The 141981-nt window shown below is 38.2% G+C and overlaps 17 protein-coding genes and 3 pseudogenes across 20 annotated transcripts; 11 read left to right on the forward strand and 9 right to left on the reverse strand.

Moving 5' to 3' along the window:
- The first annotated feature begins 16251 nt into the window (after positions 1-16251).
- On the forward strand, positions 16252-17566 carry LOC126792326 (ornithine decarboxylase-like; annotated as a pseudogene).
- LOC126792979 (uncharacterized) lies at positions 17391-17504 on the reverse strand (annotated as a pseudogene).
- A 6132-nt stretch (positions 17567-23698) lies between the features above and the next one.
- Positions 23699-25241, reverse strand: LOC126792327 (stemmadenine O-acetyltransferase-like). The gene is made up of 2 exons (XM_050518778.1): positions 25212-25241; positions 23699-25147 (listed from the first exon to the last, which is right to left on the reverse strand). The coding sequence occupies exons 1-2, from the start codon at positions 25239-25241 to the stop codon at positions 23699-23701; spliced, it is 1479 nt and encodes a 492-aa protein (XP_050374735.1).
- A 13987-nt stretch (positions 25242-39228) lies between these two features.
- Positions 39229-50494, forward strand: LOC126791535 (DEAD-box ATP-dependent RNA helicase 50). Its single transcript, XM_050517995.1, is given in 12 exon segments — positions 39229-39575; positions 39952-40079; positions 40082-40243; positions 47215-47447; positions 47712-47959; positions 48432-48509; positions 48733-48953; positions 48955-49068; positions 49579-49641; positions 49643-49711; positions 49882-50057; positions 50156-50494. Coding segments are annotated over 12 exon segments (1998 nt in total). The 5' UTR covers positions 39229-39307; the 3' UTR covers positions 50394-50494.
- A 660-nt stretch (positions 50495-51154) lies between these two features.
- LOC126791641 (50S ribosomal protein L18, chloroplastic-like) lies at positions 51155-52816 on the forward strand. Its single transcript, XM_050518116.1, has 3 exons — positions 51155-51352; positions 51927-52088; positions 52524-52816. Exons 1-3 carry the CDS (start codon positions 51185-51187, stop codon positions 52671-52673), a joined length of 480 nt encoding a protein of 159 aa, XP_050374073.1. The 5' UTR covers positions 51155-51184; the 3' UTR covers positions 52674-52816.
- A 737-nt stretch (positions 52817-53553) lies between these two features.
- On the forward strand, positions 53554-56778 carry LOC126792328 (cation/H(+) antiporter 19). Its single transcript, XM_050518780.1, has 3 exons — positions 53554-53748; positions 53944-54945; positions 55540-56778. Exons 1-3 carry the CDS (start codon positions 53554-53556, stop codon positions 56776-56778), a joined length of 2436 nt encoding a protein of 811 aa, XP_050374737.1.
- A 780-nt stretch (positions 56779-57558) lies between these two features.
- Positions 57559-60075, forward strand: LOC126790512 (uncharacterized). Of its 2 annotated transcripts, XM_050516771.1 has the most exons (5): positions 57562-57740; positions 57913-58024; positions 59270-59341; positions 59438-59655; positions 59756-60075. In XM_050516771.1, exons 1-5 carry the CDS (start codon positions 57631-57633, stop codon positions 59856-59858), a joined length of 615 nt encoding a protein of 204 aa, XP_050372728.1. In that variant the 5' UTR covers positions 57562-57630; the 3' UTR covers positions 59859-60075. The 2 variants fall into 2 exon arrangements, with proteins under 2 accessions (XP_050372729.1, XP_050372728.1); XM_050516772.1 differs by lacking the exon at positions 59270-59341 and having other exon boundaries at positions 57559-57740.
- Positions 60076-60248: 173 nt separating this feature from the next.
- LOC126790510 (probable glycosyltransferase At5g03795) lies at positions 60249-61911 on the reverse strand. Its single transcript, XM_050516769.1, has 2 exons — positions 61080-61911; positions 60249-60993 (listed from the first exon to the last, which is right to left on the reverse strand). The coding sequence occupies exons 1-2, from the start codon at positions 61847-61849 to the stop codon at positions 60507-60509; spliced, it is 1257 nt and encodes a 418-aa protein (XP_050372726.1). The 5' UTR covers positions 61850-61911; the 3' UTR covers positions 60249-60506.
- An 81-nt stretch (positions 61912-61992) lies between these two features.
- LOC126790511 (uncharacterized) lies at positions 61993-65915 on the forward strand. Its single transcript, XM_050516770.1, has 10 exons — positions 61993-62308; positions 62421-62490; positions 62593-62717; positions 63026-63134; positions 63216-63279; positions 63378-63433; positions 63597-63704; positions 64256-64405; positions 65126-65296; positions 65443-65915. The coding sequence occupies exons 1-10, from the start codon at positions 62082-62084 to the stop codon at positions 65677-65679; spliced, it is 1317 nt and encodes a 438-aa protein (XP_050372727.1). The 5' UTR covers positions 61993-62081; the 3' UTR covers positions 65680-65915.
- Positions 65916-66130: 215 nt separating this feature from the next.
- Positions 66131-69012, reverse strand: LOC126790632 (DNA repair RAD52-like protein 2, chloroplastic). Its single transcript, XM_050516953.1, has 4 exons — positions 68400-69012; positions 68271-68308; positions 67529-67620; positions 66131-66483 (listed from the first exon to the last, which is right to left on the reverse strand). The coding sequence occupies exons 1-4, from the start codon at positions 68738-68740 to the stop codon at positions 66346-66348; spliced, it is 609 nt and encodes a 202-aa protein (XP_050372910.1). The 5' UTR covers positions 68741-69012; the 3' UTR covers positions 66131-66345.
- Positions 69013-77586: 8574 nt separating this feature from the next.
- Positions 77587-79834, reverse strand: LOC126791123 (hsp70 nucleotide exchange factor FES1). The gene is made up of 6 exons (XM_050517528.1): positions 79362-79834; positions 79100-79227; positions 78845-79003; positions 78568-78762; positions 78199-78405; positions 77587-78107 (listed from the first exon to the last, which is right to left on the reverse strand). Exons 1-6 carry the CDS (start codon positions 79828-79830, stop codon positions 78087-78089), a joined length of 1179 nt encoding a protein of 392 aa, XP_050373485.1. The 5' UTR covers positions 79831-79834; the 3' UTR covers positions 77587-78086.
- Positions 79835-85218: 5384 nt separating this feature from the next.
- Positions 85219-89469, forward strand: LOC126791098 (U2 small nuclear ribonucleoprotein A'). Its single transcript, XM_050517501.1, has 8 exons — positions 85219-85425; positions 85523-85563; positions 85688-85817; positions 85901-86106; positions 86403-86567; positions 86665-86715; positions 86808-86981; positions 89221-89469. Exons 1-8 carry the CDS (start codon positions 85344-85346, stop codon positions 89224-89226), a joined length of 855 nt encoding a protein of 284 aa, XP_050373458.1. The 5' UTR covers positions 85219-85343; the 3' UTR covers positions 89227-89469.
- A 2702-nt stretch (positions 89470-92171) lies between these two features.
- Positions 92172-94282, reverse strand: LOC126790931 (eukaryotic peptide chain release factor subunit 1-3). Of its 3 annotated transcripts, none has more exons than XM_050517310.1 (2): positions 92752-94282; positions 92172-92615 (listed from the first exon to the last, which is right to left on the reverse strand). In XM_050517310.1, exon 1 carries the CDS (start codon positions 94195-94197, stop codon positions 92884-92886), a length of 1314 nt encoding a protein of 437 aa, XP_050373267.1. In that variant the 5' UTR covers positions 94198-94282; the 3' UTR covers positions 92172-92615; positions 92752-92883. The 3 variants fall into 3 exon arrangements, with proteins under 3 accessions (XP_050373267.1, XP_050373266.1, XP_050373265.1); XM_050517309.1 differs by having other exon boundaries at positions 92172-92648; XM_050517308.1 differs by having other exon boundaries at positions 92172-92672.
- A 2481-nt stretch (positions 94283-96763) lies between these two features.
- On the forward strand, positions 96764-99262 carry LOC126791141 (histone-lysine N-methyltransferase ASHR2). Its single transcript, XM_050517546.1, has 2 exons — positions 96764-97998; positions 99029-99262. Exon 1 carries the CDS (start codon positions 96780-96782, stop codon positions 97974-97976), a length of 1197 nt encoding a protein of 398 aa, XP_050373503.1. The 5' UTR covers positions 96764-96779; the 3' UTR covers positions 97977-97998; positions 99029-99262.
- A 13812-nt stretch (positions 99263-113074) lies between these two features.
- On the forward strand, positions 113075-113583 carry LOC126792329 (uncharacterized). The gene is made up of 2 exons (XM_050518781.1): positions 113075-113108; positions 113207-113583. Exons 1-2 carry the CDS (start codon positions 113075-113077, stop codon positions 113581-113583), a joined length of 411 nt encoding a protein of 136 aa, XP_050374738.1.
- A 3629-nt stretch (positions 113584-117212) lies between these two features.
- Positions 117213-121919, forward strand: LOC126790935 (uncharacterized). The gene is made up of 11 exons (XM_050517313.1): positions 117213-117403; positions 117488-117761; positions 119820-119957; positions 120059-120217; positions 120309-120415; positions 120522-120636; positions 120719-120835; positions 120917-121154; positions 121247-121338; positions 121444-121587; positions 121665-121919. Exons 2-7 carry the CDS (start codon positions 117492-117494, stop codon positions 120824-120826), a joined length of 897 nt encoding a protein of 298 aa, XP_050373270.1. The 5' UTR covers positions 117213-117403; positions 117488-117491; the 3' UTR covers positions 120827-120835; positions 120917-121154; positions 121247-121338; positions 121444-121587; positions 121665-121919.
- Positions 121016-121691, forward strand: LOC126792330 (uncharacterized). The gene is made up of 4 exons (XM_050518782.1): positions 121016-121154; positions 121247-121338; positions 121444-121587; positions 121665-121691. Exons 1-4 carry the CDS (start codon positions 121016-121018, stop codon positions 121689-121691), a joined length of 402 nt encoding a protein of 133 aa, XP_050374739.1.
- Positions 121920-122217: 298 nt separating the features above from the next.
- Positions 122218-123745, reverse strand: LOC126791669 (UPF0481 protein At3g47200-like). Its single transcript, XM_050518142.1, has 2 exons — positions 123188-123745; positions 122218-123084 (listed from the first exon to the last, which is right to left on the reverse strand). The coding sequence occupies exons 1-2, from the start codon at positions 123743-123745 to the stop codon at positions 122245-122247; spliced, it is 1398 nt and encodes a 465-aa protein (XP_050374099.1). The 3' UTR covers positions 122218-122244.
- Positions 123746-125244: 1499 nt separating this feature from the next.
- On the reverse strand, positions 125245-130549 carry LOC126792541 (60S ribosomal protein L21-1-like; annotated as a pseudogene).
- A 2175-nt stretch (positions 130550-132724) lies between these two features.
- LOC126792540 (xyloglucan endotransglucosylase protein 34) lies at positions 132725-134311 on the reverse strand. The gene is made up of 4 exons (XM_050518946.1): positions 134082-134311; positions 133890-133990; positions 133608-133801; positions 132725-133320 (listed from the first exon to the last, which is right to left on the reverse strand). Exons 1-4 carry the CDS (start codon positions 134269-134271, stop codon positions 132921-132923), a joined length of 885 nt encoding a protein of 294 aa, XP_050374903.1. The 5' UTR covers positions 134272-134311; the 3' UTR covers positions 132725-132920.
- Positions 134312-141981: the final 7670 nt, after the last annotated feature.

A 141981-nucleotide genomic window follows, 5' to 3' on the forward strand; every position in this document is an offset into this window, starting at 1 on the left:
TTTTCAGTCGAATTTCCTCATCTGCACCGTCTAATATCTAGATAATATTGTATACATCATCTCTGCAAAATTTCAGCCTATTTGGTGATCGTTAAGGTCTTACAAATCGAAAAACAAGTGAACGGATTGAAGTTTGTCAAACATGAACTGTTCATGTTTTTAACAGAAAAACGCAATTTTGAGGGCCATAACGATCACTAAATTGGCTGAAATTTTGCAGAGATGATCTAAAAAATATTATCTAGATACTAGATGGTAAAGATGAAGAAATTTAATCGAAAAAATGATGTAAAAATGGAAATCCGCACCAAAATAGTGGTGCGGACCTCTACAGCCAAAAAGAGTTGATTAAACATGCACGCTTACACATAATTACACGCATGTTTTTCTTTTTTCTTACGAAAAGAGCAATAACACAACTATATTAACTTTGTCAAAATGGACATAACAAATAAAATAGACTATTTGTTTTCTTTTTTTCTTGTTTTTTCTATTGGAATTTTGACTTCAATGTCATCGAAATTTGTTTTCTTAGTTGATATTTTTAACTTAGTTAAATTATACTGTTGATGTACGTACAAAAGAGAATACTACATTATATGATCTCATTTTATATCTATAAAACCTAGTTACATGTAGTAGTAATTGCAAGTTTTTTTATAGAGATTGTCAAAATAAATTTGAAATAAAATCTGAACAAAATAAGTTTAGAATTAAAAGAAAATTTCAGCAATATAAAAAGAGAATGCAGAGTGAACAAAGTAAGTTTATAATTGAAAAATTATGTTCGGTGAATAAAAAATTATTAAAAATTTGAAAATTTAGATATTTTAGATATTATAATTAGGTGAACAAAATAATTTGAAAATATAAAAAAAATATGTGAGATAATAAAAGAATGTGAGATGAATAAAGTGAGGTGGTAATATATCAAAAGAGAAATATTAAGTTAAAGTGAGGTATTTAATTCTATATGATATGTTCCCCGCATATGGTCGGTTGATTTGGATTTATGCTTATAGCCAAAGTTATGGGGTATGTCGTATGCCCATGTGATTTTGATTGAATAATTTTACTCTGTTTGAGGAGGAACGAAACGAGAATAATAATGACGTAATGGAACATAACGTAACAATTTATTGATTGATAATGGGGCCTATATATAGGCATTACATAACCTGAAACCCGTAGGATTCGGAGTCCTAATCTATTATAGAGATGAGAATCTATTTCTAACAAGAAACCTAATAAGGCTAAGACACACACGAGGGTAGAATAGTAATTCTCCTGGAACACTCCCCCTTGTGTCGCATGCCTAGGTTGCATGGTGTACACATCGTTGCCTCGGTAAAAACCTTGTTAAGCAAAATAAAAACCGCTTGGGTAAAAATAAAAGCTTGATCGAAGGGAAAAAGAGCACAATGCACCGTCTACATTTGATAGCATCATATGAGGTAGACTCCCCCTGAAGTCTACGAAACAACTCCCCTTGATTAGTGCCATAATCATGGAGTACCAAGTATAACGTATACAACGTTCATTACATGATTCTCAAACGTAGTCTTGGGCTAATGATTAATCATTAATCTAGCCACACATCCTTAGATTAAGCATGCTATACTTAGTCAAACTTAGATTTTAGGAAACAAGATTGCATAACAACTCAAAACAAGAGTTTGCAATGTAGAATTACCTTCACTCACTTAAACGGCCATAACGTCTTCCTCAAAATAGGTATCATCGAACCGTAAATTTTCTGGAAAGTAGACACTCGTGGCTTTCCAGTGACATAAAGTTCACAACCTAATTCGATTGGAGCAGTTCACCGTGTACTATCGAAGTTGAATGACTTGCAAATTCCCGGAAAGAACTGTCCTACTTTGCTAAAATGGCCATAACTCACTCAATATGAAAGCTATGAACAAATTGTTGGTGTCCCTGGAAAGTAGACACATAGACTTTTCCAATGGTACCAAATCACCATATTTCATTGAGCGAGCTGTCTTGTAGGTCTTGTTGAAGTTAACCTACGAAACTGAACAGATTCGATTTGTGACATTCAATATGTCTTCCGCAAATGAATGGGGGAATGGACCAAAGAATGACTGATTTTGGTCTGAGACGGAACTGTACGCATCATTTACGCTACCAGTGTCGACTGCTACACCAAGGCGTACGTTGATGTTGCTGGAGCTACTGGCGGCGTTGGTGTGGATAAGATTTGTATTGGTTCACTAAGTGTAGAACTAAACTCATGTCAAAGGAGCAATACAAGTCCAATGACGATGCCTAGGCGCATAGTTAATCACGTCATAATGAAAGCAATAGTGTCCCAACAACACTTACATATATGAATGTATAGCTCATTGAACTCTTCATCATCTTTACTTAGACAGAATCGAGAATCAAGAATTGGCTTTCATATGAACACTTATGGGTATGAGTTCTTGTAATCGATTGTACCATGTTCTCTAAAACGTCGCAATTTGATTACATAAGCTCTCCATGGTCTGGAGGCATTTAAAGTCCCTCAGGCACTCTCATATTTGCGTCAAGATCCCTTTACATATATTATATGAACACTATCATATGTTGCAAATCAGTTTTCATGGACACTACTACTGATCAAGTAGGGGAAATCAATTATGTCCATAACAAGAGAATATAACTCATCATAGTCAGTACTAGAATAATGAGATAATCTATGCGCCATAAGTCTTGCAAATATCACATGACTTCATCATTCTCATTACACTTACGAACAATGACTAATATAACAAGTCTAGTTCAGCTTGTATTGATTCTTTCCACTTCCGTCAATTTGCTCATCATTAATACTTTACAACAGAATAAGAGCATAAATGAATACATCATCAATCATGGGAGATCAATCCATTAAACACATGCACGCGCTTTATACGATCAATTTGAGAGATTTCTATTCTTCTCTAACATCAACAAAAGGAGTCTGGAGCGTCCCACAGAAACTTAGTTGATAAACATGTTTAGAGAATATCTGTTGATGATGGGTGAAATACTTGTGCCTATGCACCTCGCTTCTTTCTGGTTTCGGTTCTAGAGATTAATGGTCTCCCCTCATCTAGGTAGGAACCAAGGCCAAAGTTATGACCCTCACTAGTCCATCTTTGCGTTTGCCACCCTTGTTTTGTGGTGTAATACCACGGGCGCCGACAACACCACAGCATACGATGGTGTCATCGCGGGCTTCCTTCCCACTGTTAGGGATGGTGCCAACGGTGCTAGGACCAGGTCATATGAAATTCTCCCATATTCTGAGAGTTTCAACCTTACCGGCACATCACAGCATTTATGTGCGATCTCGTCACTTTCGCAATATCGGTAAAGTCATTGAGCATCGAATCTTTGACTTTTTGGAGGTCAATAATGCATTGCATTTTTCCTCTCTTTGAGTAGTGCGAGATCTTAATGAGACTTAGTGCCACACCACGTCAATTCCTAGCGTTAAAACCGGAATTGGAGCATTCCATATCTCCCCCTAACGACGGGAAGTATGTCTAATCAAAGTGACCGTCTGCTAAAATCACAGGAAAGAGATTCACGGTGGTAGATTGGAAATAGCGGACAAGTGTTGGTGATTTATAAATCATAACCAACCAAAATACTTAATCGTTTAATATAGACCCATTGAGATTACTACAATAGAGACACATAAACAATGTAACCAAATAGGCGTTAGTGAAAAGAACATTAGGATCGTATCCAGTAACCATCTGGTACGCACTAAACGCTTAGTGAGTTGTGGGTTTGAAACGAATAAGTGTCGCTGCATGTAACATCATTACATATCCCCATGCAAACGTCGTCGGGTTAGTACCTATAACCAAGTCTGAGCTCTGCTAGATCATGCAGTGAATGAACATGAGGAATAATATGTTCAACGATGATCCCAGTTGATATGCAAAATGAAATCATCAAAGTTGTGGAGGTGAACTCTCCAACGGTATCCAATCAATTAGATTTGAGAGGATGGGAAGGGTGCTGAGCCCTTAGGATGATGATCATAGCAAAAAACTGAGCAAATGCAGCGTTCAATGTGGAAAGCAAAGCGACGCGTGACCAATGCGTTGATATTCTTAACCTATACTTTAAAATACCGAAAAATGTCCGCATTCGGTTAGATAGGGTCCACTAATGTCACCTTAAATACTTTGTAAGAATGAAATGTTCTCGGTTAGAGCCTTAGTAAATAAGGACTTCCTTGAAATATATCAAGAGAATAAGCTTTGAAAAATGAGCGATGGACATAAGAGATTGCCATGGAGGTATTAGAAAACACGGGAGGTATCACAAGCTTCTGTGAAGGAGGGGATGCCGCCACCGACGACCTGAATGACATGGAGCCGCCAAGAGGGGCAGGCTCGGCCTCACAGTGTATGGCACGGATAGGCACGGCCTCACCGTGTGGAGCATGGGTGAGGTGATCCTCCAATCGCTTCGTGAACATGAAAAATAGATGATCATGTGAATTTCAAAAAACTCGAATCATCATATCTCGTTCAAAATGACCAAAAAATGATCATGTCAAAACTGAGAAGACAGCAAAACCGAACCCATGATTCAAAGAATCTTGAGTTACATAAAACTACTGCTGCAGACAAGAAAACTATGTCCGCATGCTAACAAAGCTACTATCTAAGCTTGAAAAAGCTACTGTCAATGGAATCTGACAGATTTATTCTCTCCATTCTTAACACAAATATCAAGATGAAAATGAATCATTGACATATATGGCCTTTTAAAACTTAGCAAGGCACGAAGATATAGAACACAATCTCCGCACGAGGTCCCTAAAAACAACTACATGCGTCGTAGGACAGTGTGGGTGGTTACGCAAGTATCAAGACACTCGATTTCACGGCGTGACTTTTTCAAAATGAAGATTAAGAGAGTCAACGACGCGGTGAACTTCTCTAGACAATACCCGTAGGATATTCTAAGAGGGAGAATTGAAACAAATGACAATCCCATCAAATGTATCACATGACAATAGAACTACATTCTTCAACTTAAAAGTTGGAAAAACATGGTATTGGAGTAGTTCAATACCAAACAATTAGGGTGGTAAAAACTATCCAATCGGTGCGGGTGGTCACTAATAATGATAAAATTGTTAGAGCTATGAAACGACCTGAAGAAAAACCGGAAAACCATGTCAAAAAAACTCAAAACCGGGTGAAATTTGGACTGGAAAAATGTGGCAGTAAATATTGCTGGAAATATGCCGGAAACATTGACGAGAAACGACGAAAATCTCGCCGGAAAACCGACCGGCGGAGGTCCGATTTGGCCAGCAAGGAGGCCGGCCCTGCATGTCTGACAGGGGACGCCGGCTGGAATCGGATGGTGGTGCCGGAAACGCCGGAAAGTGGCCGGAAGGTGGCCAAAACGTCGGAAAATGTTCCGGAAACGCCGGAACAGTAACCGAAAAAAACGACGTTAATTTTGACGTTCTGAGGTCCATTTTCCAAATTGCAAGGTCCAAATTCACAATATAGTGCTATTGGGGTCCCATGTAACCCAAAAGCGGCCAATTTAAAAACCACAAGAGTTGCAAACCTTGACCATTCATTCTAGGTTTAAGGCAAATAAAATTCTCACCAGTTCATCTAACGAGTACGAGAAATTTTACTGGAGATGCCAATATTTAATACAACACAAACAAACTTCCAATTCCAATAGACGACTTAAGCTAAAGTCGAGCAAGAAACATGGCAATGCCAACGTCATACTTGAAAAATAGTAAACAGAAAACATAGTCAAAATAGATTTACTAATCAAAAGTCCGTAGAAACAAAATCTTGCATATCGGATCAAGAGGAGCCTTAGCCTGAGGCTCAAAATATTTGCTTACTTGAGAATGAAAGAATGTTACGTTTCCATCTCCAAAATTATCTCAAGAAATAGATACAGGTGCCAAAAATAACATGCGTTTCTTGGATGTGGAGTATGCATCAAGGTTAACTCTGATAATACAACATCATAGACGATTATTGAATTACTTTAAGTGTGTCCTATAGAATTCGTTATTTTGGGGATCTTTTGTCAGCAAATAGTGATGCATCAGAGTAATGAATCAACTCAAATAAATGAGTACGTAGACCTTGGGATTATCGTTTATAGACATGAGTTTAAGAAAACTCAAACATTCAAATAACAGTCGCGATGACGACACATCCATAAGAAACGAGTGTTGTATAGGTTTCGAATAATCGAAACTATTCAAGTATGTAACAAGAATTAGAAAGGTTGTGATGTATATGATCACAAAATAATCGATGCATATCGGCGATTCTCATGATCGCACCCAAAACAGCGGTGCACTCAGGCGACTACACGAAATCGATTTATTCCCTTTAAATAATAACGTAACTCTCCTAGGACCGTCACACAAAAAACGTCGACCAAGAGGGCAATTATATCCCTCTTTGGTCTCATCGGCATTATAAGACATGAAAAAGGCTAATAGTGCCCGATAATTTATATATATAAGTTCAAAAATACCAAATTTAAGAAAAACATACTTGTTGGTCTGCCAAATAGACCGCATATAATGAAATTATTCTGCAAATCGATCGTCATGCAGGAAGTTGCTTGATAAATTTTTTTTCAATCTTCATCCGATGACATAAAAATCTTGGGAGGATACGATCGAAATCGTATGTAGATGACAAAAATATCGTCCATCTCGGCATGAATGTCCTCACCATAGTACGAGGAACAATGATTTTCCTATATGAGCACGTGCATTATTGTTAGAAATAAAAACATGCTAAAGAAAATTTAAATAATTAAACAGGAAAAAGGAAAAGGAACAAAAAAAGTTTAAAAGCCAAATAGGCTCAATTGTGCTCAGTGGAGCCATAGGCCTTGAATTATGGGCCGGGTCAGATCTGGAAAACGGATCGGGTCCTGCAGGTTCAGGTCAACGAACCCCCGATACGGGTCGGATCGTGGAGATCCGGGGCGAGTCCAAGAAGAGATGTGGGTTTGCAGATGCAATGGAGGAGACCTCCATGTGTCGCTGGTCGGAAAGACTCGACATCGTCGACGAGTCGGAAAATCCGGTTCGAGGCTCGTGCGAGAAATTTGGCGACGAAGGCGTCTCTTGCACAGGGATTCCGGGCTTGGCATCAGCACCGGGTTCTACAAGTGCAGGAGCGGCCGTCGATTTTTGGAAGCTAGGTCTCATTCTGGTGGTGAGAAGGAGGAGGGCGCTGTCGGGTCGAGCAAAGCTCAAGGCTGCCGAGCTGGATCCGGGTTAAGATGTAGAGGACCAAGACCCGACGACGTCAGGGTACAAAGACATGCTTGAAAGCGGCACTGGCGATCTGGATATGTAGTCTCTCGATGACAGTGGAACTGCAGAGGGGGTGACCAGAAGACGCAAGGCGGCATCATGTAGCCAGGGCGGAGCCGCGGCTGGGCTAGCAGATCGATCAGAGAAGAAGGATGGGTGCCCAAATGAAAAATATGGGTGCCCTTAGCATATTGATTTGGATTTTCTGGTTTCTTCTATGCTTTTCGACGACAATTTTGTCGGTAATTCTCAACTTTACTGGCTATGCTAAAAGAGAAGGCTGCCATACATGTTGGAGGTTAGGGCTAAGGTTAATTTTTCTGGTGGCCTCGTCGCTCAGACACTTTAGAACAAACTGCATGATAATGTGTTTGAAGAGGAACGAAACGAGAATAATAACGACGTAATGGAACCGAATATAACACTTTATTGATTGATAATGGGGCCTATATATAGGCATTACATAACCTGAATCCCGTAGGATTCGGAGTCCTAATCTATTACAGAGATGTGAATCTATCTATAACAGGAAAACTAATAAGGCTAAGATACACACAAGGATATAATAGTATTCACCTAGAACATACTCATTTTAATTTCTTACAAGCATAAGTGCACAACTGTGCCTTATTAGGGCCAACAACCTAGACTAAATTTTGGTATTTTTCTTTAATATTGATGCACCAGAACTAACATGTTGAAATCCACCAACGACAGTCTTGAATCCACAAGATGTGGGTTTCTCTAATCCACGAGAAGTTCTAGAATCCACTAGGATAATTGAGAAAACTCAAAGGTTTATTGATATAAAATTTTTCCAAAATACAAAGAAAGATGATGCTTATATATGCAACAATAACCCAAAGTCATAATTTAACATTAAAACCTAAAAAATACAAATTTAAAAGGAAATAAATAAAACTAAATAAAAAGAGTTCTAAAAGGAAAATATAACTAGCCTAAAATACTAGATCCCGAATCAGAATAGTAAAACATTATTATTTGGCTTAAATTTAACGGGGCTCACTAAAGTGCGTCTTGTAGATCTCGTCATTCCCATTCCATAAAGGTATTATGCGTCTCAAACAGACATTCTGGCCAAAATCTACTCAAATCTGATTCACAAATTAAAATCTACAATTTTGTATGAGCAACCCGAAAAGTCGAAAAGATCATCTTCTTAAATATTGCAGCAGCTAGTTGTCTTAGAACGCGCAAATTAGCTATCTTCATATCATTCTTCTTGATTGTTCACCGCTTCATTCTCTTTATATTTTTCTGATTTAATTTACCACATCTTTGTCCTACATCAGTCTCTTCCACTTCAAAAGAACTCGATCTCGAGTTCCTCTTAATTAAAAGAACAAGAACATGTAGATAACAATCCCCATAATAAATTAGACAACTAAACCGGTAGATAGACACGATCATCAGCAAACTCTGATGACACCACCATGAAGCCAACTCCAAAGACAAGTTTGTCGAACACATCTTGAACATATTCTTCTTGCGTCCCAAAATTACAATGTTGAATAATCTCTTTTGAATAATTAAACTGAGGATGCAAATTTTCTTCAACAATATTAACCATGTCAACAAATGTAATTTCTTCTCTTACCTCTTCATTGATAAATTCTGGTGGAGCGTCTTCCATTAAAAATTCATGGACAAAATCTTGGGAGGTTTCCCCCACTGCAATATATTCTCTTTTTTCCTTCAGAAAATTATTATTCACAGTAGGCAAAGTAAACTCCTCAAACTTTATCTTCTTCTCTTCCACCTTAGAAGGGTACTTCTTAATTGAAAATTCTTTTGGCAGAAAAATTTCTCTAAGAAGACCTTTCATTTTTCCCAAGTTCTAACAGAATCTTTACCTTGCATCTTTTCTGGCTTTTTGTAATCCATCCCACCAATCAGCGGCAATGCCTTTAAGATGGGAAACAACTGTTTTGACCTTCTTATGATCTGGAACCATTCTGATTTCAAAAAATGTTTCAACCTCATCCAGCCAATTTAGAAAACACTCCTCATGCATGTGACAGGAAAACTGGTGAAAACTTGTCATGCTTCTAAAATTTTGACTCAAAGTATCCTTTCGCTCATTTGATCCTCCTTCTCTGTCTTTGCTACAGTTGTTATTCTGATCTTCCAACAACTAGCGAATTTTTTTGATCTGATTAGATAAAACAACCATTGATGTAGAAAAACATGAAATAGTAACATCTCACTCTGCTATGGTAACAATCTGGTTAACATCTGACTCTGCTATGATAACCGGATTGTTACCATATTGTTCATCACCCATAGATAATCAAAGTAGATAAAAGAGACAGGTTAGTCCTGCTCTGATACCACTTGATGCAGTGGAACTAACCTGTTGGAATCCACCAACGACAGTCTTGAATCCACAAGACTAGGGTTTCTCTAATCCATGAGAAGTTCTAGAATCCACCAGGATAATTGAGAAAACTCAAAGGTTTATTGATATAAAAGTTGTCCAAATACAAAGAAAGATGACGCTTATATATGCAACAATAACCCAAAGTCATAATCTAACATTGAAACCTAAAAAATCTAAATTTAAAAAGAAAGAAATAAATATAAATAAAAAAGTTTTAAAAAGAAAATATAACTAGCCTAAAATACTAAATCCCGAATCGGAATAGTAAAACGTCATTATGTGGCTTAAATTTAATGGGGCTCACTAAAGTGAGTTTTGTAAATCTCGTAGTTCCCATTTCAGAAAAGTGTTATGCGTCTCAAAATTTGCTCAAATCTGATTCACAAATTAAAATCTGCAATTTCGTACGAGTAATTCGAAAATTCGAAAAGATCATCTTCTTAAATATTCCAGTAGCTAGTTGCCTTAGAACGCGCAAATTAGCTATTTCAAATCATTCTTCTTGATTGTTCGCCGTTTCATTGTCTTTATATTTTTCTGATTTATTGTACCACATCTTTTTCCTGCATCAATACGTACAAAATAAATAAGCAATTTGTTCTCTCTCATTGCTTCCATCACCTTATATCTTGGAGCTCGAGTCTGTGTAGTTAAGTCGATCTAGTAATTTCGCAAACATACAAAGTGCTTGTACGTTGCCACTATTTATTAATTTCATTGTCGTTAATTAGCAGGATCAACATGGAGTCCTCATCTACATGTTTCTTTGATAAGCTAGTTGAAATAAATTGCTTGTAATTGCTTGATGAATTCATACACAGATTAATCATATATATGGCCTAATTTAACACTAAATACTCCATGATTCACACCGGATTCACGCTGACACTCCCCCTCAAGTTGGTGCATACATATCAACCATGCCCAACTTGCTAAGTGAATCATAAAAGACCCTTTTAGACACTCCTTTTGTGAGCATATCGGCAAGTTGCTCTTCTGTAGAAACAAAAGGAAAACTAATGATCTTCGTGTCTAGCTTCTCTTTTATAAAGTGACGATCAACCTCCACATGTTTTGTACGATCATGTTGCACATGATTATGTGAAATATCAATAGCTATCTTGTTGTCACAGTACAGCTGCATAGCACATTTAGGCTTAATACCCAAATCTTGTAGCAAATTTCTAAGCCATAACAATTCGCACACTCCCAGAGCCATACCTCTGTATTCTGCTTCAGCACTAGATCGTGCTACCACCTTTTGTTTCTTACTCTTCCATGTAACAAGATTACCCCCAACAAAAGTAAAGTACCTTGATGTGGATCTCTGATCTGTAATATTTCCAGCCCAGTCTGCATCTATGAAGCCACAAATTTCAAGGATATGAAGCCACAAATTTCAAGGATATTAGAGAACATTACTCATCTCCTTAGAGCTGACTTCAAAATCCTTACAACAGCATCCATGTGGTCCTCACTGGGATTATGCATGAACTGACTCACTACACTTACTGCATACGCAACATCTGGTCTGGTATGTGATAGGTAAATTAAGCGTCCAACTAGCCTCTGATAACGAGGTTTTTCAGTAGGGTCTTGATCTGGGTACTCTGCTAACCGATGGTTCTGCTCAATAGGGGTATCAATGGGAGTGCAGTCTAACATACATGTCTCTGTTAGTAGATCAATAATAAACAATCCATGAAAGAAGTGTGCAATCATCAATAAATGACACAAAATACCAAATTCTTGACACAGTAGACTCTTTAGAGGGCCCCTAAACATCAGAATTAATTAATTCAAAAGCAATAATACTTTTAGTAGTAGTACTAGGGGAATAAGTAGATCAATGACTCTTGCCTAAAACACATGTCTCACAACATAAAAAAGACTCGTCTACACGAATAAACAAAGTAGGCATGGATTTTTTCATAACACTAAAAGATGGATGCCCTAAATGACGATGCCATAACCAAACTTCACTTAGCTTGTCAGAAGTGGAGAGTAAAGCGGTCTGAGACTGTCCCCCTGGTTTTTCCCCTGCGTATGTTAGATCCAGATGAAACAACCGGCCCCTAAGATAACCCCGACCAATTACCGTTCCGGTGAGAAGATCCTGAAATATCACATACATAGGAAAAAAGGTCACATAGCACTGAGTGTCAGCGTTCAATTGGGCAACATATATCAAATGATAAGATAAAGCAGGTACATAGAGCACATTGTGAAGCTCTATGGTGGGAGTCATACGAACGAACCATGTCCCTAACACGGGGAATGCTTCACCATTAGCATTAGTAACATATGGTACGGGTGGAGAAGACTGTACGGTAAAATAAGATTTGTTATAAGTCATATGATCAGATGCACCAGAATCAATAATCCATGTATCAAAACTAACAAAGTTAGAAATATTGAAAGCCATACCAATTTGACCACGACTAGCGATGAAGGCTGTAGGTGCTCCTCCAGTGGTATGATGATCATGCCCAACCACACCAAAGAGATCTGGTTATGGAACTAATTGAATAGCTGTTTTGCCTGATGTAGGTGTGGATACAATTTCCAACAGGTCACACGAACATAGTTAGTATCATGACAATAAGAGCAAGAAGGGCGGGTCTGATTCCCGAAGCCTGGTGGTGGTCCTTGTCGATGAAGTGGAAATGAAGTTGCTTGCGGAAAGGGTGGTGCCGGAGATCTAGCATGAACAGTAAGACTGGAAACGACAGCCGGTGCCGGAAGAATACTCTCTTGCTGAGACTCATCCTTTCGGATATAGGTGAAAACGGTGAGGAGGCTAGGTGGTTTAGTCATTTGGAGCAATTCGCATTTCGCACTGGTATGCTTTGTATCAAGACCTTTCAGGAAATGGTGAACTCGTTCAAGCTCCTTCTCCTTTTGGTACCAAACAATATCCTCTTGATTTTTGATCATGCAAGGACGTTTCACATCAATCTCAGCCCAAATATTCTTCAGTTTGGTGAAATAGTGTGTCATCGGTTGCCCATCCTGGTGTAATGCCAAATTTGTGCACATTAACTCATGAACTTGTATAAAATCAGAGTCATTAGTATATAAGCTGGCCAGTGTCTCCCATATTGCCTCCGCAGTGGCACAAGCCTCCACTAGATCAATTATCTCGTCATTCATAGCATTCCACAAGACGGATGTCACGACCCCAAAATTTCGAGTATGAAACTCTAATTTTGAAATCATGAAAAAATCTAAAACAATCTCAATAAATCGAAATAATTTTAATGTCACAGTGGATCATATCTGAGTTCAAAATACAACTCAGACAAACCGATTATTACAAACCAAATTTATAATTCAACATTATAACAAATGGAAATGTATAAATCCTCACAAAAATCCACAAATAATTCTCACCACAAGATAAGATAAAAACAACTTCAAGTCTTCAGAGTTGTCCTTCGATTTCCACTAATCGACACCTGCGGAATTATCCCCTATACCATCGAATAGGTGCACCGGGATTGTAAACACAAACCCGGTAAGCTTTGCAGCTCATATGAGTAAGAACAACAAATACAACTCGCATAAAATATATACGAAAGTCCACAAATCAACCATTATAAATGCACTCATGACTCTTTAGACGGCCAATCTGGTTGTCTAATAATGTGAAAATATATATGTTCATGAGGAGTTGAGCAACCTCTCTGTTTACCCAAATGCATTTATAATACGGGTACTCATGAGCGCTAGTACACCTATGTTACCCCTCATATAGTACACCGCCGACATTGGACAACCATATGTTACCCAATATCAAAAATATATGGGTACTCATAAGTCGATAACCCATCTGTTACCTCATATGCAGTACCCCGACAGACAGACTAGAGCTCTAACTGTATCGTAACTTTCGCCCGACCAAAAGCTAGGTTCCGACATTCCAACACGTCTGAAGACTGGTCCGAAGACATAATCACGTCCGAAGACAAAACACGTTTTAACAAAACTCAATGTTAAAAACCACGTACAATAAGCATCACGTTATATTGTACAATCAAATCAAAAGCTCAATATATATATCTTATCATCAAAATGATCTTATTTGCAACAAAATCCTGACAGTATATAATATAGCAAATTATATATATGTACCTATTTACCATTTATACAAATATATATTCCACTATATCATATACATGTCATATTTCATTCTTTAAAATTCTGCATAATCTTGAATCTCCGCAAGAGTAGATTCGTAAATGTGAGATTTTACTCACCTTATAATCTTGACCGTAATTCCACGATGCTGAAAGTAATTCCTTTACTTGAATTATCGATCACCTTGAAAAGATAAGGAAGAAGAATTTAGAATCGTTACGTAAACCTTAAATGCCGAAACAGTAATATTATTTTACTGTTCAACAATTTACTATTCACGTATTTACTATTCATGTATAACTGTACAAATGCATATTAATTACGTATTTCTGTACGAGTACATACTGTCTCAGTAAATAATAATTACCGATTTACCCTTCCGAAATTATTTTTACATTTCCTGAATGTAATTTACATTTACATTTATCATATGTAAAATCAATTTATATTTACTGTACGTAAATCACTTTTACATTTACCGCACGTAAAAATAAATTTTACAAATTTACTGTTTCGAAAACACTGTTCACGTGCCGCCGCACGTGGCGGCGCATGGGGTTCACGTGCCACCTCCGGCGACCGCGCATGGCGCACACGCGCCACTCACTGTGGTAGCGCGTGGGGCCCACGCGTAGCACGCCACCGCCGCCCCATTTCTCCTTCTCTCCTTCTCCTCTACCTTCTCACGGCGTCACGCCGCCCCTAGGCCACTCCATTGCCCTTCACGCGCCGCCTAAGGCGGTGGTATCTCCCCTCCTCCACCGTTCTCCGATCTCCACAATTTCAAACTAAATCAACCAAAAATCCACAACCAAGCATCACAACAACCTAAATAAGCTAACCTCACCTCGATTTGATGGTGGTGAGCTCGCCTTGAGCACGGCGGAGAAATTGCAGAAACTTCGCGACGTTCGTACGGCTTCACGGCGGTGAGGCACGGGACGACAAGCTTGAGGGTTGCTGCAGAGGTACTTGCGATGCCGTAGAGCTGGACGGTGAAAGCCACGACGGCCCAGGGAAGCAGATCGCCGGAGGCGATTTTTCTGAGGTGAGAGAGAGAGAACTCGGGGAGAGAGAAGAGAGGAGGCAGGGTGAGGAGAGAGAGAGGGGTTTCCAAAAATGGAAACCCTAAACTGAAAAATGTTCTTTTTATACTCGTTTCCGAAATCGGAAACTAACTTCCAACGTTAATAACTTTCACGTCCGACGTCCGATTCGAACGCGTGATGCGTCCTCGAACTCATAACGCCGAGCTCTACAACTTTCGTGAAGGACGTTTTCACAACCGAGCGACGGAATAAAAGTCGATTCTCTCGTCGCGGATACGTAACGTTTTTTTAAATCGAAGTTCCGATAACGTTTCCGTTTTCAATTTCCGACGTCGCAAGGCGACACAAACACATTTAATGAGTTTCACAAACTTTTTAAATTTAAAATCAATCCAATAATCATTCAGGAAAAAACGGGTTATTACAACGGACATGACAAGACCATCGTTGTCGTCCCCTTTATTGTAGGCAACAATATCCTCAGAACTAGGTGCCTTAGTGACGACGGTGACATGCCCATCTTGTGCATGCCACGAAGCTGAGCAGCCATAAGTCGTTTCTATTTACGGAAATTGGTTCCGCTGAGTTTGGCACCCCCAAATGAACCACTGTTAGAACTTTTGACATATACTTCGAATGTCAGAACATCAGGAATCTGAGAACCCTCCGCTTCGTGTCTAGATTCCATTGAAAAAGAAACAATGTAAAAAAGCAGGGATTAGGCAGGAACAAAAGCACAAAAAACGGAGAAGAAACTGTCTCCAGTGCACTTGCACTGTCGGTGAATATGCACTAACAGAAAAAAAGCTGCTGAATCTGGACGGGCCGGGTCGGGTCGAGTTGACCCGGTCGGTTTGAGATGACCGGGTCGCGTCGCGTCGAATCTGGGCTGAGCCGGGTCGAAGTTGGGCCGTGCCGGGTCGGAGCAAAAGGAAGCCGGGTTGGCGGTGCGGAGAGAGGCCGACTCGATACGAAAAAGAACGACGGCCGGAGAGGAGCTGCGCCGGAGGAGCGATCGAGCAGTGTCGGAGAGCAGCGCCAGAGGAGACTGCGGGTCGAGCAGGGGTGGTCGGCGACGTCGGGGGGGGGGCGGTAAGGAGGACGGCGACGTCAAGAAGCGTCGGAGGGCAGCGGGGCGAAGCCGGACAAGAGGAGGCAGCGGTGAGCAGCGGGCAGTGACCGGTTGGAAAAAAAGAAGAGAAAAAACCTAGAAAATTGGCTCCGATACCAAGTTGAAATAAATTGCTTGTAATTGCTTGATGAATTCATACACAGATTAATCATATATATGGCCTAATCGAACACTAATTACTCTGTGATTCATGCCGACAAAGCTAATTTCTACAATCAAGAAACAAAAAGTGAGGAAGCATTTTACATGCTAGATTTAGGAGTTTTTGTCGAACTCATGGATACCTGGAAAAGAATCTTCCCATGGTGCAACCATTCTATGCTGTTAAGTGCAATCCACATCCGGATCTCCTCGCCACCTTGGGGGCTCTTGGCTCAAGTTTCGACTGTTCGAGACGGTCTGAGATTGAATCCATGTTGGCTCTGTGAGTTTCTCCGGATCGCATTATCTATGCCAATCCTTGTAAAGCTAGCTCTCACATCAAGTACGCAGCTGAAGTTGGCATAAACATAACCACTTTCGACTCGGTGGAAGAGATTGATAAGATCCAAAAATTGCACCCGAAGTTTCTTTACTAATTCGTATCAAAGCTCCGGATGAGAGTGGGAGCAGGTTGCCAATGAGTTCCAAGTACCGTGCTCTTCCTGAAGAGGTGCCTCAACTTCTCCAACTCGCTCAAACTGCAGGGGTCCAAGTTGATGGGATGTCATTTCACATAGGAAGTAAGTTCCACAATTCTGAATCATAGAAAACAGCCATCAAGGAAGCAAAGGCGGTATTTCAAGAGGCAACCAGGCTTTGCATGCCTCCCATGCATGTGTTGAATATTGGCGGTGGCTTTGTCTCCGATGTGTTGTGCTTTAAAGCTGCGGCGGCAGCGGTGAAAACCGCCGTGGACAAGTATTTTCAGAAGATCAGGAGCGACGAAGCTTAACAGTGATTGCCGAGCCAGGTCGGTTCTTTGTAGAGTCTGCTTTCACACTCGTGACCAACATCATCGGGGAGCGCGTGAGAGGGTAGATTAGACAATATTGGTCAATGAAGAGTTTTATAGCTCCATGATGTTCTTAGCCAACACAAGCCTAGTTGATTCATGCATTTTTTTGAAGTTCATATTCAATGCCGATAGTCATGACAATGAGAAAATGGATGGATGCCAACTGATGGTATGTGGTAATGGTGTTGTTGGTGCTCGCACTTACAGTTCGACTGTGTTTGGTCTGACGTGCAATCCGGTTGATATGCTACTGGAGGGTCATCAGCTACCAGAACTAGAGGTGAACGATTGCCTGGTATTGCGGAATTTTTATTTTTTTTATTTTTATAAGAGGAGTGCAACACGAGGTCTTTGCATGAGGTCACCCATCCTAGTACTACTCTCGCCCAAACAAGCTTAACTTCAGAATTCTGATGGGATCCGATGCATTATGGGTGCTTATACCTCATCGCGTACCAATAAGTTTAATGGTTTTGGTTCAGCCAAGATCACATACCTTACTAAATGATCAAGGATCATGCTGTTATCGTGAGTTAGGAGCTGGAACAGCTGTGTTGAAGAGCTGGTAAAGCATAAGCATGGTAGTGCTAACAGCTAGATTTAATCATTAGGATTAGTGCTATACAACAACACAATATTCTCCAATCTTTCCTATAGATAGATAGCTTAGCTTGTATCAATTCAACACATCAATAACAATCAATATAGCAACTTATTCTACTTGGTATCAGAGCCAATCTTTTCTATTTTCTGATTTTTGGGTTCGTATTCTTACCTTTTAGAACCGGCAGTGTTCTTGCAGCAAGAGCTTGGCGCCTTCCTCTATCCTCGTCGGAATCATCCGACGACGTCGGCACTCCGCGGCGCGTCCAGCTGCTCATCACTGTCTGCCTCCAGCGCCGTTTCGTCCGCTGCCTCCGCCTCCAGCGCCGCTTCGTCCTCTGCCTCCGCCTCCAAGCTCTACCTCACCGGCCCGCATCAAGCTCTCCACCGCACCAATTTCCGGCTCCACCTCACCGGCCCGAGCTCTCCATCCGATCGAATTGGGCAAAGGCATAAGCAACAGGACTTTGGAAAATTTTCGGAGAGGTTTGGGATTGTTTCGGCGATTCAAACCTAAATACCACCCTGGTCATTTTCAACCCGCCCCGGCCCAGAAATTTTTTGACCCGGCCCGACCATAGCCGACCCGAACCGGACATATTTGACCCGGATCCGGCCAGACCCGACCCGGACAGATTTGACTCGGATCCGATTTGATCCGACCCGCCCCGGCCCAAATTGGATAGGTTCATATCTTTGTTCTTTTTTTGGTGTTTCCGCTGTATAATCTCTGATCTTTGATTTCCCTTTTTTCAAATGGTTTTCGGCGATGACGTTGAGAGTTTTCAGAACAATGATGTTTCGAACTTTGAAGTCTCTGTCAAAAGTTCTGACAGTGGTTCATTTGGAGGAACTAAAATCAATGGGACAAATTTCCGTCAATGGGAGAGAATTATGATAGCTCATCTTCGAGGAATGCACAAGATGGGGCATGTAACCGGAGTAACTAAAGCTCCAAGTGCAGATGATATTGTTGCCTGCACTAAGTGGGACGACGATGATGGTCTTGTCATGTCTGTCTTGTGGAAAGCTATGAATGAAAAAATAGTTGATCTGGTGGAGTCATGTGACACTGCGCAGGCGATATGGAGGACACTCGAAGGTTTATATACTAATGACTCTGATTTTATACAGGTTCATGAGTTAATGTGCACAGCTTTGGCGATGCACCAGGATGGACAATCGGTGGCGCAATATTTCACCAAACTAAAAAATATTTGGGCTGAGATTGATGTAAAACGTCCTTGCATGATCAAGAATCCAGAGGATATTGTCTGGTACCAACAAGAAAAGGAGCTTGAGCGTGTTCATCATTTCCTGAAAGGTCTTGATGCAAAACATAACACTGCAAAAGGGGAATTACTTAGAAAGACCGAATCCCCTAGCCTGATTACAGCTTTCACATATATCCGAAAGGATGAGTCTCAACAGGAGAGTCTTCATCAGACACAAGTTGAAGTTTCCAGCCTTATTGTTCATGCTAGATCTCCAACACCGCCCCTTCAGCAGGCAACTTCCGCTCCACTTCATCGGCAAGGACCACCACCCCGCTTCGGGAATCAGCCCCGTCCTCCTTGCTCTTATTGTCATGATACTAACCATGCTCGTGCGACCTGTTGGAAGCTGTATCCACACCTTAGGCCTAAGAAATCCAATTATCGTCCCAAGGCGAAAGCAGCTATTCAATTCATCCAAGAACCAGATATCTATGATATGGTTGGACATGATCATCATACAACCGGAGGAGTAGTGCCTACCGCATCCATCGCTGGTCGTGGTAAAATTGGTATGGCTTTAAATATTTCTAACTTTGTTGGTTTTGATACATGGATTATTGATTCTGGTGCGTCTGATCATATGACTTATGACAAATCTTATTTTTCAATATTATCTCCTCCACCAGTATCATATGTTACTAATGCTAATGGTGAAGCCTTTCCGGTCATCGGGAAAGGATCGGTTCGTCTTACTCCCACAATAGAGCTTCATAATGTGCTATATGTCCCTACTTTATCTCATCATTTGATATTTGTTCCTCAATTGAACACTGACGCTAAGTGTTCTGTGACATTTTTTCCTATGTATGCGATCTTTCAGGATCTTCTCACCGGGGGAGTTAATTGGTCGGGGGTATCTGAGGGGCAGGTTGTTTCATCTGGATCAGACATATGCGGGGGAAAAACCAGGGGCACCATGTCGAACCGCTTTAATCTCCACTTCTGACAAGTTAAGTGAAGTTTGGTTATGGCATCGTCGCTTAGGGCATCCATATTTTAGTGTTATGAAACAATCCATGCCTACTTTGTTTATTAGTGTCGATGCGTCTTCTTTACGTTGTGAGACATGTGTTTTGGGTAAAAGTCATCGTTCTACTTATTCCCCTAGTTATTCTAATAAATGTATTCTTCCTTTTGAATTAATTCATTCTGATGTTTGGGGGCCCTCCAAAGAGTCTACTGTGTCAGGGATGCGGTATTATGTGTCATTTATTGATGATTGTACCCGTCTTTCGTGGATTGTTCTCCTCAAAACTAAAGTTGAAGTTTTTCCGGCTTTTCAAGCCTTCTATACCAATGTTCAAACACAGTATAATGCCACAATTAGAGTTCTTCGTTCTGACAATTGGGGGAATATGTGAATCCTGCCTTTCAGGAGTTCTGTAACACACACAAAATTGTTCATCAAACAACGTGTCCTTACACACCTGAGCATAATGGAGTTTCTGAAAGAAAAAATCGGCATTTACTTGATATGGCTCGGTGTATTCTTTTTAGTGCCCATATGCCTAAGTACCTTTGGGGTGATGCTGTCCTCACTTCCGCCCATGTCATTAATCGTCTTCCCTCTCGTGTCTTTCAGGGGAAAGTTCTATATGAGGTGCTTGCATCTCATGTCTCATTACCCTCTTTTCATAATCTTCCTGCCCGTGTTTTCGGTTGTGTTGCTTTTGTCCATCTTCCAAAACACCACCGGTCTAAATTAGATGCCCGGACAGTTAAATGTGTGTTCGTTGGGTATGGAGAACATCAGAAAGGGTACCGCTGCGATCATCCACCTACCAGGAAGTACTATGTTACTATGGATGTTACTTCTTTGAGGACATGAGCTATTTTGCCTCTTCTGATATGCTCTTCAGGGGGAGAATTCATATTTTGAAGCGCTGTATCCTGGAGAGGGGGAGACAAGTAAGCCAGTAGATATAGTGACAGGTTCTATTGAGATTACCAATATGTCAGCTACACATGCACCACCGGATGATTCCGACAGTGAAGTCACTCTAGAGATTCAGGAACCAGAAGCTGACAGCACAAAAGCCCCTCATGCCTCCCCTACTGTTGTTTATACCCCTGACCAACGTTCCCCTGGTACATAAGATCACTCACCTAAGGTTAGTCATTATATTGGGGCTAATACTAGTGAAGCTAATAATAGACAATATGTCTTGCCAAATAGGTCTAATCGAGGTCAGCCAACAAGAAAATATGAACCTACCCTTCAGGCTAAAGCTAAGTACCATGTGGCAAATTTTATGTCTACCAAAAGATTGTCTAAGTCATATGAATCATTTGTGAATCAAATTTTTACTGTATCAATACCTAACAAAGTACAGGATGCATTGGGAGATACAAAATGGATGAAAGCGATGGAGGAAGAGATGGAAGCATTACAGAAGAACAACACTTGGGAGCTTGTACCTCCACCACATGGCAAGAAGACCGTGGGATGTCGTTGGGTGTTTACAGTGAAGCATAATCCAGATGGATCAGTAAGCCGATATAAAGCACGCCTAGTAGCAAAAGGGTTCACCCAAACATATGGCATAGACCATGATGAGACATTTGCACCAGTTGCAAAGATGAATACTATTCGGGTATTGCTCTCTTTTGCTGCTATCTTAAACTGGCCACTTAGACAGTTTGATGTTAAAAATGCATTCCTTCATGGAGAACTTACAGAGGAAGTATATATGGATCTTCCTCCTGGTTATGTGGCAGCTTCTCCAGAAAACTTTGTATGCAGATTGAGAAAATCTTTGTATGGTCTTAAACAATCTCCTCGTGCTTGGTTTGGAAGATTTTCACAATTCATGAGGAAAATTGGCTACATGCAGAGTAATTCAGAGCACACATTATTTCTCAAACACCAACAAGGGAATGTAACAGCCCTAATCATATATGTTGACGATATGGTAGTTACTGGTAATGATACTATTGAGGTGGACAGATTACAAAAGCAGCTAGCCACAGAGTTTGAGATGAAGGACCTAGTTACACTCAAGTACTTCTTGGGCATTGAGGTAGCCCGGGGAAGTGATGGTATCTATTTGTGTCAAAAGAAGTACATCCTTGATCTACTAACGAAGACAGGTATGTTAGATTGCACTCCAATTGATACTCCTATTGAGCAGAACCATCGGTTAGCAGAGTACCCAGAACAAGTGCCCACTGACAAGACTCGTTATCAAAGGCTAGTCGGACGCCTGATTTATTTGTCACATACCAGGCCAGATGTTGCGTATGCAGTAAGTGTAGTGAGTCAGTTCATGCATAATCCGAGTGTAGATCACATGGATGCTGTTGTGAGGATTTTGAGGTACTTGAAGTCAGCTCCAGGGAGAGGAGTAATGTTTTCTAACCACAACAATATCCTTGAGATTTGTGGCTTCACAGATGCAGACTGGGCTGGAAATATTACAGATCGGAGACCACATCATGATACTTTACCTTTGTTGGAGGTAATCTTGTTACGTAGAGGAGTAAGAAACAAAATGTGGTAGCTCGATCTAGTGCTGAAGCAAAATACAGAGGTATGGCTCAGGGAGTGTGCGAGTTGTTATGGCTTAGGAATTTGCTACAAGATTTGGGTGTTAAACCTAAGTGTGCTATACAGTTGTACTGTGACAACAAGGCAGCTATTGATATTTCACAGAATTTGTGCAGCATGATCGTACAAAACATGTAGAGGTTGATCGCCACTTTATAAAGGAGAAGCTAGATGCTAAGATCATATGTTTTCCGTTTGTTCCTACAGAATAGCAACTTGCGGATATACTCACAAAAGGAGTGTCTAAGAAGGTCTTTTATGACTCACTTAGCAAGTTGGGCATGGTTGATATGTATGCGCCAACTTGAGGGGGAGTGTTATCGTGAGTTAGGAGCTGGAACAGCTGTGTTGAAGAGCTGGTAAAGCATAAGCATGGTAGTGCTAACAGCTAGATTTAATCATTAGGATTAGTGCTATACAACAACACAATATTATTCAATCTTTCCTATAAATAGATAGCTTAGCTTGTATCAATTCAACACATCAATAACAATCAATATAGCAACTTATTCTACTCATGCATGATGTTAGCACATATGTTTTATCACGAAAACTCATGTTCATTTTTCACGTTTCACATGTTGTTTTCTACCTAAATAACTTTGGTACCACTATGTGGCAATACATAAATAATGGTTTGATACTTGTTTTCAGAAATGTAATTTCGATCTACTTATATTTATCGAGAAAGTAATCATGCAGTACGTGCCTTAATTACCTACTCTTACCTTTCTTTAATTGGTTTAACTTCGTGAGATTTTTTCATGAATTCATTATTTCTTATGGTCGATTAATTGGTCGTATTGGACTTCTTAACTTCGATTCCGATTCTAGTTGAATTTTTCTTCTATTTTCATTGTATGGTGTGTTTTACACAAGACGGACCAGTAATTCAAAGACTTTCGCATGCTTTCACAGGGTTGTGTAGCGAGTTGTCCTATGACATGATGCAAGTGATGCAACAAGCAGATCGATCGATATAAATTTTCATTTAGATGGTACCATCTATAAAATATTGATAGAAAGATATTACATAGTTAGCTTGATAAATAAGAAAAACAAATAAAAGCTCAACACGTACATAAGAAAACGTAAACAAAATAACATGCATAAAATATAACATCTAGTCCGTCGACATTGAACTCAGGACCTACTACAATCATTCAAGGGAAAAGTACTTAATTTTTGTGAAAATATACTTTAACTTATGCTTCTATCTCTTTCTAAAAACCTTGAGAGCTAAACCAAATAATTTAACGGAACCTGAACCCCATCTAAGTGGTTTAGTTTGTGCACTAGGCTTCTTGATCATACTCGATTGGTTGCGGGTGTGTATGTTTGCCGTTGTGATTGCCTTAGGAGTTAGGCTTAAGCTGGAACTGACCCAACTCGAGCGCAATCGTTTGAGAAACTCGTTGTCACTTTCGAGTTTGCTCAAGACTTCATCGGTTGAAGAGATGGTTGCCTCTATTCCATCACCATCCTTGGTGTCAAAGAAAACAACAACATTGTCGAATTCGAGTCCCGGTATTCCCATTGATACCCATGATGGTCTTCCCCAACCAAAATCGTTATCATACAAAGGAAAATGACACAAACTAGAGAAGAGAGATGTAATGCTACTACCATCACTAGTCCTATGAACATCATGACCCTGCTGTAGTTTTTTTATATAACTCTTATCTATTTTTCTTACTGCTTCTCGAACCTGCTTGGCAAGGCCATAACATTCTTCCTTAGTATTCAACAAAGAAGGAGTTGAATCAGCAAGACTGATTACATTTCCGTAAGTGCGTGGCGACAAAGGTGGATCAAACTTGCGACGCAAGTTCACAACATGGCTGACGATGTGTGACTTCTTATGATCAGGAATACCATTATCCTTAGTGACCGCCACAAGACGGCTCCAGATGAAAGCCGTCAAGGTCTCGATGCGTGTTGGCCTTTCTCCTTCCACATATTTTTCTCTGAGATGCTCAATGTTAGAGGCATCAAACACAAACCTCTTTGTCATTTTGTTCTTTGCGAGACCAACGCTCGTCTCTGCAAGCAACTTGGGTGGGAACAGTATGGCAGAAATGAATTCTGGACGGTGGATTACGGCTTGGTGATCTCCCAAGGCTCGTCGAGCTGTGGCTGCCCAAGCTTTGGTGAACATGAGCATGGATAACCCATCTGAAACCTTGTGAGAAATGCATTGACCAATAGCAAACCCTCCGCATTCAAAGACGTTGAGCTGGACCCCAAGCGGGATTTTATGTTCGCTATCATCAAGTTCAAACGGAACCAACTTAGGGAGTTCATCGGGGATTGGATTGGCAAGAATGTCAGAGAGTTTACAGTTTTTGACGTGAGCTTCAAGGAAAGGAACGCCCTGGTCGCTGCAGTCTACATGCAGGTTGTCATGGACTCGACCTGCTAAGGGATAAAAGAGGGCTAAGACTTCAGCTAACGACTTCTTAAGGTGCTTGGAAATTTCTGTGATGTTGGGTTGTGCCTTGCCATTGAATTCAAAAAAGAGGATCAGAGAAATATACATTTTGGGAGATGAGATTTGATCAAGAAAGGAAAACTGATAATATTGAAGATGATCAGGGGTTGGAAAAAAAGGTTTGATAATTTTCCTGGAGATTACTTGCACTTCAAGCATGATTCCAGTCGGCTATATATGGATCTCCTGATGAACTCGATCGAGTATTAAAAGTTGTGTTTTTTTGTGTGCTTACCTTTCTGTACGTGATCCAATTTATACACATAGTCAAGATGATTTGTTAGTTTATGGCCGGCATGTGATCGCACATGACCATGTCGCTAAATCGCTAATTGGGCGATCGATGAAGTACTATTGACCTATTGGGTAATAGATTTTTTTCACGTCAATGCATATGGAGGTACGCCGGTGCTACATGCCTACATTACATTAAGCTATCTAATGACAAGAGTCAACATCAAAGGAAAAAAACATGGGAAGAATTGTCGAATGATGACCATAACTAACATCAAAGGAAATAAATATGACAAGGAAAATCAACCATATATCACAACCAAAATCGACTAGTATTGGTTGGAACTTTTAATTCCATAAGATATGCACAAAATCGCACACTAGCATTGGTTGATACTTTTAATTCCTTAAAGATAACTAGCATTCTCACACGCCCTAAGACACACACATAAGGATGTACTTACTCTTTTACTGCTTATAAACTTACATATTTTACTGTAGTTAGAACATGTACAATATTTTTTTTATTTAGTTTTTTAGAAGAGTTTGTAGGAGAAAGTGGGTTTCATTGTTATGCCTGAAGTAGATTTTTCAGAGCATTTTATATCAAACCCTTTGAATTCAATGAGTAACAGAATCATGGAGAGCTCCGTGCAAACCGGAGGGTTCTAAATCGCTAATTGGGAGATCGATGAAGTACTATTGGCCTATTGGGTAATAGATTTTTTTTCTTCATTACGTCAATGAATATGTAGGTGCACTGGTGCTACAGGCCTACAATACATTAAGCTATCTAATGTTGACAAAAGTCAACATCAAAGGAAAAAAAAAACATGGGAAAATTTGCCAAATGACCATAACTAACATAAAAGGAAATAAACATGACAAGCAAAATCAACTATATATCACAACCAAAATCATACACTAGCATTCGTTGACACTTTTAATTCCTTAAGATATGCACATATCGTACACTAGCATTCATTGGCACTTTTAATTCCTTAAGATATGCACACAATCGTACTCTAGCATTGCGATGATTATAATGTACGTGCATTATGTTTTGGTTAGTTTGGTGATCACCCTAGTCCCCTGCGTTCTTGTTGTTTATCTTCTTATGTTAATCCATTCCAACGTTAGGGAGCTTGTTCCTTTCCCCTATGTGCTGAATTTTGTTTAAACTAAGACAAAAGAAAAGGATAGCAAGGTTGAAACAGTTACCGAGTTCGTCCTTCGACAGTAAATGGTTCTGACCAGTAGCATGGACCGTTTAAAATAGAAAAGGATCAAACATGTTTGTACTTATTGCTCGTTATCTTTGATATCCACTAGGTGGCCCTTGCTTCTCTCTTGGCAAACAAAGACTTCGGCTCCAAAGACACTTGTCATCGATGAGATATCCATTGGAATTTGGAAACATCATTTAATTCTTTAAGACGGATTAGCATATCAAAACCTACATCAACCACCCCTGCGTGAAAGACTTCTGCTTTTACATCTCATTTTTAAGATATATATTTATGTTGCTAGCAGCTAAACTAACAACTTAGAACCAAAAACAAAAAAAATTGATGTTTAACAATAATGGATCACAAGTTTATGTTGTGACCATTATAGATGTCCGTGAGGTTGCCTGGCTAGTACTGTTTGATATTGACACCCTAACATTTTCAAGGCCATAGGCAAACTAAAAATTAAGAGTTCTCTGAAACTGTTTAATCTCAAAGCTTCAAACCTTAAATTTATACGTACATCTCTCGAATTTTGCGTGAAAGTCAACATACAGAAGCCTCTCTTGAACTCTTTCTTCTTTATCTTTCTTCACCATTCTCTTTACAAACCAAGCAATAAAAATTAAATCAAATTTATCGAATAAAAAAATCTTGTATTTATACAACGAAACAACATAACAAAAAGATAAAATTTCATTGAACATCCCTTCCTAGCAGATTTAGATGCAATAATGTAGGCAAGCATGCTAAAAGTAAAATGTGAGGTTACACAGAAATATAGACATGGTTTTTTAATGCATTTATGATAGTAATATAATACTTCATGTTTTGTTTATAAATTTTAGTGAAGTAGTTAACGAGTATCACGTGGATAGCGAGGTTAAACATGCAAATAATGGTTGCACTATTTAAAGAAAATATTAATTGAAGGTGGGGTAGCTTAATATACTTATCATACAAAAAAACAATTGTATAAAAAGACAAAATTTTAGATAGCAACCATTCGTAGCTAGCTAATTCAGATGTAACGTTGAAGACAAAGACATTATGAGTTAAATTTGAGGGGTAGCCGAGAATGGCAGGCAGGCAGCCACACATACACATAATTACACATGTGTGTTTATAAAATGTAAGAATGATATTGCTAAGAAATTATGCTTTAATTCATAAATATGTGGAATAGTCATTATCGCGCATGAATAGTAAGGTTAATTATGTAAATAGTAAAATAAATTTGTCACTCACTTTTATCGTGTCCACCTTACATATAAATTACAAGTGTCTTTTATAATAACTATAGTTATAAATTTATTTAAAAAAAAAGTACTTGACATTTTTTTATAAAATGGGCACGGTATGAATAAACACGGTAGGGATGTGCGACAAATTTATTTCATGTAAATATGGATAGCACTATATGTGAAGAACATATTAATTGAAAGGGGGTAGTTACCGAATTTATATTTCATAATGGTATAAAAAGACAATTATTGAACATACCTGCATACAAGCACGTTGTGAGTTAATTGTGAGATGCTACCGGTGGTCCGTGCTACGATGAATGACAGGCAGGCAGGCATGCACGCTTACACATAATTACACGCATGTTTTTCTTTTTTCTTACGAAAAGAGCAATAACTCAACTATATTAACTTTGCCAAAATGGACATAACAAATAGAAATAGAAGTAGCAATTTTGATAAGAGTGTTAGTGTCACCCCACACTCCACACATCCTTTATTTTATTAAAAGACGGTAATTTCTAATGTAAAATTACTGTAATATACAATAAATTATTTAAAATTGTAATTCATTTTAATTTATTTCACAAACACACATCTATTGGTATATATATATATATATATTTTTTTTGAATAATTAAAATTAAAACTAATGAAAATATTAAAACCCTTATACTTTTGTAATATTGTTAATTGAAGAGCGACGTGTTCTTGTTTTTTCTATTGGAATTTTAACTTCAATGTAATCGAATTTATTTTCTTAGTTGATATTTTTAACTTAGTTAAATTATACTATTGATATACGTGCAAAGGAGAAAACTACATTATATGATCTCATTTTATATTTACAAAACCTAGTTATATGTAGTAGTAATTACAAGCTTTTTTTTATAGAGATTGTCAAAATAAATCTGAAATAAAATCTGAACAAAATAAGTTTAGAATTGAAAAACAAATTCAGCAATATAAAAAAGAATGTATGGTGAACAAAACAAGCTTATAATTGAAAAATTATATTCGGTAAATAAAATATTATTGAAAAATAGATAATTTAGATATTATAATTAAGTGAAAAAAGTAATTTGAAAATATAAAAATTATATGTGGGATAAAAAAAGAATGCGAGATAAATAAAGAGAGGTGGTAATATATCAAAAGAAAAATATTAAGTTAAAGTGAGGTATTTAATTCTGATATGATATGTTGCCCGCGTATGGTCGGTTGATTTGGATTTATGCTGACAGCCAAAGTTATGGGGTACGTCGTACGCCCATGTGATTTTGATTGAAAAATCCTACTCATTTTAATTGCTTATCTAGACAAGCACAAGTGCACAACTGTACCTTATCAGGGCCAATAACCTAGATTACGTTTTCGTATTTTTCTTTAATACGTACAAAATAGTGAAGCCATTTGTTCTCTCTCATTGCTTCCATCACCTTATATCTTGGAGCTCTGGTAATTTCGCAAACTTACAAAGTTCTTGCGGGGAAGCATTTTACATGCCGGATTTAGGAGTGTTGGTCGAACTCATGGATACCTGGAAACAGGCGCGGATCTAGTATAGAGCTGGGGATGACTCAAGTCCCCCTAAAATCTTGGAGGGAAAAAAATTTGTAATATTATTGTCACGACCCCGAAATTCAAGTATGAAACTCGAAATCGAATTTATGAAAACTCAAAAACAATTTCAATTAAATCGAAATTATCTTATCGTCACAGCGTATCATTACTGAGTTCATAGTACAACTCAATCGAATGGAATATGACAAAACCAATTTAAACTTCAAGCATTATTTCAAATGAAAATGTAAAATCCTCACAATCCTTACCACAAAATAAATAAATAAACTTCGAAGTCTTCAGAGTAGTCCGTCAATTCTGCTAATCCACACCTGCAGAACTATCCCCTACACCATCGAATAGGTGCACCGAGATTATAAACACAAACCCGGTAAACTTTGCAGCTCGTATGAGTAAAACAACAATATAACTCGTGTATAAATACAAAAGAAAAATACTGAAAACATTTAATTATAAATGTACTCATGAGTCATTGGACGACCCATCTGGTTGTCAAATAATATTTGAAAATATAAGTGCTCATGAGAAATCGTGCAACCCATCTGTTTACTCAAATACATTTATAATACGGGTACTCATGAGCGCAAAGTACACATCTGTTACCCCTTATGCAATACGCCGCCAGACATTGGGCAATCACTTGCTACCCGATATCCAAAAATATGGGTACTCCTAAGCCGACAACCCATATGTTACCTCTCATGCCAGTACACCGGCAGACGGATTAGAACTCTAACTGCATTGTAACTTTCACCCGGTCAAGGCTAGGTTCTGACATGCCAACACGTCCGAAGACTGGTCCGAAGACAGAAAAACACATCCGAAGACAGAAAACGTTTTAACGAAACTCAATGTTAAAACCACGTACAATAACAATCCACTCATGTTATTGTACTACAACAAGCGACTCTTGCTCAAATAAAATAAATATAGTTGCCACAATATAATTCATTTGGAAATAAAAACGTAACATTATATAATATAGCAACTCATATATATATATATATATATATATATATCGTATTTACCATTTTATACACATACACACAACCACTATATTATATACATGTCATAGTTCGATTTTTTTAAGAAAACGTAAATATGAGTCACCACCAAGGGTAGGCTCGTCATAGTGAGATTTACTCACATTCACCATAGTCCATAATCACAAAAACCTTTTCAAAATCATTTATTAAAATAACGTTTTACTTACCCATGAACCGTAGACGATCAAGTTCATGTAATTTAAACCAAAACATATTTTTAAAATAATTTTTATAAACTAGTGATGCAACGACTATGGTGACAACTTAAACTAAATTCATAATTATAATACTACTTCGATCATGATGATCATTGTGAGGTTTAGTCACCTTATTTCCTGTATGCAACTTCCACGACACTGAAAGTAGTTTCCTCACTCGTTTCGTCAGTCACCTAATATCATGATAAAATACTTAGAAAATGATACGTAAAATATCATGTGACGATTTTCAGTACAGCTAAATGATGTTCATAAAACAATGTTCACAGAACACTGTGCATGTTTTACTGTTTTACTAAACACTGTTTAAATTTACTGAATTCTTCTTGTTTTTTATTGTTGCGGCCGTGTTAATGGCAATGTTATGGCGCTGCCGATGAGGTGTTGATCACGTTCAATGTTTTAAAAAAAACTCTCCTCAAGGCTCGCCTGAGGCTTAAAAGCTTAAAACTACTTATAAAACGCATATGTTTGTCTAGGCAGTGAAACATAAAAAACTTACGACTTGCACACATATAGCTACGTTTTTCACGTCTTTTACTACGCCTTAGAAAATAAACTTTTAAGTATTTTTTTATAATATATATATATATATATATATATTGTGTTTAAATTGATGATAACTATCTAATATGTTTGGATTATGAATTTCATTATATCTAAATGTAATATATTGGTAAGTTTTGATGTATATATGTTTTATTTGTATGTATATAATCAGACATATACATATTTAACTACTAAGTTTTATAACATAAGGTTTACGCCTTATGTGTGTCTCAAGTTTCAAGGCTCAAGTCTCTAAAACAAACGTCTTCATGTACGTTTTCGCGTTTTAAAACATTGATTTCGTTGTTGTCAGCATGTGGAGCTGGGGATCTTTGAAGAGGTTTGAGAAGGAAACGCGACAACATCTATTAATATATATATATATATATATATATTGGATAGTTAAAATTGAAATTAATGAAAATATTGAAATCCTTATACTTCTACAATATTGTTAAATTGAAGAGCGTGTTCTTGTTTTTACTGTTGAAATTTGGGGTTCAATGTAATCGAATTTGTTTTCTTAGTTGATATTTTTTAATTAACTAAATTATACTATTTATATCCATACAAAGAAGATAAATACACTACGTGACCCCATTTTATATCTACCCTATATTATGGAGGTACGTCGGTGCTACCGGCTTACAATACATTAAACTATCTATTGACAAGAGTCAAAATCAAAGGAAAAAAACATGGGAAGAATTGCCAAATGACCATAAGTAACATCAAAGGAAATAAACATGGCAAGCAATATCAACCATATATCACAACCAAAATCGTACACTAGCATTGATTGTCACTTTTAATTCCTTAAGCTTAAGATAAGACTAGCATTCTCGCATGCGCCAAGACACACGCATAAGGATGTACTTACTATTTTACACTTATAGACTTACATATTTTACTGTAGTTAGAACGTGCACCATATTTGTTTATTCAGTTTTTTAGGAGAGTTTGTAGGAGAATGTGGGTTTCATTGTTATGGCCCAGAAGTATATTTTTAGAACATTTTAGATCAAACCCTTTGAATTCAATGAGCAACAGGGTATAGTCTGGAATGAGCCCAAGCTCGGAGAGCCTAAGCTCTTTTTTTTGACGTGTCAAATGGTGATAAGATGATATCACTGGGTCCTAGCAATGTCCGTTAAATGGTCCGCCGTTAAAAAAAGAATTCAGCTTAGTCACGTGCACGGTAAGTTTTTATCACCATCTTCTCCAAAATCAATCTGACCTAAGCCTCCACAGTCCAATACCTTCTGTCAACAAACTCCAAATCAAATTAGATCACGTACTGCCTCCAAACTGTCGAAGCAACCAGACTAACCTTGGAGACAACTCCTCCACCTTCTGGAATTCATTTTTACAGGATGGAATTCAACCCCTACGATGCTTAACTCAATTCCACAGGGTAGGCTTCATTTGTTTTCAAATTGTTCGTTTTTCGTATGCGGAGAACCAAAGCGAGTAAAACTGTAAAACCCATAATCCCCTAGCTTCTTCAATTCTCAACAAAACAGAAATGAATCATACATCGAGGTAGAACTCACTAAGTGGATCAAATTTAATTATGGAGTCGACTTCAACTGTCGGAGGTAAACGCAGAACAAGGACAGGAAACACGTCATTTTCTTCTTTGTTATTGTCCCTCTTGGCTGGTCTTCTCAAAAACCTAACACCACAGAGAGAACAAGGAAAGCAAGCCGAACCCTGCGCTACCAATAAACCGCCACGAATTGGCCGAAATCGCAAAACCCAATCGAAACTGCCACCACCTTCTATACTTCGATCCTTTTTGTCCAGAGATCCTCGTCGAAAGATAATACCACAGAGGCGTTCGCGACGCCAAGATGAAGCCATTGATGCTGGCCCAACGTCCATTCAAGACAAGAATTGGAGCTCCACAAGATCGGTTGACATGGCCGCAAAGCAAATCGAGACCGAGAGGATAGTCTGTGGTATACAGTAAATGGATACAAAGTACAAAATACGTTTCAATGTTTGACCCAAGAAACCCACGTGAAACTAATAGTAACAGACTCAATTCATTTTCACCATAGTAAAGACAAATCAGACGCCGTCTATAAAATTTGGTTGGGCTCTCGGAGGTTGGGCAAATAGCAGACTGTTCCGAGCAATAGAATCACAGAGAGCTTTGTGCAATTCGGAGGGTTTTAATGTTTAGAAAAAAAATTGTTTTATGTTTGATGGCGCGTCCTTCAATGTTGTCATCAGACGAGAGTTGTCGCGAGGTCTATGGGGGCCTAGCTTAGGGGTCTAGGGGATGCTGGCAGTGGATCTCTTGAAGACAACGGTTCTAGTGTGGTCATAATTCTTTTGTTTTTTTATTGTGCGGCTGTGTTGACGACGATGTTATGGCGTCTCCGTTAAGGTGATGATCATGGCTTTGTCGGCAGGTGGAGCTGGGATCTTTGCGGAGGTTTGTTAAGGGGACGTAATGACGGCGTCAATGGCTTACCTAGTTTGTGGTGGGTCGGATGTTGAGGTCTCGCAACTGGGCTAGATCTGGATGGGTAGGGCACTGCATCTATGCCGCAGACATGGTTGGTAGTCTCTCTGGTGGTAGCCAATGTCGAAGGTCGGGGCGGTCTTGTGATCAGAAGGCATAAATGTTTTGATTTTCCAGGGCGGATGGTTTCTCTACAGATTCAATGGAGGTGGGCTTGGTTGGGTCAATTAAGTTTTTTAGGTGGACTTGGGTCTTTTGACCTAGGTCGGTTTTTTAATTTTTCAAGTGGTTTTTGTTGTCCCTCCTCCTTACGAGGGTTTAGGATTGTTTGTTAGTAGGGTTTGGTCTTGTCGTTGAGTGCACATGCTTATGGTGCATGTCATTTTTAGGGATTATCTAAAAGTCAGTCTTTTCTTGGTGTCAATGTAATGGGGAGTTTGTCTCTGCAAATATGCCGGATGTTTTGGTATGTGATGCTATTGGAACGGTTTTCTTCTTGAGATTGGTGACGAGTAGGTTATCAACTACTTCTGAAATCAGATTTGATTAGTTCGGTATTGGGCATTCTTAGCTCATGTCTATTGCTTCTTGCGATAAACCTGTGACTAACATTGTTAGTCAGACGGTGTGTGGAGAATCTAGTTCCACCACCGAGTGTTCTTTTATTGTAATATTATTTTTGTGATATATATATATATATATATATATATTTCATTTTCTAAAAAAAAGGTGGGTTTCATTGTTTTGATTTTACTTTCTTATCCTCTATTCAAATATAACTAATTTCATAAATCAAGAGTAGTGTAGGAAATGGGTTTTTGGAGGTTCCGTATGACAAATTTGTTTTATTAATAGATATTTGGACATCTTCTAAAAGAAAAGGAAAAATAGAGATATGGACACTACCCAACATCATTACTATCATTTAGTTTACACTAGAATATGCCCACACCCTATGGTTGTGGAAAAGTGTGCGGTTATTTATGTGAAGAAGTGTGTGCTTTATTTCTAAACGTATATAAGTTTTGACCGTAAAATCTCTGTTTGTTTGTCTATCAGTGTAAGATATGAAAATGATTTTACGAAAGTTCATATTTTGGTAATACTCTAGGTGCTTGTTTTATAATAGTAAAGATGTGGTAATCTTATATAGACTACAAAGATTAGAACATGCAAAACCTAACATTTTGAGAAGTGTATCTTCTTCACATCTTGCAATGTACGTAAGTTAGATTGTAAGGTCTCAATTAGGAGGACTATTTGGGAATACATTCTCTATCGATCTTTCTTCATGCACGTACTTCTTCAACGTTGGTTGTATCTTTAATGGGTTCAAAATAATATTACTCCTATATATATATATTTTAGAATTGTTATGGAAGAATGTAAGAATAAGAAGAAACATCATCTTTATTCATTGATAAGGGAGCCTTGTAATCTTATAATGTTCGAATTTTGCTTCAACATAGTATGTATGGTTCGACATCAAACTAATTCTACATCGTCATTATTTGGGATCTCTCTTTGGATTAGTATTGACATTGAGCTGTCCCCTAATGATAACAATCATCCAAGAAAACAAACGAGTGAGTATCATTGATCAAGTTGTGTCATAATTCGCATTCAACAAGTATTATCAAACCAAGTGGTCTCTTTACAGTTTTGTAAGAACCATGACCTAGTGACACTATGTACCACATTTATGGAGTTACCACGTCACCCACAAAGGGTGACTACATGTCCATTTGTCGAACATCACTCCTTACAGACATAGTTGATACTTGAGCATATTTCGCTCAATGCAACATGTATATCTGATCTCGTCACTTTATTAGAAATATAATGAGGTACAGTGGGACAAACCACGAAAAAATCAAGTCGTTTAATTTGAAAAAACTTGTTCTTCTCTTCCCCTAACGACGAGGAGACTGGCTTATCAAAAGTGACTAAACGAGATCGCTTATTAAGGTCGTTATAAAAACAGACTGAGGTGGAAGTTCATGTCTTATGTAAAGACAAAATTTAACATCAAATAAGACATCATTATGCGCTTGTGGAGGCGCTATTTAACACATAATATGTGGACGATGAACCGTTAACATAATCCGTTAACAATCATGCATATCGTTAGATTGAAACAATAACATGCATACCGTTACAACCGTAATATCAATGATAGTGGTATAGATGGATACCGTAAAACTAGACACGCTACAAGCCGTAGCTTATGGTTAAAAAAACTTTGGTTTATCGTGTGAAGCATGGGACCGATCAATATTTTTATGAGTCCAATATAAATCAGTGTTGAACTATGAACACATCATCAACTAATACATAACCTCTTTTGTACATTTCCTCGAATGGTTCACTGACTTTTCGAACCCCAAATTCCATCAAATGTTAAGAACAAGTAAAAACGGGTGTTAGGAATCTAATGTCATTGGCCTCATTACCGGAACCGGTCGGAAAAGCCCCGAATCGGCCATAATACTCGCCGGAGGTCAGTGACTACTTGTGTCAAGCGGTTCACCATGTTCCAAGTCTCCAAATACCCTCAAAATTTTTCAAAATTTTTAGGAAGCGGGTACGTTTTGGAAACGTCGAAATATATATATATATATATATATATATTATATAAAAAATAAATATAATAATAAATTTTTAGTTTAAGTAACTCAAAATCTCAAATAAATTAAATAACTTGGTGTTCAACATTCGAAATAATACAAATATAATGAGAGATCTAGGTATCAACAAGAGAGAAGGAGGGTCGGCGACTCGGCAGGAGATCAAAAATATGTCGAAATAAGTCATTTGACTCGACGAAAGTAAGTCTAACCCTTCATTTAAAAAATAAAAAACTTATATTTTTTTGAAAACTCGTGTTTCCACCGCGTTTCCAAAACACATTTTTTTGAAAACACGTTTCCGGGCGTTTCCGGAGTGGTTCAGCTTCGGAAACAGGAAACGTGGGTGAAGGCACGTTTCCGTGCTTCCTAGATCATGACATTATAAGTATTGAGTGAAAGGCAAAGACCAACTTCCATTATAGATCACTTTCGTGTTCGATGAATTCTAATAATGAAAAATATGATTCACTGCATGCGTGCAATTACCGCGCAGTGGTATTCTTACGTATTGATGCATCTTATAAACAAGCAAATTAAACCATGATTTTAACTACTTACTCCCTATGTACTGTATGAAGCACATGTGTCGGTATTAGACACAATTCGATACGTAGACACGATATATAAAATTTTATTGGACACAGACACATTTTAGACACATTAATTAAATATTATTTTAAATATTTGTAATACCTTATGAAGTCACTTCACGAATTAGTTTTCCAACACTCTAATTAATCTACAAATTTCCTAAGAGTTTGTATTTTAGGAAATTGCTTTTCTAGAATTAAAATCATGTGCACACATTAAAACTTCCTCTTCTTCTTCAAGTGACACCCACCTTTCTTTTCTTTCTCCTCCCTTCTCTCTTTCTCTTTCTTCTTTTCTTCCCTGGCACAGAGCATATCTCTCCCTACTCCGATCCGCCTCCACGACGTCCCAACAATTCGCACCAACCCAAAAATCTTCCTCTCACTTTCCTTTACCAAACCCAATTCACAAATCACAATTGCATTTCTTTCTAAAACAAATCGGAGAGGAGAACCAAACCTGAATTCAAGTTTCTCCGATCAATTCTCTGCGTGTCTATCTCAGATTCAAGAACTCTCCTCAAGGAGGGACGACGCAAAGAAGATGAATGTGAGATGAATCTCAGAATGACGAAGTGTCGGTTGGCTTAGGTTTCAAGATGAATATGAGAATGTGTCGAACAAAAATAACCATGTGTCCTAATTATTTGCGTGTCCATTTTTGGACACCTGTCTCCAATCCGTATTTAAATTCCAGTACGCATATTGAGGCGTATTTCAGCATATCGTGTCCACGTCCGTGTCGATACGCGAGCAAGGAGGCGTGTCCGTGCTACATAGCTTACTCCTAAGTGCATGCATGTGTAGAGGGAGCCGGATCCCTTAACTACATGTTTCGGTGAACTCATTTTCATAAACAAGCGAAAACGTACCATTCCTAAATTCTGCAATATACATCTTACTTTTTATGGGAAGTATATTCAAAGGTTAATTACTTCTACTTTTCGTCATGATCCGATCCTATTTCAAATACTTTACATATATTACACAAACATGGTTGCATAGCAGGGGTGATCGAATTGATCGAGGTAGCTAGAGAAGAATATGAATTAGTTTCAGGCTCTGGTATTGTACTAGCTTGTGTCAAATTCAAGTATGAACATAAGTCACAAAGATATAAAAACAATGTTTACATGCAATTGAGTTCATTCAAATAATCAAATTTGTTTGTATTTCATAGGATGATGCATTATTGATTCATGACATACACAAGTTCAGAAAGAATATTACTCACCAACTGCATGTATCCTCCGGCCGGCTTCAAACTCTTTCGATTCATAGCCATTGACTCCATGATATTCAGTTAGCAATGAAAACGACTCTATATTTAGAGAGCAATGAATCACCAGTGAATCTGACAGTGATCTGAAAACGCCTGCAAGATTAGTAGAAGTTCCTTTGAGGCAAAGCTTCGGGTAAGAACTAGGGGGTTCCAGAATTCCACAGACAATGTATCTCACCGTCTTGGTCCGAGTTAAGGATGGCATCAAACTGACCAATTGATCTCTCAGGTTGGGATGACGCGTCTATCAGACTAAGTTTTCGGAATTTCATTTCATTTTATAAATAAAACCATACACTGTTAGGGTTAGGGTTACACTAGAGTGGTATAATCCTATCTTTTTTTTTGAGAAAGAAATCTAGAATATTATTAAAATGAAACAAAACACAACCGTGGAGGCGGTGGTGGGAAAACTCCCCCACACGCATTCTACCCAGAAAACAAGCAATTACAGTGGACAATAACCGAAATAGGTTCAACTGTAACATAACGTATTCCAGAATCGTCGATACCTTCTTACTGTCAACTTCGTGACGAGAAACCCAACGAGAACACCGCGACCTCCGCTCCCCCTTCTTAGACCACTGCGCTCACACCGGATTCCCAACCCCCCAAACCCGACCGGAAGCTCAAGACAACGCCATGAATTCGCCGCCAAGAGTAACTCTGCAAACCCGACTTCACTTATCGCTATCCCGAATCGTTGCCCTCTGTCGATCCACCACCAACAACCCCATGATCGGCCACCAAAAGACCCCCATAACTCCCGTCTGACAGCAACATCGAAGGAGGTGGCGTCGGACGGAGCCCAAAATTCTTTTAGAAAACCCCAGAGCGACTCCTGTTTTTGCGGAGCTCCAAACTCTAGAGAGCCAAGTTGACAAAGGTGTATAATTCTATAACCACAATCACACGAGTATCAAGAATTGTTGTTGTACTTGAATTAGAGACTCTAAACTTCTTTTGGGCCGGGTCAGGAATACCCATGACCCGAATTCCGTCGATAGGTCTATAACTGAAAGTTGGAAATTAATAAGAGGGAATAGATGGATAACCGTTGTTTCTTTTTCTTTTTCTTCACTTAAATAAAAAAAATTAACTGACTCTGCTTTTAGTAAATATGAGGTGAACCTCCACCAGTGGATGGAAGAACCTTCGGGGCAAACATCACTTTATGAGTTCTGAAGCTCATCCAATAAGACAAGATTAATAGTTATCCAAACCCAATTGCCCAAATCATAGAAATACTGAAATGCTGGGCAAAGCTCCTGCTCCGGTAGTGAACCACCTATGGCCAAAACGCATTGACCCAGAATGGATGGTGGCACAGCAACACTGCAAGTGTAATCTCCACCCTCTTCAGTTTAAGAAATGGGGAATAAGCTGCAGTCTTGGTCAGAAAGCTGTGGATAACTCTGCTGCAGCTTATGACCTCATGGATGACTTCATTGTCTTGGGAGCTACCAACAGTGACTCTTCTGTAATCCATGACTCTCCCAAAACCAATACCACTCATAGAGGTCCTATTCTATCTCCCTCTCTCTTTTATCTATGTTTCATCTCTATTCTGGGTTTTATCTAATTCTTTGTACTTGTTCAGCTTTACCTCAACTTGTATTTTGGCCACTAAGACTTGGATGTATAAAGGTTGAAACTTTAATGTCATACCAATGAAAGTCTGAAACATTATCTATATACCAATGAAATGGGATTATCCACTTTTGAAATTCCACATGCTAGACCAGTTTATCTACTATCGTACATGAAAGGTGTGAACCTGAGGCACATTGTCCTGATTCTCTAGTATTCGTTAACAGTTAAGCATACCTGTCTATTTTGTTGTAATTTTGACATTTTGAGGGGGTTGACTCATTGAGCATGTAATTCTGTTTACAGATAGTGACCATCAACAGGGGGCACCTCCTAGGAGAGTTGCCAGAGGTGCCGGGAATTTTGGGAGATTGAAAGTCTAGAGTGTTAAAGCTGTAGTGGAGAAAGCTTCTCGTGTGAGGTGAGACATGGATGAACTCATGAAAGTGAGAGTGAGCTAGATGTACAGGAGACATCACCATTTATCAAGACAATTGAAGGTATGAGGAAGAATAAGAAAGCAAATGGCATCAGTCGGGGAAGGAGACTTTCGAATCCTTCCAACTCACATGAATTTAGGGACACGGTCAACCCATCTGTTTACCCAAATACATTTATAATACGGGTACTCATGAGACTCAGGTACTCATCTGTTACCTCTCATGCAGTACGCCGCCAGACATTGGGCAACCCATCTGTCACCCAATATCAAAAAAATATGAGTACTCATAAGCCGGTAACCCATCTGTTACCCCTAATGCAGTACACCAGCAGAAAAACTAGAGCTCTAACTACATCGTAACTTTAGCTCGGCCAAGGCTAGGTTCCGACATGCCAACATGTCTGAAGACTGGTCCGAAGACATAAAACACATCTGAAGACAGAAAACATTTTAACACAACTCAATGTTAAAACCTACGTACAATAACAATCAACCCATGTTATTGTACTACAACATGCGACTCTTTTATACACATTTGGAAATAATTCATTTATAAATAAGAAAATAACAGTATATAATATAGCAACTCATATATATGTATCGTATTTACTATTTTATACACATACACAACCCACTATATTATATACATGTCATAGTTCGATCTTTTTAAGAAAACGTAAATATGAGTCACCACCAAGGGTAGACTCGTCATAGTGAGATTTACTCACATTCACCATAGTCTATAATCACAAAAACCTTATTCAAAATCATTTATTAAAATAGCGTTTCACTTACCCATGAACCGTAGACGATCAAGTTCATGTAATTTAAACCAAAACATATTTTTTAAATAATTTTTTATAAACTAGTGATGCAACGACTATGGTGACAACTTAAACTAAATTCAATAATTATAATACTACTTCGATCATGATGATCGTTGTGAAGTTTACTCACCTTATTTCCTACGTGCAACTTCCATGACACTGAAAGAAATTTCCTCACTCGTTTCGTCGGTCATTTAATAGCATGATAAAATACTTAGAAAACGATACGTAAAATATCAAGTGACTATTTCAGTACAGCTAAATGTGTTCATAAAAACACTGTTCACAGACAATGTTCATGTTTTACTGTTTTTACTAAACACTGTTCACATTTACTATTTTTACAAAACACTGTTCACATTTACTGTATGTGAACATTGTTCTTAGTTACTATTCACAGTTACTGTTCGCATTGTATTTATACACGAGTTATATTGTTGTTTTACTCATACGAGCTGCAAAGCTTACCGGGTTTGTGTTTACAATCCCGGTGCACCTATTCGATGGTGTAGGGGATAGTTCTGCAGGTGTAGATTAGCATAATTAGAGGGATTTCTCTGAAGATTGTCGAAGATTTCTTTCTGCTGTTTGTGGTGAGGATTGAGTGAATTTTCCATTTCCATTGGTTGTGTATTATTCAAGTCGACTGAGTCATGATGTGTACTCAGTTTCGATACACTGTTATGATAAGATGATTTCAATATATTTGAGATTGTTTTAGATTTTTCATGGCTTCGAATTCGAATTTTTATCATTCGAAACTCGGGGTCGTGACAGTTGGTATCAGAGCGTAGGTTGCGTATTTGGCGATTCATCAATATCATCCAGGAGCGATGGCCCGACTGCAGCGGATTCCCATCACATGCTCTTCAGTATTGATATGTCATTGGGTACGCAAGAGTGTTATGAGCCATACCTGAAGGTTTGGTCCTCTAAATAGAAGTATTGTGATAATACTTCGATGATTCATCTTCCCTCTAAATATCTTGGTTAATAGTGGGACACATGAGTGGAGGTACCTTATCTATTTTTGACTACCTTGCTAAAGTATTGTTTGATACGGGAGCATCACACTCTTGTATTGCTAGTTCGGTAGTAGAGGTGTTAGGGTTGATTCCTACATCTCTTAGAAGCTCTTTATGTGTTATTTCACCTTTTGGAGTGTCTCTTAAGCTTGAGACAATCTGCAAGGCTTGTCCTATTGTGATTGGAGTAGAGAATTCCCTGCTTCCTTGATAGTGATTCCGGACCATACCTATGATGTGATCTTAAGAATTGATTGGTTGAGGTCACATCATGCTTTGATCGATTGTTTGGACATGGTAGTATTTTTCCATAGTCCCGGGGAGCCAGTTTTTCGTTATCGTTACCTCAAGTCGGATAATGCCATGAGAGTAGGATTCTTGGCACATGTGGAGTCTGTGGATCAGGAAGTAGCTATCACAGACATTGTTGTGGTATCCGAGTATAGTGAGGTGTTTTAGGTGATACCAAGTTTACCTCCTCGGAGAGTTGTCGATTTCTGTATTGATGTTGTACCTGGTATAGCACCAGTATCGAAGGCGCCTTATAGGATGGGGCAGAACGAGCTTACAGAGTTTAAAGCGCAGATAGATGGGCTATTGGACCAAGGGTTCATTAGACCTGGTGTCTCACCTTGGGGTGCGCTGGTGTTGTTTGTGAAAAAGAAAGATGGTTCCCTACGGTTGTGTGTGGACTATAGGGAATGGAATAAGACGACCATCAAGAATATGTATCATTTTCCTAAGATTGATGACTTGTTCGATCAGATTTGAGGGGCTATGATATCCTCTAAGATTGATATGAGATCCAGTTACCATCGACTCAAGGTGAAGAAGTTACAGGAATGCTAACTAGTTTGTGTCGATAGATTTCCATCGGATAGAGATCTATCAAGAAGTCTTGATGGAAAGCATTGATCCTGCATTGAGGGATTTTGAGTGTTTCATTGCTGAGGACTGGATTTTAGTTATGCAACTAATTCAAATTGAGGCCCAATGAGGTTGAAGTATTGTTTTCAAGGTAAGGGATGTGAAGACCATAGGTTGAATGTGGTTTAACGAAAATTTTCATGACAAGCATTTCTAACATTATTGGTAAGGGAGTGGTAAGGTGTGTGATACATCCGTAATGTGGTGATGCAATTATTGAGTTGAGATTCACATTATGTCGTCGTTGCATTTCAACTTGTTTTGGTTGGGCCATAGACAATTGATGTTATTCATTGTTCTTGGCTGACCAAGAAATCTAAGGTGTTGGGGAAATTTCATTTATGGCGTCATAATTTAATTATTTGCTAGATGAGTATTTAATTGAGAACGCTAATGTGTCGTGAAATTAATCATTTGTCTGGTCTTGAGAATTTGAAACGTAGCTATGCCATTGATCCAAATGAGACGCAGTGGTGGTGAAGTAATTATATTGAAGATAAGGAATGAGATGACCTTAGCTTAGTGGTGTTTCAACGATTTTTCTTGACAAGCACCTTCTAACTGTGGTAAAAGAGTAGTTGATGACCAAATTCTTCTTCCAAGTACAAATGGTGTTTAGTGTTGGAGACTTAGAGGCTCAGTTCTCTCCATGCATCAGGTTGTTTATTGTTGGATAAGGAGATGTTAACTCAAGAGTAAACAAAGACAAAATTTTACGATAAGGGAGTGATCCTTTAATTGCTACTTACAGAGCAGCTATTTTGGCCAAATGCTTTGGCAATTGAGCAGGAGCATTTGGTTTCTCAAAATAATTAAGTGGCCATTTGGGGTTATTGATGAAAGTAAAGAAACAATTGTTTAGAGTGGTGGTGCAGCGATAATTTTGGGTTAATCTAAAAGAGATGGTGGACTCAATATCAGGTTTCTGTTGAAGTGGTTACTGAACTTATTAGTACTACAACTGTGTTGAAACCAATACTTTAGATGATACCACTGGGGTGTTAATGTGGGGGTCATGAGTTATGCCTTTGAGGCATGCATGAACCAGGGGGTAGGGTATGTCTCATTTGTGGTCGTGTTGGAATTTACACTGTAAAATCCATCTAATTTTCATATTCCACTATCAGGAGATAAATATCTTCTTTGTTTGTCCTACAAATTGTGGCATACCACTCATAAAAGCAAGTAGCTGTAATTAGTTTCCGACTGTAAGTTTTGGTGAGGGTGGTAGGATGTGTAATGCGTCTCTCTTGTGGTGGCGGTAGAGATTCTCTACTGCCTTGTGTGTGTTAGTCGATTCTCTGGTGAACTGTTCGAGAGTAATTCTTAGTCCAATGTGGTGTTCTGTTGTGGTCGTTGACTCATAGAGTTATGATTTTTATCGTGTTGCCTTACGAATAAGGTGTTTGTGTGGGCATCAAACATGACAACTTTTGTGACTTTTAATGAGAGAATCATGAAAGGAGGTTGTTTTGTTGATTGGAAAGAAGGGTAGATTCGTGGTTCTAGCGATGCATTGTGGTGAAGTCATGAATGTACTATTGTGGTAAAAGTATGATTGCTTTGAAAACCACAGTTTGTTATGTAAGTAGTAGGCATGTGTTAATCATTAACTTGACTCATGTTAGATGTCGATAGTTTGCGACCATGCTTAGTAGTAGGGGCTAGCTCATGAGGTGAGTATTGCTTGTTAATCCCAAGAGAGTGGTGAATTAGACAAAAGGGTATGTTGACGTCTCTATGCTGAGAACATCATTAGGTTTAGGGAGGATCATCTATCGACGGTCGAGTTCCATTACAAGCATGCTAACTTGGGTGGCTCACATGTGGCTATTAATGTTAGGACATATGACAGTTGGTTTGTTTGGAAGAAGTTGGAGGTATGAGTAATTGAATACTAAAATGGTCCGAGAGACTTGGAAATTTCGGGTTCTAAGATTTGATAGTGACACAGTGTAACCATAGATTATGTAGTGTTGATGTGGGAGACCACTTAACCTCGAAACCTCATTCTTCAATAGCATAGTGAGATCTGTCAGGGAAGAGAAGTCACCTGTAACGTTCGTTGAACTTTTTCGAAAGTTGGTGACATTCAAGACAATGATGTCAAGCTTGTCTCCTAAATGTCCTACTGTGCAATATGTTTCTTTGAACTTACCTTGCCCTTAAGAGAAGACTATTAGAGTGGCGACTTGTGACCATTTAGTTGAAGGGCTCACTTATAGTGGGGTAGCGGGAGTGGGTAGGAAGAGAAGTTGACATCGAGGGTATGTTGGACTCTACGGGAATAAGGTTGGAAATTTAGTATACCAACTTCATCAGCTAGCAGGTTCAGATACTTATTGTATGCCATGTGCCTATGCAAAGGTTGTACATCCTTGCACTCAATGTGTGTTATATAAATAGATGAAGTTATGACCTGTTGGAATTTCCTTGAATAGTAAGATCGTTTATAGATTCGTCTTATTTCTTAAGGATCTTGTTCTGCGGAATATCTTGTTTTGTATTTGATCATGGATGGTTGAGTTGTGGTTCTCCTGGATGGGTGTTATTATGCTCATTGTGAATTTTCAGACACGATGAAGTTATATAACACCATGATAGAAGAGAAGTGAGTTGTGATCGCCTTGTGGAGGTATCATAAAGAGGAAAATTGTTGGGGAAGGTGAATCGAAGTATTAGGAAGAAGTTAAAAATTAGTGGCTGAGTAGTGCGCTTAAATTTTGGGACGAAATCTCTTTAAGGGGGTGGAATGCAATAACCCATTTTTTTTTCTCCCCCTCTCTCCGCACCCGCGCCTTTAGAGGTGAAAATTTCTTTCTGACCCGAATTTTCCGGCCAACTCCGGCGGTTTCAGAAGACCGGGCCAACCCAGATCACTTCGTCTCCTCCTTGTGCGCCTCCCTGTGGTGGTGGATCGTGGAGTAGCACGCCGGTTTCCACGGATCGAAGCCCGGAAGTCAACCCGGAAACTCATCGGTGACCCGATTGTGTTCTTCAATTTTCCGGCGAGGTACGGAGAGTTAAGGCTTCACCACCGGTCTCAATCTCCTTGCCTCAACGTCATCAACAACCCCTGTAAAGGTTTTGAGGTAAATCAAAGGGTAAGAACTCGAACCAAGAAATTTCAATTCTAGGGTTCTTGATTTGGGATTTTTCGGAAATTCCGAAATTGGAGGTTTTACGCTTTGATTTGTGATTATGGACTATGGTGAATGTGAGTAAATCTCACTATGACGAGTCTACTCTTGGTGGTGTCTCATATTTACGTTTTCTTAAAAAGATCGAACTATGACATGTATATAATATAGTGGGTTGCGTATGTGTATAAAATGGTAAATACGATACATATATATAGGTTGCCATATTATATATTGTTACGTTCTTATTTCCAAATGATTTATACTGTGGCAACTATATTTATTTTATTTGAGCAAGAGTCGCTTGTTGTAGTACAATAACATGGGTGGATTGTCATTGTACGTGGTTTTAACATTGAGTTTTGTTAAAACATTTTTTGTCTTCAGACGTGTTTTTCCTGTCTTCGGACGTGTGTTATGTCTTCGGACGTGTTTTTCTATTTTTGGACCAGTCTTCGGACGTGTTGGCATGTCGGATTCTAGTCTTGGCCGGGCGAAAGTTACGATGCAGTTAGAGCTCTAGTTTGTCTGTCGGTGTACTGCATGAGGGGTAACATATGGGTTACATGGGTCTCATGAGTACCCATATTTTTGTGATATTGGTTAACATATGGGTTGTCCAGTATCTGACGGCGTAGTGCATGAAGGGTAACAGATGAGTACCTGAGTCTCATGATTACCCGTATTATAAATGTATTTAGGTAAACAGTTGGGTTGCCCGATTTCTCATGAGCACTTATATTTTCAGATATTATTGGACAACCAGATTGACCGTCCTGTGACTCATGAGTACATTTATAATTAAATGTTTTCAGTATTTTTCTCTTGTATCGTATTTGTGTTATACTATTGGTTTACTCATACGAGCTGCAAAGCTTACCAGGTTTGTGTTTACAATCTCGGTGCACCTATTCGATGGTGTAGAAGATAGTTCTGCAGGTGTGGATTAGCAGAATTAGAAGGTTTTCTCTGAAGATTAAGATTGTCGAAGATTTCTTTCTGCTGTTTGTGGTGAGGATTGAATGAATTTTTCATTTCCATTGGTTGTGTATTATTCAAGTCGACTGAGTCATGATGTGGACTCAGTTTCGATACACTGTTATGATAAGATGATTTCAATATATTTGAGATTGTTTTAGAGTTTTCATGGATTCGAATTCGAATTTTTATCATTCGAAATTCGGGGTCGTGACACATTGTCTAAGAAGGAACCAGCTGACTACGAGGACAATACTAGAGTAACTACAAAAGATTTTTTTGAGCCACGTCCTGTGAGTAGGCATAAATCTTATATGCGTCAGAAGCCTAATACCATTGTAGACAGACGAAGGGCTTCAGTTTCAGGAAAAGGATGGGGTAGTGGAGGGTCTGTACGTGAGTCATCTGAGTATCCAGACCTAGACCGAAGAAGGAGAGTGTCCAATGACGGTGGCTTTTTCATGTGAGTATATGATTGAATATCATCTTAGATATACTGCAGTCACCTTGTTGTAATTTAATAGTCTTTAAACTGGACTGAAGGAATTTCATGTACATAGAATGAGTTGAAGGTTTGACAGGTTCAGTTACTAATAATGATAACACAGTATAGCAATCAGAAAAAGTGCAATATCTAGCTAATATAATGGAATATGAAGTACATGCTTAGATAACAGGTAGTTCCTAAAAAATGAAATAGGTAGTTTCCTATAGATCAACTTGAAAGAAGGGCATACTGAATTATCTATACTTGTGGTGCACATCTTGGATAACTGCAGGCCATGGCGTTTGCTCCAGTTCTTGCTGGAAAAATCTCAATTATTGCTGACCAATGTGGGTCTGGCAAGACATTAGCCTATCTTGCTGCTGTAGTTCAACGTTTACGGGAAGAACTTCAAGGACTGAGCAAGTCCTCATCACAGAGTCCTCGATTAGTCGTATTAGTTCCGACTGCTGAATTGGCTTCTCAGGTCAGTTGATGTTGTTTGCCTTAACAGTTACATTACGATTTATCTTCTCTGATTTTTGTTTTCATTTGTTACCTCCTCATAGATGGATAAATAACTTTCTAGGCATAATAATTTATTGCCAGCTGCTAGATGTTTTACCTTGATCTCTATGCAAAAAATGGCGTACTATTGCTTATGTGTGTCGCAAACCAGCAAGAATTAACAGAGGAAACAAGTACAGAGACCAGAACCAGAAATAAAGTTTAAAATCACTTTTTTTATGAATCCAAGTACCATTTTCCTTTTGCTTGTGTATAATAAACTGGTTTTCGTGATACCATGCATAGTTGTTTTTAATATGATGCTTAGTTGTTTATGGAAAAGCATTGGAGAACCAAGATGCACGAAGGTACTTCCCACGTGGTTTTTGTAAGACAGAAAAGCTGTTCTTCTGGCAAGTCTAATAATCATTACTTAATCTATGTAACTTTCGCAAGTTTTGGTCAATTGCCGATCAATCTCAAAATTTGGAGTTCCCGTCAGGTCTATGGCAGTAACAGGTGGTCAGGTCTATGGTACTTCATTTTGTTGTTTATATTTGTATAATCCTTAGCTAGCTTGGTTTCTGCTTGTTTATGTGGTACTTATCTTTTCTAAACATGAAAATAAAAAGGAGAATGCAAATTCTTGCTTGAACAATTGTACCTCGTTATGATTCTTCCACTTTGACAGATTAGTTCACTTTGTCAGCCAAAATTGATCTACATGCGATTCTATATTAGTGTATAGAAGTTCTAGACGCGTCTGTCACTAATGTTTGTGGGTGAGAGGGGGTGTGTGTTTGTGAATGTATTTGTGCTTCTGAATGTCGATTAACCCACATGGCACATCAGGATATAATATAAACCTCTTGTTGCAGTGCCGTTCTGGATGAGGTAGATATTCTCTTTAATGATGAAGATTTTGAAGCAGCACTGCAAAGTTTGATGCATTCTGCACCTGTTACCACACAATATCTTTTTTGTGACAGCAACTTTACCACTTGGCATTTACAACAAGTTAGTTGAAAATTTTCAATCATATCAAGTGGTCATGGCACCTGGAATGCACCGAATAAGCCATGGCCTTGAAGAGGTTGGTTTACTTAAATTGTTGATTTCAAACTGTGGTCCCGCTAATAAGGAGGTAGATATGTTTATATGAAGGCTCTTCTTTTATGTTTGTGTTCATAACTGTAATGATTATTAATAATGTATATCGGTCAGTAAAATCCACAAATATTAACCAATTTAGTCTAAACCCTAAAATAGACTAACTCACCAAAGTTTATTAGATTATTGGAATTAGTTAATTACCATTCTTGAGCAAATTCCAATAGCAACTTCATTAAAATTTTCTTCACCCTTTTCAAATATGATTTGAGAATTGTAACTTATCCCAAACCCACTGTATATCAATCATACAGTGGTGTAATAGAAGGAGAGAAGTGTGTTGCCTTGTGATTAATCTATGACAGCTGACTGCATTAGGATCTGGGGTTGGACTAGATTTTTTCCTCACTTATCTAAACCGTTTCAGTTTGGATTGAAGAGCTTCATGTTTACTCCAAAATTATGGATTTTTATCATGGGATTAATTGTCCAGGTTCTTGTAGATTGCAGTGGAGATGATCGGAGCGAAAAATCTCCAGAGATGGCATTCACAAATAAAAAAATCTGCTCTTCTGCAGCTTGTGGAGGGAAGTCCAGTTCCCAAAACAAAAGTTTTTTGTAACAAGGTAAGGGACTAAGGAGTATTTTCCTTTGTGGTTACACCAGTTGTCCTTGTGTGCTATTTACAAACATTCTGACTTTTGTTCTTTCTGAAAAAAAGAAGACATTGACTCTAGAAACAACTTATTTCGCTAGTCATTTGAAAATGTATTGTCAAATTCTTTCTATTTCACAGACTGAGACATGCAGAAAAGTTGAGAATGTATTGTCACGCTTTGACAGAAGCAGAACTCGTGTTCAAGTCCTGCCATTTCATTCTGCTTTGGCTCAAGATTCACGGCTTGCAAACATGAAGGAGTTCACCAATACTCGTTCAGAGGAAGTGGCACAGTTTTTGGTCTGCACCGATAGGTGGTAATACTGTTGGAAGATAAATGATCTGATTTATTTCTGTTCCATCAAAACTAGTCTTGAAGAAATCAAGTTGATGTTTACAAAAAATCTGACAGGGCATCACGTGGAATCGAGTTTCCTGGTGAGGATCATGTCATACTCTTCGACTTCCCCCGTGATCCAAGTGAATACGTGCGACGGGTTGGAAGAACTGCGAGGGGTGCTGGAGGAGTGGGCGAGGCATTCATTTTTGTCGTCGGCAAGCAAGTCTCTCTTGCACGAAGAATAATGGACAGGAACCAAAAAGGTCACCCAGTGCATGATGTACCAGCTGCATATGAGCTTTTGTATTAATGTCCCCACTGACCAGATTGTAAACTAGATGAGTATAGAATTGTCAAAGAGCCAACAGATAGTATCTCATTCTTTCTGAACCTCATACAACCTTTTTGTATGCTCTTGGACTCTTAATGAAGGATAGTAAAAGACTGGTCTTGGGAAAAATTACTTCTATGCCAGATATAACAAGATTGGCAAACTCGATTACTAACCACAATGCCAGATATTCTTGCAACTTCCATTTCCACATAACCTACATGACTGGGCTACTGGATCTGGCATGGTCATTTTCGTTATACAGTGAGTTCAGATATTTGGATTGGTTGGTCTAAAGCACATCAGCAACACCAAAACACATAAATCTGCAGTGTTTAGCTTGAAGCTTATCGAATTATGATAAACACGAATGAGAAATTTAGCTGATGTCACAAATTTCACTACAATTCGTATTATATCTTGTAGTATATATGCGATCGATGAATCCCCTTCTTTTTTTTTTTTTACACAAATGACACAAAAATTTCTACCACGTCTGGGAGTATGTGGATGCTATGATGGTATGACCATAGTCAACCGTTAAATCTAGTTTCTGTAAATACAACCCTCACCATAGAACGTTCATCAAAATACCCAATTGTAATACTTTTTTTGGGGGGCTGAGAATTGTAATACTTTTTTGAAAATACCGAAACTTTTGCAAAACGACAGCGTTTCTGGGTGGATAAGGTGGCAAATAACAAAGGGGGCTTTAGTTCAGCAATACACACGGAATTTAAGAGTGAGAGACAGAGAAGGATAGAGAGAAGATGTCAGCGTCTCTTTCGTTTGTTGGGTCTTCACAACAGCTATGGATGCGTCCCAAGTTTGCAGGAGTGTCCTCCCCAAGGCCTCAATCCCAGTCTCTAGTTATTGAAGCCAAGGCCACTACCAAAAGAGAAGACAGGACCGCTCGCCATACTCGTATCAGAAAGAAGGTAACAACTTTATATCACCCTCCTTTCTTATCATATCCCAATTATAATTTGGTTGGTTTTACTTACAATGCATATTGGTTTGCTTAAGTTAGCTAATTGTTTGAACCCAGATGAGTTATTCTCTTTTAGATTACGAATGTTTGGAACTTTACCTTATCTGTTAGTAATGTGTGAAGCCCTCCATTTAGCTTACAAGAATAAAGAAATGGGTGTTCGATTACATGTGTAATGTCAACGTTTCAAGTTCATGAACTGGGTTAGTCTGTCTTGGATTTCTGTTAGAAGGATTTATAGTTTATAGAGAGTAAACATGTATTTACTGTTCAGTGATGCTGACGTGTTGTTCCTTTGAGGTCATGGCATTAGGTGGTCTTGAAATGTAGTGTGAAAAGCTTTGATTGGTTCTGTTTGTATTAAATTATGCTAGTGAATAAGTGGTTCGTCTTGAGGATATTTGTTTTCTTCTGCTTGTTTGCTTTTCGAGGCTTACAATGTCCAGTAATCTGTTTAAGGTATTTGATGTTACTGAGAGTTGCTCGTTCTGATGATGGATGTCTCAATTCTTGGTTTTCAGGTTGAAGGGACTACTGAAAGGCCAAGACTATGTGTCTTCCGCTCCAACAAGCATCTCTATGTCCAAGTGATTGATGATACCAAGATGCATACACTTGCTTCAGCTTCAACAATGCAGAAGCCCATCTCTGAGGACTTTGACTTCACTTCTGGTCCAACCATTGTAAGTTTGTACGGATAACAACTGAATGCGCTGTCAATACTGATGCTAGACGGTGTGGTTCAATTGTATGAGACTTCATTCAGATGTACATATCTTGGTGGCAATGTTCAAAATACATGTTTTCTGTTTGGATTTAAATGCGGTCAAGATACTTTTTGCAGCATTTCTTGTCTATGAAACCTTTTGCCCAATTAAAATTATTGCATAGATCTTTTACCGTATACTTTCATTATTAGAATGTTTAGTTACTTTAGTCCTGCTGTAAAATGTAAATAGACAAAATGAGGATGGTAAAAACAACATTTGGAGATTTGTTTTTTCTTTCAGCCTAGATTTTGTTTGGTTGGCTGTACATTACCTTCGGTTTGAATAAAGCTCTTGTCTTAACTTTAATCAAACTATAAGTTCTGATCACTTCAAGCTTTCTGGCACCAGGAAGTAGCAAAGAAAGTGGGAGAAGTCATTGCAAAGTCATGTTTGGAGAAAGGGATCACAAAGGTAGCCTTTGACCGAGGTGGCTACCCGTATCACGGACGTGTGGAAGCTCTTGCAAATGCAGCTAGGGAGAATGGCCTTCAATTCTGAAAACCTAGGTGGGAAATTGTTACTTTTCAAATTGTTGTACCATCTTGTTTCCTTTCATTTTTGTAAAATCTTGAGATGGAAGAATGTATCATTTGTAAACAGAGTTGTTGCTCATCCTAGTTAATTGAAGTTGAAAATTTGACGCAGGGAGGCTTTAAGTTTAGTCTAATAAAGCATTGAAGATATTATGCTTAGAATAGGGAATGCTACTGGTTGTTTCATCTTACTTTGCCGATTTTACAATTTAAAATTAGCAGCATCATTTGCTAAGAGATCAGAACAGTCTTGAGGGCCTTTTTAGTTTGTTAGGGCTACGGAGGTTTTGGAGCTGATAAGCAAGAACGGTCTTACATACAAATAGATAGAATTGATTTGTTCTTTGTTGTGGCTGCATTTGTAGTCAGATAGGGTTTTGTTAACTAATTGTTACTTGCCCCTTTTACAGCCCTTTCTGCGTGTTTAGGTAAATATATTGTTATAACTTGTAAAGTTGTCATGGTGAGTTAAATTTAGTGGGTGAAAATAAAGAGACTCGCACAAGTCTTAAGTCTTTCAAAGTAAGAATGACCATACATAGGAGAGGAAGAAGGGAGAAGGAATCAGACCGAATCAGAGACCAAACCAGACCCATAACCAAAGCAGAGAAAGCGTTGGACACGTGTAGTCTTACTTTCTAAAATTAAGTATGTTAGTTTTATATAAACTCTCCACCCTTGCTCCACAGCTAGCCTTGTGTACCTCCACAGTCCATACATTAAGAGACCCCAAAATTACAATTAGTTATACGTTAGTTGCTCATGTTACACAGAACAGGAAGAACATATATTTTCTGAGAAAATTTTCTGCTCCATTATTGTTGTGATAACGAAGTCGGTCTAAGATGGCGTCGCCACCGCCTCCAAAGACCACTCCGCCCATGAAGGCCACATCGAATGGATCTTTTCAGGGCGAGAATCCACTCGATTACGCTCTTCCCTTACTCATCCTCCAGATCATCTTGGTCGTGGTGTTCACCCGGTGTCTTGCATTTATTCTTAGACCTCTCCGGCAACCCCGAGTCATAGCCGAAGTTATCGTAAGCGCCCTCTCCTTTTCCATTCCTAAACGCTCAGATTTCACGTTCTCATGAATATCATTCTCACTTGTTGTTTACAATGATCGTCAACTCTAATACGCAATGCTACATTCACCAAATTTGTTCATTACGGCAATTTGTTCTAATTGGTTGAATCAATTTCTATCATTTGGTCAACAAATTTAATGATCACAGGGCGGAATTCTTCTCGGGCCTTCAGCATTGGGGAGGAACGAGGCCTTTCTGCATGCCATTTTCCCGCCAAAAGGCATGACGGTGCTTGAAACAGTGGCCAACATCGGCCTCTGCTTCTTCTTGTTCCTTGTCGGCCTCGAGCTCGACTTGAAGTCCATCCGCCGCACCGGAAAGAAGTCCCTCGGCATCGCCCTCTGCGGCATCACTCTCCCCTTCGTCCTAGGCATTGCCACCTCTGCCATTCTACGCGCAACCGTGTCGAAAGGCGTGAAACAAGGCCCCTTCCTCGTCTTCAACGGCGTCGCCCTCTCCATTACCGCCTTCCCCGTCCTCGCCCGCATCCTCGCTGAGCTCAAGCTCCTCACCACCGACGTTGGCCGCATCGCTATGTCAGCCGCCGCCGTCAACGACGTCGCTGCATGGATCCTCCTCGCCCTCGCCATTGCCCTCACCGGCACCAACACCTCCCCTCTTGTTTCTGTGTGGGTCCTACTCTGCGGCGCTGGCTTCGTAGGGTTCGCCGTCGTCGCCGTCCGTCCCGTACTCGCCATGATGGCGCGGAAGTCGCCCGACGGCGAGCCCGTCAAGGAGCTCTACATCTGCATCACTCTCTCCCTTGTCTTGGCCGCGGCGTTCGTGACGGACACGATAGGGATACACGCGCTGTTCGGCGCGTTCGTGGTCGGGATCATAATGCCGAAGGAGGGTCCGTTCGCCGGAGTGTTGATAGAGAAGCTTGAGGACCTGGTTTCCGGGCTATTCTTGCCGCTTTATTTTGTGTCCAGTGGACTCAAGACCAACGTGGCCACCATTAGCGGAGGCACGTCGTGGGGTTTGCTGGTGCTTGTGATATTCACGGCGTCTTTTGGGAAGATTGTGGGCACAGTGGCCTTGTCATTGCTGTTTAAGGTGCCCTTAAGGGAAGCCTTGGCGCTTGGGTTGCTTATGAATACCAAGGGTTTGGTGGAGCTCATCGTCCTCAACATTGGCAAAGATCGAAAGGTAATTTGTGCTCTTTGAAATTTGCACCTCTATAAATCGAAACTTGCAAAGCAATAAACTCTTGAGATTAAAGAATGAACCATGAATTTCACGAATCATGATGCCACATTTTGATAACTTTGAAATCATGAGCAACAGGTTTGTCAAACACACATTGAGTGTACCTGTATATTTGTTCATCACCTTTATCTCGTATTAGTTATGAAAATTCACTGGATTCAATTTTTTAAGTCATGAATTTCACTTAACTAGAACCAGATACATTCGTCGGAGCTAGTCATGCACACCATGTCTTTCATTGTATGAAGTTGATCAACATTAACACTGTACATTTTAATTACCTTGTCAAACTTGAGCTTTTTTTCTTTCTTCTTTTTCATTTTTTCAGAATGAATCTTCTTCCTTTTCAGTCAGTATGGATAATACTGTACGTAGAATTGTATGGCATATATGACTATTTGAGTATCACTTTGATGTTCATTAGCTCAATAAGAACTCATTCAACTATGTGATGTACCTATTTCACTAATTTCTGATATTTATTTGGTTTAATTTTGTGACATTGTTGATCTTCTTTCTTGTGACTATGGGTAGGTACTGAACGACCAGACCTTTGCCATCTTCGTTATGATGGCGTTGTTCACAACCTTCATTACTACCCCACTAGTGATGGCAGTGTACAAGCCGGCGCGAAAAGGAGCCCCTTACAAATTACGAACTGTCTTCCGCAAAAACCCCGACACTGAGCTTCGAATTTTGGCGTGCTTCCACACCACCCGTAACATCCCCACCATGATCAACCTCATTGAGTCGTCGCGCGGCACCCGCAAGCGCGGACGACTCACCGTCTATGCCATGCACCTCATGGAGCTCTCGGAACGGTCTTCCGCGATCTCCATGGTTCACAAAGCCCGCTACAATGGCCTCCCTTTTTGGAACAAGAAGAGTGATGATAGGGACCAAATGGTCATCGCTTTCGAGGCCTACGAGAAGCTCAGCACAGTCAAGATCCGGCCCGCCACCGCAATCTCTTCCTTAAACAACATGCACGAGGATATATGCGCCTGCGCGCACCAAAAAACCGCGGCAATGATTTTGTTGCCGTTTCACAAGCATCAGAGGCTGGACGGAAGCATGGAGTCTTTGGGACACTCATTTCAAGTGGTGAACGAGCGTGTGCTCCGACATGCACCGTGCTCGGTCGGGATCCTAGTCGACAGAGGACTCGGCGGCACCACGCAAGTCTCGGCCAGCGACGTTTCGTATACCGCGCTGGTGGCGTTCTTCGGAGGACGAGATGACCGGGAGGCACTGGCCTACGGTATGAGACTGGCTGAACATCCCGGAATTGCATTGACTGTTTTCAGATTTGTTGCTCGACAAGGGAAGACATTAAGATTTGGAGCTCAATTAGTTGGAATAACAGCTGAGAACAAGAAAATACTGAAAGAAGAAGACAATAGCCAGGAAAATGAAGAGGACGAGAAGTTCTTGGAGGAGTACAAGAAGTTGATAAGTAGTAATAAGGACACCGAAGAATCGATGTTGTACGAGGAGAAGGTGGTGGACAGCAAAGGCGAGATCGCCTTGGCGTTAAAGACACTGAGCAAGCACAACTTGTTTATAGTGGGGAGAATGCCGCCGACGGTACCATTGGTAGAGTCGAGTGACTGTGCGGAGCTTGGGCCAATCGGAAGCTTCTTAGCCTCGTCAGACTTCTCTTCCACAGCTTCGGTTGTGGTGATTCAACAATATGATGCTACAGCGTCGCAGCCGCTTGTCGTGGAGGAAGCTAACTACGAGTTGCCAGAATCGTCGTCGTCTATGGTTTGAGTGGGAGAGATTATGCACGGTTCATTTACAACAAATCGCTTTTAGAAATTTGGTGAAGATAGGTCAGGAATAAGAGCTTTAGCATTTTCAAAATAAGAGCTAGGAGATAATCCGTAGGAATAGAGGTTTAAGTATACTTCATTTCTCATCAAATTTGTATTAGTATTACGTACGCAAAGTCCCAATAAGAACTATCTAGGCATTAGTTCATTCAACCCAATCTCCCACGTAAACTAGGTATTAGTTCAGGGTTAATCTATTATACATCTCACATCTAACTGTTGATAATGAAGATATTATTTTTCTGACCTCACTCACAAAACAATATCGACTGTTAAATATAGAATGTATAACATATATTAATGTATACTAGAATTTTCCATTAGTTCATCCCGGCCAATCTATACAAGTAAACTATAGTACCACACGATCTACACTAGATTACTCAAGCGAGCCTTCCTAGTTTTACTTGGATTATATTACATCTTAGACACTTGAAAAAGTTGAAATACAATTATCAGAGTCAAAATAATCACAATTTTTCATCTTTATAAGATCAAAGTAATGTTACAAGGCTTTTTTGGGGGTCTAGAAATTAATCTCTGGAATCTTGTCAAAACGCATCTTCCACTGGTTACATAAGCTCTTGAGAAGTCGATGTAACTTTATTTTATTTTATTTTTACAATTTAACCATGTAAAAAAGTTATTTTATTAATAAAAGTAGGGGAGAAAAAAAAAATTAGAAGGTGTAGTAATATTCTGGAAGGGCCTGCGGATCACTAAAATCCCAAACGCGGTGAGATTTTACAAAGCAAACCAGAGAAACCCTAAGAGAGAGAGAGAGAGAAGAATGGCGGTGAATCCTCAGCTCTTACCTAACGGCATGCCCGTTCCTTTCGTCAACGAGATGTTCGTCTTGATCAGAGACGGCGTCGAGTTCGAAGTCGATAAGATTCCCGGGTAATCCCTCTCTCACATTCTTTTTTGGATTCAATTGCCTCTCTGATCATCACCATTCGTTTATGTTTAATCTCTTATGGTTTTAGACGAATAGGAATGAGTCAATTGTTCAATTACTAGTGTTTCTGTGAATTTGGTGTTGAAAATTTGAGACTTGGCCTTTGAATTGCAGAGCGGATGGAGGTAAGCTCAAAGCAAAGGGGACGATTTACTTGTCGAACATCCGCATGGTGTTTGTTTCCAAGCAGCCTGTTGGTGATTTCGTTGCTTTCGATATGCCCCTGGTATGCTTTTACTGCCTTCCCTATGCCCCATTGTGCTTTACAAGTTGTTAAGGTTGTTTTTGCAGCTGATGATTCTACTTGTAACACTATCTGTGATGTTGATTAGGCAATGTCTTTCGAGATGTGACTGTACGAAGTTGGCACTTCTTTTTATGTAGTGAGCTTTTTAGGTTTTGATTTTGGATGCTCGTAGCCACCGACCTGTCTGTATAGGATATGTATCTATATGCTAGACCGGAGCTTCCGAGTTTTTGTTTGACGGCAAAGAAGGCGTAGAGAAGGAGGCTTTCGCATTATTTTCTTCTATTAACATTCTCAGTAAAATTCCTGATATGCTCTTTTGACTTCATTTCAAGTGCCCTCTGTTTGGCAGCCTTACCTCTGAAGCAGCAGTGAATTTGATATCATGTTCCAGTTAATCAATTTACTTTGGCACAAACTTCTGCCGCACAAATTTGTTATAGATAAATCTAGCGCCAGCAATTAAGTACATAACCTATTATCAGGATAACTTTTAACTGTAAATTACCGAAGGAATTACTAACTGTTGATTTTGATGTCACATCACTTAAGCATATAAATAAGAGTTGCTTCTACATTGCGGGCATTTCATGTGAGACCATGTCTAAATATGTTCCTAGATGAATTTTTGTTCGCCAGACTCATCAAGATCTTGGGCTAGCTGGATTTACATCTAAATATATTCTTGACACCAGTACCCATGTTACTAACTGCATTCTGCTTCCTTGTTTATATGTATGTGGCTTAATGGCTATGTGCGTGCACACACACACATGTATGTTTTGTATATCATTTGGAAAAAAAAAAGACAAACGGGGTGAGTTTGTATTTTGATTTTGTTGCATTTGGTGTAGACAAGTCATGGATCCAAGGTTTGAACAAGCACTAATTATTCACTTATGTGCAATATTAATGAATCCGTGGGAATGTCTAGGGCTGTGATTAGCTTATTGGAGAGGTTCCAAATCTTTTAATTAATTTTGTAAATCTTGGTTTGCCAGTGTTCTACTTTTAGAACATATCAGCACAAAGGTTCGTGTGTTGTGTAATTGTCTTGAGATGCATGTTAGGCTAAGTAGTTATGTGGTGTGTTATGAATGGTTTGTTTGTTCGCAGATTGTAAAGATACTCAAATTAAGGCAGTCTAAGCACTTACGTTTCTAATTTATTGTGGTCTCTCGTAAGTATCCATGTCTTGCATCTCACTTATTTTTTCACGTGCAGCTTTATGTCCATGGAGAAAAATTTAATCAACCGATCTTTTTCTGCAACAATATAGCTGGTCAGGTGGAGCCTGTAAGTGTGCCGGACTACCGGTTATCCATTGACTTGTATTAAACCCTTTTTCAATTTTGAGGACCTTACCTTTATTTGTTCAATGACAAATTTCAGGTTGTTCCAGAAAATCAGCCCGCAGCTCTTTATTCGGTCCACTCATTCAAGATCTTGTTTAAAGATGGTGGCTGTGGAACTTTTGTTCCTTTATTTTTCAACTTGATCTCCTCAGTGAGGCGATATAATCAGCAATACCAGCAGGCCAATGCCCCACAGGCTCATGTGGATCCTTTACAAGCAGCGCAAACTCCAGTTGATGAGATGATGAGACATGCGTAAGTGACATATTGAAATACCTGTCTTTGCCATGTGAGCTGGCATTTAAGTGGCTAAAGACGAGAATAGTTGGCTAATATATGTTTGCTAATATTGCAGGTATGTTGATCCTAATGATCCAACGAGGATCTTCCTGCAGCAGCCTACTCCAGAGTCTCAGCTGAGGCGGCGTACATACCAGCCACAATCTGCCAATCACTAGATGTGAATTGAATAGAAAATAAAAGTATGTGTTTTTGGAAATACATACATGTGCATTTGGATTTATATATCAGAGATACTTGATAATGCTAAGAAGGTTTCTACTTGTATATTAAGTATTAACAGAGATATCCTGTTGAATGTCATGTTGATGTTGCCAACTACTGATGGATTTACATTGTGAGCAGATATCTGAAGTTTGAATTTCATTGCCTATTTATCATCTCCTCACAATTATTAGGTTGCATGTGGTACCAAAAGATTCTCGTTCCTCAACTCCAGCTTCTATTTAATAGTGGCAAAGCCTGGAGGGTTGGGAATTGTTTTCTCGGAGGATACAAAGGGACAAGATTTCCATTTGCTTTGTGGAATCTGGAAATGGATTACCAAGTGCAGAAAGTGACATAGTTTAGGATCTTGCGCGATGTAAACTATAATCTTTGGAATCAAAGATGTCAAACATGTTTTCAATTCAATGCTATCATACACACCAGGTATAACAAAACAAGGCTGCAAACCTTACATGGCATACAATACAGGGGCCAGTTTCTGCTTCTGAAATCTGAATTGTAAACTCCATAAAAAACTTCTTTTTCTTACAAAAAAGGCAATTTGCACACACCTAAAACCCAGAATTACAAAGCAGGAACTAGAAAGACGGACGCTGCGACCCTCTTTTGAGCCACAACTGATAAGCAGTCATGTGAAAGGAGTCATATCCCTTGGGAGTCTTGTGCCAAACAAAGTGCCTTCTCACTGCCAACAAGTTCCGGTACATCTTCAGGTAACTCTTCTTGGTTATAGCCAGCAACGTTTTCTTCAACGAAGCAGCCTCATTGTGGTTAATGATCACCGAAAACGTGGTCCAGTTCAACACATTAGCAAAAGGAAGCTCATAGTAATTCGACATTATAACAGGAACACAACCATAATGTATAGCATCACTGACCCTAGCAGTGTTCACCTCATAGCCCTTAACATGTAGACAATACTTGCTCCTCTTAAACCCTTCTTCATAAGGAAACCCCGGATTCTCCGAGTAGATATCCATACGAGAATCATTGCCCCATAAATCCACCAGCTGCTGCCTCACATTCGAGTTCTGAACCCGCCCGGCAAAGAACACAAGCTTGTCCCTGCACAACATACATTGTCACATTATCATAAAGTCATTGACAGAACTAAAACTCTCAAACCCCAATAGCGAAAATCGAACAACTACCTGGCTTTCGGGGGGTTCAGGGTCAGCTGAGGCGGCCGAGGCCAGACTTGAGGCATGGAGACATCTTTATGAGCGATAAAGAACCTCTGAAAGTAGCTAGACGAGCAAGTGAGCTGAATGGCATTGTTGCGCAGGACATCATGTTTCGACATGGCTTCTCTGCAAACAGAGTGACAGCAAGCATAGAAGTGATCCAAACCCATCGAGGCATTCCAGAAAGGAAACTCCTGGCCAATTTCATCAGTGTAATGAGCCACAAAATCGGCAATGGCATCCTCTGAATGGACTCTTGGATCATTTCGGAGAAGGTTGACCGAAAACGGCAGGAAATAGAGGCTGGCTTCATCAGGGTTGTGGGTAATGAGTGAGCTTTGGAGCAGAGACAGCTTGAACATGTGTTCACTGAAGTAGTTACCCAATTTGGGGTCAAAAGGGTCGGGGTGGGGATCGAAAATCTGAGAAAAGGAAGAGGAGTTAGTTGGGTAGACATAGATCTTGAAGGTTTGGATCATGTCTTTGAAGTCGGCGGAGAAGAGCTTGAAGTTGTGATAAGGGGTTGAATCAGAGAGTGAGGATTGAGGTGAGAGACCCAAGTTTGAGGAGTAATTGCTGTTTTGGAGGAGAGAGGTAGCGACCCATAAGAAGGATGAGGCAGCCAAGAACACGATTGAAACAAAGACCCATTGCTTCAGTTTGGGTCTTTTTTTAAGGTACAAGAACAAAGCCTTCATCTTGGTGGTTCTTCTTGGTCTGAGATCCAAGCTATGCATAAAGAGAAGTGGGGATAGTGAGAAAAAACAGGAGTGAGGATATGTCGATATGAGACCAAAGTTACAAAGCTGCCGTCTTGGTTTGGTTTTATTACTAAAAGCTACGACTTTTTGGTAACCGACGAAAACGACGACGTTCTGAGAGTCGTATATGTAGAAGGAACAAGAGAATGAAGATGATGACACAACCCCCATTTGAATTTGGAAGCAAAAGATTGAAGCTTTGTCAAGAATGGCAAGCTGGGTTAGGAGTGCACAGCTTTATTCTCATCCTGGCCTTCATCCCCATCAGGCTTTGAAGAAGAGGGTTGAGATTCAGCAGCAGGGTCAGTTTGTGAGGCTGCCTAATACTCGTTGTCATCTCCGGGGGAGAGTCTTCTGTAACTTCGATGATGAAGTTGGCAAGAAACAATCACAGCCGCAACCGACTGGGGTTCAGCTCTACTCTGAGATTGAGAGGTTTCGATTTTGTTTTGGTTGTTTTATTTCAAGGTCTTAGTTTGATTGTTACTTTTGTTAGTGTATAGAGTTCTGGTTATGAATTCAATCCTTGTCTTATTTCTTGCTTCAGGTTGCTTACTGAGACTGTGAGGCAATCACAGGGTGGTTGGAATGATTTGAGTAATTGGAGTCAAGTAGAGGTAGCATTTCATTTTCATTCAGCGTATATGGATCATCAGTTTCCATCACATGGGACCTTTTTCCTGTTTTTTTTGTAAAGATGGTGTCATTGTCTATGTCAGGGAGCATGGGTTCTGAAACCGAAAACCTTAAAGCCGACGGCAGTTGTGCATTTTATTGGTGGTATATTTGTTGGAGCTGCCCCTCAGCTCACCTACCGGTTCTTTCTTGAGCGACTAGCAGAGAAGTGAGATTCAGCTCTTGTAGATGCTGAGTTTTAGTAAATTAGTTGATTGGTTTACGACTTGTGTGATCTTATACTCTTATGTTTGTGAGTGCTTTACATCCCCAGTTGGTTTTACCTAAGCTGATTTCTTTTCAGTTCAGAAAGTGGTGGTGTCAATTTGGGACTATAAAGTTCAATATGCCTGTGCCACTGTCTAATATACTCATATATTTATTGATGCTGGTCAGTCTGCTATTGTTGATCTGAAAATTTTATGCTTCTTAGAGGAGTACTGATATATGAAACACTCATTTTAATCTTTGCTCTAGGGGAATTTTGGTGATTGCAACACCATATCCTAGTGGCTTTGATCACTTCTTCATTGCTGATCAAGTTCAATTCAAATTTGATCGAAGTTATCAGTTTCTTAAAGATACAGTGAGTTGTTATAGAAAATGTTCATAAGCTCTTCAGCCCTGTTTCAGCTTTATGCAATGTCTAAGATGCTTGATTGTACAGATTGAAGATCTTCCTATCTTTGGCCTTGGGCATTCTTTGGGATCTGTCATCCACCTCTTGATTGGTATAGCCTATTTTTTATTTTCTCCTGACAAACTACTTTTAAGGTTGCACGTGATTGGTAATTTAGATGTTCCTTATGTTGCACAAATGGTTTGCCAGGTTCAAGATATGCTGTTCAAAGAAATGGGAATGTGTTGATGGCATTCAACAACAAGGTATTTGCCTTCTGAAATCATTAGTGCACATCTCAGAACTCCTCAACAAGAATCTAACTGACAAAAAGGACGCAAAGATAAATGGATCTTAACAAGGGATATTTTGTATAACTTTTTCCATTACACCTTTTTAATACACACTGGTTCATCTGGCAATCTACAGGAGGCAAGCTCTGCTGTTCCTCTGTTCTCACCTGTTCTTGTTCCAGTCGCCCAACGCCTTGGACCCATTTTATCACAGATTGCGTCTTCACCAACATTTCGCCTAGGGGTAAGAGGACTATTTATTAATAGGTATACAAGGTTTGGAAATATGCTAAGTAAAGATTGATGTCATCTTATCCCCTCATTAAGTGATAGTATCATTTGTATGTATGCATTGTTTGTAGATAACATGAAGTTCCAGATAAAGGATCTGTGTATCTAACATGTATTCCAAGACCCTACGTATCTGCTTATCTCTGTCTCCATTTCATGGTGAAATTCTCTTGTGGGCATAGCTAATCATTTCCTATGTGTATTTGTGGATAGTTGTTAGTAATCCATTTCAGAACGAGTTTATCAAAAATAATGAGTCAGCATAAATAGCAAGAGATATATTAGTATGCTTGTAATCCAATTCACCAATTACACTGCAGAAGCATATACTGTGAATCTGCAAGTCGGATAAATCTGTTCTGGCCGCTTAAATTTTAATATGTTAGTAAATCATTACCATCCATAGAGGTGCTATGTGTTCTCAATTACCTTTTCCTTACAATCGCATAATTGTTGAGTGGCATGAAAACAGAACTCTCATCGATTCTTATTAAATGCTTGCAGGCTGAAATGACTCTCAGAAATTTTGAAAACCTTAGCCCTCCCATCTTGAAGCAAGTTCTACCTTTAGTGGAGCAGCTTCCACCTTTGTATATGGAATTAGTCAATGGAAGAGAAGATTTTGTTCCAAAACCTGAAGAGACTCGGCGACTTGTAAGCAAACCTTTATCTATTAACAGAATAAGCATTCGTCGATAGCATAGTGATTAACCAATTGGTCGCCGGCGGTTTGGCTTGGATTTAAGAATGTATCTAACGAGCCTAATATTACTTGCCCTTTTATGATCCACACTGCTTCTGTAAGAATCTGAATATAGCTCTTTAGAAGCCCAAAAGTAACCTGTTACCAAGTCTGTTAGGGAGGCAATTTTACTCCAATAGAAATGTTTGAGCTAATAAAGAGAGGCCATTCACACGCAACATAACAGTGATTTATTTCTCACATGGATATGACCATTAGGAGATTCTAGTAAATCTACTTCACGGTGACCTTTGTTATGAGCTAAATACTTGATATTACATTTTCATAATGTGAGGAGTTGATTGACTGCAAAGTGCATAGGATGATGGTGCAGCAACCTTCTGGGATAGATATTTTTTTTTCACTTGTGTTTAACTTCAGGCAGTTTTAGAAACGTCACTATCTATGTTATCTTTTCATTTACGTGGAAGGGAGCAACTTTTTGCTGAAATTTCCGTCTTAGTCTAGTGGCAAGCTGGTCTTGACATTTAAACGACATGAGTGGCCATTTGTTCATTGTTGTACTTTATGTTACAAAGCTGTTCTCTTTTTGTGTGGAAACAGTGACTTAATCAGCTTCAATTTCTTTTGGTTTCCCACTTATGATATCCATTTATCAATGCTTTCTCCAGATAAAATCATACTACAGTATTTCCAGGAATCTTCTAGTGAGGTTCAAGGATGATACAATTGATGAGACTTCAATATTAGCACAGGTGCTGAGTTCAGATTCAGCCATCTGTTCGATGCTAGACATGTCAACTCGCCTGTTGCCTGGAGATCACGCGCTTCCTTTGCAACAGGTGATCCTTGTACCAACTATTTTGTTGAAATAGATATCAATGACTTTTTAGTGTCTTCAGTTCAAAGGCATGTCTGTAATCTGTAATTGCATGTTGCAGTTGGATCCATAAGAGTCAGCAGTTTAGATGATATTTATATCTTGCAGGCTATACCAGATGTGCCTCCAGCAATGGCAGATGCAGTAAATCGCGGGAGTGAGATGTTGGCCAATCTCAGCGTGGGAACACCATGGGAGTCTGTTGCTAAAGAAGTAGGCAACTCATTAGGCGTAGACTCAACAAAGATCCTTCGTGCAGAAGTGTCGAAAGACCTGGACCTTCTTGTGGATGTTGTCGCATCTTGGATGGCTTCCAATACAGGTCCAAGGCTCTTGAAGCAATGATAAAGCCTAAAAGAATACCACATATGATAGGAAGTAAATTTTTTATCTCCCTTGAACAAGGTTTACAGGAATATGGTATTTTAAGGATAAAAAGAATTGCTTTTACTTCGGTTTTAGTTGTACTTAAACTCACTGTCATGTCAGGGATGTAAAAATCAAGCATGTTTATACCAGAGGTGGATCCAGGATCCGGAACCTCTCTAGGCTAATTGAAAGTGTGTAAATTTTTTATTTATTTTACAATTTCCTAGTACATACGTAGGACTTATCAAAGAAAATCTATGTTAAGTAACACGAATGTTAATAGAAAGTGAATAATTGGCCCACCAATGAAAGAAAATAGTTTAATCAAAGAAGGAAAATGGGAAGGAAAAACTTGCATCTATGTGATAAAGGTTAACCAAAAGAAGGAAAGTCTTCTCTAGGTGTAAAATCTATATTGCATAGCACAAGGCATGAACATGCTGTCTTTTCATTTATATTATCACCACTATCACTTATTTTGTTTGCCACAATCCGAACCACATAAATGTGAAACCATATGACAACTGATTTGCCAGATATATACATCAATGGGCAGAAAAAGCACAATCTATCCGACTTAATGAATTAGCAAAAAAGTTGACACATTGAGTAGGTCAAGGTCCGGTCTCCTGTCTGGTATCTCTAATCCTCATGATACAGATACAGGCCGAGGCCAAATCGGGCACATGCCCTGCAGAAAGCTATTTCCTCTGCTGCAGCAACTGGATCAACAATGTTGCCGTCGCTGGGTGTTACTGTTCCAGTTGACTCACGGTGTGCCTGTATAGTATAATGAACATACAAGAGTTAGAACCTGACTATCATAGGAGACACTAAGAGTTTGTGGATCATGATTATGACAAGATTGCATTGCTGTGAAAGCACATGTAACATTGTCAGTACCACTATTATCAAGAACAGAGTATCAAAGATGTAATTACTCAGTTCCCTCTTTACCATCATTCTTATACAGGATATAAAGAGATGCTTCTACCTCAAATATTTAGTTTCATTTGGTTAACATTAGTTTGTTGTCTGCTGTAAAAGGCTTGTGCCCCTTCCAACATACAATGTGACCATTTAGTTAGTTGGCTACTTAGGCGGCATGTTAAAGTTCAAAGATCTTCAATCCTCACTACCACCAGATTTTCTTTCCAACTTGTATAGTATAAGAAATATCAAATCTTAAGCAGATAGTTCATAACATTAAAACATTCATAGTACTAGAGAACCAACAGAACACTGTTCCCAACTTGACAGGGCATATAGACATAGACGAGCACATCATCCCAAGTCCCAACTATATAAATGTGACCAGCTTAAGCTCCAAAGTGAATTTGGTTTCCTTTTACTTCAAAAATTTTTTCTTATGTATTTTTCCAGACCAAGGCCCCTTGTATTGACAGTTCTAACACACCACCTTTGCTCAACCTACAATTTTAGTTGAAGGCCAAAACTAAAATCTCATGTGAGTACAATAACTACACAATATGTCACACCAGATGCCCAATTGTTTAATTGGCCAGCATATTTCAGTCTAACTAATCACAGTGAGCTTTTTACTTAAATGAGACTGATAGCGATGGACCCTGAGTCCTTGACCATACAGTGACTGGCAGAGAGAACTAACTAATGACAGCAAATAAAATATCTCTTAATCTCCAGTTAGGATATTTAATATTTCAAAAGAAATGTAAGCTAGAACATGAGAGGAAAGAAGGATCCTACAGTTAGAGGTATGGCATCTATTGAAAAGCTATTATTACTTGAACTCATGACATGCTGTGATTTAGAAAGAAAGTACACTAAAGGATAGTAGCCACACCTCTCCATCAGATCCTCGTACAGTGACACGGTAAACCACAGTCACACTTCCATTGTCAGAAAATATTACATCACGAATTTCTCCACACCATCCTGCCAAGAAGAGTGTTAAGAAGTAGAGGATGTGGAAATATCCAAGAGTGATATAAATAAATGGCAGTTCTGAAACAAAACATTACTGCCTACTAGGAAATTTACAGGGTTGGTCAAGTCATAATGCCCTTTCAGGATTTTGCAAATTGAAAACGAGTTCTGATTTCTAAATGAGTACAATAACTACACAATGGCTCACCTAGAGGGACCAGGCATTGGGACATACATGTGAGTGTAACTGGTTGGTGGTTGCAGACATTTAACATGTGTATTTTGAAAGGAAAGCAAACATGTGGATGCTAAGATGACACCATACACAGAGTAATCATACAAAAGTCAAATCATATCATCCTCAAGGTAACAACAGATCAGAATTACAGATCAAGCAAAATAAAACTAAGCCAAAACATGCAAAACCTGCAACCAGCATTGTCTAGTTGCAGAAACATGAAACAAGTACAATCAAAACTTACAAAGACCAGATTGCAGACATCTAAAAACAGCTATTGATGCACATGTTAATGAAAAAAGCTTTGTCTATGATGCCATTTTAAACTACAAAATCTAACAACAGCAATCAAACAAGTTCATGATCATGTGCTTATGAAATTTCCAAAACAGCAACCGAATCAAAATGAGAAGTTACACACCAGGAGCGTAGAAACTCAGCATCCGATTAGCATGGTACCTACAAAACCCCATAATCCACACAACATCAACCGAAAATCGTAACTAACAAACCCGAAAACCAAACCTCTAAAACAGAAAAAGAAGCTCACCAAGGAATAGAAGTGGACTGATTTCCAGGAGGTATAGTACTGATAATGTTATCAGGAATCCTCTTATTCAGGTCCCTGAAAATCTCAACCAGAGGCCTAGTGATACACGACGAGTTCGTAAACGACTTGTTTAAGGGCACCACATAATTCGAGTTGGGCACCCCTCCACCACCTCCCTGCTTCATCCCACCATCGCTGCTCCTACACACAACAAACCCACCTCGCTTCCTCCTCCAAATCCCACATCCGGCTACTTTTCCGACCTCGATCCTCCGGTCACCGGCAAAAAGATCCGATTTTGACAACAGGGTACTGATGCTGGTCACACTCTGAAGAGCCATTGGGTCAAAGCTTCCGCCTTTGGCGAGTTTTCCGATGAAAAACTCAGGCGGAGACCAACAGGGTCGTTTTGGGTAGATGAAGAAATTGATGGATGACGAAAATGGGGAGAGACGTGTGAGCAAAGCTGAGAGCTTTTATGGGGTTTTGGGTTTGGTTAAAGGAGTAAGTTTGAGTATTATACTACTAGGTCGTACTGACCGGAGTAGTTGTTGTCGTCAGAGACCCGACCCGGATGGGAGATGATCCGAATGTGTGTGAGATCACTCACTCACCTACCTCCTCCTAATTATTCTGTCTGATGTCCTCTTCTGGGAGCCAGTCATACCAACCCACCATGTCCTTTGCGCACCACCAACCACGGTTAACCGGTGCACATTTTCTCACCCGATAATTGTATTTATTTCCAATTGTCCAAGAATTTAAGAGGGACGTTTATGATTTTCCAAATTCTCAAATTGAAAGAGCAAGAAAATTAGATGAAAAATGGAAAGCAAAACGTAATCAGAACTCCCCATTAAATCTGACTTACGAACGAGTGGGGCGACTAGTTCATGTGAGTGACAGGCTTAGCTCGTGTGTATCCAAGCGTTTAATGTAGTATTAATAAAATATTATGTGTCGGACTATGTTACTATTTAGTAATGCAATAATCTCAATCGTTTCAAATTCATCCTAGTTAAATCTGACTCACAAATGACGGGTTCATGAGAATTATGCACCGCAATCGTTACTCAACTGATGATAAAATATTATGCTCTATTAATATCTAGTAGTGTAGTAATCTCAACCGTAGTAAATAGAATACAATTGAATCTCACTCATAAATGACTAACTCATGTGAAGTACCAACTTATTTGTTGTGTATTTTCAACTGTTAATGTAGTAATATTAAAATATTATGTGTTCAGCTTCGTTGCTATTAGGTAATGCAGATGTGCAGTAGTCTCAACCGTTATAAATAAAATATAATTAAATATTACTCACGAATGACGTACTCGTTCATGTGAATTATGGACTTACTTGCTATGTATTCGTAATTCATAAGAAAATCAAATTTTATACTCTTTTATTGTTTGGTAGTGCAGTAGTCTCAACCGTTATAAATATAATACAGTTAAATCTAACTCATGAATGACTAGTACATGTGAATTACCGACTAACTTGATGTGCATTATTAACCGTTAATTTATTAATATTAAAATATTATGTGCACGTTTGATTCGCGAGATTAACCCACACTACCTTAATTAAGAACCCAAAAGGATTTTGACTAGTGTTTGTTCCAACCCAGCACTAGCTTAAATGACACTACCTAATACCCGGACATCAATTTAACCTCGTTAACTCGCCTAAGCCTGGGTAGAGCAAAAGTTGTACCTTAACTAAGAAGATGAGAGCTACCAATCTCTGAATAAACAAAAGTCAATCTTCTTCCTCTTTATCAATTCATCAGATTTATTCCTTTCTCTCTCAAGGTTCTTAGCACCTATTTTCTTCTTTGCTTCTCCGCTTATTCTCTGTTACAATCTGGATTTTTGAAAAATTAATATCATTGTTCCTGCTCTTGGTTGGAGAATGTTGATGTTTGGAGAAGAACTCTTCAGCAACAAATTGGGATAGATGAAGATTTCACTCAACATCTCCTACAGATTTTTGGATCAATTGGGTTTTGGGGGTTTTGTGATTTGAGGTTTTGGGTTATAAGGTTTTCTTCTATTTTCTTCTGTAATCTTTGTGGTACTGCTTTTTCAAGTCTAATAAAACTTTTTGGTAGTGCAAAATTTAGTTGGATTGATGAAAATATACTGGATTTGGTCAATATGGGTTCTGGGGTTATATCAATCATCATTTTGGATTGAATGTTGATGTTTTGTGATTATGTGAAGATAATTGGTTGTTGGTTGTGGTGAAGTCCTCCCTTATGCAGTACTGTCTCACCAAACATGGTTCAAACTAGCACTATATAAGGAGGGATGGCGACCGGCGACATTGCCCTAATTTTGGATTTGGCTAGATGGGTTCCATTATGGGCCTTAGACAAGCTAGCATTTTCCAATGATGGGGCATCCTAGGACGAAGATGGGAAGGCCCAAGATAAATATGTTTGGGCTTGGTTTTCTGCTTTGGAGTGGAGAAATTGGGCTGCAGGATGTCAACTCGTTTGCGAAATCGGCAGAGTATGAGTGCGGTCCCTCTGCCGACCAGACATAATTTGAATCGCGTCGTAGTCATACAATGGTGTGATTGTTAAAATTTATTCAGGTCTTATGCATCATTTGTATGTTGTTAATTTTGTGCTTCATGACCATGAAAATGTGGGTGAATCTGGGCTTTGTTGGCTAGTTTTACCTAGGAATAACTAGTTGTTGGCTAGTTTTATTAAAGATAGTTAATTTATTTGAGTCAGAAGAAGTACCTCTTTTTGTCGACCTTCAGATGTGCTATTTTAGTTCTAGCTACTAAAATACAAATGAGTTGACGTTTTATGATTCATGAATAAACTTACAACGTATTCTCAACCATTTATGTAGTAGTAATATTACATGTTTGGTTTTGTGACTATTTGGTAGTATATGTAGCGACCCTAAGTTCTGAACAGTAAAATTTCAAAATTTAGAATGCTAACACTTTGCAATAATCTCAATGTAATTGAAATTACAATACAGCTGTTGAATATCGATTATGATTTAAATAACAACTCAGTTACAACTTGAATCCAAACACACTGTTTACATTGAAGTATATAATTACAGTTGTATGATTCACTCGAGCCTCACCAAAACTAAAGAACTGAAAACGAAACAGTTCTCTGCTGACAGCTGCTCGACTCTCTAACTGCAACAATGTATTACCTGCAATATTACCCCATGCACCATTAATTGGTACACTGGGATTACAAACACAAACTCAGTGAGCTTCGCAGCTGGTATGAGTAAACTGATAAAGACTACTCTACAATAAAACATCGATAACACCACAATAACCACACATTCTACAACACTCTCTCCACCTCCAAATCATGGTCTAACACACACCACTAAACAAGAAAACAATTAGTGAATCCTACAGGAAAGCATAGTTCAGGAATTCACGTATAACAAGAAGAAAAACATAGAAGAATATTAGTGATTCCTGCGTAATAGCATAGTTCAAAAATCACTTAAACATACAATAAAGTACAACATATAAGTAAACAAATAACAATTCTAACATAAAGATACAAACACCACTCAACACCGCTAGCATCATCCTAGATGATACTCAACAATCACTAAGTCATTCATGAGTTATTCAGCTCAAGCCCCCATGAATGATATTCCTCACACATAACTATTTGTGAGTTGTTCAACTCAGGCCCCACGAATAGTAAACACAGACACTAGAAAACTAATCATGAGTTATTCAGCTCAGACCCCCATGAAAAGTAGACATTGTCTATTACCACAAGGCCTCCCTTTTGGCACAACAACAAACTACACAACACCACGCAACATCACACGCCACCACGCCACTGTCACAACACCACTACATAACCCACAACACTCACTCACACTAAAAAGAACATACAAGAAAACAAATAGTGAATCATGCATGAAACCGTAGTTCAGGAATTCACGTCACAAGAAAAGGATAAAAAAAGTGTAATCTCTACAATAAGTTTAGTTCAAGAGATTACACTGCACACAAGAATAATTAGTGATTTCTGGGGAATAGTGTAGTTTAGGAATCACATAACAAACATATAACTCTAAGAATAAGAATCATACATCACAAATATTTAACATAGTCCTTAACCATTAACCCTTTTAAAAACAATACAATAAAATCTTGTCTTACTTACCCATGGACCGTAGTCGATCAAGTCCATATATTTTCAAAACAAATATATTTTAGAATGATTTTGTGGTTGGTGGATCAAGGACCACACTAACGGGCTCAACATCAACACTAACACTACACACTCTCATAACATGTCAAACACCCACAAACCATTTCATTTTCACCCCTTAGGCCGCACTATCGCAAAACAAGCACTCACTTTCATTTGCCAAAAGGCTGCCTCTTAAGGCAAATTACGCACACCCGCCACTTAGGCAACATCACACAAACATATTAATATTGTCGGAAGGTACATTTTATTCCCTTCCGGCCAAACAACATTATAACAACATTATCAATAATACTAGAATGTACATTTTCTTCCCTTCCGGTCAAACTAAACACACAACACTTCAACTATACAATTATCTTCCATAAACCTCCAATTTACCGAGAGGTATATTTTATTGTCTCTCGGTCTCATCCTTCACATTCACAATATAAACCAACGAAATATACACAATATCTCAAACATTAAATAATCATCACATTATAAATTATCACAAATATAATGTAACCGTAATATATGCAATGATACTATATAATCATTTTTACCTTAGATGTGCATATAATATATCACCAATATAATCACATTCTCAAGATGAACAGAGGCAACTATTAAAATGCAATATGTATAGTACTGCCAAGGGTAACTAGCCAAAATGTGAGGTTTACTCACCTTGAAGCCGCTTAAATGCTTGCTAATTTTAAATGAGCTCACTCACTTGCTTCAACCGACACCTAAGTGACAAGACTTTACTTAGTAAAAAAAAGTCCACCATAAAATAAAACAGCTCAAATAGACTTTGACAAGCCAAACTCTCTCACTTACACTCACCAATCTTATCAACACAATTAAATTCCAAATAATCACAGGGTTACTACAACAAACAACTTTCCACTCACTTTACCACAAACTCAAGCTACTAACCAACAACCATTTACTAGAACTAAGAGTTAGAACTCAAAACTCTAATGAAAATCCCCACCAAAACAATGGCACAAACTGCCTGCCTCTCGTACATTACTCCACTCCCTTCACTTCACCAAAAATAACTAACAAAATAGCAAAACAGTGGTCTAACCACTTCCACCCAAATCACCACTTCAAATCCCTAATCCTTCAATCCTCTTCAAACACACTAACCCACTCCAAACTCCAATTCCACATACGGTCACTAACAAGTTGTAAACTTTCTACAAACTCAACAATAAGAACTCACCCACAAATGCCAAGACCTCACACTTGACTACCAAATCCCTCCAAAAACAGCAACCAAATGCTCACTGCCACTACTTCCAAACCACCCCTTTAATCACAAAACTAAAACTCACTTCTCCTAAAAAATCTCACCAGCTAAACAAGTTAAAGGCAAGAACTCCTCACTCCAAATTCGAAAATCAAGTGAAGAAACCAGCTTCTTTACCTACGGTCACTGTAGCAGTGATGGGAAAATTTGGGGTTTCAGCCCAATCCAACCTCCCAGTTGGTGAAGATCTACTCCAAGAACCGCAAGGGCAGAAACAATGAGAACCCCAGCCTTAGACTTGCCAGAGACCGAGACCCAGGCGGTGGTGCACACTGCTGAAGCTTCCAAGGCTTGGCGCGGCTTTCCCAAGAAACGACATGAGGTGTCCCTCTCCAGATCGCAGCAGCTCCACCGTGAGATGCTTACGAGTCCAGTGGTAGCTGCTAAGGCGGCTGAAAGTGAAATCTGAGAGAGAGAGAGAGAGAGAGAGAGAGAGAGAGAGAGAGAGAGAGAGAGAGGTGAGCTTGGGATGAAAATGAAATTGAAATATCTAAGTGTATGGTTTCCATTTCTCTCTCCTCTCCTTTTATAGTTTCCTAAAATTAGAACTAATTTCAAATTATACAAATTTTCTCATATGAGTTCCGAAAAATATGTGTCTCATGTCTACGAACTCGTATTGACGAACTTTACAACTTTCGTGAAGGAAGTTTTCTGAAAAGAGTGACAGATTAAAAGTCAACTCTTGAGTCGATTGAATTTAATCAATTCACGACTTATTGGTTCTCGAAACCAATTTCTATTTTGAACAAAGGCTAATTAAATGGCGTAGAGCAAAATTATAACCACTTTATCATTTCATTACTCTCCAAGGAATTATAAGAAATAGAAACAAATATTCGGGTTTTTACAGTATAGTAACCACAACCGTTATAAATAAAAATAATAATTAAATATGACTCAATGACTAGTCCATGTGAATTATTATTGGCTTGGTTATTGTGTATCCTCAACCATTAATGTAGTGATACTAATGTTTCCGGTTCCGTTACTATTTGATTATGCATTCTCAACCGTTATAAAAAGGAATACATACTCACAAAATGACTCTTCATTTGAATTACTAACTTACTTATTCTGTATTCTCAATAATTAATATAGTGATAATAAAAATATTACGTACGCTATGTTATTGTTCAATAATGCAGTAGTCTCAACCGTCATAAATTAAATATAATTAAATATGACTCACAAAACACTAGTTCATGTGATATTTACCAACTCACTTGCTGCATACTCTCAACCGTTTAATGTAAAACTGTAAAAATATTATGTGTCTGGTGGTGGCTCCGTTTATCATTTGGTAATGTAGTAGTTTAAAATAATTATAATCAAAACACAATTAAATATAGCTCAGGAATGATTTGTTCACGTGAATAAATCACTTGATGTGTATTCTCAATCGTTAATATAGTGATAATAAAATATTATGTTATGTTATGTTATTATTTCATAGTGTAATAGCTCAACTGTTATAACTTATAAATAGAATACAATTAAATCTGACTCACGAATGACATGTTCACGTGAATTACAAACTTGTTGCGTATGATCAATAGTTAATGTAATAGTATTAAAAATTATGTGTCTAGTTTCGTTATTATTTGGTAGTATACGAATTTCAACCATTATAAATGTAAACAATTAAATCGGACTATTTCATGTGAATGTATTACTGATTTGCTTGCTTTTTATTCTCAATTGTTAATATGTTAATATTAATGTGTCGTCCTTAATGTGCCAGACTCTGTTTCTATATGGTAATGTAGAAGGCTCAACCGTTATAAGTGAATACAATTAAATATATGACTTACGGACAACTTGTTCATGTGAATTACTGACTTGTTGTGTATTCACAATCGTTAATTGTAGTGATAGTATTATGTTATGTTATTTTTTGGTAGTGTAGGAGTCTCAACTGTTATAAATAGAATACAACTGAATCCAACTCAAGGATGACTAATTCATGTGAATTTACCGACTTACTGTATATTCTCAAGTGTGGAGTATTAGTATATTATGTGTAGCTATGCTATTATTGATTGAAAATCATAGTAATGTAAGACAAATAGACAAAAAAAAGCTCTCCCTTCAGCGGAAAACCCAGATTCCGTGTCTTCTCCTGTTTGGTGGCGAGCTCTCTCGCCATTTTCGGACGGGCCTAGTTGCCTCCGTGTGAGGCTGGACGTCGGGCTCTTTCGTGGCGTGGAAGAGTCTCAAAAGTGATAGTGGTATGTGAGGAGAGGAGAGGGGGAGACCACTGTGGCTTCCGAGGTTCACGTCGCTTCCTTCGTGGCTTGGAGGACGATAGATCGATGGCTAAGCGATCTCGGATTGGGGTTTTCTCCGGTCGGTGGAGGCTTTGGTCATGGATCTGTGTGGTTTCCGACCTATCTGCCATGGGACGAGGTTTGATTTGGTTGCAGATCTTATTCTCTTAGGCTTGGATCGGATCGCGCGCGATCTTGGTGGCTTGGCTAGTGCGGCGGTGCGGGGCAAAGATCGTTCGGGCTCGGCTGGCAGTGGTGTCTCCCTTCTCATGGGCTTTTAATTGGGCTTGGGCCATCTTATTGGGTCGGGCATGGGGTAAGAAAACTAGCCCATTTAGTGCTTTTATATTTACTGTTTTAATTTACTTTATGTTGGTAGATGTTAGTTGTTTGTTCTTCATAATAAGCAGTGGGCTATGTCCCGGTAGTTGCACCATGTGTGCTATGTTTGCTCTAATGAGGCAGTGAGTTCCTTGCTTTGTCAAATGGTCGCAGCCTCCTAGTGGCAGGATGTAACTTAATGTCACTGGAAATTTCTAGTGGCAGCATAGTGGAAAAGCTTATAGACATCGAATTTATGGCTCAGTATGAGCATTTTCTTTCTGGTATGTCGCAAAAATTGTAAAGCAAATGAAGTTGCCAATGTTGCACTATTTGTTAAATTGTGCGTGTTAGAATACATAGATTGTATTGTGTCTCCTGATCTTATTTTAGGATGTTTCTACAATATGAGGTTCAGGTTTGATATCCCCCTTATATTATGCGATTTCATTAATAACATTGGTGTGAAGACTGCCGTTCTAGTCCTTTTCCAAAAAAAAATTGTTATTATTGATTGTGCAGTAATTTCAACCATTATAAATAGAAAATGATTAAATTTGACTGAATGATTAGTGCATGTTAATTATGGACTGACTTGCTTGTGTATTGTCAACCGTTAATATAGTAATATTAAAGTATTATGTGTCAAGCTCTGTTACTATCCGGTAGGACATGAATTTCAACCGTTTAAATAGAACACAATTACATTTATATGAACTATTGACTTGTTGTGTATTCTCAATTATTAATGTAGCAATAATAAAATATCGGATACCATATATAAAAGATCATGCAATCTGACTTATGAATGACTAATTCATGTGTTGCTGCTTACGGATGACCAACGTCTAACACAGTTTAGTTCATGTTGTAGTGATGAATTCACTCATTGATCAATACATGGAAAAACAACCATCAGTAGTTAGAGCAAGGCATTTGCACTTCAGAGTTGTACTTGTGTCCTCAAAAATCATGTTTTTTCTCGCAAGTTCCATGCCGAACGCTATGAATACTTGAACTTCTTGAGGTAAAAATATAATATAAACATGGTTGTTGGCCTAAATCTCCAATTAAACAAGTCTCAGTGACTCAGTCACTAAGAACTCGCCACCTACTTCATAATAGGTTTGATTTCAATAACTAGGAAGTATCTAAACACAAATCTAACCATTCAGCAAACCCATAAATCAAGGCTGAGCTAGTGAATTAGCATTCATGTACCGGAGCATGTAGCCTGTGAATTTGATGGGTGAAAATTTGATGGATCAGACAATGACTACAAGCAAATGGTAACCTTACCCACAAGGACGATCATATCAAGATGTTTACAGATCCATGGACGAGCATAACCTAATTACAAGAGCACAAAGATGCGTCTAAGTCGAGCAAAACCAGATCTGCGTAAATGTGTAATGCAGAGCATTCTCATTTTTTCCAACACGCTCGATGCTTTTAAATCTTCATTAACTATCACTGTCCAGCTTAGTGTCGCTGAGAAATGGCTGTGATTGAGCAGTAGTACATCTTTGTAATTGTGTTATATGGTGCTTTTCATCGAGTTCACATCATGCAGTCATCCCTGTCTCCTGTAATTTTGTTGAATGCAATATTATACACCACAATGCTAACAAACAAATCAGAATTAGTAAACGGTTAACACTCGAGTCCAATTACTACCTTTTCCAGCTTTCTTTGGAAAATTAGCTGCACTTCACTGCGGAGGCTTTCTACATCCATCGCATAATCTCTGTGATATTCCTCTACCAATAAATTCTGCAGCCGCAGCCTCATTCTCTCCAATGCAGCATCCAACCCACAAAAGTCCTTAAACACCAGAGCTTTGGTTGTCTTGAGTCGCAGAAGATTCTTAATCGTTGTTAGGGCCTACATACCATTGCAAACAAAGACAAAAAGATATTAGACCTACTAAGAACATGAAGCTATCTACTTCATACTTCCTAACACACTAAAGAATACTGGAGCCATCTCATAAACAAGATATATTGAGAAAATTATTCAAGCATTCCGCTAGAGCTAAAGATTCACCTTTTCCTGTAGCTGAAGGTCAGCAGCAGATGTGATATCAACCAGAGACTTCAAGAGAGTGTGATTACTAAAAAAGGGAAGCTGATACTTATTTGTACCCGCATTTTCTAAAATCTGAAACTCTGCAAGATCTCCCAGAAGAACCACCGCTCTTATGCGCAGTCTGTTACCAATGCTCGAATCACTCACAATATCCTACAAATAGTTGCCAGTTCAGTTACACTAAAATCAGCAACGTCTACTTCAAATGCTCTGTTTACTCAATTTAAAACGTTACCTGAAGCAATTTATCCCCATCTTCCAGATAGAACATTTCCTGGCCATCTATATTATTCCTCAGCAAGGCCGAAACAGCATACATTGCCTTAATGGCCTCTTCCACAAAGCTCGATTTTACCATATCCATTAGCTTAGTCAGCGCCCCGAGTTCCAAAACCTAAGATGACTCCAAATTTAATCATAACATTCTCAAGCATATAACTCCCACTAGTTCATTAACCTCCATATGTGCTTTCGTGAATTCGTGCCATACCTGCTTTTGAACTAGTGGATTGTTCTGACTAGCCTTCCCAATAATCCACGCCGCCATTTTCCTCGTCTCGGAATCCGAATGATCCAGCTCTACTGTCACCACAGTAAATCCTCCAAGCTTGTTCAAATCTAACCACAATCCACAAAATTAACCATGTCAATAACTCAAAAATTCCTTCACAAAATCACAAAATACAACACCTAAACCCTAAACCCTAAATTGCAAGCTCAAAAATGAAACCCTAACAAATCAAAAACCTCACCGTTGGCATTGTCAATCGGTTCCACAAGCTCCAGCAGCTCCTCGAGGGCGCGGTGGCGATCTTCGAGCGGCAGCGACGAGTTCTTCAGGTCGAGTATCGCCACCTTCATCAGCTGAGCATCCGACGGCGTCTTGAGGTCCTCCATCAGCTGCTTGATCTCCAGCCGCTTCTTGTTCAGGTCCGAATGGCTCAGCCCCTGCACCTCTTTCGCCGCCTCTTTCAATTGATCGGGATCGGAGTGTCCCAGCGCCCACTGCAGCATCGAATCGAGCGACGAGAAGCCTCCGTCGGCGTCGAAGTCGGCGCCCACGGCGGAATCGTCAACCCTAGGCTGGAGCTGAGCCTGAGCCTCCTCCTCCGCCGTTGACCAGTATAGACCTCCCGACTTGTTGTGCTCTGCCGTGACGGCCGTAACAATCATCGCCGTCGCCGTTAGAGCTAGTAGCATCCATGAACTCCGAAGCTCCATCTTCTTCGTCTTCTTCCAGATGACCTTTGCTTCTCTTTCCCCCATTTTAATCTGGAAATAGTAGTACGTCATCTCCTGGAATGTGCAGCGTTGATCAATGATCAGACGGTGATATTAATTAGCTTGACCTCGTGGCAATTCTTCCTTTCGGGTTTTAATTTTCTTAATTTGATTAATTGTGGATGCGACACGTTAACCTCACTCAACCTTGGTCAGTTGAGTCGGTATTGACGTGTTTGTGGTGGAGGGGCTGCGGAGGCCTAATTCAAGTTTTTTGATTTTTGCGTCGCAAATTGTGATGCCGGTTGGTTTAGTTCATTCGTACTTGTGGTTTAAGTTAATATAAAGTCGTAATAGTTCCATACTTCAAAGCTGTGGAGATAAGTACGTGTTCTGTATTAATCATTTAGGGTCAGGATGATTCCGATTCGATCATTCGATCATTCTTAAGTTAGAACATGAAGTTAGAATATAAGTTTGGCACCATTCACTATCTCACTCGGCCTCTGTGGCCTTTTACTTTGATTATGGTAGAGGTGGCTGTAGCAGAAGTTTCTAATCATATCTCTTTCTCCATGTCGATAAAATTCATTTAGGATCGTGATTTAATTGGTATGTGCCTACTTTTAGTTTATGCATTTAATTCCCACTACGACAATACATTGATACAACATCATTTGAGCAATTTATATATCAAACACAATCGCATACACGAAGCCTATGAAGAGACGCATTAATCATTTCAAATTTTCAATCATTTTAGATCAAGATTATAGATTTTCAAATGTACACAGAAATCTTTTTTTTTGTTACAAACGAGACCTAAAAAGTCCAACCAAGAAAATAAAAGTCTGATATTTTCATCTCTCAACCCCGAATTATTTTGTCAAAAAAAATTGTCATTAAAAACGGAGGATGAAACGACGTCGTTGAGTAAATAGGGGGACAAATAATGATTGCATTTGGGGGGGGGCTTTTTAGCTATCCTGCTTAAAAGCAATTGAGAGAAAAATGTTTGGTAACTCTACCTTTACTCAGCTTTTAAGAAAAGCCCCGACATTTTCCCCTTAAAAGCAGAAGTAAGGTCCCCCCTCCTTTTGGAAGCTACAACCCGCTTCTGCACTGTAGCGGGAGAACTGTAGTTAAATGAAAATTTTAAATATCAGCCATTGCCCTCACTCTCTAGGACGAATTACACATATGAGCCATATACCCTACTTTGTTTCCTACGCCGTTCTCTCCACACAATTGAACACAGACGCAAAAATTGGTGTAGATGGAAGCCATTGGAGGAAGAGCTTGATACATAATCCATGGAGAAGTTCTTCGAGCAAATCTAAACCAAACTCAAAGTTACAAATTTCTTTCTTCCGGCCACACGAACTGCCAGTTGTTGGTTGTGTTGCATTCCTTCTTCTTTGCCAATTCATAAAGGTAATTGGATTTAGTTTTGTGATATATGGGTTCAGTCATTCTGTTCTAACTTGGGTCTGATTTTGAAAAAGTTGAAATCGTCAATCATGAATTAGATCTTTGTCAATTTGGGTGTGGGTTTTTTAAGATTGACCTATTTCAATTAAGTGTTGAGCTTATCAATCTTCATAGGGTATTCATACAGATCATGAATAGATAAATCAACATTAATCTCTTTTAGGAGATTGAACAACCAAGAGAAAAATAAGTTTGAGTCTCAATATAAAGAGTTAAAAACAAAGTTGATCGAGTAGATATATGTATGTATACTAAAGGATCTCATCTTCATTATGTTTTCTATTATCCTGCAAATTATTCAATACATGTACTCCATTGTTCTTTTACCGTTCTTGTCTCTGAGAATATTTGTAGTTTGTTCTTGTTGAGGATAAAATTTATCAACTTAACCAAGATATATATCTAGCTACTAATAGGGGAAATAGGCTATGATCTAAAAAATGAAGCTATATTGAATGCATATGTTCTGTGTTTCACTCGTTAAATATTTATACTTGGGAAACAATGTACTCATTGATTGTAATCTATTTGTTTCCATATGAACTTTGTAACCACTAAGGACTACATAAGAAATAAAGTTTGGTCGGCAGATCGTCTAGGTGAATCTGGTAAGCACTATCTCTGTGTTGTGATACCTTTGTTAACATTGTTATTTTTCTACCTTGTCGGTAAGTCGCAAAAGCAATGAAATTTTTTTGTAAGTGCTTTTGTAATGGTTTCATGGAGTTGTCACTGAATGGATTTGCAGAGTTACTAATTGGGTATAGTAGTTGCCAGCATTTCATTTGCATATAGTATAGATATAACAGAACATATATAATTGAGGGATACAAAATATATATTGCAATCCACATACAGAACATATAATTTTTGGATCTATTTGATCATGTTCAGTCCATGTGTCCATGTGTTCTTTTGTGACCTATGTATTAAGGAGGTGGATAAGGGTAACCATCCAAACACTCATTTTAATTCGGAAGGATGGGAGAATATAATCAGTGGGTTTTATAACGACACTGGTAAAAAATATACTAAAAAAACTGAAAAACAAATGAGATTCCCTTAAAAGATGAGTGGAAGTTATGGAAATAATTGTTCAATAATTATACCGGTCTTGGTTGGGATCACCGGCTACAAACCATTGTTGCAGAAGACGCGTGGTGGACTAAAATAATTGAGATTTGTATATTTACTTATACATTTTTATTTACATTATGTTCAATCAAGTAGTCAATTTACATTATGTATGTTTTCCTTTACAGAAAAGCAATGATGCAGCAAGTTTAGGAAAAAAGGATTTTCACCCGAATTCGAAGCTAAGTTGGATAGGATGTACTTGGATATTTCAGCAATTGGGAAGCATGCATATGTACCATCTTCTGGACTACCTATACCTAGAAGTCCAAAGCAAGGAGTGAATGAAGATTTCCTTGAGCCAAGTGGTGATTCTGATGAGGTACAGCTGGAAGCTGATGGTCCTTCTAAAAGAAAAAAGAGATCAAGTACTATTGAGAAAGGTAAAGGATCGGTCCAAAAAATCGGTAAGGTTGGAGGTGCTGCTCTTCTAGCAAAGAAGATTGATCGCATGTGTGATGCCATTGAGAGTAGGAGTACATCATCTTCTATGATCAATAAGAGTGTCAAAGGTGAGGACACTAGCATTAAAGAAGTGATGAAGGTAGTCACTTCTTTACCCGGGGCTAAGGCAGGATCTAGGTTATGGTTCTTTGTCACCCAGTTATTTCTTAATCAAGAGAAGAGAGAGATGTTTTGCACTATGGAAGATTCTACAATCAAGTTGGAGTGGTTAAAGTTTGAGATGAGTAAAAATAAGACATAGGCTCAGATTGAGATTTCATTCATGTGTGTGTGGACATTATTTGGTTATTTACCCTTTCATGCATTGTTGGACTATTTATATTATGTTGGATATGGTTTTGCATTGTGGTTTAAGATACTCAGATTGAGATTTCATTCATGTGTGTGTGGACATTATTTGGTTATTTTACCATTAAAAGGTTGGAAATTGTATGCATTGCTTGAAATACATTATTGAGATTTTACTCTTTTAGTTACTTTACTAATGTAATGATTTACATTTTTAAATTTATATTCGCAGGTTTGGACTATATATATATATATATATATGAACAATTTTGGAGTAGATGACATGGAGGAGGAGATATACTTTCGATTCGCGCAACTTAATGCATTGCTCATTCAACAATATTATGAGAATTATGTGCATAAAAATTCTTGCATGATATCATCTCAAACAGGTAATAAGTGGATATTGGAAATATTAGGAGGTCATGATGCAAGGTGTTACAATGCTTTAAGAATTAACAAGGATGTATTTTATCGTTTATGTAGTGATTTGGAGGTCAAATATAGGATGTTGGGTTCAAATAGAACAAGTCACGTGGAAGTCGTAGGATTGGTAGTGTATATGCTAGGACAAGGGTGTGGGAATAGATCCGCACAAGAACGGTTTCAACATTTCAGGAAACCATTTCTAGATATTTTGGAGAAGCGTTAGATATGTTGGTTGTGTTAGGTGATGAAATTATCAAGTCATTGAATCCTGAATTTAATGGAGTTGCACCAGAGATAGAAATGGACAGAAGATATATGCCGCATTTTAAGATACTTAGTTTTGTTACTTAATTAGAAGATTATTAATTACTTTACTTAATTTATTATATTAAAAATGATTTCATTAATTTAAGGATTGCATTGGTGCTATTGATGGAGTGCACATTCCGGCTTCAATATCTACTGAAGAGTCTGTACCGTACTATAATCGAAAAGGAGTACCAACTCAAAATGTTATGACGGCCTGTAATTTTGATATGCAGTTTATATTTGTATGTGCCGGATGGGAAGGATCCGCACATGATACAAGGGTGTTCCTATCAGTTATTCGAAATTCCAATATAAATTTTCCAATGCCTCCACTAGGTATAATTTATTAAATTATTTTACTTTGATTAAAAATATATTATTTCTAATGATGTTTTGTTACATATAATATTTTGTTGTTTAACATGAAAATATTATGTGGTAGATTCGGGGTACCAACAAATGAATGGATTTTTGGGACCTTATAGAGGTCCAAAACAACATTTTCAACAATACCGCAGGCAAGAGCCAAGAAATGAGAAAGAGGTATTTAACCAAGCACATTCTTTTCGTAGAGGCGTTATAGAACGTACATTTGGAGTTTGAAAAAAGAAAATGGAAGGTTTTAAGGAATATGCAAGGTTATTCATTTCCAAAGCAAGTGAAGATCGTTATTGCAACTATGACGCTTCATAATTATATACGTAGATATGAAAATCGTGATAGACATTTTATCAATATTGGAGAAAGACTTGATGACATGGCACGTGACATAGAGATGAATGATGATGCACAAGAACAACATCATGCTCATGGTAGTGTACAAGAAATAGAAAGAATAAGAAATTGCATAACTCAAAGCTTGATGAGTGCCCGCAATGCTGGTTAATGTATCATTTTGTAGTAATGATGTCAATGAAACTAAATGGTTATTTGCAAAAGATAATTTACAATTATGAATTCACCATAATAATTAATAATGAATTATATTTAAAAATAATTTCATATAAACATAATAAAGATAAAAATTAAAATTAATAGGTATTATCATTCAAATAAAGTTAAAACTTATTTCATGACCAAATTGGTCATTTATTGATAAAAAACATAAGTCAATTTTGAGTTTATTAAATACTTTTTCATTGTCTTTTCCAATGACAGCACTAAAAAGTCAATTTATAGCCATTTTACATTTGAGCAATTTATTAAAAAAAAAAACAAAAACCAGCTTTTCTCATAAGCCAGCACCAAACATTCTCAACAAACACTGAGCCACGGAGTGCGGTAGCGAATTAGAATTAATTTTTCACCATTGAGCTCCGACTAAAACTTACAGAGATATTTTGGGGTTTTAGGGTTAGGGTTCTGCTAGAGCAAAGGAAGCTGGTAACTACTCGGAGATGGTGAGGCTCACTGCGGATTTGATATGGAAAAGCCCTCACTTTTTCAATGCTCTTAAGGAGAGAGAGCTCGATCTTCGAGGTACTTCCTTCTCTTCTCCCGAACTTTCATGATTTGAGTCCCAAATTTGTGTTCTAGGGTTTGGTGAATTTGTCTAATTGGGGTTTATGGTTCTCAGGTAATAAGATACCTGTAATTGAAAACCTGGGAGCTACAGAGGTATGGAATTTGACTTACTTTACTTAATAATGAACTGTTATTTTTGGTTTGAATAGATTGTTAGGGTTTATATGGAGCTGCTTGAAGTTACTGAGTGTTGTTTTGGTTTTAAAAATCTGAACAGGACCAATTTGACACCATTGATTTGTCTGACAATGAGATTGTTAAGCTGGAGAACTTGCCCTATCTTAATCGTTTGGGTACTTTGATTATTAATAATAATCGAATTACCCGTATCAATCCCAACATTGGAGGTAACTTTAATTTGTGTATTCTGTTGTGTTTTGTGTACTTTGTGTGTTGTTTTGTGTGCTTGATACCTAGTGTTGGGTTGCAGAGTTCTTGCCGAAGTTACATACTTTAGTACTTACCAACAACAGGCTAGTCAACTTGGTAGAGATTGACCCTCTTTCATCTCTCTCCAAGTTGCAGTACCTTAGTCTGTTGGATAACAACATCACAAAGAAACCCAATTACAGGCTGTACGTGATCCACAAATTAAAATCACTTCGGGTTCTGGATTTTAAGAAAATTAAGGACAAGGTGAGTCCAATAAAAATGTCAAACTCCTCTTTGTTGTTTTTTTTTTGCATGTAATTACTTCCTTTGTAGTTACAGAATACTGGAATGAGCTGGTCTTAGGTTGCCCTGTAGAATAGTAATACCGTACTAATTAAACAACACAACCTTGTGCCTCAATGGTGTCGTAGTTGATTCTCCCATGCATGGCTAAACAGCTAGCTTTACCGAGCAATATAATAAAACTGCTACAATAGCTCCAATGGTCATGTGCTTGGCACTCTTCTTTTCCAAATTGAACTGTTTTTCATGAATGGCAGGAGAGACTGGAAGCAAAAACTTTGTTCTCATCTAAAGAAGTTGAGGAGGAGGCTAGAAAGGTATCCCCCAAGAAATTTGTGCCAGCTGAGGATTTGGAAATGGCCGAGGAACAACAGACTCCAAAAGTGGTTGCCCCCACTCAGGATCAAATTAATGCTATCAAGGTAATTAATGATATGGCTTACAATTTTTGTCAATAGTTGGTGATTACATATAGTTTCTCAACTCTATCATGTTGTCAATTGTTTCACCCATATGCAGGCTGCCATTGTGAACTCCCAGACTCTTGAAGAGGTTGCAAGACTTGAACAGGTGCTTTTCCTAAACGCGTAAAGAACTTTATGAAATTTTGATGTTTCTCTTATTTTTTGTATTTTGACACGTATTTGTTTTGCATGTACCAGGCACTGAAGTCAGGTCAGCTTCCTGCAGATTTGAAAATCATGGACGATGATACTGTGCCCTCTACTGGTAAAGAAAAGGATGATGGAATGGTTGTAACAAATGAAAATGAGGCCAATGCAGAAGTAAAAGATGTGGAGGAACAGAAGGACAATGAAATAGAATCAATGGATCAGGTATTATTACGTGTCCTATAATTGTTAAACTTTTAACCTTTTGCTTTATTCTATTCTTCCTCTCGAGTATTCAGTAATGTTTTGTTACTTCTGGAGAAAGTGTGTTCACTTTGATGGGTTTAAAGAATCATTTCTATCAAATATTAACAAAGACTATCTTCTTTTATTCAAATTTCTAGTTTTTCTTTCAAGTAGTTTGCCTGTACAAAGATGACTGCTGAGGGAAGTTGTTCTTGGATTAGAAAGTGATGATTATGTAAGAATTGAGAATGAGCATATCAGATAAGTTACTTTAAGCTTTTGTCTCTTTATATTCTAGTGGTTGGAACTCACTAGTTTTAGACATACAGTTATAGGTTTATGGCTACCATCAGTTTCGACTTTCGAGTATAGCTTCGTAGTTTATGGTTTCTATACCATAGTGTCATTTAAAAATTTGACAGCGTTAAGATTTAGGGCTTGTTGTTGAAAGGTCTGCAAGCCGCACTATGTGGCTCAGTTGCACACTGTACATTATTGGTTTCGGCAATTATGGAAATATCGAGGGTCTAAAAATTGAAAATTTCGACAGAAATTTTAGGGAAATATCAATCTTGAAAAATAATTGAGAAAATTGATGGAAATTTGAATAAAAACATGGAAATTTTGAATGAAATTTTGAGAGATGCTTCTTTGATCAATTATCTACGAAGAATACTATATTTCATAGGAAAATATTGTATAACTATCAGTCTATAATGAGTTGTAGTAATTTGAGGTGAAACAGTCTGTCGAGAATTCTGAAAAATTGACACTTTAAAGTTTAAATATCTAATTTTTTTATGACCGGGAACCCAAAAGTAGGCTAGACCATCACACTTTATATACATATGAATATGATACATTGAGCATGAAATTGCATGAGTGATTTATAACAATGTAGATGATCTATGAGATATAAAATTTTAAAATTATTAAGATTTTGTACACTATTTTAATTATTAAAACCTTATACGATATAGAGAATCTGGTATAAACATTAATGTATAGTTATAGTGAATTATATTATAAGATAACATGATACGGTACATACTTAACCATTGAGAATTAATAATAATTTACTTTATTTATCTAATCCATGATCCAATAAAATATGAAGAATGAAAAATAGGATAATGATCATGAAAGGTGTAACTAAGAAGGTAGTGAAATTGAATTGAATTTAATTATATAGAAAACTATATTTAAAGGTACAAAAAATTAAATTTATTGGAAATATCGAGAAATATTGGAAAATATCGGGAAATATCAGTATTGAATTTAATTATATAGAAAATTGTATTAAAAGGTACACAAAATTTAAATTTATTAGAAATATCGAAAATATCGAACGAAATTAATTTGGTATGGCAAAAATATCCTTACCAAAAAAAAAAAAACGAAATTATCGCCGAAATATAGACGATAATTTCGTTTTCTTAGTCCTTGGGTAGACCTAGTTAAGTTGTTACTTAGTGTGAAATAGTAATTCATATTCATTACGTTTGAGATTGCTTAACTATCTCAGACCTAAATCGCAAAAGGTTTTATTTTTGCAAGTGTTATGTGTCTAATTTGATAGATGTTGATAACTTTAGTTTCTCATTGTTTGAGCTTTGACTTTATCCCATATTCCATTATTAATTCTCTGAATATTGTACTACATCTGCTTTTACTAGGCTTCTAGTCAACCAACTAGCAATAGGCAATGATTAGGGTTCATTGTTTTTCCTGATACATGGATGGGCATTTTAACTAGTCTCCTCTTACATTTAGGAGAAACTTCCCCAGGCATAATACGATTCACTATATTAGTACTTTTCCAATTCCACATTATAATGTTTTGAGGAATTTTAGGAAATAAAGTTCTTGGATTTTCCACAGACAAAACACTCGGTATCTTCCTGCTAACTTGTGTGTTATGTATATTAGATGACTTATTTCAGTAGAGGCCTCGTACTAAGCATTAGTTCCCTACTATCATTCTTATAGTTTGTACTGTAGTTTTTCCTTGATCCAGGTAGGAAGATTACATAGTTCAGTCACTTCAGTGTGACAATGTTGTCCAGATTTTTTATGTCAGTTCCAACTTTGTTTATGATGAAGGCATTTTAAGATTGCTATTTATTTCTAACCTACCACTGTATCCATTGTGTGCCATTTTTTTATGGTTCTGTAGCTCCCGTTGACTGTCAATAATGTGTTTCTTTTTCATTTGCAGGAATAGAAGAGATCCATTTATTCCAATTCCAGTATCTTAAAGCTTGTCCTATTGGAATACAGTGGTGGCAACCGGAAATTTTATGGTTACAAAATTGTGATGTTCCCGGAACTATGTTGTTCAATATATGAGGAATTTTGTGACTTGTTACATTAGACATGACAATTAATCTTGTGCCCTACTGATGCTAATTTTACCTTTTCCAAAGTTTTTAACGCAGCAGAAAGGAATAGCTATGAGTGTTTGATAGATTATCTGAGTTCAGTCGATCTAAGGTTTCCCCCTACAAACATACATTATACAGGTCTTTGTTTCATATCCAGGGAAAATGCATTCTCAAAATTTGGGGATAATCAAAAGTTATTAGTGGTCTGGTGAGATTTCTCTACGCATGCGCATAAATGTTTTGGGAAAATAAGGTCACAAAGTGAAAACTTTTGAAGTTATAGGCTTATAGCCATTCTTGAAAACCAACGGATACAAAAATGATCCATGGATACCCCATGGCGTTGAAGAAATCTTGTTTGGTACTCAATTTTATGGCTGATCCGTCAGACTCTTCACTTACAATTCAAGTTGTTTCCTGTACAAGCTGCCTTGCATAGGAGTGAAAGTAAGAAATTCTTTGCTCCCCTGCAGATCAATTCTCTTCGTGCACATTCCGGTTTCTTGAGGAACAAACCACAGACTGGAATTTTATATAGCGGAAAAGCATTTCAGTTGATAACTAATCCAAATATCCACCATAATATAAGTTTATAACTATGAATATGGTAGGCCAATTAGTATTGACGATAGTCTGTGTTCTGCAGCACCACTGCTACCACTTGTGAGCTTAAGCCTTGTCAAGGGATGCTCTTGGACTTGGTCATGGATGTTCATGGACATGGTCGAGTTCATGGCGCCTACCATTTTCGACTCTCCCTCCATGATTCTGCTCTGGGAAGACTGCTCTCTTGCTTCAATAGCCACAGACAGAGAATGCTATCGCAGTTGGTCACCGATACGTATCCTCCATCTGATCAGGAACAAGAACCTAGTGAATTGAATAAAGAAGATTTGAAAGTATTGGTTTCTCATATTGATGAGACTGATGGAGGTCCTTGGAAACTCATGATGGAGCAGTCTATTCCTTCCTTGACATACAAAGCTTGGTATCGTGATCCACCGGTAAGCCTAGCAGTAATCAAAGTTGCCGCACATAACATACATAACTAGAGCCCAGTTTCTAACATTTATTCTGAAATTTTAGATAGGTCCAACTCAGTACCGTACTAGAACAGTGTTCGAAAATGTATCACCAGAGGTTTTGAGGGATTTCTTCTGGGATGATGAGTTCAGACCCAGGTGGGATAAGATGCTCATTCACTCCAAGGTTCTAAGCGTTTGCCTCCAAACTGGTACCATGATTGTTCACTGGATTAGAAAGTTGCCATTTCCTAGTCTCCAAACTTACTAGAATAGAATGATTGAACTCCTCTTGGTCAGATCTTTTAACAGCAATTTTGTTCTGTAAATCCCCAGCTTCCTCTCTTCTGTAGTGCTCGAGAATATATCATAATCCGTCGCATTTGGGAATCAGCATCAGGGTATTATTGTGTTACAAAGGTATGAACTTGTCCAATATCTCCAGTAGCTTCGTTTCCAGTTTCTATAGGTTAAATGAGATAACGAAATTGTCACTTAACCTTAACCAATATAGTGTAGACCTCTGTCGATTACATACGAAGCCAATATTTCTTCTCGATGTCACACCGGGGAACAACATATCCATCTCTGCCAAAACGAGTAGATGTCTATCATTCAAGTTGGCGTATAAGGCCAGGTACGTGTGTTTTATCACAGTTTCTGTTCCTTAGTAGAAGCGTCTTAAGCTCAAGCATTTTTCATCAAGAACCCATCTACCGGTGAAACCAAGGAATGAAGGTTAGCAAATAGGATCATAAGTGCTTCTATTTCACTACGAAGACATCGGCCTCCCAAAAGAGGTGGTTAAATTGGGGGTCAGGGCAGGAATGTGGAACATGGTAAAGAAACTTCACTTAGTTCAGATCTACAATATGGAAAAAGCAAATGAGGAATCTCCTTCATACTATGCAATCATGGCACACATAACTACAAAACTTCCCGCTTCACCATCCACAATCATGTATCACATTCCACAAGTTGAAGCAGATGAAAATGGATGCCAGAGCCAAAACCCAGAAGCACAAGCAATGGAGAGTTTGCAGAAATATAGTTGGAAAATAACTAGCTGCTACCCCCTCAGATCACTTGTCTGTCAACATTATGTTTTTCAGACAAGGCTGAAACTTATATAGTAGAATAGTGTTCATCATTGGGAGCCAAAAGCATTGCATCACAAATACATTATTCGAGTATAGAGACTTGCAAGATTAAGACCACATCGAATCTATCTTTTCCCATTGAAAATAAACTACACCACAGAAGTAAGAACAAAGTATCAGACTCTGTAGACAGATCAGAACTATTAGAAAAAATGGATTGGAAACTAAGCAATATAGGTATCAAGCTAAGCAGGGAATTTTGTCGAACTTAGCCTTTCAGTATTAGGGTAGGGCGGCTGAGAGATGCTTATCCCCAAATGAACATCACGACCATTTTATAGGCCTCAAATCTTAACCCCTTTCCAACCCTAAAGTCCTAAACCCTTAGCCCTGGACATAGACCTATAGTAGAGTGACAGCTGGTCTTTGAAATAACAATATTTGGCTGTAGAACTGAAAACGAATTATCATTGCCCTTATTTGCTTCATCAATGATTCTAAATAATCAATAAATAGAGACAACTTACCATCATGTTATCAGAGGACCAAGTCGAATCAACCGCATCTGACGTTGAATTGTGAGAGGATAAACTCTTGAAATGTCATGCAGAAGAAATCAAAAAGGAGCACAAGCAATTCGAATATAGGTGGAAAGCCTCATCAAAGAAAGAAAATAGGATGAAATTGACTACATATAAGATAGTTTGAAACGTCATTGTTCAAGCCCAGCTCACATCTTAACAGAAGGGGAGCTAAGCTACAAGTAAATTGCTGCTTAGAGTCACAAGGAAACCACCATGTATAAATGCATAATAGTTGACACAAAAGCACTACCCATTATTTAAGACCGGCTACATCTCAAAGATGTGGGATATCTAAGGGTTGAATGCTACAGCAAACTGTTTGATAGAACAGACTAAAATAGTAAGCAAATCCACCAAGTATGATACTTTAACCAACAGCAAATCCACCAAGTATAGAACTTTAACCAACAGCAGGTCCACAATCCTTCTGGGGGTATCGGTGCATATATTCGATAGGTCTTGATCCAAAAGAAGTAGCTTGTGGCATAATGTCCCGTTTCCATGTTGCCGATCTGTCAAGCCCCTTCAATGATCCAGATGAAATCACCGCATTAAGCTTTTCAGGATCAAAAAGTGGAACCTATGAGAAATAAGAGACTTATTAACAGACTGAACATCATTCTATGATACTGTTAACATTTTGATAGAAGAATACATACCTTGATCAAGCCTGATAAACCATTAAGCACAGACTCTAGAGCAGCAGTAGCAACCGCAACTCCGCGCACGCTGGTGCAGGCTTTTTTACCCCCACCTTCCTGCACCAGCACTGGGGAAGAGATGATTGATTGCTATTCAGAATCATCATACACTTCACCATCGTCAGAAAACTCATCGAACGACCTCATGTCAAGCTGGTAGCGGAGAATTCCTCCAATCCCTCCAAAACCTCGGCAGAACTGTGACCCCTCTTGTGATTTGTTGGTCACAAACTCAAGTGAACACCCAAACCGCCGGTACTCATTAGCAAACCACTCCAATAGTGATGTCTTGTCCTGAACCTCTAGTTCTGCATTGGTCTCAGCATCCCTGAAGTTGCTTTGATTGCTTTCCTGCTCCTTGTTTAAATGCTTCACCATGATCTCACCAGTACTGCTATGTTTTAGAACATACCTATTGATGTCCAGACTTTCCCACACAATAAGTATCTCAACAGCACCCATCTCCAGGGCTTTAAGTGTGTCATCTACACCAAAAACATACTTCCCAGTATCCTGACTTATTTCCTCAAAGTACTTTCCGATCAACTTCTTCTCCTGTATGAACTTCACATTAGACAGGATCTCAGCTGACAACTCAATAGCCTGGTTAAAGCCATTCTCTCCTCCATAAGAAACATCCACCACATTGAGAATCTTGGCCTGGAGACGGGGATCAAACATATCTGACTGACTAAGCTCAGTCTTAAAGTCAGCAGATCCAGCTAGTATCAATCCTGAAACATTCGGCTGGCTGGTGGCGGGATTAATGAAGAACTGTGTGGCAAGCTCTGCTGTCTTCCTAACATAGTTGTGACGCTTCTCCATTCGAAGACGAGCAAAACGAAGAGCTGATTGTCCTCCTCTTCCGTGTTTCTTTGGCAGGTCAACACTAAATTTATGGAGCACCTCTCTTGTGTTGCCACTTAGTGTCCCGAAAAGAGTCCCATTACCATCCATCACAATGAACCCAAATTTGTCATCAGATTCCAAGAGTTCATTCAGAGCTTCAATATGGAACTTGTTATCACAGAGGTAAAGAGACGCATTGATAGGCCTGAAAGGCTCAAAATCAATTGTCACCTTCTTTTCCTTCCCGTCGTCAGTAACAATTGTTCCAGTATACAGAACAAGCCCGTTAGGAGGAACCTTGTTGTAAAGCTTGAGCCGCTGCTGAGCAGATGTAATCGCCCCCAGAACTGACTGACGATTCACTCTACTCTTGATATTAGAAGCAGTACCAAACTCATCGCCAAGCATCTTAGTTACACGAGAGATCTGATCGCGGGGAGGCATGATGAGAGAAATCATGCTGGTCCCATTACCCCTAGCAGCTTCAAGGGCCTTGATCAACTTCTTGATCTTCCATATCTCAATGTTCTTATCAGTCTCCTGACCATCCGACATTGTGAAGAATTACAGCAACAGCTGAAACCACAATAGATGCCTGCCGAATAACAACATACATATCAGTTCTAAGCTCACCAACAGCAGCCCTGAGAGCAATCCCAAAAATAATAAAGCAAACTGCAACCAATCATATTAACAAGCCCTGGCAACCTCGCACATAGTTGCCCAAAATTACACTAAACCTTCAAGTTAATTTAGAAATACAGCCGAGAGAACTCAGGAAGCAGAATCGACCACAACAAAGGGATATATTAAAGCAAACAGCTCCTTCAGAACAAACTAGTTTCGACACGAAACATTCAGACAAGGCTGAAACTTTAAATGGACGAAGTTCATCATCAGGAGTTGTTCAAACACTATAGACCTAATCACATAAACAAAATCTAAAGCTAATAAGATTCCTTTTCTCTTTCAACACCAATTACGGAACAGTAAAAACATAATCCGCAACGAATCTAACCCGAAAGCTAACAGATACTACAGATTTGGGGAAAACTAACAATCAAGCTATGAATATTTACAGTAGTGGCATCAAACAACACAAATCCAGATACAAGTTCATAAATCAAATCAAAAACAAGCAATAGATAACAGATCCACAGCAGAATTCAGAGGAGATTACAAAATAGAACGATTATTCGATCATAATAAACAGAATCGTGAAATTAATAAGATAAAGGAGGAATGGAATCGGAACCTGATGGAAACGAGCGCAGCTCCGAGAGTCTAAGAGAGAGGATGATATTTTGGTATTAGGGGTGGAGAAAAGAGGGAGGCGCTGCTTTTACATGTGGCTGGCTGAGCCTAACCCTAACCTGGCCTCTCAATCGTGGTCAGGTTAGAAAATAACTCGGGTTAAACCGATTCTACAATATACGACCCGACGCTAGGAATATGATTTGGAATTTGGATTGGAGAGTGAATCTTGGATCAGTTTTAAATTTCTAATTGTTTTGTGATGATCAATGGTTTAAATGTCGTTTATCGGTATCATATCGGTAAAGAGGTAAAACGATATATCCGATCGGAGATATATCAATATATATCAATTTCATCATATTTATTTATTTTCAATAAAATATGTAAAATTATAGTTCAAAATATACTAAATAAATTAAAAAAATGGTACTAAGTAAATTAAAGAAAATAAAGACTTGATTTTTGATAATTAAAGTACACAAACGGAATCTAATAATAAAAATATGTATTGAATAATGATTGTTTAGGTTCGAAATTCATCATATATATTTTAAAAAATCTTTAAAAATTTAGAATTAGAAATATATATATATATATATATGAAAAAATGAAAATATATATATGTTTTTCAAAAGAAAAAGAGGGAAAAAACTATTAAAAAGTAAAAAAATCAGAATTTGACCGATATTTGACATTGACCGATATATTGAACCGATATGGACGATATCTCGTTTTTAAAATATCATTAATATATCACCGATATATCCAATATTTAGAACATATGTGATGATAAGCCCCAGCTTGGCTAAGCTCAATTTTAAGAGACCAAAGTAAATTTGTTTTACTAGTGAGTAATGAATGTAAAGTCTGAAGGCCCTTAAAAAAAAGGTTAAGTTTGAAGGGAGTGGGAAGATGTTCAAGCTCGGGTGAGAATCATATTCTTATGGAGTATGAAATTCGATTCATTTTCGGTTAGTAATTCCGATTTGAAATGAAACTAATTGTGGATCAAGGTTAAATTTGTTGGCCTTAAAAGGTGTATCAAAGTCAAAAATTTATCACTCGATAGTGAATGTTTGTTGACAAATTAATGTTATGCCTTTTTGCAATATTCACAAACAACAAAACAGAAAACAAACGTGTTAAATACAATAGCAAACATAACATTTAGAATGAGACGCACTCATCAGTGTGATGTTAGACATGATTGTATTAGTTGATTCAAATTTGAATCGGGTACATAACACTTGAAAGCATCAAAAATTCATAAACATAAAACCACCACACGTGTATGGAACGGAACACATTAAAATTTAGTAACTCTAATCACCTCCCTCGAGACACCATGTCATTTTCATGGCTTCTCTGATCTCCTAGCTAACTAGTAGGAGTAGCAGCTACTAGTGACTACAGTATGCTACCAACTCTTGAGATATGAAACTAATGAAACTAGTGCAAGTGGTGTAGTGGAATTAGTGGGGTCCTTACTTCGAGTATCTTCTGGTCTGGCAAACATGTCGAGAGTTCGAACGCTGGAGGGAAACAATGATGCTAATATATCTGCGAAGATGGCCAGGGGAGAGCTGCGATGCCCTTTCAGCTAAACAGGGCTCCGTCAGAGAAGCAATCCTACAGCTAAAAGCCTGTGGGTAAACCTCTGTTGCCAATCCGAAGGTGCTAAAAACTGGCTTCAAAGGGTGTAAAAAAAACACTAATGAAAGTAACACTGTAGAAACTTTACTTTACCACTACTTATTTACTATTTTGTACAATTGACCAGGTGTAACAAAAGAGCAAAGGTGAAAACAAGTCTAAACTAAAACCCTCGGCAAAACCTCCCGATTCCATCAAACCCCAAAATATCTGAAACCAGAGAGCAAATGGCAATGACAAAGGAGTTGAGACTAACCGAGATACAAGGCAGAGGAAGGTCACTAGTGGCGGCTCAGCCACTCAAAGGCGGCCAAATCATTCTCCGCGACTCTCCCATCCTCCTCTACTCCGCGCTCCCTCTCCTCACTCCCTCCCCTTCCCCTTATTGCGACCACTGTTTCAAAACCCTACACCCCCAAAACGCCGCCGTTTCACTCTGCCCCTCCTGCTCCCACCACCGCTTCTGCAGCCCCACTTGCCTCTCCGCCGCCCACTCCTCCTCCCACTCTCCCTTCGTCTGCCACTCCCTCTCCAAATTACGAAACTGCCCCTCCCCTCTCTCCTCCCAGCCCCCCGACCGCCAGGTCCAAGCTCGCTTCCTGATCGCCGCCTACAACCTCGCCGCCGTCTCTCCGGCGAGCTTCCAGGTGCTTCTATCTCTCCAGGGCGAGCCGAGAGACTCCGAGGAAGCTCAGTTCCTGCACTCGCTGATCTCGACTCTGTGTCCTCCGCCGCAGCAGCAGCAGGTGTTCATGGTGGAGATCACGGCGGCGCTTCTGGCCAAGGACAAGCTCAATGCGTTCGGATTGATGGAGCCGCCTTCGGAGCTGGGGCTGCGGTCGAGCAGAGCGTATGGGGTTTACCCCAAGGCCTCGTTCTTCAACCATGATTGTCTCCCCAATGCGTGCCGATTCGATTACGTTGATGAAGCTAATACTGACATTGTAGTGAGGATGATTCATGACGTTCCGGCCGGGAGGGAGGTTTGCTTGAGCTATTTCCCTGTTAATGAGCCGTTTTCGAGGCGGCAGAGGACTCTGGCTGAGGACTATGGCTTTGTGTGTAAATGTGATCGTTGCAATGTCGAGGCCAATTGGTCTGACAATGAGGAAGCTGAGGAGGAGGGAGATGGTTCGGCCGAGGGGATGGATGAGGATCAAGACCAGGAAATGGAGGGAGATTCGGAGTCAGAAGCCGGGTGTGACATTGTGGATGGTGCTCAAGGAGAGGCTGATTTTCCACATGCCTATTTCTTTGTGAGGTTTATGTGTAGCAGAACCAACTGCTGGGGCACGCTAGCTCCTTTGCCGCCGAAGGATGATGGGACTTCTTCTGGTGTTATGGAATGCAATGTGTGTGGAAGTGTTAAGAAAGATGAGGAGATTAGTGGTCATGGACAAAATGGGCTCGGTTTGGAAGGCTAAGTGTTGCTACTTGCTGCTATATGTAAGTAGACCTTTCTTATTGCCGTGTTGCATATATGTTCTTGGTTCAGTATTGGCATATATGTTTGCTTCAGGATGGCTCTTATACCGTTATATGATCTTATTTAAATGCATCCGCTGTAAACTAAAGTGAATAGTCTTGACCTTAACTATGAATTGCACTGTCTGACGGCTTTTGACAAAGCAAATTTAAACTCATTTACTAATGTCAAATTCTTTGAAGCTTTGTGTGTGTTTACAAGGCTCCTGTGACAATGAAAGTCAATCTTGCTGACACTCTTCTGTTTTCTATCCTTTTTTTGAGGCAACTCAGTCAAAAGACTTCTGTTTTTTTTTTCATTTTCTGTACCATAATGCAAACATGCAAAACAACACCCACCAATCAATACGTATAGGAAGGTGATTTAAGGTTCTTTGTTTCGAAATAATATGTTTGTGAATGAATTTTAATACATCATTCTAGGATTTGTTTCAAACTTAAAAGCTGATATAAACATGAAACATGGCCATTTTGATTCCACTAGTGGAATATATGCCAAAATATGGAATGTCATGAAATCATAGTTTGCCGATGCCCCAAATCTGCATCTTTTTCTAATTTCATTGGTTGTTATTTCTATGCAAACTAAGATGATTCAAGTGCATCATGCCTAGACTAGGTTACATGTAAATAGTTGTGGATTAATTTGACCACAGGCTTCAAGTGGTGAAGCAATTATTAATCACAATGTCTGAGTGATAGAATGATTTGTATGTTTTAGTAACGTGGATGTATTGGCTGTTTGGAATCCATATGTGCTATTGCATTATGTAGTCTTTTTTACTTCTATGGTTTATATCACGCTATTGTCCGGTTTATGTTAATGTCCTTATCCCTGTGCTTTCACATACTGTATTCATTTATGTGTCTTTTATGTATGTTCCGGCCTGGACTGTGGGGATCTCTTTCTTTAATAAAGAATACCAGCCATTTACTCGTTACTCCAATAGATCATACTTTTAACTAGAATTCAAACTTTGTATGTTTACAGACATTGTGACTTTGCAACATTGGTGAAGTACCGGAAGCCAACAGCAGTCTTTCCAAGTTTGTGATTTTTAGTGGCGAGTTTCAGCCATCAATGGGGCAGAGTGGACAAAGCAATACTGATTGCTATTTTCTTTCGTAGAGCTAATCTGCTAAATGCTAATGACAGTCATGGATTGTACTTGTGTTCTTGTAACCATTTTGGTAAAGCTATATATAGTGATTTGGTTTTGGTAAACTGTAGACGCTTTCTTACCCAGCAATGTGCTTCCATTCATTGTCTTATACTCATTGCAACCAAGCTCCTAGAATAGAAATAAGTACTAAGCCACCCAGTCTTAACATGTCTCCTTGATTCCATAACATATAGCTCCTAATGTTTATTACCCCCATTCCCTCCCTTTATCTCTTATCTTTGATTCTGGGTTGTTGGATTTTTCTAGCGATTCTGTGTTCTTATTTCTCTCACCATTGGCCAAGTTCATCGTCAACTGGTTAATTTGTGTTAATAGGAGAACCAAGGATCCTTTTCCAAGACTAAGCCACCATCTATCACCGTGCAACTCAGGTCATTGTCTCTTGATCTTTCATTGAAAAAACAACCTTCCTCCCATCACGGCTTACAGTAAAATAGGAAAGGGTCTCCTTTTTCCCCACGCGAAGTTAGGGTGTGAACGTTCTTACATCAGACTGATGATCGATTTACAGAAGTAATCAAAGAGTACCTAGACTTGGAAAAGTGTTCCGGTTGTTCGAAGTATGAAATTGGAGGACGGCCATTTTGATATCACTAGTGGGAATATATGCCAAAGTATGATTTTCATAATTATTGTTACTCACTTCCCCGATCTACATCATTGTCTATTTTCATAGTTGCTTCTACGCAAGCTAAGATTAATCAAGTGATAAGAGCAAAAACACTTACAAAAATACTATATTATCAAATCAATTATATCAATGTAGTAAATGACAAATATGGGTCATTACCCGCAGAGGATTAATGAAACTAAGACTTAAAAACACAAATAGACACGTAAACCAGAAATCTAATTAATTAGCTAATCTAGACTCAACAAATAATTACAAAATTAAATAAACACTAACTAGACACAGTGGCGGACTACCACACAAATGTTGATGGTATTCAGAATTGGTTTGATTGGTAAAAAAAATAAGATAAAAGTACTGCTAAAAACATAATATTAAAAAGTAAATATGGATGTAGATATGAGAAAAACAATAGCTAGGAACTTCTCTCCACCACTTGATATGCTTCAATCACCCCAAAACAATGTAAATAATTATAGATGAATGCACTCACAGTTAAGCCAATGTCGTTAGGTCATTAACCGTATTATGTTCTCTTACTTGTCATGTTAAGCGAAATGTCGGTATCCATACCAAAATAATTAAAATCATGAAGTTCTAAGAACGTTTGAGTAATAACAAAGAATCTAAGGTCAATGTCGGTAGTCTTAGATTATGAAGGAATCACTTCACACAAATACCTACAAAGAACTTGTTATCTCTCACAGAATATGCAACGATATGTCGGTCATATACATATTCAAGATAATAAAACCCTAAAACATGCATCAAAGTATCGACCCAATGAGACATGCAATAGAATTATCAATGAACAATCAGTGAAGAAATTCTCATCTAAAATTATATAAATCAATTGGAGTTTGAAATCGAAGACATATCTAGAGCTTTGATTAGCCCCCAACTATCATGAAATTTAGTTACACATAATCTTGAATAAAAGCATCAAAGAATATATGAGAGATGAATTAAAGGAGAAGAGGCTAAACTTCCTTTTTCTTGTGGAGGCTTGATGAGATTTTAGCACCTTGAGGATATATGAGTTGTACCTTGAGGAGATTGAATGTGACTTCACTTTGGCTCTCCATGTCTTTCTTCTCCCATTTCTCTTCTCTTCTTCTCTATATTTGTTCTTCCATTCTCTCTCTCTCTCTCTCTCTCTCTCTTTCTCTTGGTTGGTTGTGGAAAAATGGTGTATGGAGATGATGGTGATGAAAATTTTTTTATAAAGGAGAATGATGGTGGAAAAAATAGAGAAAAATGAGAGATAATGATGTAGTGAGTGGGGTGAGTGATCATGGAAGGAAGTGGGTGATCATGGAGGAAGTGAATAATGACTAGGTAATGATGGACCTAGAGGTGATGATTACACTCAAAATCATATTAGATTTTTGCATAATATAGGTGTGGATTTTTAGACAATGGGGAGCCATGATTTTGTGAGAAATAGAGAAAAATTGTGTAGTTAAATCTCAACTAAAAAGATGAGATCTAGTTGTGATAGAACAATGTGTTGCTCGTTCCTTGCTCCTCCATAAAATTAGCCCGAAAATGCATGACACCACTAAAAGTGGTGATGCTCGGAAAATTACCGGAATTTTACATTTTTCACTTTTTTTCAAGATATTCGAGTTAGGAATTAGAATTTTCTCTCTTTCTTCTCTCTTCTTTTTTATTCTACTTCAAAATACCTAAAAACAAATAAAGTTAATTAAAAATATAAAAACATAACAAAATAGCTAAGTAAAAGGAATAATTAACACAATAAAAGTCACATAAATATGTGACTATCAAAATACCTCACACTTAGCTTTTGCTAGTCCTTGAGCAAAACACTAAATTAAGACTCTGGAAAGACTCAACAATAAAACAGAGTACAAAACTTTAATGCCCTTAATATTTTGTTTCAGCAATCTCTCTAACATTGTAATACCAAGATCACATGATATTTCAGTTCAATCCACAAAATTTCGCAAGTTAATTTCAATACATGACAGACATGCAACATGTAGGATGAAGACATAATCATGGTGAATGTAAAGCTATAGCATGTAATAAACAAGTTAAGATTCAACCTCACATGAGTACGCTATAAGTATTTCTCTCAACATATGTCTAAGGTTTTCACTCAACCCAATTACTTGCCAAATGGACCGAACCATATGCTTAACATTTGTGACTTATCTCCACATGTCAAATGCTGCCTATCTTGAGGATAAAAAAGACTTCATAAGGTTGTAATGTGGTTAAGCTCATAGGTTTATAGAATAAAAGAGATATGGAATTCAAACAAGTTTTAAAACCTAGTAGAGCATCAATGAAGAGACTTTTTCGAACTTTATAACCATTGAAGCATCTTCACTATTGAATTCTTCAAAATATATCACAATTGTGGCCGAATTTCATCTTGTTGGGCCTTCATTTCATTCTTTTCATCTACAGTTAACATGTGGTATAAGTTAAACATCACAAAAGAACATACACAATTTTGTTTTTGTTTTTTTTACAACACAAGTAGCTTGATATCCCATACTTATTTTTTTTGTTTCATCTTCACAATCTTTCGCCTTGGTCTTTATGTATACGTCTCATGTACAACTTTACTAAGTTCTAGAACAAAGGTAGAGATATAACTATTCTAAGGTTCAATGGTAAGGTTATGTGGTGATGACAAAAAAGATCATAATGTAAGCTCAAAGTTGTTAACTAATGGCTGCACATCTTGTGTACCCAAAATATGGGTCACATGCTACATGGCAATTGTGGTAGATCTTAAGTTCCTTTATCACTTCCCCAATTAAGATATATAATGACTATAAGCTTTGAAAAGCACAAGAGCAAGTTATAGTAATCTTTAGAGTCCATTAGCTTAATCTACGACAAGTAATTGACACACAACAAAGAAAACATGTATAATCACATTTAGGCTTAATCGCTCACATGTTAATGAATCTCAACTATGTTTAAGCATGTTGATGAATATGTAACATGTTAACTCGTTTCTACATCTACTACATATTAACACATGCACCATATATCAACATTAACCAAAGAAACTCAGTTAACATATGCGCATGTTGCACTCTTAGTCACAATTTCAGAAGATATATGAACATGATAGACTAGTTAAGGGCCTTAAGACTTAAACAAGACTATAAATAATTTTTTTGTCTGTGTTTTTTTTTTAATTTTTTGTTTTGTTTCTAACTAAAAAAGAATACCTAAAAGACTCAAAATCACAAATCTAAACATAGACGTCAAATATATCATATAAACCCCACCCACACTTCAAATTTGCATTGTTCTCAATGTAAAACAAAACTAAAGCATGCAACACATCAAACAAGTATGAAGCAGAAGACCTATGACATCACAAAACACATTAAACATGAAAAATAACAAAGGAGAAAGAATGCAAATATGGAACCTAAGCTTCTCCATCAACATGGGTTGCCTCCCAAGTATCGCTAAGTTTAACGTCAGTTACTAGACGGTACTTATAATTATTGCTCCACTGGCACGGGATCGTGGAGATGTAATTCTTCCACATCTCTCACCGCTACAGGCTCATACAACGGTTTGAGCCTATGTTCGTTTACTTTGAACGTGTTCTCATTCTTCAGATTTTTGACCTCTACTGCATCATGAGCAAACCCATTAAGTATAACAAAAGGCCCACTCCACCTAGAACGAACTTTACTTGGGAATAAACGTAGACGCGAATTGAAAAGCAAGACTTTTTGCCCAACAACAAAAGATTTTCTTTTAACCATCTTATCATGAAACATCTTGGTTTTCTCCTTGTAGATTCGATTGGATTCATAAGCATTGTTTCGAATCTCATCTATCTCATTAAGTTGTAACTTCCTATGAACACCTGCATCATCAATATCAAAGTCAAACTGCTTAATAGCCCAATATGCCTTGTGTTCAAGCTCTAACTGAAGATGACAGTCTTTCCTAAAGACCATTCGATAAGGTGTTCCCACCTTATGATGAACATTAAATTTTCTGAGCAAACCTGCAAGAGACTTGTTACAGAAATGGGAACCTCCATACTAATGATGTACCTGGGAGTACCAAATCTAACAAACAGTGATCTCAAAAATTTCAAAACAACAACAACATCGTTAGTATGAGTGGTCACTGCCTACACCAATTTTGAAATATAATCGACTGCAAGTAGGATATAAATATTTTGCTGAGAGCTAGGAAAATGACCTATAAAGTCAATACTCCACACATCAAAAATCTAACCAACAAAAATTGGGTGTTAGGGCATCTGATCTCTAGGATCTACGTTACCTGTGAGCTAACAATTGACACATGATTTATAGAACTCATGGACATCTTTGAACAAAGTTGGCCTGAAGAAGCCACTTTCAAGAACCTTCATTGCAGTCTTCTTTCCAACAAAGTGACATCCCTCTACTTGTGAGTGATAAAAAGTGAGAATAGATTGAAATTCAATTTCAGGAACGCACCTTCGTACCAACAAATCTGGACAATGTTTCCATAGATAAGGCTCATTCCACACATAATGTTTAGATGTCTTCACCACTTGTCCTTCTGAGCTCTACAGTAGTCGTTTGATATTCTGCTTGACACAATATAATTAACAATGTCTGCATACCAAGGCACAAAAATGTTGAGAGCAAAAAGTTGCTCATCCGGGAAGCTATCACGCAAAGGCAATGAGTCATTCTCAGTGCATTTCTTATCTTTGATCTCAATATCAAACTCCTAAAGTAACAACATCCATCTAATCAACCTAGGTTTTGCATCTTGTTTGGCCATCAAATATCTCAAAGCAGCATGGTCAGAGAAAACAATGACTTTAGTTCCTAAAAAGTAAGACCTAAACTTTTCCAAAGCAAAGACCACAGCTAAGAATTCTTTTTCTGTAGTTGAGTAATTTAATTGTGAATCATTTAAAGTCCTGGAAGCATAATAAATGACATGGGGAAACTTAGCTAGACATTGACCTAACACAGCACCAACCGCATAATCAAAAGAACAACACATTAATTCAAAAAGTAAGTTTCAATCAGGTGTCTGTATGATGGGTGCGGTCATCAGAAGCTCCTTGAGCTTGTCGAATGCCTTCAAGAACTCATCTATGAAGTTGCAGGCTACATCTTTATGGACAGTGCACATAATGGTCGGGCTATCTTGGAAAAGTTCTTGATAAACCTGCGATAAAATCATGCATGTCTAAGAAAAGATCTCATCTCCTTCACAGTTGAAGGAGGAGGTATAGTACGCACAATATCAACCTTAGCTTTAACAACCTCAATCCCCCTGGAAAATATTACATGTCCCAAAATTATACCTTGTTCTACCATAAAATGACACTTTTCCCAATTCAAAATAAGGTTAGTCTCGACACAACGTTTAAAAACCATGGATAAATGATGTAGACACATGTCAAAAGAATCACCAAATACCGAAAAATCAACCATAAATACCTCAATGATTTTTTCAACCATGTCCAAAAAAATACTCATCATGCATCGTTGAAACGTTGCAGGCGCGTTGCATAGGCCAAAGGACATCCGTCGATAAGCAAAAGTGTCGTAGGGGCATGTAAAGGTGGTCATCTCCTGGTCATCCTTGTGTATGGCTATCTGGTTGTACCCTGAATAACCATCTAAAAAACAATAATATGCATAACCTGCTAACATTTCTAACATCTAATCAATGAACGTTAGGGGAAACTGATCTTTGCGTGTGGTGGCATTGAGCTTGCGGTAGTCAATACACACTCTCCATCTTGTTTGCACACAATGAGGTACCAACACGTTCTCATAATTCTTTACCATTGTAATTCCTGAACGTTTGGGAACTACTTACATATGACTAACCCACTTGCTGTCAGAAATAACATAAATTATACTTGTATCGCGGAGTTTAATCAATTCTTTCTTGACAACTTCCAACATAGGGGGGCGGGGGGTTCAGTCAACGTTGAGCTTCTCTTGTTGGCTTAACTCCCTCATCCAAATGTATTCTGTGAGTACACATAGTGGGACATATTCCCTTGATATCTGCCACTGTCCATCCAATTGCTTGCTTGTACTCTCTAAGAACAATCAATAACTTCTCCTCTTGCAATTGTGAGAGCTTTGAAGAAATTATGACTGGTAAAGTTTCACCATCTCTCGAGAAAAACATACTTCAAATGCTTAGGTAGAAGTTTGAGCTCTAACTCGGGCGCTTTCCGAATAGATGGAGCAAGCACGTTAGTTGAAACCGGAAGAGGATTGAGTTTACGAGACATACATGTCATGTATGGCAAAGATTCAAATGCATCTTCCATTGCATAATACTCATCCTCCATCTCAAGGTCTTCAGTTGATGCAATCTCAAATAAAGGCTCAAATTCCACAGGTTGAGGAATTTTCTCAATAAATTGAACCGGTTATGCTGAAATATTCTTTTTCCCAGCCATTTCGATGACTTTTTGCATGGGATCCTCCTCCAATGAGTATTGAATGAACTCATGCACAAAACTCTCAAAAATATCAATAAAACAACAAGAGTATATATCATCAGTATTTGGGTACTTGAGGGATTCAAAGATGTTGAATTTGATTTTTCTCCAGCTACTTCCATGCTAAGTGAACCTTCATAACAATCAATTTTAGTGCGAGCTGTTCTCAAGAATGGTCTACCAAGAATCAATGGTATCTCAGAGGGCATTTGTTCACCTTCCATCTCTAATGCAAAGAAATCAGTTAGAAAAATCAAATCACCAACGTGCACTAGCACATCTTCTATAATACCTCTAGGGTAACATGTAGATCAATCTACAAGTTTAATGGTTATCCCAGTAGGCAAAAGTTCTCTCATATTCATTCTATCATACACAACATATGACATTAAATTTATGGAAGCACCTAAATCAAGAAGAGCACCAGCAACCTATGATCACCTACAGTGCATGGAATAGTGAAACATCCTGGATCACCTAACTTTGGTGGTAACTTTCTTTGCAGCATAGCGGACACCCTCTCACTCAAGGCAACTATTTCGGTTCTTTTGAATTTTCTCTTTGAAGTGCACAAGTCCTTGAGGAATTTTACATACTGAGGAATTTGCTTGATCACATCCAACAATGGGATATTCACCCCAACCTTCTTGAAGACATCTAGGATCTCCTTGTCTATTTCCTCCTTCACTTGTTTCTGTAACTTGCTAGGAAAATGCACATTAGTGATAATCAAAGGTGAGGTTAAGGGACATACCATGGCTGGTTTCGGTCTTGACTCAATGCTTGTTCCAGGTGCATTCTCAACAGGTTGAGAGAATTCCTCAACGGATTGAGTTGGGGTGACCAGACTGACTTTTGATGATTTCTCAGGCACAATCTACTCTAATACAGGTTCTTCCAATTTTCTTCTTGGCTTCTTGACCACTGGAGCTGCATCCACCACTATCCCGCTTTTCAAAACCATTGCATTGACTTCATGATGACCCTTAGGATTAGGGAGAGTGTTGCTGGGAAGTCGTCCTGGGTTGACTTGTGCAAGAGTTTATTGGATTTGGCTCACTTGGCGCTCTAACAAGTCAATTGTGTTCTCTTGTTGCTGAGTGGTGGACTTGATCTCCTGGCGAAAGGCACTGCTTTCATCTCTTTCCTTTTTGCTATCAAACATCATTTTTTGCATCATAGCTTCCAAAGTTAAAAGTTTCTATTGATGTCTGACCTGGAGCCTGTTGTTGTTGAGGCACACGTCTTTGGCCAAATTGATGTACATCCCCTACATGTTGTCTTTGTTGGAATCCAGGTGGAGTAGTTGGAAGATTGAGCACATTATTGCTTCGGTAGCTAAGGAAAGGATGATCTATATTCCCATTATATGTGTTGGGTTGCCTATAAACAAATTCATATCCTCCTCTTGGGTGTTTTCCTCAACTGCTATGCACTTAGGACAATCTTCTGCAAGGTGGTTCTTAGCTGAACAAATAGTACAAACCACTTGAGATGCGGCAATGGTAGCTTTCTTATTCACCTTCATAGCACTAGCAATTAAGACAATGTCATTCTCCATATAACTCAATCTCTTCTCTATGGCTCCATCTATGGTAATAGCATTTGAGGATCTTCTGGTGGCACCTATAGATCGGTCTCTGGACTGAAACTGTCTGGAATTGTCTGCTTGATTCTCCACAATTTCTAGCTTCAGCTTTAGTCTGATTCCGCCAATTTCCTCCACAAGCCAAGTCAAGTTTTTGCATGTTGAGTGAATCCAGTCCTTCATAGAAGTATTCCATTTGAGTGTTGAGATCAAACTTGGGATGGGGGCATTGACGTAGTAGACCCTTGAATTGACTCCACGCTTCATATAATTCATCTCCATCTCTCTGCCTGAATGTACTGATCTGCTTCTTTAAATTTTTGGTGTGAGAGGCTGAATAGAATTCCTTCATGAATGCAGCATATATATTGTCTCATGAGTCAATAGATTGGGAAGCAAGTGAATTATACCATGCCTTTGCTTGCTTTTTCAAGGAAAAATAAAAAAGAATAAGTTTCACAACATTCTCATCCACCGTTGTTGACTTCTGTATTCTGCACAGTATTGTAAACTCATTAAGATAGTCTTGTGGATCTTTAGAATGAGTGCCTTTAAAGTGTGGTAGAATCGAAATCAGAGATGGGGTAATTGAGTAAGCCCCCAAATTTTCTAGTAGCATAACTGGTGAATCTGCTGCACATGTGCCCGGAATAAAGGACTCCTTAAGTTTCGAAGCCGTTGGTCATGGTGATGGTGGAGGTGTTGGAACACGTTGCTCTTCCTCAAACTCAGTCTTTGAATTAGAATGGTGTTTAGGCTCAGAATCCTCACCAACACTGTTACTCGTGTTCACCTGTAATCTCTGTTGTTTCTTGTTTAGCTTTGTTGCTTTCTCATTCTCTGGATCAAATAACAGTGGTTCAGAGCTTGTAAAATTTCGAGTATGCATACAAAAAGCTCCTGCACACAGTGGAAAAATAACAGTGGTTCAGAGCTTTCTCAATCTCTGCTTTCCTGTTTATTCTCTCTATTTTTTCTTCCCCTCTCTCTCTCTCTCTATATTTCTGTTCGTTGATTGTGGAAAAATGATGTGTTTAGAGATGGTGGTGATGGAGGTTTTTATAGAGGAGAATAGTGGTGAAAAAAGTATAGAAAAGTGAGAGATAATGATGTAGTGAGTGAGGTGAGTGATCATGGAATGAAGTGGAAGGAATTGAGTGATCATGAAAGAAATTAATGATCATGAAAGGAAGTGAGTGATCATGGAATGAAGTGGAAGGAAGTGAGTGATCATGAAAGAAGTTAATGATCATGAAAGGAAGTGGGTGATCATGGAATGAAGTGGGTGATCATGAAAGGAAGTGGGTGATCATGGAATGAGGTGGAAGGAAGTGGGTGATCATGAAATGAGGTGGAAGGAAGTGGATGATCATAGAGGAAATGAGTGATAAAGAAGGAAGTGAGTGATCATGAAATGAAGTGGAAGGAAGTTGGTGATCATGAAAGAAGTGAATGATCATGGAGGAAGTAGGTGATAAATAATGAAGTGATAGACCTAGAGGTGATGATTACACCCAAAATAAAATCAGATTTTTGCATGGTTTTTCTCTTCTTCTTTATTCCACTTCAAAATACCTAAAAACAAATAAAATTAATTAAAAATATAAAAACATAACAAAATAACTAAATAAAATGAATAATTAACACAATAAAAGTCACATAAATATGTGACTATCACTCATGAGTACTCATATTTTAATATGTTATTTATTACGGGTAACCATGTGGGTTTCTGAGTCTCATGAGTACTCATAATTTAATATGTTATTTGTTACGGGTAACCAGGTGGGTTGCCCGAGTCTCATGAGTACACATGCTTTAAAAATGTTGATTGTAAATTTCCTTTGTAAGTGATGTATGTTTAAATGTTGATTTACTCATACGGGCTGAAAAGTTTACCGGGTTTGTGTTTACAATCCCGGTGCACCAAATCGATGGTATATGGGATAGTTCTACATGTGAGAATTAGCAAGCTCGGAGAGTTTATTCGGAAGATTACTGAGGGTTTCCTCATTCTATTTGTGATGAGGATTGAGTGAATATTACATTTCCAATTTTTATAATACTTGAGTGTATAAATTGGTTATGTATTATTCAAGTCGACTGAGTCATACTGTGAACTCAGTTTCGATACACTGTTGCTATAAGATGATTTTAATATATTTAGAATTATTTTAAAATTTTTATAGCTTCAAATTTGAATTTTTATCATTTGAAATTTCGGGTTAAGTGACAAATTAGACCTAACTCCCATTCGTGTTTTATGTAAATTTATGTTTTCTTCATTTGGTCTAGTCATTTTTTTTTGTCGTGAAAGCTATCAATTAAGCTAGACAGCTAGTGATTCTATTGCCAACTCCCAAGTATGGTGCGGGCTGTTTCTTTACATAACTTTTCATGATGGGGTCATTCAACTCTTTGACAGTTTGCTTCTATTTTATTGTAATCAAGACGTGTTAACAATAGATCGATGCATAACATGTTTCTGCGTTCTCCCTGCTTTTTTCTGTATAACGTTTTATTATTATTTATCTTTTATTTTATTTCTCTTGCTCTAGATTTCATCAAGATAACAAACAAACGATAGCCTAGGCTGCCGGCTAATTTAAATCGATTACATAACTCTCTTTCGTGTTATAACCTCTGACGTTCTAAAGTTTCTAATGAGTGGGAAGGATATGAACCATTTATCAAATGTTGAGAGGGTTCAAGTTAACATTTTCCTCACCTCTTGCTCATGATTATGACGTCTATACGAACTTACTCGTCCATGATCCAAATTTCCATTATCCGTCGCAAACTCGCAATCTGACAACTGCATATAGAGCATTGCATCTGAGGGTGAAGCAAGGATCCATTGGCATTGCTTGTTTTTATGTCTGTATGTATAGTTGTGCTTACACTTGCCTGATTCTAAGTTTACTGCTTGGACAATTTTCAGAAGAAAGCCAACCGTTTTCTGTTTTCAAGTGTCCATTTTGCACCGAATGATCTTACTCTAAACTAGAAATTGATCTTTTTGTTGGTTTGGAAAGACATAATTAACAACATTGGTGAAGTGCTGGGTTGGCCATCACCGCTAGCAATCATTCCAACTACTTCATGTTTTTAGGCGGTAAATGTTGCTTTACTGAAAGAAAACGTAGGCATCAATGGAGAGCGACACTAGAGGAAGAGAAATAAATTTGCCGACTCCAATTTATTTGTTTATTTTGTGTACACCCTTCTATACTCATATCATGTGTCCAATTACTTAATTATTACCTAAATATGAGTTGGAAAAATACAATTCAATATTAATAATAGACGTCTGTTGGCATTCTAGGTGGGCACAAAGTAAGTAATTGAATAGTGATCGGCAAATTTACTTCCGTAGAGAAAACACTACTAGTTTGTTAAAACTAATGACAGCCCATAGATTGTACATGTATGTATCTGTAATTATAAACTAGTTATTTTTGGTTTTTGTACCCGATTAGTTGGTTCTTTTAACTGCACCGACCTTTGCCGAATCAAATACGTAAGGAGATGCTTTCCTAGTCACTAATCACGTTAATGGTGGCACTATGAATCAGCAGCACACTATCTCTTTGGACAACTTCATCTAACTTCATAGTTTATAACAGAGAAAGAGGGAAGCACAAAAACTATGCGTGGAAAGCTCATGTTCTTTGTCGAAAACTCGCACCTTTTTGGTCCCTCGATCAATTGTTGAAAGAGAACCTTTTTAAAAAAATAGGGCTGACTTTAATTTATTAAAATCAAATTAAAAAAAGGAGGGGAATAAAATAATCTGACTTCATATGTCTAATAAACTCAAATAAAAATGATAAATAAAATCTCAATCCGGCATGTGTACACTCACACATGCAAAACCATATATATAAAACACTCCTAACAAATAGCAAACCCTCAGCCAATAAATTCTTAATTAAAAGACGGGATGAAGCTGGTAGCATGAGCAGACAGTTGTGAGTTGGTAAGAATAGAGAAAATAAACATATTGTGATGCTTCTTATAAGGATGAAAAGAATGCATAACAGACTCTTTGAACAATTCCAAAAGATGACGTTGAGCTTCCAACACATTAAAAATCTTACATTCGTAACGCACCAGATTCCTAGTTATCTAAATAAACCAAATTAGATTACAAGAGACTAGAAACCAAAGTTGACGTTTAGGTTTTGGAAACGTTGAAACACCAACACCATTAAGGGTTGAAAGAGAACATGCATGAATAAAAACTCCTCTAACAAAAACGTTCGAAACCATACCTCAAGCCATTTGAAGAACCTGTAAACATTACATATCTGCACACATAGATGAAAAAATATTCAACTTCAATATTACTTGTTAATGGGGTTTACTAGTTCAATTGTAATGGGGTTGTGCTAAACTTAATCATGCATAAACAATCATGTGAGTACGTACGTACGTAGTAGTCTAAACTCGACAGTTTAATTAATTGCTTGGCTTGATGGCGTCTACAATATAGCATGCCAAACTCGTCAAACAAAAACACAACGGCATAAAGACAAACGAGAAGGGATCGAGGAGAGAAGAAATACAAATAAGGAATGTTCGGGAGATATCTAGGCTCACACAATTGAAACATTAAACCTGAGACAGTTCGCATCCTACTCATGTAGAGTTACAACTTTGCATATTTATAGACGTGCATGGGCGTCGCATATGTTTACTACCTTTTGATGAAATCGTTCTAAATGCACATGTTATGGCAATATATAATGGAACGCGACCACTTACTCTCTCATGTTTTAAGGCTTTACCCATGATCGATGGCTTTCTCAATACGATGATAAACACAAACAAACTCGTCGTTGTGCTTCTCTGCAGCTCGCAGTATATATGTACTGCTTCAACTATAACATGCCAAGGGAATTCTACAGACATTGACGTGTAAGATATAAGTATAGACTATGTATCACGGACGAGAAATTCTTCGGTGGGGCAAACGCACCATCTGTCAAATGTGGCAGACCAATAAAAAGACGACACCTTTCTAATTTTCCATGTCAGCATTACTGTCATCCTCTTCCTTGGTCCCCGTCGCCAATGCCGTAAGATTTCTTCCTTGGTCGCCGTCAACAACTTAGGCTCTTTCTTCAAGAGACTGCAAAACCATGAACGCGACCTCTCCTAACGATTTCATCCAAGGTCTCCTCACTTTGTAATCATCAAACTCTCTCTCTCTCTCTCTCTCTCTCTCTCTGTTCGTTGTTTTGATTCATATTTGGATGACATATGTTATGCAGCTCTAGAAAACCACACCGGAAGCGATTCCAACACCAACATCGACGACGAAGATGCCGTTGCCGAGTACTACCATCTAGTCTCCGCCATCGATTCCGAAGACGAGGACGATGACATTGAGCATCCCCAACATGATGTCGTTGTTTCTCACTCGCAGCTCATCCCAAACGACGTGATCATAGACCAGGAGCAGAGGGGAGTGTCGTTGCTCAGATTAAACGACTGTGTCAATGACAGCGGCAACAAAAAGGAGATTGGGGAGGGCTCTGATTCGACAATCAGAGAAGACGAGAGCCGCTGCAACGTGCCGTTGACGCCGGAGAATGCAACGAGGGTCTGCCCCATCCCCGATCCCAGTCCACCTCTGTTTCCTCAATGATCTCGACCTCGTCGAAGTCCAAATCCAAAGCATCGAAATCTCCATAGCCGGAGCTTTCCACGTCGTCGAACGACAGAGCGCGGCAGAGATTGGAGTAGGGCTGACGCGGCGGTAGGGGAGGCAGGAGGGCCAGGGTTTTGGTGATGGTGATGGCGATGGGAGTGTCAGAGTGAGAATCGGCACCGGAGTCGGCAGGAGAGGGAATGCATTGTTGACGGCGACCAAGGAAGAGGATGACAGTAATGCTGACATGGAAAATTAGACATGTGTTGTCTTCTTATTGGTCTGCCCCCATTTGCCAGGTGGTGCGTTTGCCCCACCGAAGAATTTCTCATCACGGACACGCCAAAGAGGCACTATATCCCGTGTCGGACACAAAATACGGGATACGGACACGATACGGAAAAATATGGCTGGACACGGTCAAATACGTTTGTCTCATTTCAATACAGTTTAGACATGGTGAGTCCTATTTCAATACGGTTTAGACATGGTAATCTACTCCTAAAGCTGCACAATTCACACCGTCCATCTCTCTTTATAAACACCCTCTCAAACCAATTTTCATTGATTTTAATTGAATTGATTCCAACTTATTCACTCTAGGTATTCGGATGATTTATCATGCAAACCTAGTTTCAATCCATCAAGGAAGAAGATCAAGATGAATTAACATATGGTTGGGTATGGTGGTGACTGGTGAGAGAATTTGGATGAGGAGTTTTGGATTTTGGGTGATGATAGAGGTTGATAGCTTCCAATCGATATGAGTGATGATATCAAACGTTTCTGGGATAAAGAAGTGGTGGAGATGGGATTGTGAGAGATCTAAACATGGCTAAAATGAATCATGTGTGTGGATGTATATGTCAGTTAGACTGTGTAAATGTGTATTAGTTTCTTATTTTAATCTCAATCGTACAAGATAAATAAAAAAAGATCTAATGTCTTTGTTTCTTCTTCCTCAAATTAGCTAAAGAAAAATATATAAGTATATATAATATATATTAAAAATAATATTTAATTAACGTATTTAAAACACATCTATCCAACAAAAATTTCGCATATTGAATTGTGTCGAATGCGAAGGTTCTTAGAGTATAAAACCACACAAAACCCTAACTTGTCGAGGTAACGACCCGAATTGTGTTTTGTCATGGTGTACGTAATGCCCTGGCACAAAACATGAAGATGACTCGAGCATCGATTACGACATCATAGATGGTGCATGGAAATGACATTGCATTATTTTACCTAATGTTGGTTGTGGTCGGCATGTGCTTATTGTTTAGACGGTGGAAATGGAGCATCATCATCTAGGAGTGGCAATAGTATAGAAAACCATTCCAACCAATTCGTATACCAACCGTATCAAATATGTTGGTATACCAAATATTTGGTACATGGTATATGGTACAGTATACCGTACTAATATTAAAAATACGGTAGGTAGGTGGTATAGATTTTCCATATACCATGGTATATCGTACCTACCAACTTATATTATATTAAATTACTTAATTAAATATATATATATATATCTTTAAATTTCAATTGTAGATTTATTGAAAAATAAATTCAAACCATATATATCTACTAACCTTAATCTAATCTCTCCGAGTTTCTTTCTCAAGTACACTATTTTTCTTGTCTTCAATTTCTTTATTTAATTATGAATGAATCGATTCAATCGAATTCCCAAGTACAAATGCTTAGACCTATCAGTAGCACCATCACTGCTTACAACATGTCAACATATATCGCATTTAAACCTATCATTTATTTTTTCAATTGTTTTGAGAATTCATAAGTACTTTAACAGTTTGACTATTTGGATTTTGACTTTCTATTTATGACTTTGTATTTGGTAATTTGGTTGAAGTTATATAAGACTTTAGAATTCTATTGTTATTTAACTTATTTATTATTATTTATTTGGGTTGGGCCTTAAAATTTTTGGGCCTTAAATATGTTGGTACAAGCCCATTACCAACCGTACCAACCGAGTACCAACCGTACCACTTAATTGGTATACCAACGTTATTGGTTGGTATAAATTGTGGATTTTTCATACCAAATATATATTAGTTGGTATATGGTATTGGAAAATTAAGACTGATATACCAACCAATCCAGCCCTATCATCATCATCCTTGTTTGAGAAACCGGCGTTTCGAATCTTTGAGAGCCATGCATATCGTTCTGCTCTGGCGCTTCATCTATCGCCCTCTTGTGTTTAACAAAAAAAAAAACATCGCCCTCTTGTGTGTTTTATATAGGGGAATAAGGAATGTTTCTTTCCGTCTTTTATCTCCTCACATTCCTCTGTCACTTGGCACTAAAGAACCACTACCAGTGGACGTGACCCTAGCTCATGTAGCCACGGGAAAAAGGAACCCAACATGAATTCCGAAGATCATGGTGGACATGCAAGCTATGCTTCTGTAAAAGGTGGAACAGTAGATTCCGAATACCAATTGCCGCAATTGCTTCAGTAGTTTCTTTCTAAAAATCAGTCAACTATTGGAGTACGTGGACATGAACATGTTACTTTTTTGTTTTTAAAGATCTATTATTCATATATATACTCTCTATTGTTAACCCGATCAAGTGGCGGTCATGATATTTAACTTCAATATTGGTACAAAATCTGTACCAAGAAGGCTAATAGAGTCGCACATTGCTTCTTTTTTGTTTTTAGGTCGGAAGTCCCGTTGCTTAGTTAGGCACACAGTATTGTTCAATTAACTCTTGCCATGCAGGCTTCATCCCATGATTGCAATATTCAATTCATTGATCAATATGTACAAGCTTCTTTTATTTAATTTTTCCGACAAAACCAAACTAACTTTTTAGAAGTGATCATGAAGTGGAATAAAAACAAGCAATCTCGATTAGATATAGTACGTAGTGGAATTAGAAGACTTGCATCCTTGTTAATTGGTGAAATCCCAAATCTTAAATCGTACAAACTATCAAACGAATATTGAAATGTACACATGCAACATATGTCATTTGTGTAGTGACAAACAAAAACCAGGAGAATCAACACTGTTCCTTCCGAATTACCATTTTCTCATCTCATCTATTCCTCTGACAAACAAAAAGCTAAGTGGTGCGATTGTGCGAACCCATGCTGAAAGCAAAAACAAAGAATCTAAGCCGGTGGCAAAGCTCAAACCTCTGCCCCATATGACCCCATTCCATGCAATCTATCACCCCTAAAACCTTACTCCTCCGGCAACTGCCACGTACGCCGTGCGCAAATCAACGAGCAACCCCCATTTGGAGTTATATTGGAAGACGGAGTTCTAGTTGCAGCAACAAAGTCGACTAGGGTTAGAAACGGAATTGCCAGTGTGTTCCAAAAGCACCAAATATCCTCACGAAAAAAAGAAAAGGAAACATTTATCTATAAAAATAGGTATTCTACACCGTTATACGTTTCTCATATATATATATACGCAATATATATATATATATATATATATATATAGAGAGAGAGAGAGAGAGAGAGAGAGAGAGAGAAGGAAGGGTTGTCATTGATCGACTTTGGGGGGGGGGGGGGGGGGCAGATAGCAATATAGAAAGTACGACAACACAGCTCTCTCACATCTCTCTCATCATAGCCTCTCAAAATAACAGAAAATACAACCACCAAAAAAAAGCTAAGAGAAAGAAAATCCACATACACATAATCCGGTTCGATCCATCTCCTGCAGCCATCAAGCGCCGCAGCGAAGGAGTCGAGGAGTCGAAGAAGAAACGATAACTTCATCCATCCCTCTTCTCCTTTGCTCGTTCTGCCCTCCCTAATCAGGTTCTCCCATTTATCTCATTCGTTCATTCGTTTTGGAGTATATGCATTACATTGGTTTGTAATCCTTACGTTGAATAATACTAGGGAGATGGCGCTGTACGAGCCTATCAAAGTTCATGAAGTTGATGAAGAAGACGGAATGGCGGATTCCGTGATCATCAAGAATGTAAATCAAGACGTTGAGATGGCTGTTCCGATCTCCAAGCTCACATCCTCCGCCCCTCCAAACGACGCAGTCTCCTTCGCCACCGCCTACAGTCACTCCGAGGGAACCACATTGCCTACTTGTTCCAAGGTGCTCCACCGCCAGCAGCAACGGCTCGTTTCGCTCGACGTCTTTCGCGGACTTACGGTTGCGGTAAATGTCCCTTTTGCCCCCTCCTTCCTCCCTTATCTTTTGCGTCCTTTCGTTACCGTCGCAACCCAAAGTCTCGAGTTTATACTTCCATTACCAAACTCTTAAGCGGCGAAGATGACGACGTTTAAACCCTTTAACATTTTCTTTAAAGCGACGTCGTTTTACTTTCCCTCTTTGTTTGTTTTCTTATTTATTTTTGCGTTTGCGTTATTTTGTTCAAGTATTAGATACAATCTCGGTAGCTAAAATCAATCCTAAAACTCCTCTGATATCTTAATCCGGAACAAAATACTTTGTTTTTTTTAATTCATTATAGGTCAACAGGGTTTTTGTATTAGCTTCTTGGTTTTAATTAAGAAGCAATGTTTCGTTGGATTCATTTTTGGGAAAAAGAAGATCGGGATTATTGGTGTTATGTTCTTTCATTTCATGCCAATTCAGTGAAATTATGGTCCATTTGAATTGAAGGAATTGGAAAGATACAGTGTGTGCCAACAAATCTTAAAATGGTGGTTCTATATGCATCTCTATATTTATTGTATATACCTCCCATATTTTTTTGTAAGAATTGATTTCCTATTATACCCTTTTCTAAAAACTCAGTTGAGGTGTATGAGGTCTCTGTCTCTCCTTGTGAAATTGCAGTGCTCATGGTAAGATCTCTTTACACTTAACTAAACTTTATTCGTGTTCGATATAAGTTTGCATGATCACCAATATATAGTTTCTATAGACAATGAAACTTGTCCATCAATATATGATTCAATTATGACCCCGTCAAGTAGCTCTAAGCAATTTTCTGTGTTAATAGTTTATTTTGATCTTTGATATATAATGGGTAAATAGTTTAGAAGGTGTTGACTCCAATTTAGAGATATTTAAATCTCATGCATTCTGATTGCCCTCCGATCCATTAGATCTATTGGTATTGAGCAAGATCGAAGTGTTGTTTAGAGGAAGAATTAAGTACTGGGTTGATATAGAGAATGCTTGTGTTGGACGGTTGGACCCAACATTTTCAAGAACATCTTCGGTTGCAACATTTTTTTTTTTAGTCAACATGGAGAACCCATTTGCCAGGTGAATGTATGAAAACTCGACTCGAATGAATTGAGGGTAGAACAGAAAATAAAATTAGACAAAAATATAGGGAAGTGTATATAGCAATTAGTGAGGCCCAGCTCAGAATGCTTTACTAAAACAAAAAAGAAATGATAGTATCGGTGGTGGCGGTGCGGCACCAAACACTCTGCTCTAGTATTATTATGGTTTCATTTTGCGCACATAGCGAGCAATCTGCTTCTGCTTCCTTTAATCTTCAATATGACGTGATGGGTCTGACATGTATTATGGGTCGGTTGCTGGTTATACTTATTATACATAAGTCCTTGAGGAGTGTGATGAATGTCATCATTGTGCCTCACCATTTACATTACCTAACATAAAGAGGTCGCAGAATGGATCTGAAGCAGTGAATCAGGTTTAGTCACTGGCAATTGCAGCTGGGGCTTTGAAATTGCCAAGGAGTCTTGTCACTGGCATTTAACACCCCTGCACTTTCAGACCAGTGCAAACTGAAAACCATAGTCATCTCATTTATGTGCAGGAGACACTTCCTCTCTATACTTCTTGAAGTTGAAGGATAATGAGGGGTGATCCATACAAGAGGCTTTTTCTGAAAGCAATTTTTAGGTGGATTTAAGATGTCATTGTAGAATAAGATTATAAAAACAATATAACTTAGATTCCAAAACAACTTTAAAATGCTTCTATAACACTCTTTCTTTTATCATGTTCAGATCACACATTTGATTGTCTAACTCTAACAGAAGTGCTTTTGTAGTCTAACTCTGTTTTATTAATGCTAATAGGAGCGGCTTTTGATTGTCTAGAAATACTTTTTTTAATCAAAATTTATAGAAATTATGATAAATGAGCGCCACAGCTGCGAAAAAATTTCGACGCGTATCGCAAGGAACTGTACCATAGTTATTTTTTCGAGTTCAGATAGATGTATATTTTCATGATTACTTATGTAACTAATTCTTGATGATGCAGCTGATGATATTAGTGGACGAAGCTGGGGGACTTCTGCCTCCAATTAACCATGCACCCTGGAATGGTTTGACACTTGCAGATTTAGTCATGCCATTCTTCCTCTTTATGGTTGGTGTTTCACTTTCCCTTGTGTACAAGGTACCTGTACCTATCGACTTTATAACCCCACAACATCTTTTTTCATACTTTTATTTGCATCTACCTACTTTTTTCATTCTTAATTATTGTTTTGTGTACAGAGATTGTCATGCAGGGCCATTGCAACCAAAAAAGCATTATTGAGGGGGTTTAAGCTTCTAGCATTAGGCATGTTTCTTCAAGGTGGATTTTTCCACGGCATCAAGGAACTAATTTTCGGGGTCGATATTGCAAAGATGAGATGGATGGGCATTCTACAGGTGTGTATGCTGCAGTATTACCGCTACAATTATATACGCTCTTCACATTCTGGTCAGGATAGCGCCTCTAACGTGGTAGTCTTTCCCACAGAGAATTGGAATAGGGTATTTAGTGGCTGCATTGTGCGAGATTTGGCTTAAGGGCGATGGGACTGTTATTTCAGGATCATCTCTGCTCAGGAAGTATAAACTTCAGCTGTAAGTAGTATTTACGTTTTACTTCTTCCTTTTTTGTTTTGTTTTCTGTTTCATTTCTTATCACATCTACATGCTCAATATTGAACGCATGCGACCTCTTTCACAGGGTTATGGCAGTGATGATAAGTGTGACATATCTGTTGTTATTATATGGCTTGTATGTTCCTGATTGGGAGTACCAAGTTTCTACTGGACCCTCCTCTGCACCAAAAATATTTTCAGTATGCTTCGATAATATCTTTCATGATTTATGCTTCTGACTTACCAGAAATGTGGCTTAAACACTGTCTCTCTATCTTGAAGGTGAAATGTGGAGTAAGGGGTGACACAGGACCGGCATGTAATGCTGTTGCGATGATTGATCGCAATTTATTGGGTCTTCAGCATTTATATAGAAGACCCATCTATTGAAGAACAGCGGTAATTATATGCATTTGAAATCATTTACTTTTGGTGCTCCACATTGTTTTTACTAAAGTTTAAAATAATGTTTGTTAACAGCAATGCAGTATCAACTCCCCAGACTATGGGCCATTACCTGATAATGCTCCTTCTTGGTGTCAAGCCCCTTTTGATCCTGAAGGACTTTTAAGTTCATTGATGGCCATTGTTACCTGCTTGGTTGGTTTGCACTACGGTCACATCATTAACCATTTTAAGGATCACCGGAACAGAGTTCTGCACTGGACTATTTCATCCACGTCTCTCGTAGTCTTAGGCCTTGGAATGGACTTATTTGGTAAGGGACTTGTTCAGATTTTTCTTGTATATAGTAGAAACTGTTGAAATGTCTTTTGTTTTTCACTAAATTATCTGCTTTCATCTTTTCAGGTATGCGTATAAACAAGGCTCTTTACACATTCAGTTACATGTGTATGACAGCTGGTTCTGCCGGCATTATCTTTGCAGGAATCTACTTGATGGTAGGAATATTGCTAGTCATCTAATTCTACTTCACAATTTTTCTTGATTCTCCTTGACCTGATGAATTAGATGTTACTTCACAATTTTTCTTAATGTCATGGCAGGTTGATGTTTGCAGCTACCGGCGTCCAACTATTGTACTGGAGTGGATGGGGAAGCATGCATTGGCAATTTTTGTTCTTGTAGCTTGCAATCTCTTGCCAGTTATTCTTCATGGATTTTACTGGGGCAAGCCTCAGAATAACATTGTAAGTTCCTTTTTCTGCATCGCGTCTCAGTATCTAGTAGTTTATTGCAGTGTGATAATTTGTACCGCCTCTTGCAGCTCACCTTAGTTGGAATTGGAAAATGAACTGATGGAGGCGAGTAATTTTAAGTTCGTCTAATTTTGCTCAGTTTGGAGACGAAGAGAGACAATCTGGAGTTCATCTTTTTGTAGGGGCGACATCACATTTTCTCAGTTCATTCTCTTCCATGTATGTATTGGAGCTTCTGTACATAATGGTGTAGGCCTAACTTTTTACTAATTCGGCTTGCATGAAAAACAAAATGCATGAAGAGATTTGAATTGCCTGCGGTATCTGTAAATAGGAAGGATTTCAAAGATATAATTATACTGCAAACGATTTTATCAAGTATTGCTTTCGTGCCGGCCATCGTGTTTCGTGATGTATGTCATTCTCTTCACGTCATAGATTCAAAAGTTTACGATGTTTAATATATAGGAATAGGAATGGTAAAAAGAGACCTGCATAAATGAACGTGTTTTAACTTCCAAATGCTGGTATAAACTATGGTTTATGTTGTGGTGAGGAATTTGTTCCAAGTTTGAACAAGAACTCAATAATATGAATGAAATAGCTGTAAAAACAATGAGAAACTCCACAAACTATTGAGAGAATCCATCAATTGGTAAGCATGCATACAATAGAAACAAGAATGAAAGAAGTCAAAAGTGTTGATGGTGACGAGGAGGAGGAATGGTTTGGAGGAGCTGGAACAACAATGACAGTGTTAGGAGAAGAATCTCGTGGGTAGTAATAGGGTATTATGGAATATCCAGTCTGAGCTATAGTGAACACAAAGAGGAACAAACCAGCAACGAAAGAGATTATAGCCCATGGATTTCGGAAGTAAGTGTGAATAAGATTGGCGCGCCACACATTCCAGGGCTTTCTGCAGTAGTGATACACCCTCTTATGTACAATTTGAAGGCTACTATCCGGATCCTGTGTCACATCTTTAGAGAGTGAATTGAACAGATTAGCCACTGCTTTGTCACTCCCCAGACCATTATGGAGGATCCCTTTCGAGTGTAAGAGGGCGACATCCCTCGCATTGTCTATGATGTTGTCCATGAAGAGCAGATAAGATGTCACCTCAGTTCCTGCTCCTACATGGAATCTCTCAAATGCCATCAGATTTAAGAACATGGACTCGGTGGTGTCATCGACAACAACCACAGGCAACCTCAACACTCCCCGAGCAAATGTGATGTCTTTGAGGCTTGTAGTTGCACTTTTCTTGAACCTGATTCCTGCCTCGTTGAGCTCTGTTGCAGACCAGACGATCTCATCTTCACGCGCCATGGACTGTATTTTGTGGCGAATATATTTGGGATCAGGTCCATACTGAAGCAGACTCTTCCTGTACACGTCCAATACATGCACACACTTGCCCATGTTTGCAGAAACATTGCAGGAGCAGAGGAACTTAACTATGAGCTTGGTCACAAACTCTTCATCCTGTCCAAAATAACGTAGTTATTACTGCGTACTGAGAATAAAACTTTCGACAAACTAACTATCAGTAATTCAAGACTCAAGGTTGACATACTTTACCAGCTACCTTGGGTTTACCATGTTCAACTGCCACCAGCATTTCAAGAACAAGCATTGGCAACTGATTCTCCAGCATTAACATGTCGCGCTTGATGTATGGCACGACATGGAGCCTACCGTGCTCGCTGAAGATAGGATCATTAGGAGCATAATCATCCGGTGCATTCACAGCAGTCCTCAAGATTTCCAGCATGAAACAGCCATCTATAATCATCAGTTGCAGAAAATTGTCTATAACTTCGTTTGGCACAGAATGCAGCATAGTATACGAGTTCTTCAAATCACTCTCTACTTCAGCCAGTGCATCTACAAACACCTCAAGAGACTTTCCGCATCTTTTGAGGAAATGAAGCAGCGCGCGGTGCTTATGCTCCTCCATCGGATGTGACGAATTGTAGTGGTAAGGTCCGAAGGAGACTGTTTGAGGTTTGTAGGCCTTCTTATTCATGTCTGTGAGGCTGGCTGGTAGTTTGTAGATTGATCCCTTATTCCAGTGATCTCTTTCTGTTGAAAGACCTTCCATGTTCTTGAGATCTTCATTAATTTGAAGAATCCACTGAGCCATTCTGATCGTCTGCTTTGATAATCGATATTACTGACTTGAGACTACTAAATCAATCTGTTGGCGGTTTTATACTTCCCTGAAAATCATAATCAAATTATGAAGTTTCACTGTTTCAGTGGGTACAATGTGATTCCTTCCTTTAGAATCAAACCAACGACACATGGTACTGCACCAAAAGAAGAATACAAACAGTCTTAGGAATTCCTAAAGCTAAAGTTGTCTGGGAATTTAGTAATAAACCACGAGTCTGAACATTCCTTTCTTCATGCAAGGGAACTTGGAAAGTTTCACTACTAAACCATGACCATCAAGGTAAGTAGTTGATTCCTTGGAGTGTCTATTTTAGTTCAATATATTTTTAGAACATTCTTCATCTCGGCTTGAAGCTCAATCCAGTGGTTGCTAATACAAACTTAGTAAAACAAACACTAACCCCTTGAGGATTTATTCAAATAACTTCTAACACGAGAAATCATAGAATAGAGTTGCCACGACATTATTGCAGATATCACATTACTACAGTCCATCCTGAGGTTGGCGGGAATAGAATTCAAGAACGGGCTATTACTCCGCTGTACATTCTTTTCAGTAAATATTTTACAGTTTCAGTGAAGTCGTTTCTTTGCTTAGTTTCAAGGCATGCATGAGAGGATTGAGAGCAACAAAGCTCTTTACCCATTCACCTAGAGATACGATAGTAGCTGTCGGCTTGGATTCTGTTTGCTGGAATTTGATTGCGTTTACCCAAAATCATAAGTAACCAACGAACCACAGACCCCATAAACCATCAGATGTTAAGCATCGTGCAATGTAAATACGAATGATGAGGTTAATTAAGCAAAATTGTTCAGCGATATATAAGTTCCTGTTAATCCTGTATACATATTCTAATAATGATTCATCCAGAAGACTAACAAAAAGAGCTGGGCTATTTGTATTCCGGCAGTTGCACTGTCTCTCATTCATATATACCTACTTAAACAAGTAGTTATCCCAAAATAAAATTCACCATGTTTTTCAGCAACATAATTGCATAGTTAGGCCTTCGGCTGTTAAATCATGTTGGTGAGAAAAGGATTTAGAACTTTGAACCTTTGGGTAACTAAAATAGCATGCATCAGTGGCTTGCAGCTTTTGACCTGTTGTACTTGTACCAGTGGCTTACATTTCTTCCTCCTTTGCTCTACAGAGACACCATCCATCCTATAAAGATCTTCAGTTCTTTGAATGGTCCATTTCGTGTCCGCCATTGCTCTTCTCCAACTTGTAGCTAAACTGCTTAACAAGTGCAATCGAAAAAATCATCAAGGTAGATGTCACGTTGATTAGCTTAACAGTCCCATTTTTCTACATTATGCCAGTTCATCCACAGAACTCAACACACAATTCCTCAAAATTGCAAAATCATAACTAAAAGAGTTACCCAGAGACAAAATCATCATAGAAATCCAATGTAGTCGACTCCAAAACGAAACGAAATTCATAAACCCTAAACCCCATCAGTAACCACCCTTGAGGTCATTGACAACATCATAAGGAATAGGAGTGACAGTTTCCAAACTAGCCCCTCCAACCATAAACCCTCCCTTCGGCCCCTCCGGCTGCCTCTTTGTACTAATCACTTCCTCACGCGCCTTCGCCGCATTCTTCATCTCACCCTCATCTTCCTCGCCCTAAACTCCTCCTAGCTCCGCGACGGCTGCACGTGCTCACACGCACGTGGATGCGCTTGCGGATGACCCGGTTGCCGACCTGCTTGTTGACCTCGACGCCGACGGCCCGCTTGGTGACGTTGCAGACCCGACCTGTGCGCCCATGGTAGAACTTGTAGGCCATGCCCTTGTGGACGGCGCCGTTGACCTTGACGTCGACGTATTGGCCGGTCCGGTAGGTTTTGAGGTAGGTGGAGAGTGGGATGTAGCCCTACTGCCCTAAACCGCGGGCAAAGAGTGTAATACCCCAAAATTCATATTTAATTTCCAATGCGTTCTTTGATATTATTAAGTTGGTCATTTTCTAATTTTATTTCACGAGTATGAAAACGAAAGGGTTCGAAAGATTAATTGTTCGGGAACGTTTAATTTCACGAGTCTAAGAGTTAACTTTTGACTCATTGGGTTTCTTAAAAAACTTCTTACATGAAGTCGTAGAGCTCGTCGATACGAATTCGTGGACACGCGGCACACCTAAATCGGAGTTTGTATGAAGAAATTACGAATCAAAATGTATTTGGACATTGTTGGAAATAGTATAAATAGGAGAATTAAAGAGAAAAATGGGGAGAAAAATCAGAAATTCGGATCGGTACTGTTCACCCCGAAAAAAATCAAGAAATTCTCTCCCCGAGCACCTGATTTTAGGCCACTGGATCTCCGCACCAGTCACGTTTGAAAGGTTGCTGCGTCCCCTGTCGATTGGTGGTAGCACCACCCGCCATCTCGCTGCCGTTTGGGAGCGGTGAAGCCCGGAAGTTCTCCCGAAAATGCATATTTCACCGAACTTCAACTCGTCGGATTTCCCTCCTCCGGCAACCAATCGGTAAGATTCTTGTCCCATTTTGAAGGTCTCCTTCCATACTACAAACCCTCCAAAAGACTTAACCCAAATTGTTGTGTGCTAGGAGAATCGAACAAAAGAAATCCTAAGTTTTAAATTGGGGCTTTTCGGTTTTTACTAAATTGAAGTGTTTAGGCTCATAATTAGACTTTGTGGTGAACTAAGAAGTTGTTAGGAATATCATTAAATTGTGGTGGTTAAATTTGGTGGTCATTGGTGGCGGTTGGTGAACAGTACGGACAGCAAATGTGAACAGTGTTCTGTAAAACCGAACAGTGTTTTATGAACAGTATTTAGCTGTGTTGAAATCGTCACCTAATATTTTACGTATCGTTTTCTAAGCATTTTATCATGCTATTAGGTGACCGACGAAACGAGTGAGGAAATTACTTTCAGTGTCGTGTAAGTTGCACGCAGGAATTAAGGTGAGTAAACCTCTCAATTATCATCATGATCGAAGTAGTATTATACTAGGCTGCACGGAATCAGGTATGGGTACATGGAAGCAAAACGTTTGGAAACGCGGAAATATGTTTTTCAAAAAAATTAGGGGTATCTAGTTTTATACCCATTTTTGACACATACTTTTAAAATAAACCACATATTATTTAATTCTAATTTTCTCTCAAATATTGTTAATTAAACTTATAAATTGTCTTTCATTTTAACAAGAATTACATAGGTTGTCACTATTTAAGTCTGATTAGTCAACTATAGTGAATTAAATTCTCTTTTAAATACCTAATTGTAGATTGCACATTGACTCATTATTATTGCTAAAATTATATGAATTCTGTTTGCAATTTTAATTTAAATTAAGGTAGATAATGAATGTAATACTTATGTTTTAGTAATTTAAATTATCTATCTTAAAGGTAAATTTTTAAAGATGAAACTTGAAAATTTGTAGGTTGTTATTTGCAGCACTAATTTTTCAATATTCAATCATCTCTTTATAAGCTAACATAAAGGTAAAAGTTAACATTGTTAACCTGGTTAATAGGTACGAGACAACCTAGTTGATATGTATCTTTTTAAATTTCAACCTAAAGATTAGGAGTATTTTCTTGACATAGGAAATTTTTATATTGTACCTCTTTTCGAGGAAAACATGCATATATATAATTTTAATGTACTTTGTTATTAGATTTTGTAGTGTATATATATTACATATGCTTCTCGTCCCAAAACAATATTATACCTCTTACAGTGGATTTATGTTATAATATATCTAACATGAAGAAGAAGAAAAAATCATTCAAGAACAAAGATGTGTACGTACCTCACAATAAGAATTTCTCATATAATATTCGTTTTACTAGCTCATATTGCTTAAAAACAAGAATTGTGTAAACCTTTACAAAATTGGATAGATTGATGGAAGAACAACAACAAAGAGATACGAAAAACTTGCAAAACTGAATAGCCTAGTAATGAGTATATATATAGATTGAAGTTAGTAATATGAATTTAAAACAATGAAACAATTATGGACGAAATTCATTAATTCCATATTTAAATGGATGTAAAAATCTAAACGTAATGAAATAATTTAATATAACTTTTATGTATTAGAACGGTAGATCAACATTTATAAAAGGAATAAATATTGATATTAAAAGATTTTGGGTATAGATTGAAAGAAAATTGGGTGTGGATGTATTTTAAAGAAGGGACTTTAATATTGGGCTTATATCTAATTTTCTCAAATTTTTAGGAAGCTGGTACGTTTTGGAAACGTCGAAATAAAAAATATATATAAATATACAAAAAATAAATATAATAACAAATTTTTAGTTTAACTAACTCAAAATCTCAAATAACTTAAATAACTTGGTGTTCAACATTTGAAATAATACAAATATAATGAGAGATCTGGGTATCAACAAGAGAGAAGGAAGATCAACGACTCGGCAGGAGGTCAAAAATATGTCAAAATAAGTCATTTCACTGGACGAATGTAGGTCTAGCCCTTCATTTAAAAAAAAAAACATAAAAAACCTTTATTTTTTGGAAACTCGTGTTTCCAATTCGGAAACTCGTGTTTCCAATTCGGAAACTCGTGTTTCCACCGCGTTTTCAAAACATATTTTTCTAGAAACACGTTTCCGGGCGTTTCCAAGCGTGTACGGACGTTTTCGTCGAGTTTCCGGAATGGTTCCGCTACGGAAGCGGGAAACGTGGGTGAAGGCACATTTCTGTGCTTCCTAGGTATTATAATTATTGAATTTTGTTGAGTTGTCACTATAGTCGTTGCATCACTAGTTTATAAAAATTATTTTAAAAATATGTTTTGGTTTAAATTACGTGAACTTGATCATCTACGGTTCATGGATAACTGAAACGCTATTTTAATAAATGATTTTTAAAAGGTTTTAGTGATTATGGACTATGGTGAATGTGAGTAAATGTCACTATGACGAGTCTACCATTGGCGGTGACTCATATTTACGTTTCCTTAAAAAGATCGAACTATGACATGTATATAATATAGTGGGTTGTGTATGTGTAGAAAATGGTAAATACGATACATATATATGGATTGCTATATTATATATTGTTACGTTCTTATTTCCAAATGAATTATACTGTAGCAACTATATTTATTTTATTTGAGCAAGAGTCGCTTGTTGTAGTAAAATAACATGGGTGGATTATTATTCTACGTGGTTTTAACATTGAGTTTTGTTAAAACATTTTCTGTCTTCGGACGTGTTTTATGTCTTCGGACGTATTTTTCTGTCTTCGGACCAGTCTTCGGACGTATTGGCATGTCGGTATCTAGCATTTGCCAGGCGACAGTTACGATTCAGTTAGAGCTCTAGTCTATCTGTCGTTGTACTTCATGAGGGGTAACATATGGGTAACATGCTTATGAGGATCTATATTTTTGGAGATTGGGTAACATATGGGTTGCCCAGTGTCTGGCGGTGTACTGCATGAGAGGTAACAGATGAGTACCTGGGTCTCCTGAATACCTATATTATAAATGTAATTTGGGTAAACAGATGAGTTGCCCAATGTCTCATGAGTACTTATATTTTCAGATATTTTTTGTCATCCAGATGGGCCGTCCTGTGACTTATGAGTACATTTATAATTAAATGTTTTCATTATTTTATTCTATTGTATACTATGTGTGTTATACTGTTGGTTTATTCATACGAGCTGTAAAGCTTACCGGGTTTGTGTTTGCAATCCCGTACACATATTCGATGGTGTAGGGAATAGTTCTGCATGTGTGGATTAACAGAATTAATGGGCTTTTTCTGAAGATTGTCGAAGATTTCTTTCTGCTGTTTGTGGTAAGGATTGAGTGAATTTTACATTTCCATTGGCTGTATATTATTCAAGTCAACTGAGTTATGTTGTGTACTCAGTTTCGATACACTGTTATGATAAGATGATTTCAATATATTTGAGATTGTTTTAGAGTTTTCATGTCTTCGAATTTGAATTTTTATCATTCGAAATTCGGGGTCGTGACAATTGGTATCAGAGCGTAGGTTATGTATTTGGTGATTTATCAATATCATCCAGGAGCGATGGCCTGACTGCATCGGATTCCCATCACATGCTCTTCAATATTGATATGTCACTGGGTACGCAAGAGTGTTAGGAGCTACACCTGAAGGTCTGGTCCTCTAAATAGAAATGTTGTAATAATACTTCGGTGATTCATCTTCCCTCTAAATATCTTGGTTAAAAGCGGGATACAAGAGTGGAAAATACCTTATGTATTTTTGACTACCTTGCTAGAGTAATGTCTGATATGGGAGCATCACACTCTCTTATTGCTAGTTCGGTAGTGGAGGTGTTAGGGTTGATCCCTACATCTCTTGGAGTATCTCTCAAGCTTGAGACAATATGTAAGGCTTGTCCTATTTTGATTGGGGTAGGGAATTCTATGTTTTCTTGATAGTGATTTCAGACCACACATATGATGTGATCTTAGGAATTGATTGGTTGAGGTCACTACATGCTTGATCGATTGCTTTGACATGATAGTGTTTTTCCATAGTCCCGAGGAGCCAGTTTTTCGATTGCTTTGATCTTAGGAATTGATGTGTATTATTCAAGTCGACTGAGTCATGATGTGGACTCAGTTTTGATACACTGTTATGATAAGATGATTTCAATATATTTGAGATTGTTTTAGAGTTTTCCTGACTTCGAATTCGAATTCGAATTCGGGGTCGTGACAAAGAGATCGCGGGTTCAAGATCGAAGTCCGTGACTGGCCGGCATTGCTTCTTCCCTCTCTTTCTGGATTTTCCCTCTTTTTTCTTAAACCCTAAACCGGCTAAACGGCTGAGGTTTTATATGCAACTTTGGGCCAACTCAAACTTGCGCTTGGATAGCAAGCAACCCGGTCTACCCTATTCGGGTCAATCTGACATGAGTTGTGCATACTAGTTGTTCAATAATCAATCAGGAATAGTGGTAATGCAGGCTGCATCTGTATGTTGAGCGAATGCTGATGTGATACTCCTCGTAATATGAAATCACTAGTTTGATTATCCGCATGTGAACAACACCCCCTTGAGATGGCATGTACCGTATCTTATCTCCGGCCCAGAGTGGTATGTACCAAAAAAATAATCAATAAGGAATAGCCAATGAAAGTGTTTTTGACACTCTTGTATGAACACAAGAAACATGTGTGATGTGTTTGGGTTTGGAGTATGAGATTCAAAAATATTACTAGATCTTTTGATTATACATCAAAAATGGTTTTAAAATCGTGTCTCAAATCAGTAGCGGTTGAATTTGAAAGTGGTACATAGATTTGAATCCAATTACCCAAAGATATTTGATCTCTTGCACAAGAGTAAGTTAGAAGAATCAATTTTTTAATCGTTGCATCTATTCATGTGGAATAAGTACTTCACATTCGTTCTTTTTAAGGGACATACATGTACATATTTAAAGTGTCTCGTTTCACAATTTGAGACTCACATTTTCCGTTGTACCATATATGATCTATGGTAAATCACTAAATCAATCTCTCAAACAACACATTGTTGTTCATTAAGCTTAATCTAGAATCCATAATCAAATGGAGAGTGAGGCCGTGAGGGTTTAGGGTTCTGTTGTCTCTCCAAGTCACTTGCATCACCCTTGCTACTAATCCCCACGAGACAACTCCTATATATTCCAGCTCTCACCCCCACTGTAATCTGTAGCAGCCATCATCGTCAATCAATTCACATGATAGTGAACATTTGACAGTGTACTGGAAAAAACTTTGTTCAGGATTTCAGTCATCAATCGCTTTACCAATTCATCTTACACCTGTACGTGACTGTACTCACTTGTTTACTTTATCCCACACCTCCCCCTATTACAAAGAACCAAAATCGCGTGAGTGGTGCTGATGCCTCCAACTCTCCACTAGAGTTCAAGTTCTTCAGTCTATCACAATCTTTGCAGCCCCCGATGCCCTAATTGACTGTTGCCCCCCATGTTTTGCCAATTTTGATCCGCAAAATCTGCATGCTTCTTACTTTACCATTTCCAAGTGAGTGACTCATCACTCACGTCTGTCAATTTCCAGGCCTCCTTCCTCCCTCCTTTCACTGTTTCTCGTTGTCTTTTGAGTTGTATTTATATAATGCAGAGTCGCCAATCTTGAGACATCAAAGTTTCAATGTACATGTATAACAATTAACAACTCCTCCCTACCCTTTGAATACAAGTCCAACTAAATCTAGCTATGTTTTACAAATCTATCTGCTTTTTTGTTGAATAGGAGATGAATTTCGAAAGATATAGGGATACGGCTACCAACCATCGTCACGTAAACAAATTCCTTGGTGAGAACAAGAGTTCTATAACTTCCAAATTTCATTTGTTTTAATAAAACACAAGAGAACCTTTCATTAATAACACTTTTGTGTGTATTTCATTTGAAATTTCTACTTCCCCATGCATATTATTTTAGAACCAAACCTTCCCTTCATCTTTTCTGATCACCATTCTACAAGAGACAATCTCGGATGGGATAATCTTGTTTTGTTTCGTTTTGTGCCCTCCAAGATAATCCCATCCCTTAGATTCTTAGAAGCATGAGAGAGCCTTGGAAGCATTCCAAACATGTCACCAAAACTCGTTCTTAAACCAAATAAACTATCTATTATCCCACTCTTCCCCACACAATATATAATAAAAAAACTTCCAAAACATGTAACCAAAAAAAAAACTGCCAAAACATATCAAACTCTTATAGAGATAGGTGACGCCAAAAAGCCACCGACCCATCTCTGTGCCTCGTGTAATTCGCAGACCAATAATTTCTGGCCCTTTTACTCAGATAGCATCATCACCATGTTGCAGCTAGTTGAAATCCTTAATCTATTTTAAGCATGTGCACACATGAATCCCTAATACGCGGATCATGATCAAAGTGACATAAAATCCAGAGATACTATAAGATCAAATCCAATAATAATGACAGAAATACATAAGAATTACAATAACAATGACAGTAGTGATTAACACTCACAAGGTATGAGAGCTAGCTTTTGATTCAACATAGTAAACAACCCAATTCAAGAAAATGAATTTCAGAATCATATAACACATAAATGTATGCACTCTTCAATCTTGTTCATCATCTTCATATGTCTCTGTCTCTCTTGCACTCTGGAGGGAGTGAAGGGTACCTAGTCCTGTCAGTGCAGTAGTTGTAGATGGTGAACCTCTGTCTAACCCAACTCAGCCTCCTCCATTGATAAGCATCAAGGTCTTGGAACTCCTTCTGATCCCACCATCTTTTACCCTGGGTGGCGCAGAACCTGGCTTGCACCGAGGCTTCGCAGCCGTCGATGTGGAAGTTCTTGTAGGAGGCTATGAAGGGAGCCTTGGACCAGTCGGTCTTCTCCAGCCCTCCCCTGGTGGCCCAGTCGTCGGCATTCCAGAGACTCGAGTAGAGCTTCATGGGCTGGTTGAATGGGAACTTCACTCCCAAGTCTTTGCTGTTCTTGAACACTCGGATTGGGATGTCATCCACTAAGAATCTGATCATCAAATTAGTCATGCACAAATCATCAACATTGTTATAGAATACCAGACAAGAATCAATCACGACTAAATATGTCAAACAAAGGAAAAGGGGAAGACCCCATTTCAATTATTTTGTAGGATGCAAAGTTTCAAGCTTTGTCGGTTGAAAAAAAAATGGACAAACCAGTCAACAAGCTTGAGCTTAAAAACCTTTTTTTTAATGTTTTTGCTTTGTTGGGTAGTGTTTGATTTGAACTTGGGAGTGTTGGATTTACTTGGAGTGAAAATTTGAAGAACTTACACAATCTGGTAGAGATTCCAGAGAACAGAGTAGGAGTGGTAGTCTTTGGTTGGGTCGAACCAGAGGTAGATCCTTTGTTCACGGTCACCTTTCCCTCCGGTGAAGACATTGGTTTGCAAAATGAAGGGCTGCCCTGTTCTGTTCCCCAAGAACTCGAAGTCGATCTCATCGTGCTCCGAGTTTGTAGAAGACAGCTGCAACATAAAAGGAAAGTTTCCATAGTTAGCAGAGTGGTAGAAGCTAAGGAACAATGCGAGTGAGATGAGTATTATAAATGCTCACATAGAAAGCAGTAACAGTTCCGGCAGAGTCACCAGGGGGCAGTTTGATTTGCATATGGAAATGGCCAAACAAGTATGAACCTTTGGATTGGAAACCAGTACCTATTTCCAAAATGAAACACAGATTTTAGTAACAATCAGATAATATGGGAAACTTAGAAAGCTTCTTCACATTTGTCTTGGTTTCTTGTACCTGTGTATTTGTCAAGGTGGAGCTGAATCTCATTGCCACCATTGAAGTACTTGATGTGATCAAAAGCCCAGGTGGGCATGTAGTTTCTTCCAAATGGTACAGCCACAGGCCTTCTTGGGGGAGCGGCCATTGCTATAGAGACCATAACCACTAAGCTCAAGAGCAGAGTCCATTGCTTGGAAGAAGCCATTTTTCTCTGCAAGAAACACACAAAAGAAAAGATCCCAAAGTTAGATTCACAACTAGAAAAGCTTGAAACTTTAAGTGAACAATGGTATTCAGAATGTAAAAGTAGTACCTCTGAAACACAGAGACAGTGAGAGAGAAGGGTTCGAGTTGTGATGAGGATATGGGGAGGATTTGAGGTCCTTTAAATAGGGGGAGGATTTGATCCACATTACATAATTGAGGAGTAGCTGTGCACAAATAAACTTTAACCAATGGCATAATTATTTAATATGATCTTGTGATTATTAAATCAGTAGCAGCAGTACAGCTGTTCAATTATTTCTGGCTTGGAAAAAGAGGAAGCAAATGTGCAGAAACGTTTGAGACTAATTTTCAGAGGTCCTCTCCGGTACTACATGGAAATTGAAATTCTAGAGCTCTGGATCGTTAGATTAGCTTAGTTAATTGGGGTCACAGTAAAAATATGTGCAATCCAACGGTTCTTAGGTATTGGACTTCATAGTTTCAATGTTGTTGTGAAACTCTCACAATTCTAACGTATCCAATAATTGGTTCCTCCCCGGGCTCTCATAATCTCATAATTAGTTATAATTGTGTTGTGAGAATAATCAACGGTGAGTACAAAATTATTTAGTAAATTTTAGTATAAAATTGTGGTGAGGTTAGATAATGACTAAAAATGACATGAAGTTGTAAATTTATCTTCTTTCTAAGACAAACATATAGTAGAATCTTGTTAAATTAATACCAACTTATTTAATAACCTCAATAACCTCACTAAAATAATATTTTTGCCCGGTCCCGACTTGGGACTAACGTGTTAAATTAATAATTCGATAAATTTGTAATATAATATAAATTTGAGAATTCATATAGACCCAATTGAATATATAATTTAATAATGATATATTTTATATGATATATTTTACATTTATGAGGATTTTTTTGAATAATTTTATTGATTTAATTATCATCAAATAAAATATTATAACATATTGAATAACATAATATTTTGAACAATAATATTTGTGATAAATCAAACAATGGGTGCATTAATAAAAAAAATCTTCAAAAAAGTGAAAGAAAATATTTATTATACCTTGATAAATTAGTGAGTTATTAATTAATAGATTATTAATTTATCCATATATAGAGGTTTTACAGTACTATGATTTATAAATTTCTCCAATGGCCTGAATAACTATTACATACTCATCCGTTGTGACAAATCAATAGTCAACATGCATACGACATGGAACTATTCTTTAGTAATGATGAAGCTCAATTATTCCTAAAAAATGCTTATTCTATGACTTAATCGAGCATAACAATAGGCTACATACTAAATTAAACCTTTTCTTGGCCCTTCACAGTAGGGCCTGGATCATGACCTTCAAGTACAACTAATTTATTAGAATGGACATTGGAGACTTCAGACCTCCCCAAAAGACAGTGTTTCAATTCTTTGCAAGATTGAAACTGAAGACATAGAGCAACAAGCCTCGTGCTTGAACCCTAAAGTTGCGGCGAAGCTTCCAAATCTGACGAAACTTACCTTGCAGATCCTTGATTTTCACCAGCTCAGTGTGAGGGTTTTGGCCAAGAGAAATGTATTTGTTTGGAGCGGTGGATCATCCAAATGATCCATGAACGATACATCAATGACTTCACCGCTAGCAACTGTCATAAATTGGGGAAAACTAGTTGTGACCACCTCAAGGCTCGACATGGTGATCAACAGAGGGGAATATGTGTTAGTGAAAATGGAAGAGATGTTTGTGAGAGAGCAAAATAGTAGAACTAGGTTGAATATAGCTAGGGTTTGTGAATCCTAACATGGGGAGCAGCTACTAGGGTTCCACTCATAATAGTATGTAGTTGTAAATTTATCTTACTTATGTGGAAATGAGGTTCACACCTCCAAGTTTGTTATTTGTAACTCCACTCTTATTTTTCTACATCAAACTTCCTATATTGCCCTCCGCCCCTTTTGCAATTACTTTTATGATCTCCCATTTTCTGGCTTTTTGATCCAAATTACCCATAGCAACCTCCACCGCCCTCTGTTGAATCTTTTACTCCCTCAAAAGCCTTTCACAATACTTTAATTTCACTTGGGTTCGACTGTAAATTGCATGATCCTTGTGGTAATAATACTTGAATCCATATTCCCCAATCATAAGAAGGAAATACTTTCGAAGTAGGATCTACAGACACCATGTGTCGTTTCTTCAAAATCAAGCTCAAATGAGTGCCCATTCTCAGCAATATGAACCAAAAGCTTTTCTTGATGAACCAAAGTACCAAACCATTGGTGCTACTTGAACTCATCTTTATTAAAATCTCCACCACAACCGCAAGGGCTAGGCAACACAATCAAACAACTACTACCACCTTACTCTGATTAACAAAGCCACAACCACTACCAACCAGTTCAATTCAGCCAGTTTCTTAAACTATTTGGCACCCAATTGGTTTGGTCAGTACAGTTGATTAATCTCAATTGGTTTTGTTTGCAGTCAACTATTTTTTTTTGTCAAAATGGTAAGAATGGAATTAAATTTTAATACAATTGTGAGAGGTTTAAATAGTAATTTTGGAGGTGCAACTAGAATTTCTTTTGCGGAAACAAGATGTAATCCTAAAAAAATGGTGTTATAAATTTTACTTTTGATTTCTTAAATTATAATATATGTTACATAAGAATGTAATACACATCAAATAGGGAGAAGTATCATCTTTATTCATTGATAAAGAAGCCTTATATATAGACATTACATTGAGTATCATGTACATTTAGGGATTATATATCATTCCCTATCTAGACTAACCTATATTAATTAGGACAAGATACACCGGAAAATTAAGGAGAGTAATTCTCCTATAACACACCCCCTTGTATCGGGATCCTAATGTGTCATGGTGTGCAATATTGTTGCTTCAGTAAAAACCTTGTCAAGCAAAACAAAAACCTCTTGGGTAAAATAAAAAGCTTAGTCGAAGGGAAAAATAGCACAACGCACCAACAACAATTGAAAACATGTGGTATAGACTCCCCCTTAAGTCTGCAAAACAACTCCCTCTAATCGGTAACTCAATCTCGGAGTTTAGATAGATAGCGTATACAAACGCTCTTCATATTCTTCAAAAATAGTAATGAGTTAATGATTTGAATATCAAATCTCTCCAAACATTCTTAAATAAGACACGTACACTTATCTGTACCTAGATCAAAAGAAAGAGAATTGCATAACAACTTAAAACAAAAGTTTGCAATGAAAAACATATTCGCGCATGGTATGACCTTCACGCACTTAAACACTCATAACTTCTTTGATACAATAGGTATGGATAAACCATAAAAAGTTCTGGAAAGTAGACACCCGTGACTTTCCAGTGATATATGGCTCACAACCCAATTCATTATGAGCCGATCACAAAGTCATGTCGAAGTTGACTCAGCTGCATGTTTTGGACACATCCATCCTATTTTACTAAAATACTTATAACTCACTCAATATAATAGATATGGTCAAATGGTTTGTGTCCTTGGAAAGTATACACATAGATATGTCATCAATAACGGTCATCACTTTCGAGACCTAGTATTCTCAAGATCATTTTATTCTAAATACAGCTGCATGCAATATTGCATATCCCCAGGCAATTATGGGTAAATTACTTACACGTAACGAGGGCCCTAGTTATAAGCTGTAACTGCTTAATTGTCGCTCCTGCTCATCCATTCATGCAAAATGAACATGGGTTTAACTTGAACAAACTTGATGAGGACTATTAGGAACATGATGAGGCACAGTGGGACAAACCATGACAAAACCAAGTCGTTTAACTTGAACAAACTTGTTCTTCTCTCCCCCTAACGACGGGGAGACTGGCTCATCAAAAGTGACTAAACGAGATAGTCTTTTAAGGACTTTATATAAACAGACATATATTGAAAGTTCATGTCTTATTAAAAGACGAAATTCAACATCAAATAACCCATCATTATGCGCTTGTGGAGACGCAATTTGACATATAAACTATGTAGACGATAAACTGTTAACATAAGCCATTAACAAACATGCATATTGTTAGACTTGAAACCCTAACATGTGAATCATTACAACCGTAACATCAATGATGGTGGTATAGATGGATACCGTAAAAAAAGACACGCTACAAGCCGTAGCTTATGGTTCAAATTGTTGGTTCGTTGGAAGCTTAGGCATATCAACAATCAATACCGAACCTCTGTTTTACACTTCCTTGAATGTTTCACTGAATTTCCGAACACCGAATGCTACGAAAATTTAGAAGCAAGTAAACATGTGTGTTAGGAAACCAACTCCACCGGCCTCACTACCAGAACCGGTCGGACAGGTACCGAACCGGTCAAAATACTCACCGGAGGTCAGTGATCAATTATGTCGAGCGGTTTACCATGTTCCAGGTCTCCAAATGGGCTCACATTTTGTGAGTAGGTAGAATTGGATGTTAGAAATCAGTGGCCGTAAGTAGCACCCCAATATCCTACCTAAAAGTAGGTGAACCGGTCCTCATAATGACAAGTCCGCAATCTGTAAATCCTAAAATTTAAGGTTTTTTCAACTTTTGTCATTGTTTTGGGTGCTCCATAACATCTAAGTGTTATGGTTTGAGTTTATTTATGATATATGTATCACCACAATATATTTTTTCCTCAAGGTGAATCAGAATAAGCCAATTTCGGCTTCCATCTTATGTCATATTCTCTTTAGCATAGGAGGGTGTATGTTACTCCTAAACTTTGCTAAAGAATAGGCTTGAAGATTGAGCATAATCAATGAAGAATCATAGAGGGGGATTATGCACATGATAATACATAAATTACATCTCCATTACTTTGGAGGAATTTTATTGATCCGTATAACATCTTTGCTCAAAAGAATAGCCTAAATGAGTCATTCATTCATTATTTCGAATCATAGTATCGTGAAAGAATACAATTCACACTATTTCGACTCATAGATACGATAGATCATTAGAAGCGATACATAAGAACTCATTCACAATGAGTTTGTAAGTGATAAATAATGTTGGCACAAGGATTGTCTTCAAGTAGCTTATCGTCTCACAAATTTGTATATATGGTATCGTTGTGAATTCATCAACGTAGACAACTACTATGACAAAAACCATTTCATAGGTTCAATTGCTCTCTTGATGCATAAAAGCATGTGACTTGAATCCTAATTCCGTAAGACATTTAAACTTAAGTACTTAAACCACTCTTTATTCTATTTGTGATGATCTCGTCATCATAGTCACAATGGATTAAAAACTAAATCCATTAATAGTTTTCATTTAGCTATGCACTCAACGTCTCTTTAACATATTCATAAATAATAATATAGAGACAAGTAGTCTTAGGTCAAGACATATAAATATCACAATATAAAGCTCGGCAAGTGCTTTGATATAGTCTCAAATGACCGCTTAACGTTAATTAAGGGTTTTAGACCCTTAAACATCATCTACGATTGATTTTGACATGCAAATATCATGCATATATACCATAGATCCAAATATAATGATCGGTGTTGCCTAGACATACCCAAAAAGGATTAGCGGCATAAAAAAATATAGCCAAAAATGCTAGGAGTTCGTGAGGAGTCCATGCGGCGGAGGCTGCGGAGGCCATGCGGGGGGCCTAGGGAGCCGAGACAAGAGTTTGGCCAATTTTTCATCCCATTAGGGGTAAAACCGGGCGACAGACATAACATCTTGGCGATACTGCCAAGGTCGTAGCTCGCAAACTTGTTATACTTTACCACTCCTCTAATATTATACGAGCGTTAGTTCAATTCAAACTTTATGACAACATCACCATATTTTGAAACGATGGAATATATAGTGCATTACATGACGTGTAACAATACAAATGATCACCAAAACAAAGTGGAAACATGTCATAACAAGACATCAATCAAGACTTCATCATGCCAATAAGGCATAAATATCCTACAAGCATTGTCGATTCAAAATAAAGCCGAGAGCAAATGCTCATGGATCGGAGTCTTTTGGCATTTTGCAATGCTAATTTACAAAGTATTAATCAAAATTAATAGATAATGACCTAATTCTCCAAATATGGAGAACCGAAACAGATGTATAATAACAACATCAAAGATCATATAAGTGTGCATTGCGCCACACAAAGATCGTGTAAGCCGGACTTATGCCACAATTAAAACTGTGGACTTATGTAGGTAGTGTCATGTAATATGTAATGCGTTATATTGAATTAACATATTATTTTTGGTAATGAAACCATAAATGCATTGAGACATCCTCGTATGTTCGTTTACGTGAACTACATGAGAATTTTATAGCCACCAATTGGATTGAGATATTGACCATGAACCAATTTAAAGTGTAATGACTAAGTAACTATAGTCATACTTGTGCGGTGAATACATTCACAAAAACTTTAGAAAAGACACGGATTTGTAGTCATGCAGACTATTAATTGAAGAATTTATGCTTCATTATTTTCATTGTATAACCGCAATATATAATTATTTTGAAATTCGTAATAATGAGAAGATATTCTCATGATCTTCCATATAATGAGTATCTTGTTTCAAGAACTTTTCATATCTAGCTCTTGTATATTTTTACCATTATGTTTCTGTCTTTCAATGAAACGATATTGCACCAAAGGAAATTAATCCGGACTATGTGCATCAAGCCATAAACACGTCTAACATGAAAATGCCAATTTTCAGGCGCATGTTGCGGTCAACAAGAGGGAAGATTCATTAGTATCAATACGATACAATTTCCAAGTACTGAATTGGAGGTCAAGTCCCAAATTATGGTAACTCAATTCAATAAACCGTGACATTCCGTCACAATGGTATAAGTGACAATTTCAGTCACAAACCGGTGGTATAAGCGACAATTTCAGTCACAAACCGGTGGTATAAGCGACAATTTCCATCGCAAAACCAATATTTGTTCCATTTTTTCAAACTTGTAGCTACAATCAACGACTACATATGGTAATAGCGGCACTCCCAGCCGCTCCTAAAACTCGGTACAAGGGGAATCATATCCTTGTATACCACCCGAGAAGCGAAAGAATCGGGTTGAAAAAGAAATAGAGGTTGAAAGTCCCCGATGAAAGACAAAATTGAGAAGAATTTAAATTTGCATGAAAACAACAATGTTAAATAAAACATATTTGGTTGTTTGCCAAATAAAAACATATATATTGCTCTTGCTTAATTTCCACGGTCATGCATGAATCTACGAATATACATCGCGAAGTGATTTTTACCCTCGGATAAATTACCATGCCCCTTTTTACTAATTCAATGATTTACTAAGAGAGGTAAAAACCTCTTTGAATGAGCGCGTCGAGTTGATTATTGCAACCGGGTCGGACCCAATGTCGGATCTGCACATCCGAGTCGAGGACATTGTGGTTGCTGCGGCGCTGGCGTCGTCAAGAGGATGTTTCTTTGGGATAGAGGGTGACGCCGAGATCTGCAATGTTTTTGGCGAAGGACAGAGCACGTCTGGGTTGACTGCGGTGACGCTGGGTTGGAGAACACCAATCTAGAGAGACATCGGGGCTCTGGGTTTCAGAGGTAGCCTCGAAAGCAAAGGGCAACGTCGAGAGGCTTCTTGGGCATGCGGAGGGGCGCTCAATTCTCGAGTGCTG

This window comes from Argentina anserina, chromosome 4, assembly GCF_933775445.1.
Source record: "Argentina anserina chromosome 4, drPotAnse1.1, whole genome shotgun sequence".
NCBI lineage: Eukaryota > Viridiplantae > Streptophyta > Magnoliopsida > Rosales > Rosaceae > Argentina > Argentina anserina.

Bases quoted from the DNA above. Each gene is read 5' to 3' on its own strand.
- LOC126792327 (XM_050518778.1), bottom strand. From the start codon at position 25,241: ATGTGTATAAATTGGATCACGTACAGAAAG. The intron at 25,148-25,211 runs GTAAGCACACAA...ATCCATATATAG, and splicing joins ATTGGATCACGTACAGAAAG to CCGACTGGAATCATGCTTGA.
- LOC126791641 (XM_050518116.1), top strand. From the start codon at position 51,185: ATGTCAGCGTCTCTTTCGTTTGTTGGGTCTTCACAACAGCTATGGATG. The intron at 51,353-51,926 runs GTAACAACTTTA...CTTGGTTTTCAG, and splicing joins ATACTCGTATCAGAAAGAAG to GTTGAAGGGACTACTGAAAG. The intron at 52,089-52,523 runs GTAAGTTTGTAC...TTCTGGCACCAG, and splicing joins TCACTTCTGGTCCAACCATT to GAAGTAGCAAAGAAAGTGGG.
- LOC126792328 (XM_050518780.1), top strand. From the start codon at position 53,554: ATGGCGTCGCCACCGCCTCCAAAGACCACTCCGCCCATGAAGGCCACA. The intron at 53,749-53,943 runs GTAAGCGCCCTC...TAATGATCACAG, and splicing joins GAGTCATAGCCGAAGTTATC to GGCGGAATTCTTCTCGGGCC. The intron at 54,946-55,539 runs GTAATTTGTGCT...GACTATGGGTAG, and splicing joins ACATTGGCAAAGATCGAAAG to GTACTGAACGACCAGACCTT.
- LOC126790512 (XM_050516771.1), top strand. From the start codon at position 57,631: ATGGCGGTGAATCCTCAGCTCTTACCTAACGGCATGCCCGTTCCTTTC. The intron at 57,741-57,912 runs GTAATCCCTCTC...TTTGAATTGCAG, and splicing joins GAAGTCGATAAGATTCCCGG to AGCGGATGGAGGTAAGCTCA. The intron at 59,342-59,437 runs GTAAGTGTGCCG...GACAAATTTCAG, and splicing joins TAGCTGGTCAGGTGGAGCCT to GTTGTTCCAGAAAATCAGCC.
- LOC126790510 (XM_050516769.1), bottom strand. From the start codon at position 61,849: ATGCATAGCTTGGATCTCAGACCAAGAAGAACCACCAAGATGAAGGCT. The intron at 60,994-61,079 runs GTAGTTGTTCGA...TATGTTGTGCAG, and splicing joins CTGAACCCCCCGAAAGCCAG to GGACAAGCTTGTGTTCTTTG.
- LOC126790511 (XM_050516770.1), top strand. From the start codon at position 62,082: ATGGCAAGCTGGGTTAGGAGTGCACAGCTTTATTCTCATCCTGGCCTT. The intron at 62,491-62,592 runs GTAGCATTTCAT...TGTCTATGTCAG, and splicing joins GTAATTGGAGTCAAGTAGAG to GGAGCATGGGTTCTGAAACC. The intron at 65,297-65,442 runs GTGATCCTTGTA...TATATCTTGCAG, and splicing joins ACGCGCTTCCTTTGCAACAG to GCTATACCAGATGTGCCTCC.
- LOC126790632 (XM_050516953.1), bottom strand. From the start codon at position 68,740: ATGGCTCTTCAGAGTGTGACCAGCATCAGTACCCTGTTGTCAAAATCG. The intron at 68,309-68,399 runs GTGAGCTTCTTT...GGGGTTTTGTAG, and splicing joins CAGTCCACTTCTATTCCTTG to GTACCATGCTAATCGGATGC. The intron at 67,621-68,270 runs GTGTGTAACTTC...TCTTCTTGGCAG, and splicing joins GCTGAGTTTCTACGCTCCTG to GATGGTGTGGAGAAATTCGT.
- LOC126791123 (XM_050517528.1), bottom strand. From the start codon at position 79,830: ATGGAGCTTCGGAGTTCATGGATGCTACTAGCTCTAACGGCGACGGCG. The intron at 78,763-78,844 runs GTAACGTTTTAA...AACTATTTGTAG, and splicing joins ATGGGGATAAATTGCTTCAG to GATATTGTGAGTGATTCGAG. The intron at 78,108-78,198 runs GTAGTAATTGGA...ACAAAATTACAG, and splicing joins TCCAAAGAAAGCTGGAAAAG to GAGACAGGGATGACTGCATG.
- LOC126791098 (XM_050517501.1), top strand. From the start codon at position 85,344: ATGGTGAGGCTCACTGCGGATTTGATATGGAAAAGCCCTCACTTTTTC. The intron at 85,426-85,522 runs GTACTTCCTTCT...TATGGTTCTCAG, and splicing joins GAGAGAGCTCGATCTTCGAG to GTAATAAGATACCTGTAATT. The intron at 85,564-85,687 runs GTATGGAATTTG...AAATCTGAACAG, and splicing joins AAAACCTGGGAGCTACAGAG to GACCAATTTGACACCATTGA.
- LOC126790931 (XM_050517310.1), bottom strand. From the start codon at position 94,197: ATGTCGGATGGTCAGGAGACTGATAAGAACATTGAGATATGGAAGATC.
- LOC126791141 (XM_050517546.1), top strand. From the start codon at position 96,780: ATGGCAATGACAAAGGAGTTGAGACTAACCGAGATACAAGGCAGAGGA.
- LOC126792329 (XM_050518781.1), top strand. From the start codon at position 113,075: ATGAACGCGACCTCTCCTAACGATTTCATCCAAG. The intron at 113,109-113,206 runs GTCTCCTCACTT...TATGTTATGCAG, and splicing joins TCCTAACGATTTCATCCAAG to CTCTAGAAAACCACACCGGA.
- LOC126790935 (XM_050517313.1), top strand. From the start codon at position 117,492: ATGGCGCTGTACGAGCCTATCAAAGTTCATGAAGTTGATGAAGAAGAC. The intron at 120,218-120,308 runs GTGTGTATGCTG...TCTTTCCCACAG, and splicing joins GATGGATGGGCATTCTACAG to AGAATTGGAATAGGGTATTT. The intron at 120,416-120,521 runs GTAAGTAGTATT...CCTCTTTCACAG, and splicing joins AGGAAGTATAAACTTCAGCT to GGTTATGGCAGTGATGATAA.
- LOC126792330 (XM_050518782.1), top strand. From the start codon at position 121,016: ATGGCCATTGTTACCTGCTTGGTTGGTTTGCACTACGGTCACATCATT. The intron at 121,155-121,246 runs GTAAGGGACTTG...TCATCTTTTCAG, and splicing joins CCTTGGAATGGACTTATTTG to GTATGCGTATAAACAAGGCT. The intron at 121,588-121,664 runs GTAAGTTCCTTT...CGCCTCTTGCAG, and splicing joins GCAAGCCTCAGAATAACATT to CTCACCTTAGTTGGAATTGG.
- LOC126791669 (XM_050518142.1), bottom strand. From the start codon at position 123,745: ATGGCTCAGTGGATTCTTCAAATTAATGAAGATCTCAAGAACATGGAA. The intron at 123,085-123,187 runs GTAGCTGGTAAA...TATTTTGGACAG, and splicing joins TTGAACATGGTAAACCCAAG to GATGAAGAGTTTGTGACCAA.
- LOC126792540 (XM_050518946.1), bottom strand. From the start codon at position 134,271: ATGGCTTCTTCCAAGCAATGGACTCTGCTCTTGAGCTTAGTGGTTATG. The intron at 133,802-133,889 runs GTGAGCATTTAT...TTTATGTTGCAG, and splicing joins GAACTGTTACTGCTTTCTAT to CTGTCTTCTACAAACTCGGA. The intron at 133,321-133,607 runs GTAAGTTCTTCA...TTTGATGATCAG, and splicing joins TGGAATCTCTACCAGATTGT to ATTCTTAGTGGATGACATCC.